Source organism: Zootoca vivipara, chromosome 4, assembly GCF_965207765.1.
Source record: "Zootoca vivipara chromosome 4, rZooViv2.hap1.1, whole genome shotgun sequence".
NCBI lineage: Eukaryota > Metazoa > Chordata > Lepidosauria > Squamata > Lacertidae > Zootoca > Zootoca vivipara.
The window spans coordinates 52867254-53011432 of record NC_142587.1 but is presented as its reverse complement, the minus strand read 5'-3'; the positions used below and the strand labels follow the sequence as shown (position 1 = coordinate 53011432).

The window sequence follows — 144179 nt, the reverse complement described above, 5'->3', positions numbered from 1 at the left end:
CACCTTCTGGCATTTACCAGCAGGCAGGGGACAAAGGGCTGATGGGTTGTAAAGGGTTTTTATGTATATGTGTGCATGTTTTATTTTAATATACTGTACTACAAGCTGCTTTGAGGATCATTCAATTGAAAGGCAGGATAGAAATCTTCATGATCTCTATGCGACTTCCTTGCGACTTCCGGCGAGCTGCGGACATCTTAGGAAGCGCGGGATAGCCCCTCGGGGAATCCCAAGCTTAACGGAGCCCACGGAGGTCACGCGAAGGCTCCGCGGACCTCCAAAACCTCAGGGGGGGGTTACCCTGAGGGTCGTGGCACCCAGCAGTGCCCTGCGTGCTCTCCTGCACCTGGTTTTTATAGCTTAGGAGCCGGGTGAAGGATGGAGCTGCGGGCGCGAAGGGGGAGAGACCACTGACTCCATTAAGTGCAGTCTCTGGCTTCCGATGGTAAGCAGCAAGTTTCCTAAAAATTTTAAATAATCCGAGCCAAAGAAGAAGGCTGGAATTTGATTTGATTTGAGCTTAGAAATCGGATTTGTGAAACTGTGGGGCGCAAAAACGGGGTCCGTCCCAGCAGCGGGAGAAAATGGCGCAGCAAGGAGATCGGAGGAGCTGAGCGACGGAAAGTGAAACTGACTGACTGCGGAGTGAGTTTTGCAGAAGTCCTTGATTACTTTGTAACAAGGCAAATTTTGAGGGTGGAAAAGATTTACCTATAGTTTTTATATTGATACTTTGTCTCTATTTTGGTGGTGGAACTGCAAGCGAGCTAGATATTTTTTATTTTCTGCGCTCTAGCCCTGAAGTTTGAGTGGCTTTGAGCTGCCTGAAAGCTTTTACAACATCGCTGCAGCACTGAAGGAGGGGGAAGGAGAAGGCTGACTTTTTATATAACTGTGAGCAGAGTTAAAACTTTTCCCACTAACTTTGAGGTTTGGAGGGGGGGGTCGATTTTGGATTAAGCCAGCAAGAGGCTGAAGAGGTGGTTTATCGTTTTGGAACAGCGGATCTGGGGTCTTTATTCTTCCCTATTTGGATTAAGCCTACAAGCGGCTGAAGTATTTGGCTTGTTTTGGGTTTCACTGGATTTTACATGTGGATTAAGCCTACAAGTGGCTGAAGAGTTGCGGGACTTGGCTTCTTTGTTTCAGGTTTTAGAACAAAAGGTGGACTTGGCCGTCTGGAGGCTGAAGAGGGAATCCATTAAAAAGGGACTGAACTAATATAAATTGTAAACTGCAGCTTCCCTGTGTATTGAGAGTGGAAAAGTACTGAAAGGGGGTTGAGATTTTAGAGTGTACCACCCAGTGGCAGAAGGGAAAATAGTTGTATTTAGGTCCAGGGACTAAGTATCTGGGGGCCAATTGGGTACTGCAGGACTTTAGAAATTTGATCAGTAGTGGTCCCCCCTAGTGGTGAAGAGGGGGATTTTCCCTCTTTTTTTTGTTTTTTTATGAAAATGGCTGGTAAAGAAGAAAAGAAGGCGGCAAGTACACCGAAAGACAGAAGAGGTTCAAAGCAAGAAGAAGTCAGAGATTTAGAAGCTTTATGGCAAAAAATTAAAGATGAATTTAAACACAGTGAACAACGAATGGATAAGAAATTGGGAGAGATTGATAAGAAGATTGAAGGGGCTGTAGGAGAGCTCTCGACCCAGATAAAAGATTTGTCGGTGAGATCCAAAACAATGGAAGAATCAATTAAAAAGACCCAAAAAGAAGTAAAAGAGGTCAAAAAAGAAACAGATAAAGTGAAAGATAAAGTGAAAAAAATGGACCGGGCACATGAACAAATGCTTGACAATTTAGCATTGATTGAAATGAAGCAAAAACAGATGAATTTGAAATTGAGGGGTATCCCTGAAGAATTGGGTGAAGATATCAAATCAAGGATAATTGCTGAGTTGGCAAAATGGATGGGAAAAACAGATGAAGAAGTGAGTCAGACAATTGTAAATGTGTTTAGAATTAAGGTAAAATCAGCAAAGGCCAAAGCAAGGAAAGCACCTGGTGATTGTGTGGTGATCTTTAATGCAATGGAGATGAAAAATGAGATCTTAAGATTGAGTTTCACCAACAAGCTAATCATCAGTGGCAAGCCCATAATCGTGTTTAAAGAGATACCAGGAAGATTTTTGAAAAAACGCGACAATTATAAAGCAATGGTGGCCCTGCTTAAAAAAAATGGAATTCAACACAGATGGGAATACCCTGAGGGAATTATGTTTTATTATAAAGAGAAAAGACATGTGTTGACAAGCATGCACGATATTGGAAAATTCTTGAGAAAGTACGAAATTTTTTTGGGAGAGTTGGACCCAGACCTTGCTGTTCTAGCAGAAGTGACAGCGGATGAGGAAGAAGACCCAAGACCACAAAGAAGAAGAAGAAAGAAAAAAGAAGAAGAAGAAAAATCAGAGGAAGAAGACCAAGGGAAAGAAGAAGAGGAAGATAAAGAGTCAGAGAGTGAGGAAGAAGAAGAGGATAAGGATTTAAATAAGAAACCCGACCAAGACTAGATAAAATCTTTCTTCCTGATATTAGGAAGTAAAATGGCATTGAAGATACATTCCTGGAATGTGAATGGCTTGAACAACAAAGCTAAAAGGAATAAAATTGATCACATTTTGAAGAAGAAAAATTTGGATATAATTTGTCTCCAGGAAACGCATGTGGCGAAAAAACATAGTTATATTCTTAGAAATAAAAGGTTGGGTAAAGAATTTATAAATTCGGCGGAAAATAAGAAGAGAGGAGTGGTCTTGTATATAAAGGAAAAATTAGATCCGAAATTGATTTTGAAAGATGAAGAAGGAAGAGTGATTGCGGTCCAAATATCGGTTCAAGGAGAAAAAATGTTGGTGGTGGGAATTTATGCACCGAATGAGAACAAAGCTGAATTTTATAAGAATTTGGAGGAAAGGTTGACAGAGTTTATGGATCAAAAGATAATGCTTATGGGTGACTTTAACGGAGTGCCAGTGCCAGAATTGGATAGGACAAAGAAAAGGAAGAACGAAGGTAAATTACCAAAATCCTTCTTCGAATTGGTAGAAAACCTGGGCCTAGTGGATATTTGGAGATTGAAGCACCCTACGACCAAACAGTTCACGTTCTTTTCAGAACCAAATCAAAGTTCTGGAAGGATAGACTATATATGGATCTCCAAAGAACTAGTGCCCAGGGTGAATAAAACAGAGATAATACCACGAACACTGTCAGACCATAATTCTATATTTATGGAATTAAAAAGCAAGGACCAAAATTCTTTCAGGTGGAGAATGAATGAAGAGCTATTCGATGATAAAGAGGTGGTGATGAAAGCCAAGAAGGTCCTGAAAGATTATTTTTACTGGAATTTACATAAAGACACTGGACTTGACATGGTATGGGACGCAAGCAAAGCAGTGATGAGAGGCTTTCTAATACAGCAAAACAGTTTCCTGAAACGAAAGAAAGTAAAGAAGAAGGAAGAAATTTTGAAATGTCTCATGGAAAATGAGAAAAACCTGATAGATAAACCAGAGAATCAACAAATCAAGAATAATATAAAGATGCTACAGACACAATTCTCTATGTTGATCAATCAGGAAATAGAGTGGAAAATAAAACAAATGAGACAAAAAAATTTCGAATCAGCAAATAAAACAGGAAAACTGTTGGCCTGGCAATTAAGGAAACGCCAAAATCAAAATATAATAACTAAGATAAAAATGGAGGGAGGAGTGACGGAAGTGTTGGGGTTAAAAGCAAAATCAGCAGAAACTGGTTGAGGAACTTACACATAGAGACCAAGACTTAAACAAATGCTTGGTTTAATGGAGAAAGTAAATTTAACAAAAATTAAATCAGGCTTATACAAAATACCCACACAACCAAACCACCCACCAAGAGCACACTGGGAAAACGCCCAGCACAGAGGCAACACACAACACCCCTGATATACCCTGCATCATCAGCTTCACAGCAACACCTGTAGAGCTGCTCCACAGCTGCAGAGCCCCAGTCATTAAATCTTTCCTGACTCTTAAAGGTACAGTGAAACAATAATGACACTTTTACACAATCATTCAACATATCCCCTGCAGTTCATTATTGTGAAACAGAGACAAACTTTGTACATGTCTTTCATGAGCAACTTTTGGAAGTGCTTTAGTAAAGATGTCTGCAACTTGTTTGTCACCTGGAACATATTCAAAAACAATTGTTTTGTCAGCAATCAAATTCTTTACAAATTGTAAACGTAATCTCAACACTCTAGTGCGCTGTGTGTTGGTTTCTGAGCACAGGATAGCAAGTCCACTCTGGGAATCGAGATAAACTTTTACTGGGAGTGATACTGGCATCTTTAAGTCTTCAAATATTTGTAAATACCACTCTATATCACGAATGGCCTGAGTACAGGCATATAACTCACTTTCAGTTGAAGAAAGACAATTAATCCTTTGATTCTGTGCTTTCCATTCAAAAGGACACCCATTATAAAAATAAACCATACCAGATGTACCTTTGTAATTATTTTGCTCTACAGCATGAGATGCATCACAATATATTTCAAAACCTTTGTCAATAGATGGTGTAAATTCCAACCTATAATGTTTTGTGTGTTTGAGGTACATCACCACTCTCTTAAGAGCTTTGAAGCATTGGGTAGTGGGTTTTTCTACAAATTTTGCCAGAAAATGAAAAGCATAAGTCACATCTGGCCTTGAAACTCTTTGAATAAAATTGAGCTTGCCTATGGCAGAGCGATACAAAGTTTTGTCAGAGAACATGTTATTGCCATCTGTAAAAGTAAAACCACATACCATAGGCGTTTCTTTCCCATTTGCATTCTTTAAACATAACATTTCAACAAGATCATCTATTTTTGCATTTTGATGAATCAGATAAGAACCATTTTTGCCTTCTTCAATTTGCATGGATATATAGTTTTTAGCTTTGCCTAATTCTACCACATCAAATTTTTCTTGTAACAGTGACACTATCTGTGTATATTCATGTTTAGTTCTTGTAGAAATTAGTAAATCATCTACAAACACACATAATTTGGTCACAGAATTTCCATTTTCTTTTGTAAATACACAGTTATCTGCCTTGCCTTGTGTAAAGCCAAAATTCAGCAATTCCTTCACTAAAGTCTGATGCCAGTTTTTACCACTCTGATGCAAACCATAAAGAGATTTATTTAGTTTGCACACTACTCCTTTAGTGGCGATTACGCCATCAGGGACACGCATAAAAATTTGTTCTTCTAAATCTGCAAACAAATAGGCAGTTTTTATATCTACATGATAGACAGAATGTCCACGCTGGGATGCATCTTTTAACAAAAGCTTAACAGATTCATACTTTACGCTCGGTGAGTAACACAAATCATAGTCTTCACCTGGGATTTGCTGGAAACCTCTGGCTACTAACCTAGCCTTGTACCTTACAACTTCGTTTTTATCATTCATTTTCACTTTATAAACCCATTTTGAATCAATAACTCTCATGTCTGGGGTTTGTGGTACAAGAGACCAAGTGTTATGCTCTTTTAAAGAAGCTATTTCATCATCCATAGCTTTGTACCAATTTGCAGCTTCATGCAAAGGTAATTTTTGAACATCGTTGTAGCATTTTGGCTCAAAAACTGCTTTATTGGCATACACAGTATATAACTGCTCTTTTGAAAACCGTCTTGGTTCCTGTCTCTTTCTGTCTGAACGTCTTAGTCCTGAAGAGCTAGGCCCTTCAGAATCAGTAGAACTATTTGGACTTCTAGCTTCAGACTGTAAATTGCTATCATCAGACTGATGAGACTCTTGTGGGCTTTTCTTACTCTCAGAAAACTCAGAAGAACTTAACCTTTCTTTAGGTGTCTGTGTCTTTAAATTTTCAAACAAATCACCAGACACAACAGGCTTTTCGTCTTCAGATTCACTAGTATCCCCTGCTCCAGCTTCTCCCTCTTCTACTTCCTCCTCATCAGCATTATCTAAACCATCACTATCTTGAAAAATAGCAACTCTATTCCAATTTACAGTTTCAATCATGCTTCTGGTAATATGAAATTTACCAGTTGCTGGTACATAAACTCTGTACGCCCCCTGCTGGTAGCCCATAAACTTTCCTTGAACACTACGTTCATCCAACTTGTGTCTAGCAGGGTAGTGAATAATAACGTCTGAACCCCAAATTCGCAGGTATTTTAAATTAGGGCGTTTTTTAAACAACATTTCATAGGGTGTAACATTTAAACTAGAATGATAGGATCTGTTTTTAACAAAAAGATAGGCATGAAGAGATTCCGCCCAATATTCTTTCCCCAAATTAGCATCATGCAAGTAAGTTTTAACACCTGCCTGCAAATCACGTTGCACTACTTCTACAATCTCATTCTGCCAAGGACTTCTAGGGCAGGACAACTCGTGAACAGTCCCCTGCGCTTCCAGGAAATGTGAAAATTCCTCAGAAACAAATTCTCCCCCCCTGTCAGAAAACAAATGCTTTATAGGTTTGTTAAAGTGGGTTTTTACCCAGTTGCAAAAAATCTTGTACTTCTCAAGTGCTTGTGACTTTTCAGCAATGGTGTAAACAAAACAATATCTGCTGTACTGATCAATAAGAGTAAGCCAATATTTTGAATTTCCTAAAGAAGGAGGGAGTGGCCCTACTAAATCACAATGCACACGTTCAAATGGCTCTGTTACTTTCCTGCCTGAGCATTTACCCTTTCTTGCAACCTTAATCTTATTCTTACAACAAGATACACATTGCATATAGTATTTACATGGCTTTAAGTTTAGTCCATCAACAATCTTCTCTGTCTTAATCACATCTGTGAAATTTAAATGTCCCAAAAGTCTATGCGCCTCATGAATACATCCGGAGTGAGGCTTTACATTTCTCAGCCCCTGACTTGGCTGGGTTACTCTACAGTTCACAGGTGGCTGTGAATGCTTTTTAAAATATAGTCTATATAAACCTTCAGACTCTCTGGCATACAATACACGCTTTCCCCCTTTGTAGAACTCACATAGTGATTTTGTGAAGCACACAGTTACTCCTTGGCGTGCAAAGCAACTTACTGATAATAAATTGTCCACTGATGGGCAGTAAGTGCAATTTGCTATTGTGATGTTCAAGGAGTCAAGTTTCACAGTACCTCTGCCAAGCGACTGTAGAACGTCGGAGTTGGCCAGATGAATGGTGCCAATTTCCTCTTCGAAAGAAACAAACAGACTTCGGTCGTTACAAAGATGAATTGACGCCCCGGAATCTACTACAAACGATTTCCACGTGTCATCTTTAATTACTTTACGACCTAATTCACGAGCATGGAACGCTCGCGGCTCACGTCCATCTTTACGATGTGCTGCCGACTGCTGGGTTGCTGTCTGTGATTTACGGACTGGAACGGACCCTGAAGCATTTTGCTTTTTAAATCTGCAGTCCCTCACAAGGTGCCCCTGCTTTTTACAAAACCAGCAATGCTTGGAAGTTTTGAAAGCAGATGAATCACCACAGACTTGCATACGGCGTTCCTCATTATTTTTAGAAATAGGAGTGCTAATCCCACAAGCCTCCCTTCTGTCCAGCTCGCCCATCAATCTTGCTGTTACCCCTTCCACAGTTAATTGTGCTGGAGGTACAGCAGATATCTGGCTAGCTATGGCAGACACTGACTCCTTTCTAACGTGCACTGCCGCAAGACTGTCCCACATTTCTTTGGCAGTCTTCTTATTTCTTATATACACAACTTGCTGATCACTAACAGACAAGTTAATTAATGCCCTTGCTTTAGCATCACCTTTCGACCAGGCATCGGTCATAGGAGCAGGAGGGTCCTCGGTCACGTACTTCCACACATCACGGGAAGTCAGAAGTGCTTCCATGCGAAAGGACCATAGACTGTAGTTCTCGGCCGTTAGTTGCGGGAATGTTAAAGCCTTCTCAGCCTCAGCAACACGGTCTGCCATGCTGGAACTTTTCAACCACCAGCCCACAAAACCGTTGCAGCAAAAAGAAGGAAAAAACCTTTCTAAACCTTTCTCCAAAAACTAACATGTGCAGTTCCACACTCAACCACTGGGCCCATAACCAAGATGTTGGGGTTAAAAGCAAAATCAGCAGAAACTGGTTGAGGAACTTACACATAGAGACCAAGACTTAAACAAATGCTTGGTTTAATGGAGAAAGTAAATTTAACAAAAATTAAATCAGGCTTATACAAAATACCCACACAACCAAACCACCCACCAAGAGCACACTGGGAAAACGCCCAGCACAGAGGCAACACACAACACCCCTGATATACCCTGCATCATCAGCTTCACAGCAACACCTGTAGAGCTGCTCCACAGCTGCAGAGCCCCAGTCATTAAATCTTTCCTGACTCTTAAAGGTACAGTGAAACAATAATGACACTTTTACACAATCATTCAACAGGAAGAACCAAAGGAAATTAAGAAAGCCTTTCAAAAATTTTACAAAGACTTGTATTGCAAAAAGAAAGAAGAGGAAAAGAAGATAAGATAAGATATCTTTATTGTCATTGTCCCCTTGCGGGAACAACGAAATTACTCGGTTGCTACATCCACTCAGATAAAGCATTCCGCATAATCCAAAATTACAAAAAGCTAATTAAAAACAGTAATCATACTACAAAATGACAAGTAAAATAAGATGACTTCAAAGATGGCTTTCCATTTAAGGCCAAAATTGCTCTAGAGAAGAAACTGTTCCTGAGACGGCTCGTTCTTGCCTGCATAGTTCTATATCTCCGTCCCGATGGCAGGAGCTGAAAGAAATGGTGACCAGGGTGCGTTGGATCTCTTGATATATCTAGTGCTTTTCTATGGCACCTGGTGGTGTAAATTTGTTCTAAGGTGGTGAGTGAGCAGCTAATAATGCTCTCTGCTGTTTTAATAATTCTACACAGCCCTGCTCTGTCCTGGGAAGTACAGCTTCCGTACCACACACATAAACCGTACGTGAGCACGCTCTGTATGGCACAGTGATAGAAGGCAAGCAGCAGCTTTTGTGGAAGATGGTTTTTCCTTAAAATTCTCAAAAAATACAGATCAGTGAATATTTAGGAAAATACGGCGGGAAACAAATCCCTGAAGATGAAAGAAAGAAACTCAACAACAGGATAACAACACAAGAGGTACAACAAGCAATAAAGAGAATGAAACAAGGAAAAGCCCCAGGACCAGATGGACTTACAGCGAAATACTATAAGGTTTTAAATGGACAGTTGGTACCAATTTTAGAAGAAGTGATGAATGGTGTTCTTGCAGGTGGTAAGATTCCAAACACATGGAAGGAAGCGTATATAACATTGATTCCAAAGCTGGGCACAGATGGCTTAGAAGTCAGAAATTATAGACCAATTTCATTATTGAATAATGACTACAAGCTTTTTGCAGATATAATGTCTAAGAGGTTGAAAGAAGTTTTAAATCAGATGATACATAAAGACCAAGCTGGTTTTCTTCCTGGTAGACAGTTAAAGGACAATGTTAGACATATAATAGATGTAATAGAGTATCTGGAAACCAAGATAGATAAACCAGCAGTTTTAATGTTTGTAGATGCTGAGAAAGCATTTGACAATATATCTTGGCAGTTTATGAAGAGGAATTTGGAATCGATGGTTGGGAAAGATTCATTTTTGAATGGGATCGAGGCGATATATTCAGAACAAAAAGCAAGATTGATAATTAATAATACATTAACGGAATATTTTGACATCACAAAGGGAACTAGACAGGGATGTCCTTTATCTCCTCTGCTATTCATCATGGTCCTGGAAGTACTACTGAACAGATTAAGAGATCTTTCCTCAATTAGAGGAATTAAAGTCGGTGCAAACCAATATAAAGTGAAAGCCTTTGCAGATGATTTAGTTTTAACATTGGAAAACCCTAAGGAAAGTGTTGCAGAAGCTATAGAAGAAATTGAGAAATTTGGCCAATTTGCAGGATTTAAATTAAATAGACAAAAAACAAAGGTTATGGCAATGAATATGACGAAAGAGGAAAAACAGGAGCTACAGCTAAAATATGGATTCGACGTGGCAAAAAAAGTAAAATACCTGGGAATATGGATGACAGCAAAGAATATTAATTTGTATAGTGATAATTATGAACCAGTATGGAGAGAAATAAAGAAAGACCTGGAAAGATGGACTAATATGAAAATGTCATTCCTGGGAAGAATAGCAGCAATAAAGATGAATATATTACCTAAGATGTTATTCCTATTTCAAACTATACCTGTTGTGAAAGGTACAAGACAATTTCAAGACTGGCAGAAGATTTTGTCAAGATTTGTCTGGCAGGGGAAAAAGCCCAGAATAAAACATAAAATTTTGGTAGATAGAAAAGAAAGAGGCGGATTCTCCCTACCAGACCTAAGACTTTATTATGAAGCGTCTTGTATGTGTTGGATAAAAGAGTGGATAACTCTAAAGAACACGGATCTGCTAGACCTGGAAGGGTTTAATAATAGATTCGGATGGCATGCATATCTATGGTATGATAAAAAAAAGTCTCATACAGGGTTTACAAACCATGTGATAAGAAGATCTCTGTACGAGGTATGGGAAAGAAACAAGATGCTGTTAGAGACCAAAACACCATGGTGGGTTTCACCAGTCGAGGTATTAACAGTTAAGAAAGTAAATATGGAGGGGAGGCGGGCCACGTACGAGGAAATTTTGACAAAAACTGAAAAAGGCTGGAGTCTGAAACCCTATGAAGAAATTAAAGGAATGTTAACAGGATGGATACAATATCATCAAATAAACGATGTTCTTAGAGAGGACAGGAAAATAGGATTCGAGGACAAAAGGTCCAAATTTCAGATAGAAGTGCTAGAAGGCAAAACAAAGCTTCTATCAAAAATGTATGACTTGTTGTTAGAGTGGTATACAAAAGATGAGTTGACAAAAGAGGTGATGATTAAATGGGCAAAGGATTTTGGGCATAATATTGAATACGACGTGTGGTTGAAATTATGGAATCAAACTTTAAGATTTACAGCATGTACTGCCTTGAAAGAAAATATATATAAGATGATTTATAGATGGTATTTAACACCAGTTAAACTAGCCAAAATGTATAGAATGAGTGATAGAGCGTGCTGGAAATGTAAAGAGAGTGATGGTGAATTTTATCATATGTGGTGGACATGCGATAAGGTAAAAAGATTTTGGGAGATGTTTTATAATGAATTGAAAAAGATGTTTAAATATACTTTTCCAAAAAAACCAGAAGCATTTTTGTTAGGAATAATAGGAGGAGAGATTAGAAAAGAAGATCAAGTATTGTTTATGTATGCGACAACCGCGGCTAGGACATTGTTAGCCCAAAAATGGAAATTACAGGAATTACCAACAATTGAGGAGTGGCAGATAAAAATGATGGATTATGCTGAACTTGCTAGACTGACTTGCAAGATCCGTGACCAAGGGGAGACAAGGTTTCAAAAGGATTGGAGTAAATATGTGGACTATATGGAGAAAAACTGTAGATCTTTAAAAACACTTGCAGGATTGAAATAAATCCTACGAATTGACTAAAAAGTTAAAAAGGAACTGCAAAAATGGAGTCAATAAGAAACCCGCATGAAGGGAGGGGGGGAAGTCACAGCTCGGCAGAGCAAGATGTAAGATGGAAATATAAGATGTTTTGTATAAAAGATTTTTTTATTTTAATTTGTTAAATTTGGAAAATGGAATAAAAATTTATTTTAAAAAAAAGGCAGGATAGAAATCTTATAAATAATGAATTAATAAAACAACAGGAACTCACATCAGAGGGTGCACAAGTCCCAAAATATATTTGGGGGGGAATTAAGGAGCCAATTTCCACCCTCACCCCACCCAAAAAAGGAAACACAGCTCAATGAGGACTGAAGATGCTCAGTTGCCACAGAATGCTGAAGGGGAGTAGCTGGAAGTCTGAACAAAAACACTCAGCACTGCAATGTTTTGTCCCACAGGTTCCCTCAAATAATCAATACTGTAATTAGTTTGGAGGTGAAATGGGACCAACCAAAAGCAAGGTAGAGGTTTCTACATATTCTGGGGACTCCCTAGGAACACAGAAGTATTTAGGTTTGTAAACTAAAATAACAATAAAAACAATTCAAAACCCACAAAACAGGCTCCCAATGGTTTCTGAGCTTCCAAGATGTCCAGAATGCCAAGGTGGCAGGTGAGAAAGAGAGAAAGGAAAGGGGTGACAGATCAGAAGAAGCATCAATTGGCCAGCTCAAGTTCCTAAGAGCTTTGTCTTCTGGGAGTGGTGAAGACTAGGGTTGCAGAGCTTGTGTGCCATGAGGTTTTTTTAAAAAAAACTCCCTTCTCTCCAGGGATCTTTTGTAACTTTCGTAATATATAATGCCGCACTATATAATGGAAGCAGGCATTTAGAAAAAAATGAAGACAGTAATGATGCTAGTTTCCAGACATGCTGCTGTATATCCTCTTGGGGAAAAGAGGCCAACTAACAAGAAAACAATCTCAGAAAGCAAATAAGAGATTCAACAGAAAGAGAGACACCAAATTTCAGCAGAACAGTTAGAAGCAGGACTAGGATTTAGACAAATCCCCTGTTATAACTTGCCAGTCTAAATCCATAATAAATATTGATACGAGATCCTCATACACTGTAAATAATTAAAAAGCTACCACACATTGTTGGACAAAAGTTTACTTTAATAGCTTTTAGAATCAAAATAGCCTCAATAAATTGTATCCTTAAATTTATCCTATAAAACTGCCTAAGGATTAAATCAACCAAAGCTTTCATTAATACATTTACTTGTTAAGGTTTGCAGCTCTCCCCCCCCCCCGCCGCCCTTTCTGTAATATCCTGTTGGTATTTAGGGGCTAGAACAGTATTCAATGGGTTTACATTAATATACAAATGCCAAAGGGGAAAAAAACCATCCACCTTCAGCTAAGTAAGCGATTAGTAAAGGCAACTCTCATTTTGTGTGCATCACTGCAAACCCAGAAGTAGCAGAAAAGGGGGGCATAATGGGGCAGGGTCACCAGAATGGGGCAGGTTTATGTGTACTCCGCCAACGTGCATAATGACTTGGAACTGAACTCCCGTGCAAAACAGGTATTGCCTGTGCTACCTATGTTTGTGTCCAAAACCAGTCCACCATCACATAACAGCTGTCAGTACTTCACTCCTAAACCAAGTTTAAAAATCAACATTCCTAACAGCAAACTCAGGTTGATTATTACCAACAAAACAGGGGCCAAAACAGGACCACTGAGAAACTAGAGGGAGATTATCAGCAAACAGAGGTAAACCCAATGATCACAGAAGTACTGTACATTTTGCGCAACAGGGGAAGGGCCCAGCAGCAATCTCATATTGTGTGCCGTATTGGGGGGGGGGGAGAGAACCAGAGAACTGGGCAGCAGGAGTGAATTAGCCTACATTTATGGTATCCTGACGGAGAACATGGTTGGCCAGCCCCTGAACAGGGACACTTTTCCTAAGGGCTTAAGACAAAACAAAACATTTGTATGTCTCACTTGCTATGCGCAAAATCAAACAAAAAGAAAGGGTATATCCTTGGCTTTCTAGATTATCGAACCACTGCTGAAAGAATAAAGCCAGGATAAGATCACATACTTGTATAAAAATTAAGAACCTTACCATTTTAGGATCAGATTAAACATTAAAAGAGCCACGTGGCTGCTTGTTGAGAGCTAAATCCCCACTTCTCCCCAGTAACATCCTGTAGATGAAGATGCATGGCATCATCATGCTCACATTTCCTGCCCCACTCCACTAGAAGTCACACATCTTCAGCAGTATACAGCCAACCAGTACAATTCTGTAAAACCAGTGTTATACAGTTACAATGGTTATACTGCTCAGCACTCTGAAGACTGAATTCTGCAAAGTTGCAGCTTCTTCAAAAATAGCAGCAGATACAGACCATAATACAAACAAAAGATTAATAATGCATAGGTTAACATAAGAACACAAGAGCCTGCAGAATCAGGCCAATGCCCATGTAGTCCAGCATCCTGTTCTCACAGCGACCACCCAGATGCCTATGGGAAGCCAAAAAGCAGAACCTGAATGCAGCAGTGATCTCTTCACTTGCGATTCCCAGCAACTGGCATTCAAGGTCATACTGCCTTCAACAGTGTATGTAAATTACTGTGGCCAGGCTAGCTCAGTCCATAAACAGCAGGACCTGACAAAGCAGCTACAGCTGGAAAAAGGCACCACGTGCTGCCAATGCATCAAGTGCCAATGCTGGAACTAGGAGTACCTCAAACTATGAACCTACTCCTTCAGAGTGATTACAATCCAATCTGTAATCCAATCCCAAGGGGGAGGCAAACGACAGAGACCAGCAGAACACAAAGGGGAACGAACTGCAGCGCTGGAAGAAGGCAAAGGAAGATCAGCTGATAGGCGGTGACAGCTGCCAGCCCTTCTCAGCTGATCTTCCTTTGCCTTCTTCCTGTACTGCAGCTCCTTCCCCTTTGCTAGACGAATGCCCCTTTCACTAGGTTTTGCAATTGGAGGTTTTTATGGCTACAGTTCGCAAGACGAAGCGGTGGCCATAAAAAAACTCATTGTCTTGCGAGGCAACCTCCGATCGCAAAACCTATTCGTATAGCGGAAAATTCGTCTTACAGGGCATTCGTCTAGCGAGGCACCACTGTATATTGCTCAAGTAGTATGTACTATGTCAGTTCTATAAAATATTTTTGTTATTACATGTAATTGGTAATTACTTTTTGTACTTTTTGCACTACTATAGTGATGGATGTATGCATACAATGGTACAATACTGAAGTTCTTAAAACTGTGGGGTTACTTAGTTCCAACAAACTGTCAGGTTTTGTATCTTAAGTTATAGGGTATTCTTCACCTTGATGACTTATATGCAAAGTTTTTTACTTGAAAATGGTGCCAGGTTTATTTGCATCACTTCCTAGATGTACATTTAATACCAAACCTAGATTGAAAGTCAGTCTTTCTATCAATTGAGGGTTAATATTCTGCATTCCCCACTAAAATTAATCAAGATAAAAACCATACTGCCAGTACATATTCAAATGCAACAGCAATACTGAGTTAGTTTTCACTGCCCTGACTTTCACACATTTTTAGAAAATACTCTTAGTCAAAGCTAAACTGACTACCGGTAACAACATTCCCCAAGTGTCTGTTATGGTATCAAAGATATGTTCCTACAGGTACTGCTAGTGAGACTAATACTTTTAAGATAGACTTCCATTTTCTCCTGCTGTTGCTCTACTGGCAGTGAAGTCTTGCATTGTAATAGAAAGCTTTCAAGAGTAGAAAATTGCTATATTCAGATGAATGGAAGATGAGCAAAATGGAAGAAGTCTCCTCTCTCCTACACAATGCTAAGGGGGCATGAAGGAAATCTATTTCTCCTCCCTCCCTATACCACTAGGAACAAGAAGGAATGAGTCACTGAGGAACAAAGTATGAGATGCAGAATATGGGGTCATCCAATGAAGCTGAGAGATTCATAACAGACAAAAGGAAGTATTTCTTTATACGGTGGATATATAATTTGTGGAATTCACTACCAGAAGGTGTAGTGATAGCCACCAACTTGGATAGCTTTAAAATGAAATTAGATAAATTCATGGAGGATAAGGCTACGAATGGCTACTTGTAGCGATAACTATTACCTCCAGTCTGGAAGGTAGCATTTATATTAATATCAGTTGCTGGGGAACACGAGTGGAAGAATTATGCCCTAATTGTTGGCTTTCCATAGGATTCTGATTGTCCATTGTAGAAGTAGAATGCTGGTTTAGACTGATACAACAGAGCTCTTGCGTTTTTTCAAGGGCAAGCATCTGAGTCAGGGATTGTTTGATCTGAGTGGAAGAAGCAGCTGCAGAAAAAGAATTGTCTGGAGAGTACATTTAGGATCTATTCAAACTTCCTTGTTGTAGAAGGAAGCCCTCTGGGTCTGTGAGCTGAGGAAATGTGATCACAGCTCGGGAAGCTTGCCTCTCAACTGTAGGAAAAAGGATATGATGTGAGGATTGAAGCTCCTTCCACTTCCTGGTTCAGCCCTGGGTGTCCTATCTTCACAAATCCAAAGAGATACAAGGCGGAGTAATGTTTCTAAGGTAATGATATTATTTTTAAGGCAATATAGATTTGCAAGAAATCCCTGCTCTTTTAATACTAAATATGAAAGGACAGCTGCAGTAGTTCAGTTTGGGGCATGCATGAAATAGATTTAGTAAAGGAGTATCTGGCAATCTTGAGTTTTCAGCTATATGATCATGAACAGCATACTGGTAGTATTGGCAGGGCTTGCACTGTCCAACAGGGATTTACAGAAAAAATAATTCCCACTTCTGGTGGCAATACTTTCTTTTTGAAGAAGAGACTTGGAAGTTTATATCCAGCCAAGTAAATTCCACTGGTACACACCACTCCAGCTTCATAGCCAAAGTAGAATAAAACTTTTCATTTTTAGAACTTTTAGGTATGTGGTGTTTTTTTTACAGTGTAGCAACAACCAGATTAGACTGGCATCATGGACATCAAAGAAGACACGTGTGTTAAGTTGACTGTGAAGGCAATTAAACAACACACATTTTAGCACCAATTTTCCGTCTTTGCTAGCTCCTTCTGCCTTAATCCATGTTTTGTATCTTTTAGCACACTTATGTTTACTTCATTAGGACCTTTTTGATGTGCTCATACACAGCAGAACTACAAGTCATTTATTTGTTCCATTCCATGTAAGAAACACACAAGATAGTTTACAGCAGGGGTGGACAACTTCCAAGAGACTGTGATCTACTCACAGAATTAAAAACTGGCAGTGATCTACCCATTTTATTGGGGTTCAGGTCAAAATTGTTGAGCTTTTTGGGGGGTTCAGGATGCATAAGTTGCTTAGCTCTGGGACGGAGGGGGTGCAACATTTTTACATTATTTTGGGGTCAAAGAGAAACAGCAACTCACCAAAGGATCGCTGTGAGGAAAACAGCCTCGGTTTGTAAACTCCGTCTTCCGTTCTCCAACAATGGAGTGCGGGCCGGGGCGAGGCTGGAAGGGGGCCAAAACCTTGCAGGGATCGACCTGTTGGACATCCCTGATTTATAGTATTTCAATTAAAACTGCAAAAATTGTACTCAAAAAATCAGACCTCCTCTTCAGTATATTAATGAGGGAAGCAAGACTCCAAACACCCTACAGAACCTTTAAATACCATAATGCACTCTATGTGGAGCTACCTTTTAAGAGTTTGGAAACTGCAACTGGTGCATGGGTACTGACAATGACAGTGTCCCTGGATCATTTAGCACCTCTCTTGAAATAATTGCACTGGCTACCTATTTCTGTTCTTCCAAACCTTTCAACAACAGCAGTGAGCTTTTGTTTTTGTTTTCAAATAAGAGAAATACTGTGGTTTTTGTTGTTGTTTTGTACTATTTATGCTTAAAGGTTTTTTTATTCATTTACTGTTGTGGTTATCTACTGATTTTTTCCCACAGGGTACATATTCTGTAACATTAGGGTAAGGGATTAGATATAGGTTTTATATCTATCTTTCTATAAAAATAACAATCTAGGACTGTTGGCATAATCAGAGCTAAGCTATGTTCGGAAGTCCTTTGTTAAAATGTCACCCGCCCTGTGCCATAATATTCCCATTCACCATTCCCATTCATTTAAAGGATTACATAAAGTAAGACATATGTAGTATTTTGAACAGTCAAAATTAGTATACTAAGAGAAGACCCACACTATATTTTAAAGTCCATGCGACACACATGACTTCCTCCAAAGAATTTTGTGAATTGTAGTTTTGCCCTACAAAACTAGCTAGAATTTCTATCACCCTTAAGAAGCTACAGCTCCCAGCATCCCGCGGGGAGTCATGTGCTTTAAATGTGCATTGGATGTGCTTTAAATGTATTGTACAGATCTGTCCGAACACGTAAGTATTAATATTGGTTCAGCAAGTATTCAAGCAGAAACAACCAGATACTTCTAAACTATACAGCAGGGCTTAAAAGCTACAGCCTTACCCCACTGCTCACCTCCCTAGAAACTGGTATTGAAAACCACACTGCCCATAAATGTGGAAATGTAATTTATTTATTATATCCAATATTGTTGACAGACCAGTCCTCCATAAATTTCTCCAATGCCCTTTTAAACCATCCAAGTTGCTGGCCATTTCAACTTTTGATAGCAAATTTAATACATTAATAAAATGTTGTGTGAAAATGCACTTCCTTTTGTCTGTTCAAAATCTACTGTCAATCACTTTTGCAGCTCAAACTCTAGTTCTATTATTATGAGGGGGTAAAGTTTCTATCTGTTCTCACCAAAGCATTACTGATGTTTCAGAAAACAAACCACCTGACATAGGTGGCGCTGTGAGTTAAACCACAGAGCCGAGGGCTTGCCGATCAGAAGGTCGGCGGTTCGAATCCCCGCGACGGGGTGAGCTCCTGTTACTCGGTCCCAGCTCCTGCCAACCTAGCAGTTCGAAAGCACATCAAAGTGCAAGTAGATAAATAGGTACCGCTACAGCAGGAAGGTAAACGGTGTTTCCGTGTGCTGCTCTGGTTCGCCAAAAGCAGCTTTGTCATGCTGGCCACATGACCTGGAAGCTGTACGCCGGCTCCCTCGGCCAATAACGCAAGATGAGCGCCGCAACCCCAGAGTCGGTCATGACTGGACCTAATGGTCAGGGGCGCCTTTACCTTTAAGAGCTTACTATTCAACAAAGGTTTTCACTTCCTACAGAACACAGGGTACAGTTCTGAAAACAGAAGACCGTTGAAGAAACGTGACACGTTGACAAGCTGGAGGACATTTAGGTATGAAAATGGTTGAAGTTTTTATTATAACAAGTTCCCTGGTCAGATCACATTAAAACACAGTATTAAAAACAGCTTAAAACAACTTACAATAACAATGATAAAGTGTGTCCTAAGATAGCCATGGTAGAGGTGGCTCTTTAGCATTCTCCAGAAGCTGTATAATGAAGGTGACAGACACACCTCTGTGGGGAGAGTTCCACAGCTTCCAGGCCACCACCATCACCCTGCTGATCTCAGCACCTAAGAGGGTCTGTAAGGAAGGAGGAAATCTTTCAGGTATTTGGGGCCTGAGTCATTTAGTGCTTTCAACACTAATGTGAGTGCCTTGAATTAGGCCCAGAAATGAACTGGCAACAAGAGCAGCTGGCTTAAAACAGGGGTTATATGAGATCTAAATGGACCCCAACCAGTAATCTGGCTGTTGCATTTTGGACCAACTGAAGCTTTGTGGTCAGCTTCAAGAGCAGTCCCATGCAGAGCTCATTGCAAGAATCCAATCAGGAAGTTAGGAGAGCATGAAGTACAGTGGCCAATCTCTGTCCAAAAAGGATTGTAGCTGGCAAACCAGCTGGAGTTGAAAACAGGCATTCCTAGTCTCCAGTGTTCCCCGAGTCTCCAATGTTGAATCCAGGAGCACTCCAGAACTGTTAATCTGTTCCTTCCAAGGGAATCCACTTCCCCACCTCTTAGACAAAAAAACCTGGGGCACATAACACCTTACTGTTTTCAGGATTCAGTCTCAGTTTAATAGCCCATGTCCAACCCATTACTGCCTCCAAGCACTGGTCTAACACCTCAGCCACCTCTCCTGATTCAGATGGAACAGAGAGCTAGCATTAGATAGAGCTAAAAGAACAAATCCCAACAGAATGATGGATCTTCATTCTAGGGAAAAGAAGATGGAAGGCAAGTGTAAATAGGCTACTATCAGCTTCCAAATATTAAAAATTATAAAACTGTTGTTTTTTAATTGCACAAGGAAAGAAACAGAAAATGTTTTAAATATTTATTTGTATTTTATTTGTTAAATGTGTATACCACCCTTCATCTGAAGATCTCAGGACAGTTCACAGAATAAAGCCACAAAGTATATAATGAAAACAAGAACAAAGCAAACTAGTACCCCCACAAACACAATATAGCAAATATAGGAAGAGGTTGCAATTAGGAAATAGGTTTTGCCTTCCCCACCTTGCAATACCACAAGTGCTAAACCATTTGTGTTAATTTATCTAACAACTAATTGCCAACCATATCCTAACTATATTTATCCCCAGCACAAAAATGTTACTATGGTATTAACGAAAAGCACTATATATAACACCGGTACTACAGATATTACAAGCACCTTATATTGACTGCTGTCAACAGGAAGTATCCAAAACCACCATTGGAATACCCACTGTTCTGTTACTATTGTGTGTTAGATACAAGCATCCCCAGAAGCATCCAGATTTCAAGTAAACTATCACCTGATTCTATTTCTGTTGAATATAGGGTCTAGATGTCAAAAGCTGAATACACTGTATTGGAGGGGATACTATCAATGAAGATTTCTGGTGTCCTCCAAATGTTTTAGACTACAGCTCTAATCAAGCCCAGCCATCAGTCCCCCAACTATGTTCAGGAATGATGGGACTTGTAGGACAGCAACATCTAGAAAAGGATAGGAGTTCAAGCACTTGAATCACTGGGTGTCCTCCAACTTTAGAATCCTACAATATGTAAATAAATTTCACTTTATGGAAAAGAACACAAATCCACAACAGATGCTAGAACATGTATGTACTCTGAATTATTTGAAATGTTAAGCCCATTACTGCTCCATTTTATTTTCAATTTATATCTTATTTCTCAGGGTAGAGCCCTTTATGAGCACAACACAAAATATGTGTTACAGGTAGGTAGCCATGTTGGTCTGACGTAGTCGAAACAAAAAAAAAATCCTTCCAGTAGCACCTTAGAGACCAACTAAGTTTGTCATAAGTATGAGCTTTCGTGTGCATGCACACTTCTAGGTGCTACTGGAAGGATTTTTGTTTGTTTGTTTCGACAAAATATGTGATTAAGGCATCTGGCCCACAGTCAGACCTAAAATGTAAACAATCTATAAAAATATTCAAAAAGTGAAAATCTGCACAGTAAAGTTGAGCTTTTCCTTTTTCTAGTTTTGCCCCCCAAAATTAGACATTTTTGAGCTTTCCTGAGGAAACTCGGCAAAAACGACACTGCCAACATCGGCTGCCATACGTCCAGATTTTCCTGGACATTTAGCCAATTTCCACCCAGACATTGCTTACAGCTCCAATATTCTGGATATGGCAACCCTTGACAGATAGGAGTTTTCCATAAAGTTTCTACGGTTGTAATCCAAGGCACAATTAGAATTACACTCTACTCAAACCAGTAGGATTTAGGTCTAAAAAATAAGTTACCAAGCATCACTATTTATTCTGGACTTAAGAAACTTTTCTTCAGTGCATTTGTACTACAATGATGCTGCACAGGTCTCATTCTTCCATTTATATCTAAACACAGAATTATCAGAGCAGTAAAGAGAACTCTGAAGATAGCAGTCACACACATGTACTATGATCTCTACCAAGGTGGAGCAAAGAGGTCAGCATAGCCACTTCCTGGCTTTCTGCCATAACACAATGCATGAAGATGCAGTAGCCATTCTAACACTTAGCTGAACATTTTGAGTACTTCATCTCAGAAGTTCACACACAGTAATCTTAGAAAACACTCTGAAATAATATTTACTAACCCCAAGCAATTAGGCAACTGGTCATTCTCTTTATGGAAATCTTACACAAACTATGATGCTTTTTCTAAAGTTGATGATATAACTTTTTAACTTTACTGTATGAAGTTTTACATACAAATACTGAAAAGAACCCATTTGATAAATGAACACATCCCATACACACCCAACCCAAAATACTTTTCATGCAACTGACCATTTATAGATCCGTGTTAAGACAAATTAGTAGTACTGGACAAGCCCCAAGTGGCAAACTGAAACTGCCACTTATGCATAGCTGTTTTCATATTTCATACAGGGTTGTGTAGGACCCAAAGAAAGACAACCAGAGGTGTGTGTGGCTGTCATAATGCTGTGCTTAAATGAAGGGCAATATTCTGAAGCTTAATGTACTCTTTCAGTTCTGAACATCAAGTTTCATAACTGGATGTTTAACTGGTAGGCCATTGATATCCCTAAATATAAAATCATTTACAGTGAGCAAACTTTACAGAGTTTTCTGTTCAAAAAGCATATAGTGATTTAAACATCAAAGTCTACTTTATGTCCATGTAAACCTACATTTATGCACACTCTGATTTATCTGGTTATCTGCAGCAGAAATCATATTAAGTTGTAAATCTGCTGCAATCTTTATGTAGTTTAATAACACTTGCATCCATTTTCCACAATACCGTAGTACACAGAAACCTTTTAGAGAGGTAGCAATGTTAGTCCATTGAAACAGACTTTTATGAATGTCAACTGTTAATACACTGAAACACTAGCAGCAGCCATTCAGTTTCAATGTGATTCACCAGACACTTCAGCTTGGAATTCTTCTGGCATTCTGTTGTGAGAATATGCCCAATGTTAACTTTAAAAAGCAAGTTTCTGATGTTGGTTAGGAAGTCTCTGCTCCTTGAGATCAATTCCCATTACTTTTCCTGCCCACCACAACCAGTCCTGAAAAGAAGGGGAAATCTTCCGGATTTTCTATTCACACTCGCTTGTGAAATTTGAAAACTGCGTACATTATCTAAAATATAATCAGTGGGATAGCTTTTATTCATCGTTAGATTCTGCAACGCAAGGGGTTCGCACAGTATCACAGAAACAGTTGGGATGGTAACTTTAAATACAAAACTTTTTAATGGGTCGCGCAATAGGGCTGGAAATAACATGCCCTCGAGACGCCTAATCTCTTCGCACGTCCTGGATATTCATCATCAAATGGTTGCAAAAAAAAAAAAGGCCAGAAACTTCCTCTTCACTCCGCCGCCACCCCGCACCGCGATCTCCTCGAAGTGCTCACTCGCCCACAGACACACACACACTATATACACAGGCCCTCCTCCACGACCCGGCACGCGCGCATTACTTCCATTCCCGGCCTCTCCCTTGGCCTACAGGGCTGACCTTAAGCAGCCCGGCCGGGTCTCCCCAGCAGCCGGGCCCGGGATAGAGGACCTCGGAAGTGTGGCGAAAGTTCTTAGGCCCCCTTCGAGCTTGAGGGAAGTCGCGTGTGCCACGGAGGGCAAAGGGCCTGAGGGAAAAGCGGCCCCTGAAGCCCCGCGTCACCCGACGCAGCGCCGCCGCCCACACGCCGGGCCCAGGAGAGGCCGCTGCACACCGAAGGGCGCTGGCAACTCTTTCCCGTCGGCTGCTCCGCCTCAGACCAGGCCTACGAACTCCGGCCTCCACAGTCCCAGGCTCCAGAGCGGTATCAGCGGTCGCCAGCCGCTCCCAACCCCCCACCACCAACAGCCGGGGCCTACCCGTCCCGCGCTCCCTTGCCGGGCCCCGTCCCCACCTCTTGGTTGAAAGCGTTCACAGCCTCCATGGCTGTAGCTCGGCGGCCTCTTGCTACCGCGCGCGGAGGAGCCCCGAAGGAAGCGGCGGGACGTCGTTCTCGTCGGCCTCCCGCCTTCAGGGCCTCGGCGCTAACATGTCCGTTTGGCGGCAGCCCGCAGCGCGTCTCGTTGGCGAAGTAGCCGCGCAGACTGTCTCCCCCTCAGCGGGACGGCGGCGCCCACGCCGCGAATAGCACCCTGGGATAGCGCAGGCCTCCGGGCTGCGCGCCACCCATCGGAAGAAAGGAGAGCAGCGGACCAAACCCCAGCCCCGCCCCCAGAGACGGGCATATCAACGAACAAGCGCGTGCGCTTCAGCATGATCACGTGACAGCTCCCCCTATTGCCTCGCGCCCAACGCTTTCGTCGCCTGTTTACAGACACCCCCCCCCCCAAGACGTCGACCTCGCTATAAGTCTTGGGAAAGGCAGCGAGTGAATCCTACGCACTTTAATCCTACTGAAAAGGGTCTGAACAAAATAAAAAAATTCCTTCCAGTAGCATCTTAGAGACCAACTAAGTTTGTCATTGGTATGAGCTTTCGTGTGCATGCACACTTCTTCAGATACACTAAAACAGAAGTCACCAGATCCCCACATAAGCGCATATAGTGAGAGGGTGGGGAGGGCCGGGACTGTTTATGGCTGCATTTGGTCTTACAGGAAGAATTTACAACTGTTTACGATTGGTCCCACAGGAAAAGCAAGGGGTGAGATGGTTAAAGATACCTTTATCATGTATAATGAGATAAGAATCCAATGTCTTTATTTAGACCTGGTTTCTCCATCGTTTTAATTTTGGTGATAAATTGCAGTTCAGCAACTTCTTCCAGTCTATTTCTGAAATTCTTTTGTAATAAGACAGCTACTTGGAGATCTTGTATAGAATGTCCTGGGAGATTGAAGTGTTCGCCTACTGGTTTCTCTGTCTTGTGATTCCTGATGTCAGATTTATGTCCATTAATCCTTTGGCGTAGGGTTTGGCCTGTTTGTCCGATATAGAGAGCTGAAGGGCACTATTGTCATTTGATGGCATACACAATGAAAAGGGTCTGGCCATCGTGCCAAGGGAAACGTGAATGCAGCCTCAGTGTTGCCCATTTCATACCGCCTGTGCCATAAGAAGCCAATATTGGCTAGGAAGAAGAGATTGGATTTGATATCCCGCTTTATCACTACCCGAAGGAGTCTCAAAGCGGCTAACATTCTCCTTTCCCCTCCTCCCCTACAACAAACACCCTGTGAGGTGGGTGGGGCTGAGAGACTTCAGAGAAGTGTGACTAGCCCAAGGTCACCCAGCAGCTGCATGTGGAGGAGCGGAGACGCGAACCCAGTTCCCCGGATTAGGAGTCTACCGCTCTTAACCACTACACCACACTGGCTAGGGTGGGTTTTAGAAGCAAGCAGCAACTGTGGTTTCCCAGGTATCCTTGCAAGCATAACAAGGCAATGTGAGGGACTCCACGTCAAGGGACCCCATCCCCACATCACCCGTTGAAGACAATCAACCAAGTAGGATTGGAACCACAGCAAAGCAGTTCCTCCCACCCACAACTCGGATAGGCTTTCCAGGAGGAAACCATGGTAGATAGTATCAAAAGCCACTGATAATACGAGAAAGATTAACAGAGATACAGTACAGTACCTGTACAGAGGTAATAATAAAATAATAATAATTAGTGTAGTTGTATTTATACCCCGCCCAACTGGCTGGGTTTCCCTAGCCACTCTGGGTGGCTCCCAACAGAATTAAAAGCATAATAAAGGTAAAGGTAAAGGGACCCCTGACCATTAGGTCCAGTCGTGACCGACTCTGGGGTTGCAGCGCTCATCTCGCGTTATTGGCCGAGGGAGCCGGCGTGCAGCTTCCAGGTCATGTGGCCAGCATGACAAAGCTGCTTCTGGCAAACCAGAGCAGCACATGGAAACGCCGTTTACCTTCCCGCTGTAGTGGTTCCTATTTATCTACTTGCATTTTGACGTGCTTTCAAACTGCTAGGTTGGCAGGAGCTGGGACCAAGCAATGGGAGCTCACCCTGTCACAGGGATTCGAACCGCCAACCTTCTGATTAGCAAGTCCTAGGCTTAGTGGTTTAACCACAGTGCCACCTGGGTCCCTAAAAGCACAATAAAACACCATTAAAAACCTCCCTAAACAGGGCTGCCTTCAGATGTCTTCTAAAAGTCAGATAGTTGTTAATTTCCTTGACATCTGTTGGGAGGGCGTTCCACAGGGTGGGTGCCACTACTGAAAAGGGAACCAGGGCAATTTATGTGCCAAAAGCAGGCCCACATTAGTCTCCTCCACAAGTGTCAGGGGTGGAATCTAGACACATATAAAAAACGCTGTGAAAATGTTTTTTTGTTTTTTTTAGTATTTTGAAAAATATATTGAATTTCCCATAAGCTCACCATCGCCATCTAGGGTCACATTTGTATAATGCACTTAAAACGCACTTTAAATGTTATATTTGCTGCTGTATAGCTGAGTCACTATCTGATCAGCAAGCACCTGCTCAAGAATCTTGCTCAAGAAGGGGACATTAGTAACTGCCAGTAGTTGCTTAGGTTCTCAAAATGTAGGGATTGTTTCTTAAATGCTTAGTGCTTTGGCAATTGATGTGTGTAATTTATTCCCATTATCTTTTAGTTTTCCTCAGGTAACTTTAGTTTACTTTCCTTTTGTGCCTGGGTCCATGTCTGTAATCCTGTTACCTCCAAATGCAGTTTATAAAGCTAAAGAAGCAGGCTTGACTACAGTTCTGCAAGCACCTAGAGTAGAAGATTTATATTACTGAATACACTTTATTCAGGCTGCAGATTCAAGCCTGGGAGAAGTAATTCCCCTGCTAATCTGCTAATTTTGAAATTTGCAAGCTATCAAAATAGAGGCTGGAATAATTCTATAGAGATTTGCTACCTTTTGAAGTGATATTGTGAGTGAGATGAATCGGACAAAAAAACTGATGGACAACTAGCTGTGGTTCACTATGGTTGTCTCGGGATGAAATGATGTGGATAACCTATTAAACTGAGTTATTCCCATGAATTCATACTATTGCACGCCCCCCCCCCAATCTCCCAAGCACTGTGAGATTCCAGGGGGCCCAGTCACTTACCCAGGGTTCATGTTTCCCTCAGAATGTGGGACAGCGGAGACTGTGGTGTCTTTAGGATATATGGTCTACTTACAAACACACATATATAACCTGAGCCTACAATAGAGGGGTTCACAGCATTAACACCCCAAGAGGGTCTTACTTCTCTGATAGAATCCAGTCTTGGATTCCAACAGAAATTAGGTATAACCCTGTATCTTAGCTGCCCAGCAGGGCCGGCTTTAGGTAGACCCCCGGTGGCGCGGTGCATTAGGGCGCCGGGCCGGTAGGCAGGGTGCCGCGCAGAAACCATGCTGCACCCTGCGAGGGCGGGGGCACCGGAGCGATCTCCGCCCCTCAGCGCCAGGACATGCGACCTGCTCGAGACTGCCCTGCTGCCCAGCCTACAGCTTGTCGGCTTCTAGCTTTTCTGCCACACATACACCTCAACCCTGACCTTTGTCTCTCTAACTACCGGTACCAGCGAGTTGAAGGGGGAGGTGTTTGTCATCTGCTTAGATATTAACACTTGCTGGATCAAGAAGACATCTGAAGGCAGCCCTGTTTAGTGAAGCTTTTAATGTTTAATAGATTGTTGTATTTTACTGTCTGTTGGAAGCTGCCCAGAGTGGCTGGGAAAACCCAGCCAGATGGGTGGGGTATAAATAATAAATTTATTATTATTATTATTATTATTATTATTATTATTATTATTATTATTATTAGGGGGCTTAAGCATACAGCCTAACTCCCCCCCCCCAACTCGTAACAAAACACTAACATGTAACAGTAAGTATATGAGGCGAAATGTTGTTTTAGAAATCAGCTCAGAATTGTTGTCGGCAGGTATAATCCTGTATACCCAAAATCTGTATTTGAAAACAGGAAGTTTACATTTGATAAACAGGCTCAGACTCGACTGCTGTGAAACATTTTGTTATGAAGACTGTGATACACACACAGGAATAATACTGCTACATATTAACTCATAGATTTAAAGAAGTGGATACAAGAGGAAGAAGATGAACAAAGAGGATAGGACATCTGAACATATTTGAAGACAACATACATTTATATATATTTGATATGTAGATCATTCTGTTAACAGTGCACTCCTATATGTGTCTACCCATAAGGAAGTTTAACTGAATTCAGTTGAGACATTGTTGTTGTTGTTTAGTCGTTTAGTCGTGTCCGACTCTTCGTGACCCCATGGACCAGAGCACGCCAGGCACTCCTGTCTTGCACCGCCTCCCGCAGTTTGGTCAGACTCATGTTGGTAGCCTCAATAACACTGTCCAACCATCTCGTCCTCTGTCGGCCCCTTCTCCTTGTGCCCTCAATCTTTCCCAACATCAGGGTCTTTTCCAGGGAGTCTTCTCTTCTCATGAGGTGGCCAAAGTATTGGAGCCTCAGCTTCACGATCTGTCCTTCCAGTGAGCACTCAGGGCTGATTTCCTTCAGAATGGATAGGTTTGATCTTCTTGCAGTCCATGGGACTCTCAAGAGTCTCCTCCAGCACCATAATTCAAAAGCATCAATTCTTCGGCGATCAGCCTTCTTTATGGTCCAGCTCTCACTTCCATACATCACTACTGGGAAAACCATAGCTTTAACTATACGGACCTTTGTCAGCAAGGTAATGTCTCTGCTTTTTAAGATGCTGTCTAGGTTTGTCATTGCTTTTCTCCCAAGAAGCAGGCGTCTTTTAATTTCGGGAATGCTGTCACCATCTGCAGTGATCAAGGAGCCCAAGAAAGTAAAATCTCTCACTGCCTCCATTTCTTCCCCTTCTATTTGCCAGGAGGTGATGGGACCAGTGGCCATGATCTTGGTTTTTTTGATGTTGAGCTTCAGACCATATTTTGCGCTCTCCTCTTTCACCCTCATTAAAAGGTTCTTCTACCCATAAGGAAGTTTCACTGAATTCAGTTGAGACATATTTCCATGCAAATGCAGAAAAGATTGCAATCTTAATCCCTTATAACATCTTTTCTTTCCTTAACCACTTTTTTATATTTCATGTTATTAATCACATTACAGATAATATTTTGGAAAATTTTGCATACAACTTATGCAATACTGATGTGCTTTATATTGTTGTTTGTACAAAAGAATAGCAATGGCCAGCTTGCTAAATCAAATTAATGTACAGAAAATACATATTGAAGCAATATTAATGAACACCACCAGATGGCGCTTATGTACACACTAACTAAATCCTCACCAAAGATATTAACTTATTTGTACAATGATCCTCCTAGTGGACACCCACACCATAAAACATGTATCTACTGGTATGCATGCTTGGAGGTGCAATCTAGATCTGAAATATTTGGTTGGCGCTTGCTGTTTTTGTGCAAGTATGATGTAGTTTGTGATCTTTGCAATTCCAACCCGACACACACACACACACACACACACACAGTTTCAAAAGTCACATAAGAATTGCAGTCTAAAACATCACAGGTTTCATGTTTGTAAAATAATTATTTATTCATACTTATAATCTGCCTTTCACCAAATGGTTACCGCATGGGTTATAAAAATAGTACTGCAGTATGTACATTACAATCATAAAATAAACAACAAAAAAAGTGCTTATCCCTACTCATACGGTATACTCAGTACAAGCAAATCATGATGTGGAATTCAGTATGGTTGCTTTGAGCAAAATAAATACTTGTCCCCCCCTTTTGGTGGGGGATGGGTTAGGAATCCAAGGATATTTCTCAAGCTGGAATGGGAACCATTTACGGTATGTTCCTTTGTCCTCTATTCATGAGAACTGTTCGTGGCCATCAAATGTCCAGTCTCCTCTTCCAGGGGCAGGGCCGTCCCTAGGCCCGGGCTGGGTGGCACAAGGCGCCAGGGCACCTGGCCATCAGGGGCTCAGAAGGGGCGCCGAACGCTGGTGTCTGCCTCCGCGCACCTCTGCTGTCGAGTGGCTTCAGGCAGCTCTCCGGAGGTGTGTGGGGAGCGCTGGCCTGGGGCCGCCTGAACAGCTGAGAGGTGCAGCGCGGCAGCCCCAGGCTCGCGCTCCCTGCGCGCCTCCGGAGCTTCGCGCGGGGAGCGGGAGCCTGGGGCTGCCTCCTCCACGCCTCTCAGTTTTTGAGCGGCTTTAGGCCTCTCTCCAGAGGCTCAGGCGTGCAGGGAGCGTGAGCCTGGGGCTGCCTCCTCCGTGCCTCTCAGCTCCCCGCGCGCCCCTTCTGCCCGCCTCACTCATGGGGGGTGCCGGAGGGATCTTGGCACCAGGGCGCTAGATATGGTTAAGATGGCCCTGTCTAGGGGCAACCCAAGATTCATTAAACTGAAGGAGCTGTTGCTTGCCTAGCAAACCAAAATCAGTCTTCAGTCGAAATCAGATTCCTGTTGGATTGAATTAAGCCCTGAGATACTCAGTCCCAGGGCGGGGAACCAGTCAGTGCCCAGGAGACTGGGGCAACTGCCCTTCGCAATCACCAGTTTGAGTACAGCCTGTTTGTCCCGGAACTGTACTCTCACGGCACACATTCCCATAACATGGATGCGGCCTGCTGAGTATGACTGCAAGGTTGCCGGGAAGGGCTCCAGAGGGGTCAACTTACCCCTGAGGAAGAATGTCTTCGCGGTCTGGTCCGACACGATGGTGAATGCAGATCCGGAGTCCACCTCCATGTCGCACTGCTGACCCTCAATCTTCACCTTGACGTGTGCCTTGCCTTGCGCTGGAAACTGCACGGCCCTCCCGTTGATCTCCATTACGTAGTGGCAGTCCTTTAGAAAACGAGTTGCTGTGGGCGGTCTGCGATGCTCCAGTCTAGGTGCTCCTGTCGCTCCCGACACCGCCGATCTACAGACCCTGGCGATGTGACCCGTCTTTCCGCACGTCCGGCACATAGCATCCCTGAAACGACAACTCTTCCGCCCATGGTTTCCGCCACAACCTGGGCAACTGCCTCGGTGATCTTTGTGCACTGTGAATGTTAGGCCCTCCTGGTGTTGCTGAACTACCATTCCCATCAGAAACCAGCAAGCAAGACTTTGGGAGCTGTAGTTTAGCAACATCTGGAGAACCAAAGGTTCACCACACCTCCCCTAGAGAATATAAACTAGGGTCTATAAACTCCTATATGTATTTTCTAGGAAGTGATCTTGTAAAACAGCTAGCAAAAATGATTTATGCCAGGGTGATATTTGCAGATTTTTAGACAAAATATATTAAGTCAAGTGGAGGAATATCAGCAACTTGCTTGAGAAAAAAAATCAGTCTTAGCATCTTAATTTCAGCAGTCCTGTGCAAGCAAGTAAGAGGTCTCTTCATACTTCAGTCAGCCTGTGCTTTTGGGAAACTGCACAGAAATCTCTCTCTTCCATAAATATACTTTGGTATATTTCATCCCCATAGTTACAGCAACACTTAGGTGATGAATGGGTGCCAGCACATTGTGCTCTTCCTTCTTCTGAAAGCTGAAGCAAATGCATCAAGCAGACAAATATAATTCTGACTGTAACCAGGTACTGTACTGTGCCTTCATTTCCTAAATGAGCCTTGTCAAGCTGTGTTAATAAGGTGACCTTGCATCCAGTTCTGCAGGCTTTGTCTCTTTTCCATCACTAGAGAGCTACATTTAGGCCTACTGTTTCTTGGAGGCTTGTATAAAGTGCAGAGGGGCAGAAACAAGCAAGGCTTCCTGCCAGATTCCTGTCCAAAGTAATTGGCTTGACAAGACAGCTGCCAGAATCTGTCCTGGAGGTCAAGGGGGAAAGAGAAACAGGGTGCAGTCAACTGCATTGGCTGCTGCAAGAAAAGACAAGTGATGCAATGGTGGCTCAAAGCTGATGGTATAGAGCAGGAGTGTGGTGCCTGAAGACCTCCAGATGTTGCTGGATTCCAACTCCCATCAGCACCAGCCAGCATTTTCAATGTGGTCCAAAAACCTCTGGATGCCACAAGATTCTATTCCTACCTCCAGCCATCATATGCCTTCCTTCTGAGTATTTGTATAGAAGGACATTTCCAGACAACCTACCTATTGTACATTCATCCTTGCACTAAAAAATAAAAATGGCGCAGTGGTTCTAGAACATTGCCTTCATGCAGTAGTTATCCCACATTGCCTTTTCCGCATCACTTTCCTTAGTGCAAAAAAGTGTGATTTGGGCAGGAAGTGAATTTGTTACACCAGAGCCTTGCAGTACCATTTCTCTTTATCACAGCGGTGGCTGAACCTCTCAATTTTGGTTTCTCTTTGATTCAGTTCAGTTCAGTTCAGTTCTCCACATTTCTACATCAGGATGTGAATGTTTTTTTAAGTTCTTGTGAAAAATTGTCAATGTTTTTAGTGTCAATTTTTCCTACCATATAGATTTTTTTATAAGCAACTTATATTAACACAATGCAAGTTTTCCCTAATATGCATTTTTAGGAACACCTTCCCCTAATATGCACATTTTTATCCACATTTATCAGTTGGTGAACTACATCGTAAAATTCAGACAACTGTGAAACTCAAAGGAGATCTGCATTTCAGTTTGCATATGGTTTCTAGAAGTGCAAATTAGGTTGGGTCAGTGGGTCACGTTAAAATGTGAACCACACTGAAGTTCTCCTTAATCCCTAATTTATCACAACATACCTGCTTTCTTGGGGGTGGATTATGAAAGCGTCCTTTCTTGTGCAAAGGACATATTCCAGCATCTCCCCAAATGGGTGAGAGATTCATGCAAGAGTCTGGAAGTGACCTAAGTCTGTGTTGCTGTTTTAATGTGCATATGCTAAAGCTCTAATCACATACGTACAGGATCACTGTGGTTTGTCCGATCCTCCCCCTGCCATTGCCTCCCTATGAGCATGAAGAACAACAAAATTCAACATGCATATACAAGGCTCCATGTTTACACCTGCACCTGCACAAAAAGCCAGAGACATAACAGGAGTAAACAATAGGTGCACAGCCATAGCAATATTGCTTGCTTTCTGCCTGTAGACAGGGGCATCATGGATGGGAGATGGGAGCTATAGCCCTAAATCTTTCTCATATTACAATTTCCAAAGAAGTACTAGCCTTTTGCAGGGGAAAAAAAACAACCAAACAAAAAAAGAGTCTTGTGGCACCTTCAAGATAAACACATTTGGGAGAGCATAAATTCTTACAGTATTTGTCATGGCATTACTTATGAGCCCATTTCCTTGAGGAAAATTTGTAAAATCAAGAGAGTCTCAAAATATATTTTTATTTTTTTTGGTCAACCCTTTTAAATATTTCAGATTTATAGAGTTTCACAAGTCATACTATAGGCTTTGTTTCAAGCTCAGCATGGTAGTGTAGTATGACAGTACTTTGTTTTCAGAACTCACTGTAAGTTGCTAGGCAACTAACCAGTGGCAGCAATTTGCATGGCTCTTTGTTTGGATTTTAATATGCAGGCATCAGAGCAATATGATGCTAGCAATATAACCAGTGACAAATAAGTTCCTCCTGCATGTCAACGTCTTCTTCCATGGTGTATGTGTGTATGTTTTTGTTTTAATTTGTTTGTGTGCAAGTTGCGCTGTGGGTTAAACCACTGAGCCTAGGGCTTGCTGATCAGAAGGTCGGCGGTTCGAATCCCTGCGACGGGGTGAGCTCCCGTTGCTTGGTCCCAGCTCCTGCCAACCTAGCAGTTCGAAAGCACGTCAAAATGCAAGTAGATAAATAGGAACCACTACAGCAGGAAGGTAAACGGCGTTTCCATGTGCTGCTCTGGTTTGCCAGAAGCGGCTTTGTCATGCTGGCCACATGACCTGGAAGCTATACGCCGGCTCCCTCGGCCAATAATGCGAGATGAGCGCGCAACCCCAGAGTCGGTCACGACTGGACCTAAAGGTACCTTTACCTTTAGTGTATTTTGTGTTATAGCTCATTTGTTCGGGGTTATATATATATATATATATTTATAAAGGTATGACATAAGGATCTGTCACTAAATTTATATTTAAAACATAAAGGAAAATGATATGATAGGCAAGACATATTTAAAACATCTGCAAACCTTGTTTGTAATTCAAGTAAATTACAGGAACTCGTTTGTTCATAGATATAGAATAAGGAGAAATTAGTAGTTCAGAGAGAAAGAAATTGAATTGCAAGCTGCAATTATCATGTAAGGAAATCAAGTTTCTCACTGATATGTAAAAATCATCCTATTATAATAATGAAATCTGTTTCCACTTCAGAGAAATATCCCTGTCGGTCTGAAAATCAAGGAGTCAGTAAAGAGCCAAGAGTGTAGACAAGGAGTAAACATTTTGTTGAAGTGGCAGCAGTCAGTGATGAATTAGCATCACTTTTGGCAATGCTTTGCTTTGCTTCAGACACGTTTGCAGACTCGTTGCTCCATAAACCACAGTGTGGCAGTCTTGGTAACTTGTGCTAAAAAGTTGAAGTGAAGGTGAATTGAGGGCTGTGATTAAAATAGATCTCTCATGAAAGTGTGCATGCAGACCAAAATGGAAATTCAGAAGATTAGGATGAGTCTCTCGGCATGTGAAATGTCAACTGGCACTTCTGATTGTCGTAAATAAAGGCACAAATACCTGAATAACGGGGGGGTTTTCCTACCCTAGAAAATGTTCAGCTATAATAATCAGCATGCGATGGGAAAATTCCAGAAGGGTAGCCATGTTGCAGCCATGTTGCTGTTGCAACAAAACCAACAAAAAGTATTAGGACATCTTCAAGACAGATTTATGGTGGCACTAGCTTTTGCAGACTGGAGCCCACTTCATCAGATGCACAAAATATTTGGGGCATCTGTAATCGCCCCAAACCCAATATCCAATCATAGGCACCCATTGAAGTTCATACTGTCCCTATTCTCAGAGGGGATGGGTCTAAGTCAGTCACATCCTATTTCCAGGTCTATTTTAAAGGGGGAAACCTTAAAAATCCACCCAGGAACACATATTGTAAATATACTGTATATTTAAAACCATTGAAAATATATTCAAACAACTCACAAGGTGGTCCAAGGGTTGTGCTCTGCCTCTGTTCCACCCACCCAGGGATGCCAACTTGAATAAAATATTGGGGGAGGGCAAGTAAGCCCTGCCCTGCATAACTGAACCGCATCCTCCACATTCCACCCTCAACATCCCAATCTCTTGTTCATCTCCCTCTCCAAAATGGCTGCCTCATACACCCTTATACACTGAGAGGTCTGCCCCCTCACTGTGCTGTGAACCTGAGGAAGCAGGCAATGGAGGGGCCATTGGTCCAGAGCCCATCAAACTCATGCAGGGTCCCTTGTGACATCCGCTCTATCTTAAAGGTAAAGGTAAAGGGACCCCTGACCATTAGGTCCAGTCGTGACCGACTCTGGGGTTGCGCGCTCATCTCGCATTATTGGCCGAGGGAGCCGGCATATAGCTTCCAGGTCATGTGGCCAGCATGACAAAGCTGCTTCTGGCAAACCAGAGCAGCACATGGAAACGCCGTTTACCTTCCCGCTGTAGCGGTTCCTATTTATCTACTTGCATTTTGACGTGCTTTCGAACTGCTAGGTTGGCAGGAGCTGGGACCAAGCAACGGGAGCTCACCCCGTCACAGGGATTCGAACCGCCGACCTTCTGATCAGCAAGCCCTAGGCTCAGTGGTTTAACCACAGCGCCACCTGGGTCCCCCGCTCTATCTTAGGAGCAGATATATAACAGATATATAAAAAATGGAATATATCAAATGAACATGTATACAGTACTGTATAGCTAATTCTGTGTCCAGGGCGGCTGTCTACCAGCTCCATCTGGTACGCAGGCTGAGACCCTACCTGCCCGCAGACTGCCTCATCAGAGTAGTGCATGCTGTAGTTATCTCCCGCTTGGACTACTGCAATGCACTCTACGTGGGGCTACCCTTGAAGGTGACCCGGAAACTGCAATTAATCCAGAATGTGGCAGCCAGACTGGTGACTGGGAGCGGCCACCAGGACCACATAACACCCGTCCTGAGAGATCTACATTGGCTCCCAGTACATTTCTGAGCACAATTCAAAGTGTTGGTGCTGACCTTTAAAGCCCTAAATGGCCCAGTACTCCACCCCCCATAGTTCAGCCCGGACACTGAGATCCAGCACCGAGGGCCATCTGGCGGTTCCCTCACTGCGAGAAGCAAAGCTACAGGGAACCAGGCAGAGGGCCTTCTCGGTAGTGGCGCCCTGTGGAACGCCCTCCCGTCAGAGGTCAGAGAAATAAACAACTACCTGACATTTAGAAAATACCTAAAGGCAGCCCTGTTTAGGGAAGTTTTTAATCTGTGATATTTTAATGTATTTTAATGTGTGTTGGAAGCCGCCCAGAGTGGCGGGGGGGGGGGACCCGGCCAGATGGGCAGGGTATAAATAATTTATTATTATTATTATTATTATTATTATTATTATTATTATTATTATTAAATGAAGCAGTGTTCATCTGCACCTTAATTTTGTTTTTATACTCTTATTTAATAATCTATCTTTATTTCAAAGTATATTGATTCCTCCGTGCATTCAGAAGTCTTCACATTTGATAATAAAGCATGTTCTTCATAACTGAATCCCCTTAGCAGTTATCTCTGGTGTCTTCATTAGTGATGAGAATCACACAGAGACTCAACTGCAGCAAGTAAACTGTGATATGCCACACAATTATTGTTGAATCTCATTTGCAAGTCTCTCTGTATACAAAGGAAGGCAGAAAAAATGAAGTTTCCAATTTTAGAGCTGCAGATTAATACAATGGGGAAAGGTTGCATTCGTTATTCACTTTGCTTAACTAACACAGTATCTTATACATCCTCTTCTTTTCATAATAAATATTTTAATTGGGTTGGTATATGCATTAAGAATTTTATCAGAGAACTTGTAAAAAAAAAGCACTGAAGTTGCAATGCAGCCCTAAATTTAATGACTAGGGAGTAAATCCCACTGAGCTCAGGATTTAATGCTGCATAAACATGCACAGGATTGTGCCACAGGGCTGCACTCCTATACACTTTCATGATAATAAGTCCCAACAGCTTAGATAGTATGCCCTGAGAGCAAGAGCCAGTTTGTTTTCTCCCCTCTGAAAGTTGGCCTAAATTTGCACCTATACATATTAATGAGCATATACAAATTTTATGCCTCCGCATCTTCTAAGTACCCAACAATGTCCTTTTGCCTGTATCTGTTTCATCACGTATCCGAGTTCAAACACCATGTTATTGCAAAATAAATGGCATCCTAGTGTAGCTTGCAAGGTAGGCTGTGTATTTACTCAGACTCCAGGGCTCTCCTGCTGCTGGTGTTTGAACCTCAGTACACAAGAAGTTAGCCACAATTCATCTTTACTCTGTAGTTTCTTTATTATGTGCTTTTCCTCAAAACAGCTTCCGAACCATTCGAAACCATAAGCCACAGTTAAGGTGAGGTATTTACATTTTAGGCATCCACTGCGCATGCGCAGATGACTGCTGCATTGAATAGGAGCTGGGGCTGTGGGCGCAGGAAAACAACCCAGGTAATGATATGCACAGCAATGTAAAACGCAACTTGAAATGCAGTGGGGGAAATGGCATTTAAAGCTGCTAACATTTACGTGCCCCTAGTATACTCTATACTAAAAACCTGTGGTCATTTGGGGGTGAGGAGTGTTACATTAATTTTGTATGGGAAATTCTGCTTTTATCCCTCCTATGCCCTTCATATCTTTGCATGCTTGGGTCTCTAATCAACAGCCCCTCACACATTACACAGCTGTAATAATGGTATTGGGTGCAATTAAAAAAATACATATCAAATTTGGTACCCCTCTTTTTGCCAACGTTCATGCATTCATTCTTCCTACCACATGTATTAAGGGTGTAAAAATGTTATATTTATCACCAGTTTCTGAGGTGATTTCCAGTGGCTGAATCGCTGCTGTAATTCAGCTGCAAAGAGGCACACAGTAAGGCTGTCCTTCTTTGCTTTTTCATTTTAACTATAGAACTCCTGGGGTGTGTGTTGAGTCAAAATCTAGAAATTTAAGGGCTAGAGATTAACAGATAAAATCACTTTGGGTTTACATCAAATATGTTTTAATATATTTGTATGAATTACCTAATTAATGGGGCAATCCTATGGCAAGATCTTCCAGGGTGAGCAATCAGGATACTGTACAGTGGATCTCTGGATCAACTGGCTGATTCCTGGCTTGATGGCAGAAAGCGAGGAGGAATTAAAGAACCTTTTAATGAGGGTGAAAGAGGAGAGCACAAAATATGGTCTGAAGCTCAACATCAAAAAAACCAAGATCATGGCCACTGGTCCCATCACCTCCTGGCAAATAGAAGGGGAAGAAATGGAGGCAGTGAGAGATTTTACTTTCTTGGGCTCCTTGATCACTGCAGATGGTGACAGCAGTCACGAAATTAAAAGACGCCTGCTTCTTGGGAGAAAAGCAATGACAAACCTAGACAGCATCTTAAAAAGCAGAGACATCACCTTGCTGACAAAGGTCCGTATAGTTAAAGCTATGGTTTTCCCAGTAGTGATGTATGGAAGTGAGAGCTGGACCATAAAGAAGGCTGATCGCCGAAGAATTGATGCTTTTGAATTATGGTGCTGGAGGAGACTCTTGAGAGTCCCATGGACTGCTAGAAGATCAAACCTATCCATTCTTAAGGAAATCAGCCCCGAGTGCTCCCTGGAAGGACAGATTGTGAAGCTGAGGCTCCAATACTTTGGCCACCTCATGAGAAGAGAAGAATCCTTGGAAAAGACCCTGATGTTGGGAAAGATTGAGGGCACTAGGAGAAGGGGACGACAGAGGACGAGATGGTTGGACAGTGTTCTCGAAGCTACGAACATGAGTTTGACCAAACTGTGGGAGGCAGTGCAAGACAGGAGTGCCTGGCGTGCTATGGTCCATGGGGTCACGAAGAGTCGGACACGACTAAACGACTAAACAACAACAACAAGAAGAACACAAGGCAGATGGAAAGTAGTGCTTCAGTCTATTGACTCTTTGGGGGGGGTGCAATATCAACTGCAAAACCTGCACATAGCAAGAAGAGAAATGAACTAGATTTGTGGAGAAGGTACCTTATGGAGGGGATAAACCTTTTCTGGGGCTCATAGGCATATAAACTTCACTTCATTCAGGTTACTGTGCTGTGCTGAATATGGAAACAGGTAATAAGAATCATATTCAGCCTTGGGATAGGCTGTAGGGTGATTGGCTTATTAAAACCCCACAATTAAAAGACTTCGCGATAGTATTATTAGCATATGCAAAGTTTTGCATTATCAGCACACAAGCTAAGGATACCACATCAGACCTACTATTAGTCTATGTTGGGGGAACAAAATTAGATTCTTATATAGCCCAATCCTACGGGTGTTTATTCAGAAATAAGTCACACTGAGTTCAGAGGGATTAATTCCTGTAAACAAAAGCATATGATTTCAGCTTTTTTTTCCTGTATACTTCTACAGTATATAAAAAGCTTTTCTAAACTATGGAATTAGTAATTTCAGCAAGTGATCAGGGTAATTGTCACATGGAGTTACTGCAATTAAAACATTTGCAGAAAGGATTAGGGCTATTGTTGCCAGCATTTCCCTTTTTGGTTGAAATGCACTCTGATGGAGATGGCAGGTAGCAGATCTAGGGGTACCATTAAAGGACAGCAAATTGTCAATTAATTATAAATGGCACCCAAAGCTCCGCAAGTAGAAGTCCAGTTGTGAAAGGGGGACCTGCCTGCCTGCCTGCCTTATCACTGCAGCCTCTTGCATCTCACCCCCCCAAAAGGCACCTGAGGATTGGCACTCTCATTAAAGGCCTAGGATGTGATTTGTGCACATGGAGGGGATGATTGGCTGTCTATATTTGCCCTGGGGGGGGGGGCATCGATATTATTTATGAGTTTGTCTCGCACAAGCAATAGTTGTGACTTTCCCCAACTATTCATAGTCCCAGTATGTAGTTATATTTACTCAAGTTGTATTGTGGAAGTGTGGAGCATTTTAAGATAACAGTTAGAATGAAGGATGTAATGCTTCCTAAAGCTGAGGTTGGGAATTGTTAAAAGCAAGAGGGCTGAGAACATAAAATGGAGGCTGCAGCTCTAAATAAAAATAATGTATAATATAAGGCGGGGCTTTTCTTTGCTTTAAGCTGCCAAGGTAACTGCATTTTCAGCCTCAATTTCTTACAACAGAAAGGGGAGGTGGGGAGCGCTTATGCTTTTATTGGCAGGGCTGTCACGATCTGAGCTCTGGAGCACATGTCATCTGCAAAGAAGTGAAAGCAAAGTGAAGTGCTTTCAAGCACAAAAGGGGCACAAAGCAACGCAAGAAAAATATTATCGGGGAAGGAATAAAAGAGATATTGAGAAAAATAAACCAGGCTTTGCTCCGAAAGGAGTCACGCAGAGCGCCTGTCACGGCTTGACTTCCCTAATTATAGAGAGAAATGCAGCATCTTCGTGAATTGAAGTCGTAAATAACTGGCTGGCAAGGGGGCTCCTCGATGCAATTTGGCTTTAGGGTTGAATCTGTATTACACCAAAAACATGGGGAGGGGGAGCTGCCCGAATTTCTAAAGGACCACGGCTGCTGTCGAGTTTTCATTGCATCTGTTCTCAGCGGAGGGATCGGATTAAATTACTGCCAATTTAGACTGAATGAAACGTTTCTCTCCTCTTCCCCCCGCCTCCCCAGACCCCTCCCTGCAAGAGGGGAAGAGAGCCTCAAGCAGCAGCACCAGGGAGAAAGAGGCAGCCAGACGCGGTAGGAGAGGGAGGGGAAAAGTGATCGACAGATCCAATAAGGGGAAGGCAGCCAACGGGCTTCCACGGAGACTGGAGACAATTGATCTGCGGGAGCTGGCTCAGGCTCCCTCTTCAACGTGAGGCGTGCACAGACTCAGCCTCGCAGCTCAACGGAGCTGCCTGCAAAGCTGCGCGGCTGTCGTCCGGGGCCAGTTCCTCGTGGCGGCCGAATCGCCGTAGATCTCCACCAAGCCGGGCAGATCCCGTTGGCGAAGCGGGTTTTGTTTATGTTATTTTGCTTTTTTCATTGCTTGCTTCTTTTGCTCTTTGCTTGACATTTCCCTGAGAGGCAAAGTGCGCCTCAGCAGCCAGCAAGCCAGCCGCCGTCGGGTCCCCACGTGCACACGCGGGTGCCGATCACATTGGCAGGCTGGTGCTGCAGACTTGAATTTGGGGAGTAGCGGGAGCAGCAGCAGGAGCTAGGGAGAGGAGAGAGAGAGAAAGAGGCGAGTTTCGCAGGAGCCCTTCGGCGCGGCGAGGGTTGCAGAGCCGACGAAGGGGAAGGCATTGATTGCAGCGAGTTGCGGCGGCGGGAAGAGCAGCAGCAGCAGGATGCCGGCGGCTGCTGGCGACGGGCTCCTAAGCGAGCCCCCCGCGGCGAGCTTCGGCGACGGCGGCGACGAGCCCACGACGCCTCCCCTCAGCCCCGAGGGGACGTTCCTGGCCGCCTGGGTCAACGCGGCCGCGTCCCGGGAGCGGCTCCGCGAGTTCCAGCACACCAAGCGCGTGGGCAATTACTTGATCGGAAGGAAGTTGGGCGAGGGGTCCTTCGCCAAAGTGCGGGAAGGGCTGCACGTCGTGACCGGAGAAAAGGTACGTGGCTCTCGCCCCGCGCCCGAGGGGGGGGCAGTCTTTTGTTTTCCCGCCATATGGACCAAGTCAGGCTTTGTTGCCCCTGAGGTGGCCCCACGTGAGGCGACCTCGCCATCTATTCCGCTGCCCGGACTGCTTCGGGCAGTTGCCTGCTTGGCGTGTGCTTATCGCCGCTTTGTCCCACCACCGTCCCAGCCTCCCCCCCCCCCCGCGGCCGAAATTTGGTTGAATGTTGTCCGGTCAAGCGGTTCCCTCTTCCCGACAGTCCCTCGCCCGTCCGCTCTGTCCATTCGCGCGCCGCGTCCCCCAAATTCCCGTCGGCGAGTCGCCCCCCAGGGGCCGCTGTTCGCTGCTTTCCCGCTCACCCAGACGCTTCTCCCTCCGGTTCTCTTCCTATCCTTTGTAATAAGAATGGACGAGAGCTCTAGCGCTGACTTTTCTGCTTAAATGGGCAAGCGCCCCTCGCGCTTTTCATGTGTGGGATTCTTCCTATGGCAAGGAGTAATCATCATCATCATCATCAAACAAAACACATAGCAGGATGGGTATTCCAGTGTTGAGGTGCACCAAGAGAAGAGAGCCACCAAAGACATAAAATGAGAGGTGGCCAAATGCAGCAATGCCTTGTGGCACTTTAAAAAAAATGACAGCACAATCCTATGCCGGTGTGCAAAGGTTTATTGTGCCCCATTGAACATAATGGGATTAATCACTGTACAGTATAAGCATGCATAGGATTGTACTTCTTAATGTGACATGGAAGCTGCCTTAAGAACCGAAAAGGAACCCTGCTGAATCAGGCCAAAGGCTCAACTAGCTCCATATTCTGCCAATCTAGCAATTCAAAAGCAAACCAGTGCAAGTAGATAAATAGGTACTGCTGCGGCAGGAAGGCAAACAGTGTTCTGTTACTCCGCATGGTGTTTTGTTGTGGTGTTTTGTTGTGCCAGAAGCGGTTTAGTCATGCTGGCCACATGACCTGGAAAGCTGTCTGTGAACAAACGTAGGCTCAGCCTAAAGCAAGATGAGCACCGCACCCCATAGTCTCTTTGACTGGACTTAACCATCCAGGGGTCCTTCTGTTTTTATTACAGTATAGAGGCTGTTGGTCCAAGAGAGTCTATGCAACACACAATCAAACACAGAAGTTGTGTGGTCTTGGCAAAGTACACAATAATCGGTAGTTGCCCAGGCTTTTGCAGTAGATCTGTTATTTGGGGGAAGGATTGCATTTTCCCATTAGTAAAAACAAAGCATTTAGTGCTGTGAAGATGCAATAACACTACAAGAAGCTCAATACAGATTGTGTCTGGATTTGACATAACAGAATTCTTGCTTTTGGCAATATTGAGTGTGTGCTCTAAATATAATAACTTTGTTGGTAACATGCAGCTTTGCTCAACAGTATATGACACAAATGACCATGATTAAACCACTTACACTTAAATGGTAGTGTAAGGGAAATAAGTACCGTGTTTCCCCCTTTTTAATACATAGTCATAAAGTAAGCCATGGCAGGGTTTTTAAGCATTTGAGAACTATTAGACATACCCCGAAAATAAGCCATACTTCCGCGCGCCCCAGCCAGCTAGCAGGACCCAGCACGCCGGCCGCGACAGGAGGAGGAAGCCTGCCGGGTCGGGTCGGCGCCTGTAAGCGGCGGCGGCGGCTGCAGCGCCGATAAGGTGCGCAGCAGTGCCGCACGGAGCACGAGCGGCAGGAGGAAAGAGAGAGAGAGGCTTGTTGCTTGCGGCCAGAATAGGGGACAGCAGCTTGGAGCAGCCCGTTAACGGGAACAGCTGCTGCGGCGGCGGCGGCAGTTCGCTGGGCGAAGAGGGGGGAATTCCATTGCCGAGGCTGAGCCCGGGAAAACGTGTGGAAGGACGGCAGCGTGCGCGCGTGGCTGCTGACGAGGCCAGTGCACGCCAAAGCGGGAAGCTGCAGCGAGGGCTGCCGAAGCAGGAGGAGGAGACAGCGGCCACAGCAGCAGCAGCGCGGAGGAACAGGGAAGCTCTGTTTCCCTCTGGCATGTGTGTCCGGGAACTGGTGGCTGCAGCGCTGAGCGCGCCGAGCGCCCTGCCGGGCCGGGTGGAGTGCCTAAGCCAGCGGCCTCCCCCTGGCCCGGCCAAGGAGGCCTGCCTCCCCGCCGCCCAGAACTGGCGGATGCAGCGTGGAGCGCGCCAAGTGCTCCACAGCGCCAAGCACTTGGAGCGCCCTGTCGGTCCGGGCGGAACGCCTGAGCCAGCGGCCTCCGCCTGGCCCTGCCAAGGAAGTCTGCCTGCCTCCCCCCGCCCGGAACTGGCGGCTGCAGCTTGGAGCGTTGGAAAAGACTCCTGGATGAAGCCCTCTCTCCAGGCAGAAGAGAAGCTGGGGGTTTGTGAGTTGACCCCAGGGCAGAAAAATCGTGGGCAGCGTGGAGGGATGCAGAATGAAGTCGGGCAGAGCAGCGTCAATTGCACCTGCTTGCTGGTTTGCTTTGCCCTCTTCTGCTTTGCACTAAGCAGCAAAGGGCTTGAAAATGGGGACTAGTTAAAGGAAGTTTATTTTTTGCACAGCAGGTTGCTCTTACACTCACATGAGCAGAGCCAGTAAAAATAAGTTGGCAATCCTGCTGTTGCAATGTAGTCTAACAATATGTTTTGAGTTGTACTTTTGCAAGGTACAAGTAGGGTTACCATTTTTCCTCCTTTTTCTTCTTGATTAATCCCCAGGACCACCATTTATGAGATAATTTTATTTCCGTTCCTAGTCCCAAGTACAAGATAGATACTTGTGACATCCATTTTGAAGTATGGTAACTGATACTGTGTTTTTATACATGAGTACAAAATTATCTCCTAAATTCTGCTTCATTTCTTTGCCATGAGAAGTTTTGGAAACTCTGCAACTGGCTTCCCTTTAGAATGGTTTGCTGGGCTGATCATTGCACAGGATCCAGCACAAAACTCAATTGTCTACCTAAAGACAACTGAGAAATCATACAGACAGATGTGCTCAAAATACTTGGTCAACTGGAGTGTCTGGTTCCTCAATAATAAAACATACCATAATAAAAACCATACTGGTAATAAAAAAATAAGACACCCCACCAAAAATAAGACACCCTGTGTTTTTTTGAGAGAAAAAAGTTATAAGACGGTGTCTTAAAAAAGGGGAAACACGGTAGTTCCAGGACAACTCTGAAAAGTGATTTGAAGATGACAACTCCAGAATATTTTGGAAACTCTTACCAAACAGGTATGTGGGTTAATGCTTGACAGCGACACTGGACTCTTGGGTAATTGTGGTGTGTAACCCAGTGATCCAGATATCTTGTATGGCTAAACTTCTGAAGTGTTTCTGATTAGATCACTATGGGCTGTCTCTGATGGTCCAAATAGCATATAACAGCCACCAGGATGCTTTTGGGAGTCAAGCCTATTCCATGCCAGTTGCATTGGCTATCTATTCATATTCAAGCTCAGTTTAATGTTATGTTCTTAACCTTTAAATGGTTTGGGACCAATTAATTTGAAGTATCATTTTTACCTGCCCAGGTGTTGGGACTGACAGAGGCCCTGTTCTGTTGCTTTCCCTTAATGAGCTATCTTGCTGGTGGGTATCAGGGACAAACCTTTTTCCAGCACTGACTCCTCAGCTGTAGTTTCTTCCTCCATGAAGTGCATATGACCCCCTCTTTGATTTCCTTTCAGACATCATCCTCATCTTCTTATCATCCTTTTAGTGAAGCTCATGCAGCTAACTTGATCATTTAGTTATTGCTGTTTGTTTTAAATTTTAGTGATTTTAAGTACCTATTTTAATTTTCATAAGAAATATGAATTTTCGTACGCATTGTGGTAATGCACCATTTGAGGAGGGTCTCTAAAAAGTATATAAACTAAATAAATATGCTTCAGGATATTAAGTATGCTTAAGGTCACAAATAAGCCACATTGAGCCAAGTAAATCCTTGTAGGATCAGTCTTTGTAATCAACAAAGATATTATTGCAGTTAAAAAATAGTTTCTTTACAGTCTGCCTCGTTTTTTGTCATTTGAAGGTTCATTTTTTTACTAAACAGATGCCAGTACAAGACATCATGTTGTTTCTTTTGTACAGGCAGTCTGGTCCTGTACATGTTTACTCAAAACTAAATCTCACTGAGCTCAATGGAGCTTGCTTCCAAGCAAACATGCATAGAATTATCAGGTGCAGGTAGCAAGTTATTTCATATCTGCTTCATAGTGTCATCTGGTGCTGTGTTCCGAAAATGTTGGGTCATGCCCTTGTTATCAGGAGAGTTGTAAAAGCAGAGGTTAAATGAAGAGCAGTAAAAGCAATCTCTTGGGGACAGCAAGAGAAAATAGATATAGAAGTGTTGCTAGAAGAACAGCAAGCTTAGATGTTGTTGTGGCAGAAATATTTAACTAGTAGATTCATTTACCAACTAACGTATTAGGTGCCTTTGATTTATCAAGCAGATGATTTTTTAAAAAATAAACTTTATTTTTAATATTTATACTACCTACATACTGCAAGCATTCCCTTCATTCTGAGGAGGCAGAATGCATTTTCTAAGATTATACGCACTGCATCATCTAAAAACAAAAGTATTTCCCCTATTTTTCATATGCAAACTAATTTAATTTAATCAATCAATTAAACAATTAACTGACTAGGTTTCATACCATTAATTAAACAAGATTTATTTGGGCAACAGTTCTATTGGCTGACAACAAGGAGCTGGACTAGGACTGAATAATTTAAGGCTCATGAGAGCTCATAAATGATTTTAGAGTAGGCACTTTACTCCCTCTGTTTTTCTCTTGCCTTCTCGCCTAAGTATCTGCCTCATCAGTCCTCTTATCCCAGGACTACACACACACACACACACACACACACACACACACACACACAGAGAGAGAGAGAGAGTTCTGAATTTACAACATGCTTTAAAGAAAGCAAGACTTATTTACACTACCATGCATCCAAGACTGGACTTCATCTTCAGTAATACAGACAGAAGGCATCAGGGCTCATAAGAAATAAGACATACACAGGAATGGCAGTGTTGTACTCTTCCTGGATAAGCATATTTTCAGACTATTTAAGGGTTATGCTGCAGAATCTTCCTAGTCTGTAGCCCTCTTCATGTGTTACTCACACGATGGTGTTTCCAGGGAAAATTGGTCTGTGACGCTGGCCCTTCCCCAAGATTAAATTGTTTTCTCTGCCCCTGGTGTGCACCTATGCAGACACCCATGGGTAATACCTAGTTTTCAAGGCAGCGTAAACCTCACAGATGGGACCAGTGGCATGATTCTGCTACCCCTTGATTGCATCGAGACCCCTTTGCATGAGTAGGGCATTACTAACTAGGGTCTAGGTTTGTCACTTTTTCCTGACAGGGCTCCCTATATTTCTGCCTGTCATGCAGCAGATAAAATAGGTTCTGTTTCCCCCAGCCTGGAGATGTAGTGATGGGGAACTGCTGAATTATGTTGCTATACAGCTGTTAAAAGCACCCACATTCCAACTGTCTTTTTCCAGCAACCACACTCAAACTGTCGTTCACTCTTAATTCCGCCCAGCATTCCATTCCACTCCCTTACTGTCAATCATTCTTCCATTCAAGCTTCCTGTCACATTGGACTTTTCAAATGCTAAGAGCTGTATGCAGAGTGGCAAAGAGCTTTTTTATGTCAGGGCTCTCAACTCTGAAGAAATCTATGTCTCTTTCATAAATGTGGCACTGATTAATGAGTTGCAGTTCACATTGGTGCCTTGTGCAGATCCACTAGTCAAATCAAAGTTTTATGTAGGACTGCCTCTGAAAACAGTTCAGAAACTTTGGCTGGTGCAGAATTCGGTGGCCAGGTTGCTCGCCGGAGCAAGACTATTTGAGCATATTACACTCATCCTGGCCCAACTGCACTGACTGCCATTTGTTTTTTGGGCTCAATTCAGAGTGCTGGTTTGACCATTTAAGCCTTAAACAGCTCTCAAGGACCTCCTCTCTCCATATGAACCACCTGGACCCTGAGATCATCTTCTGAGGTCCTTCTTCGTGTGCCTCCTCCACATAAGAGGTCTGGAGGTTGGCAACAGAAGAATGGACCTTTGTGGAACCTTCCAGCAGGGAGGTTCAACTGGTGCCTTCATTAAAACCTTTAGGCGCCAGGCAAAAATGTTCCTCTTCAACCAGGCTTTGGGTTGATTAACATCCATACCCTTTTACATGTGTTTGGGGAAGGGGTTATTGGTTTGAAATAAGCACAACAAAATTTATCTAAGCCTATTTTTTTGTTGCAGCCAGTGCTTTTTTTTGGGGGGGGGGATGCAGGGGTATGCATACCCCTAAACATTTTATGAATTTAAGTTTGGCCTCATTGAGGGGCAGTATTTCAATATGAGTAGGAACATGAGAGTACCCCTAAACATTTTAATAGAAAAAAGCACTGGTTATAGCTATAGGTTTTGTCTTTTGTATTCTATTTAAGACAACTCTTTTATACCACTTTCAAGTTGTCTGGGTACGGTTTCCTTACCCAATATGAATATAGTGAAGATTGAGGCAGTTAAACATATATTAGCTGAAAACAAGTGAGGCAAGTTATTTTTACAGTGGTATTATAGTAATGTAAACTTTTAATATTGCAAATAACATAATTAGCTAGGTGGGTTTCATAAGTGCATGCTCGCTCTCTTTAAGAAAAGCGATAGCAACTCTGTAGGTTTCCATGGCATTAGTTGCAAAGCTGGGTTAAATAATACAAGGAGCCCAAACAGAAAATTCTCTCCTACCAGAGCTGTGCCATCTGTGTTTCTGACAGGACTGTACAAATGAAATAATGCTTGTAGCAGACTCCTGAATCTTTCATAGCCAAGAGTAATCCAGGACTACCTTACTTTGCTAATAGACAAAACCCTGCTGGAATGTAATGGTCTCTACAATGCAGGAACCCCATGTTTCAGCCTTATATAAATCTGCTGATGGGCGTCTCTGGATCTGGGAGGGTTCAATACCTATTACTCCTAGTCAGCCAGCCTACAGCTGGGATACAGTCTCAAGAGTGATTAAAATTCATGCCCAACTTAAGCCTCCCTGAGACCTCTGGGTATAGGGTAGTATATAAATTCAATTAATAATAACTTGGATCAATTTAGCTGCAAAACTCTCTGTTTGATAAATAGCCATTGTGGTATATATTTATTTCTGGAAGTATTTAAAATCCACACTTTTGTAAAAGTATATCAAAGTTATAATTAATTAAGAGCCTGAGGTTCCAATTCCCACTCAGCCATAAAGTTCGTTGGGTGACTATGCCTGTCATTTTCTTATAACCTAACCCTCTCAAAGGGTGAAAGGGATAATAACTATGCCACCATGGGCTCCTTATGAATGCTGGTACATACTTGAATTAGAAGACTGTGTTATTCACCTTGAGTTTCTGATGAAAAAACTGAAAACCTATTGAACATCTCAATGCTGCCCAGGTGGCGCTGTGGGTTAAACCACTGAGCCTAGGGCTTGCTGATCAGAAGGTCGGCGGTTCGAATCCCTGTGACGGGGTGAGCTCCCGTTGCTCGGTCCCAGCTCCTGCCAACCTAGCAGTTCGAAAGCATGTCAAAGTGCAAGTAGATAAATAGGAACCGCTACAGCGGGAAGGTAAACGGCGTTTCCGTGTGCTGCTCTGGTTTGCCAGAAGCGGCTTTGTCATGCTGGCCACATGACCTGGAAGCTATACGCCGGCTCCCTCGGCCAATCATGCGAGATGAGCGCGCAACCCCAGAGTCGGTCACGACTGGACCTAATGGTCAGGGGTCCCTTTACCTTTACCTAGAATTAGTAGAGCCTGCCTGGTGTTTGGATGATTGGTTCCTGAGGCTAAATAATGCTTGAGTAGCTCATAGGTTGAAACCAAGGATAAATCTTGCCATCACAAAGTTTGCCTTAATTTCAGCCCACTAAGAAATCTGTTTATCCATTTCGTTAATGGTACTACAGGGCTTTAAAAGCGTCATTCTTCACTTCTTCTTCTTTGCATGAAATCAGTTTTGAATTACAGTACCTGGTAGTCGGTGTGAAACAGCTGCTAAAGAGAAGACTTTCATAGGTTGTTGTGCAACAAAAATAGAATGACTAATAGTAGAAGTGGTCTTATTTATAGAAAGCTCTGTTTTTAGACTATATTTCTAAAGCAAACAGCTGCTACTCTGTGTATTTTAGAGCCTTGGAAATGCAGGGGTGGCTTGTGTGGGAAGAACAAGCACTCCACAGAAAGCTAGAAATTCCTGTTAACCTTTGACAGGTTGATGTTGAAAGAGGCAAGCAGCCTCTAAAGACAGCTGTGTAGCAGGTCCTGTTGGATCTGTCAGTGACCAGTCATTTTGCATAGAATTTTTTTAAAATTACATGCTGCCATAGCAGGCACATTTCCTTTGAACTGTGTGCCTTGCTTTACCTTTTGAACCGCTTCTGAGGGGCTGAAGTATGTATACAAATAGCAGTGCAGTTCGAAATCTTCTCAGCAGGTGTTGAGTTTGGCTTTCAGGGAACCCTAATAAGATTTAGTCCTAGAAGTAGTTACAGGGTTGTATGGTTGTTCCAAGGCAACCGTAAATGCTTAAGTGGCTAAATTAACAACCATTTACGTTTAAATATTGAAAATGCTGAGAGATTACATTTGCAGGAATATGTACATTTCCCCCACCCTCATTTGTTATCTTAGTAAAAATGCTGGCAAGAGTGTAATCTTCCTCAGATGTATTTCTCCTGTAGTTGCTGTGTTTGAGATAATCTAGTCTTGTGCACTGTGGTTATTACATGTTCTTTTTTATACAGTATATGTGTCAGACCCAAGGTTCAAATCTGCATCTAACCATGAAGCTTGCTGGGTGACCTTCAGACAATCTCTGTTTCTCAGGCTAATGCACTTCATAGTACAGTATTGTTGTCAGAACAAGAGGGGAAAACTATATAAGATGCATCGAGGTCCTTGGTTATTATTGGGCTATACAATATGTGTATTATCATTAAACCACTGTGCTATTGATTATCCCATCATTAATTAGCTCTATGGTGGCTTTCCAGGACCTCACCCAGCAGTGGAGAATGCATCTTTAAATGCACCAGGTCAGAGGGAGGCTACGGAGTCTTGGAGCTCCCACATGCTTCTTCCGTCAGCCCTCTCCCCCCTCTTCCTGCCTGCTGTAGTGAGCAGCACTATGTTTTTGTATAGCAGCAACCAGGGGAGAATGGCGGGTAAGGGGACCAGCGGAAGGGCAGCAGCAACTACATTTCAGTGTGTAGACCCGGCATCCCCAAACTTCGGCCCTCCAGATGTTTTGGACTACAATTCCCATCTGGTCCTGTTAGCTAGGGATCATGGGAGTTGTAGGCCAAAACATCTGGGGGGGCCACAGTTTGAGGATGCCTGGTGTAGACACTGCATATTGGTGAGACTTGGTGATCCTGTTTTCCTTTGCATTCGGGCTTTAATCCACCCCACTCAATATAGTGGCCTGGGCCTTACAGTGGATAATCAAGCCAGGCAGGGTTTCTATGACAATTTATTTTGGAGGTACAGTACAGGCAAGTCCTGAATGTAAGACAGAAACCCCTTAACTAAATTGGATGGTATGAGTAACACTGCAAAAATGGTAATATTGTGTCTTTGCTCCTTTGTTTTTGTTTCATCGGATAAATTTCATCTTCCTATGTTTTCCTTTTGTAATTCCCTCAGAGTTATTTCCTGTACACATACTTTTAAAAAAAGAAAGTGTGATTTTCTTCACCATCAGTTTAAAAGGAAGTGTTGGGCACAAATTCTTTGTAAAACATATAAAACAACCAGTGGAATTTTTCCTCTCATTTTTTTTACACTAAATTAGGATGAAGAATGGTATTAGCTGCCATCCCTCTGGCTGGCTAATGTAGGTGAGGAACTTGATAACCTGACTCAAGTTTCCTGTTACAGATGCTTAATCTTTTGATAGCACATTCCTCCCAAGCAGAATAAATGAGATGAATAACTTTATATCACAGTAAGAATTGCCATGCCTCATTGTAACTCCCTTTCAGTCCTCATTTGTCTGTAATTTTATCATTAACCACAAAATCCAGTCTGCAAAAGTGGGCTTAAATCTGGCCAAATGTTGATTCTTTGTTCATTTGTAAAGATATTGTCAAGTTTGTAAAATGTGAAATGTAACTAAATATTTTTATGCTGTATTTTGTTTCCTGTCTAGATACTTGTTTGGTATATAAGCCTCGACATAAAAACACCTTTTTATCTTTTTCTGAGACCTATTAAAAATGAACACACACAACAAATTTGGATTAAGGGAAAGAAATCTCAAATCTCAATGTTGTTGGGATCTAAAGTACATTATCTGTGCATCCAGAGGTTTTTGCATTTGAACCAGGGCTGCCCCAGTTCTGCTTTTTCAAAGAAACTTCACCTGTTGGATCGAATCAGAGTTTCCTACCAGTGGTCCCCTAAGTTTGGGGTACAGCTTGTTCAGTTGCATTGGAACTCTGACCAGAGTGTGGGAAGTTTTACAGAACTTTGCTGCGCAAGCAATATCCCCTGTTCAGCCATTTGGGTTTTGTAGCGTTGCAATAGGTTCAAAAATACTTTTACTAGCCTGCCTGGCCACACACCTGTACCAGCCACTTATGTCACCCTGGTGGCCGGAATAGGGATCAAAACCTTCCAGTGCACAGCAGCATCCCTGCCTGTTCAATGGGAGGCCATTCTTGTTCTGAAAACCTGACTAACTGCTAGAATTAGAAGGATAGAATCTTGTGGCAGGAAATATTGTCTAATACGGCACAATTGATTTTGTAATTTATATATACAGTATTTTAAATCTTTGAAGGTCATATATTGTTTCAAAACACATCCAGTGGTTGTATTGGGGGGGGGGGTAGGTCTTATTGCTTTGGTAAAGTAGCATGACATAACATGTGCAGGAAATTTTAAATAGCTTAATTCTTAAGTCAGGGTAAGCATCACGCTGCTGAGATGCAGTCACCTGTGTATTATTTGTTACATAATCTGTTCTTTCCTTGGCTACTCAAGTAACAAGCCTATTTAAAATGGTTATCCAACACTGCATGTTTCTAGAAAGGGAAATGGTATTTACTACTAAAGTCTGTTGTCTGCAAACCTAGCCTGGATTCTAGGAAATTCATATGAATGTTTTTCCGCTGAAATTTTCAACGTGTTCTGCAGTAGACTGAATTGATGCACATGTGGCAGGTACTTATCCTCTTGAGATAATCTGCTTTCAAATTTACAGCATCTTCAGCAGTGAACATTGGTAGAGCCTCAAACCCCACCCCACCCCCGGCGCATATAATCATTTCACTTGTGGATGGCCGATGGTGGAAATACTCCAGTGTTTAGGTTAAATTGACACCAGGTGAATTCTTATGTGAAAATCACATCTGGTTTCTTCTGTATGTGTTTGTATTTCTAACAATTTTATGATGTGTAAGGTTGTATGCCTGTTCTTGAAGTCATGCTTTTGTATATAAATGTTTTGTTAAAGCATGCCCTCCACTGGATTCATTTAGGTTTGAAGTCCTTTTGAAGTTAGTTACACCAGAGAGAACACTGACATATTCATTGGTCAATTCTGAAATGTTGCTATAAAGCTTCATAAAATATTCTGTATAAAGTCACTGTTTTCTATAGTGCGGAGGGTGAGGGAGAAAGAACTTTCCTTTGTTCCCCCTTTATCCAACACATCTCCTCAAGGAGAAAAATGAAAGAGAGAACTCTTTTCCTTGCATGGCCTTCTGTATCTCTTTCCTCTGGATTTTCTTAGCTGGGAAGGACAAGATGGAGTGCGCACGGAAGGACAGATTTGTGAATATATGTATAGTAGAGAAGTAAACCTGAAAGAAAGCTCTTTGTTGTATGCTTTTCTCTCTCTCTCATGATTTCTTATTCAGCCCAAGCCCTTTTCTGGCTTAGAATGGCAGGAGGGGGGCACCCTGTACCTCAGCTCATAGAGCACCAAAGGTACATCATGTGCTCTAATGCCTCATTCTCCATTTTACTTCCCTATTGGGAAATGCCAGCCAGTCTGTCACATACAGATACCTGGGAAAGTTTAAAGACGGAGGTGTACATGAGGATGAGATCTCAAGTGCTCTTCTTTCAATGGTGTTTCAAATATACGTGAATTCACTTAAACATGTGGTGCCTTGGAACGTAACCCCCACGTAAATTGGGAGTTGCCTGTAAAGAGGTGGAAAGGCATTCCCATGTAACTTGGCCCTCATCAGTTATTTGAGCCTCATGCTCAAATAATATTTGGACAAAAACAGTGCCAAGAACATTATCAATAGCAGTTTTTTTTTTAGTGAAACAGGTTAGGTTCTTATAAAAAAGAGTTTAATTGGAACCTTCGTTCGCAGCAGATGTGTTCAAGAAGGTTCGCTTCAACTTGAAACATGCCATTTCAAAATTAGAATGCTACCTCTCAGACTTCTAATCCTGCGGTCAGCAAACTTTTTCAGCAGGGGGCCGTTCCACTGTCCCTCAGACCTTGTGGGGGGCCGGACTATATTTTGAAAAAATAATAATGAATGAATTCCTATGCCCCACAAATAACCCAGAGATGCATTTTAAATAAAAGGACACATTCTATTCATGTAAAAACATTCTGATTCCCGGACCGTCCGCTGGCTGGATTTAGAAGGCAATTGGGCCACATCCGGCCCACGGGCCTTAGTTTGGGACCCCTGTTCTAATTTGTTCCCTGAGAAAGAAAAAAATGGGAGCCAAATTAACAACTGGAACATAGCCTTGTTGACTTCCTTGCATGGCAAGGTTTGTGTTTTCTGTGTCAAGGGCCTAGCTTTAGCCTGCTTTGTCAACAGTTATACCTGTGAACAAATGCCCCAGCTGACAACATGAAATGGCAGCCAGTCTACTTATATGCAAATAATTCCTGTGTTTCTCTTGGAGCATCAGGATTGTACAGGAGTACACAGGGCAAAAAGTAGTGAGAGGAAGATTGCTTGTGTGCGCACAACTGAAGCATCCTGCTGCCCAAGTCCATAATTCAGCATAGCTGGTAATCTTCTTTGGCGATCACTCGTAGCCTAGTAAGATTGTCTTCCATTTTAACAATGGGTCCGTAAGTGACTGTGGAAGCCAATTCTGGATCCACACGTCCTTCCACAGTGGGGACATTGGTTTCCAGGCGGGAGTTGATCATGGTGTGGATTTGCCAAGCATGCCTTCCTCTTAGCACGTTTCTCCCTTGCGTCCTGAGATAGAGTTTCGTCAAAGCCCATGACACCTTTGGTAAAGGCTGTTCTCTAACTGGAGTGCTTGGAGGCCAGTGTTTCCCAGTTGTCAGTGTTTATACTACATTTTTAAAGATTTGCCTTGAGACAGTCTTTAAACCTCTTTTGTTGACCACCAGTATTACGCTTCCCATTTTTAAGTTCAGAATAGAGTAGTTGCTTTGGAAGACGATCATCAAATACCAAAACTGAAATCCCCTATGTGTCAAAAGAGCAGTACTACTGTTTTGGTATGGCATGCATTTGCTGTAGAAAAACTATAAAGAACAGTGAGTCATTACTGCTTTGGAATAGCTAAATGTACATTTCATCACCACATCTCAAATGGGAACATTTACATGTATCCTGTCTTAATGTCAATCAATTAATGTCATCTTATAAGTTCTACAAACAAGTATTTTCATGTTAGGCTTGACTAGTAAAATGACATTATTATTTGGCATGGGTTCTCTGCTTTTGTTTTGCCACATGTAATCTGAGAAGTCTCATCTATCTCATTGTCACAGAAGACATTTGCAACATTAAAAAGGCTAGTTATTCTATTATCAGAAACAGCTAGGTAGGATACATTTGTGACCCAGGCATTACTTTTGTTTGGCTTTATTTGAGCTCTGTTTTCTTAGTTCATCTACAGTATATTCCTGCGTATAGGACTACTTTTTAACCCAGGAAAATATTCTCAAAAGTCGGGGGTCGTCTTATACACCGGGTCGTATTTCTTATACGTCGAGTATATCCCAAACTCTATATTTTAACTGTAAAAGTTGGGGGTCGTCTTATACGCCCAGTCGTCTTGTACGCCGGAATATACGGTAACTTAAAAGGACCAGGTTTAGCTTAGAAAAACCTCTGTTTTATAGTAGTTGGAAACCTGATTTACTTCATAGGAAGTTATGTACAGCATTCAGCTTTGGTCAACAAAAGGAAACAGACCATGCTTGTCTTAACAGGTATTTCATCTGTCACAGCAATCATGCACAAGACTCTTCATTCATTTCTGCAACTGCCCATTGAAATTCCTTTCCTCTTTGTCAGCTGTATTTTAAGCTTAACCTGGATTTCTAGTTTTTAATGGCACAAGGAGCATGCATGTTTCACATTATGTAATGCCAAAATCCTAGTTTGGAAAATATCTGGTGAATTATTGAGCAAATTAACTTCCTTCAGATGTTAACTTTCTGTTGCTGATACTGTACCATGGGAAACATAATTCTTGCTTCAGGGGTGGGTGGGGTTAGTAATTCTCCCGTCTCCCACTTTAAAGAGAGAGAGAAAAGGAATGGACACTTGTCGTGAGGGGAAGGTTGTTAGCATAGCCTGGTAACTTGGTAGGGATTTTTAATTACTTAAACCAGGGATTGCTAACCTAGTGGGCACATTTCAAATTTTGTGATGGGGGCACCAGTAACAAAATGGCTGCCATGGGGACTGTGGCATAACACAAAATTAGAGAGACAACCACCCCCAACTTACTGCAGGAAGTCAGCAATACCCTGTTGGTCCTGATTATGGAGATCATCACACACACACACACACACACACACACACACACACTGATGCTGTTGCTGTCTAACAACAATACGGAACTACCATATCTTCAGCACTAAGAAAAATACAAGTTAGCCACACCACTCTCATTTGCCGAATAACTTTCTTTCTAGCAGGGCAGGCACCAATCTGGTGCCCAGGGGTGCAGGATTAGCGAACTCTGCCCTAAACAAAGTATTGCAGGTTCTGTTGTACATGCAGAATGAAAAAAAATTATCGGAATAATATAACAACAGTGAAGTCAGCTATACAGTAGAAACCTTTGGCTTTACCAAAGTTTAATGCTAGAGAAAGCATTGTGAATGCATGTGCTTTATTGACTTGAATGACTATTATTTAGATTTTAGATAAATGATTTTATGGGGTGCATGTGTGCCTATTGTTGACTGCATATTTTAATAATTACACATTTTAAATTTTGTTGCAATTTATATTTGAAAGTAAATGCATTTGAATGGAAATATTCTTTCCATTTTTTGATTCATTGATTTTTGATTCCATTATGTTTCTGCATTGAACGGTAGTTTGTTCTTTCAAAAAGCATGGATGATTCTCTCCTGTCTACATATAAGAATATGTAAATCTGAACACATTTTGTTTTAAACCTTTTAAATCTATTTCTGAGTTTGTTTTCTTGAAATGGTGCTTTCTAGGCATTTTGTGTGTTTTTAAAGTGAGAGCTGTATCACAAAACTTGGATATGTGCAACAACGGGCGGGGGTAGATATGTGAGTATACACCAGGCACCCCCAAATTCGGCCCTCCAGCTGTTTTGGGACTACAACTCCCACCATCCCTGACCACTGGTCCTGTTAGCTAGGGATGATGGGAGTTGTAGTCCCAAAACAGCTGGAGGGCTGAGTTTGGGGGTGCCTGGTATACACACTCTAGCAATGAGGGGGATGGGCATCTGGTCTTCAAATAATTTTAAGAAAGAAAAAGCAAAAAGCTTCCGAAGTGTCAAAAATTGTTGTGGTGGAAGTAACCTTGCTGGTGTTTATATCTTCAATTTTTTTTGCATGGCTACATAAGAAATCCTACTGTTGTGTGTTGCAGTGGTGGAATGAGGTAGTATGAGCATTGTGGGTATTTGCTGTATTTGACATCATTTGTGATTAGTGACAATTTCCTCACACATAATGCTCATACTACCTCATTCTACACAGCAGTCATAGATGCAATAGATACTCTATTTTTTTGGGGGGGGGTTGAATAGAATTTTCCTAGAAACAAAATATTGTAATTGGAGGGCTTGGGAAACCTTAAGCCTTGAAAAAAGAAGTAGAAGTACTGTATTTCACAGAATAATCATGTGTTACGGTCGCCAAATGCAAAGAACAAACTACAGGGAATGTTCTGCTTGTGAATTTTGTAAGGGCATCTGACTGATCACTGTTGGAATCAAAGTGCTGAACTTCATTGTCCTTTGTTCTAATCCAGCAAATCATTTCTTACATTCTAACACACATTCACAACTCATCTATTGAGTCATGGGAACTACCCTTACATAAAGTAAGGGAGTCACTTAAATTTCTTCCATTTCACTGGAACTACTCCTGAAATTAAAGTAAGGTTCATGTTTAAGTACCTTACCAAATTTGGCTTGTAATGCAAGAAATGTTATCTTGATGCAGTAAAAGAACATTCCTTTGAATCCCACCTCTCTTGGGAACAGAGTAGTTACAGCTGTGTGTACACAGTTCACAGCCTGGCAACTTGCACTAAAGGATTTCCCTTTTTTATTTGGGGAAAGTGTTGATCTATTTCAAGTCATGGATTTGGTTTGAAAATCCTTTTCTTAAACTTATAAACCTCAGGGTTGGTTGTGTGTGTGTGCGTGTGGTGTTTTTTTAATTAAAAAAAAAGCTTTGTAAGCTGCATTGAAATGTTCTGTTTTGTGTTCTTCAGTCTTTTTAATTACCAGAACAAGCAGTAAAGAACAAATACCAAATGAATCTGACACCATCTCTAATCCTTGAATAGTTCCATCCTTAAATGATTAAATCTGAAGATGCAGCTTTTAACTATAAGCCTCCACTCACTCAGTCACTGTTTATAATAAAACAGATGGTATGGAGGTTGCCACTGCAACTGAATTTCAGTGCTTATGAGATAGTGTGAACTTCCGATTCAGAGATGGCAATATGCTGTCCATTGATCATGCAGTGGATAAGAGTAGGGACCACTATCTACCCCTATTTAAAATGGGGCTGGGGGAAATGGAGTAGATGTTTGATTAGAGCTGGAGAGGGGAAATATGCAACATTCAAACAAATTTCAGTGCTAGAATGGCCATTTACTTGATTTCAGTCAGGAAGTTTATTCGGCTTTACGCCCATCATAAAACACAACACAACAAAATAAATCAAATAAAACAGCGGACTCGTTCAAGCCACAAATAATAAAACACAATTCACAGCTCACAAGGACAAATATTAACAATTAAAAAGAACAGTTTAAGATAATGATTAAAAATTTAGGCACTACGCTGAAATCAATATCAGATGTCATTATAAAAAAAATAACTATAAATAATCTGCTAACATTCCATTCCGTCTCTTGTACAAGAGGACGGCTGTTAGGAATTTAGCGACCTGTAGAGTAATATGAGGATCCACATCTTGAAGAACCCAGGCAAGCTGTAGGTCAACTGGTTTGTCAGCCATAGGCTGGATTATGGAATTTAGTATACTAGCACGAGCCGAACTGTACATAGGGCAGATAAACATAACATGATGTAGAGATTCAGATGTTTTAATTTCACAAGCACACATTGAAGAGACTTGGCCCTTAGTAAATCTATGTCTCAGCACGTTTGTTGGAAAAACATTAAACCTAGCTTTAATGAAGGCATATCGGTGAGACGCGGCCGTAAGCGATGTTAGATAGGACGGAGCACGGTAGATAGGGGTTATGCCGAAATTTAACGGCGAGCAAACTCCACCACCAGCTAAGAAATTTTGGTATAGCTCCGCATCATCCAGCCTTTGATTTATACACCTTTTTGCCACATTTAGATCCAGTTTGAGCAATTCAGTGGGCGAGATCTCATAGGACAGCAATTTGGCATGGATTTTTCCTGACCACAAATTTGTGATTTCAGGGTAGCCAGCTGTTGCGACCCGCTGTGGCGCCTCCCAAGCCTTGCCATGTTGTTTCGGCCATTGGAAGCTTCCCCGGCTGCCGTAGAGCATCATGGGTCTCTGCCTGGCCAGTATTTCAAATCTAGCCTATCCGTGGCGGCCTGTGGGCAGGGTTTGGGGAGTGGACCTAGAGGCTGCAGTTTTCACTCAGGTCTGCTCCAAATTACTATGACAATCTGACAATTTGGCACAATCTCATAGAAACATAGAGCTGCGATGATAAATTTAGCAGCTTGCACTGTATTTGGATTTCTGTCCTGATCTGCTCCTATCAGCAAAAATACTGTATTTACTTGAGTCTAATGCACCATCAAATCTAATGTGCACCTCAGTTTTGAAAACCTTGAAACCAAAAAAAAGTATTTACTGGCGAATGTAAATGTGTCATCAAATCTAATGTGCATTGAATAATTTTTAAAATTATTTGATATTACATTATTTTGTAAGAGAATCTGGGGGGAAATACTTTAGGCTTCGGGGATTTTCTGTTTTATAACTATGAGACAAAGAATCAGAAAGCAAGAAGGGGGAATCTTTCAATAAGACGATACGTTTTTTAGGTTTCCAGACCCTTGATCATCTTGGTTGCCGTCCTTTGCGCACTACCCAACCTAATTTTTAGGTGAAAATCTGAAAAAGTGTTGTTATGTAAAGTTTCACTACAGCTGGGAAAAGTACATCTCAGTTGTGAATGGTACATGTATACTCACCCTGCCTGCTAATTATAACATAGTATGTCTGTACACACCCAAACTGGTTGAGGATGAAGCACTAACTCCCTTACATGAAGCAGAGATCATTTGTATGGCCAATGTGCATCAGTGACAATTCCCTTCCAGCCATTTTTTGGTCCTTTTCACATATGCTTCTATCAATGCTAAGTCTTCCCTTGATGCTCCTCTACAACCAATGAGTTGTAGGCCCTCAAGCCAGACACAGACTGGATTTTGGGGGGCACCACACTTCACTCCAGTTTCTGGGAAAGTCCATTGACCTATTTCCTTGAAGCTGTGGAGAAGTTCTCCCATTTATCAGGCTTCTCCAGTGCTACAGTAAAAAGCATTCCACCACCCTGGCAACGTACCCTAGCAATCCTTGCTATCCCTGCAAAGTAGAGTTGCTCATGCCCACTCCAGGGCACTGAAAATGGTAAACTAACATCCTGTAATCATTTGAATTTGCCATATGAGAAAATAACACAGTACTGGTAAATATTCAGGAGGGCGTTTTTTTGTAAAAGAAGTTGCCAGTTATATTTATATTCATTCAGATTACAGTATACTTTAACTAGAAGACTCTGGGACTTCTCAGGAAGAGTTGTAAAGACAAATGGACATTTACACTGCAAAACAAAAAACAAAAAAACCCCCACCAGGTTGTGCATAATAAGGATTTTGGCTCTTTATAAATCTCTACTGCTTTCAGTGATTTTCCATACCACTGAAGTTCAGCTTTACAGTAAACTTGTCTTTTCTTTTTAAAGCCTTTTCTCAGTTTAATTGTGGGAGCTGGTGTTTTGTTTCCCACCAGCAGGATATTTTACAAACGCCAGGACTTGAATTATTTATTGGAAGTAAAACCAGAGTTGCACATAAAGCATATACGGACAAGGAGGTCCCAGTACCATGGGCTGTTTACAAAGAGAAGGATTAAAGAAAAATGGTCTAAATAAGCCAAGTTTTTTTTTAAAAAAAATCTTTCACCCTTGCCCTTCCCCTACCCAGTTGAACCTTGCAGCAGACTTGTGAGGCAAAATTAATTAGCTCATGTGCATTTATTATGTACAAACACATCATACTTCTTAGAAATAAGTGCTACTTTTAGTTTGGTCCCTTATCAAAGCAATGTGATGCAGATGAAATAGCTATGTGTAAAGAGCAGTCTGGTGGGCACAAGGTTACCATACATGGAAAGTTGTTTCCATTTCCATTGGGAATAAGCCCCATTAAACCTGATTAGGCTTATTTTCAAGTAAACACGCACAGGATTGAGCGGTAAAAGAATATAGGAAATTGTCTAAGCATGGTTCCAGATGGATGCCTATTGTGTTCTTCATGCATGCAGGTTTTTTGCTGCATCCACACGGCATTGTTAGCATTCAGGTGCCAGCTCATATTTTTCCATTTCATCTGCATTTCCCTTCCCAGGAAAAATCCGATTAGAAAAAAACCAACTATCTGTTTGGGATAACTGAACGATCCATTTGCATACTAAGTCCTCATCTATAAGTACTCTGAATGCCATTTTTAGGATGTTAAACTAACAGACATTGTTTTCATGCATTTATCACCTATGCACACCTGCTTCAATTTCAGTTGTTATTAATACAGTTTAATACTTTGATTTTGCAAACAATTTTAATTCAGTTAATTGTACTGTAATCATATTAGTAATGAAGAGCAAAAGTTGGTGGGAGAATCCTACATTGTGTTCTGGAGTTTTGTAGGTGTTAGGAAAGCCGTTGTTTTCTGTGATTCATAAAGCACTTCAACAGATTTCTGTTTCTTCCTGTGTCTTTCAATCCTGGGGAAAACCAACACTACTTTTTTCTGTTTCCACCTGCAAGTGGTATTTCCTATTCTGCGAACAGGAAACAACCTTTCAGTATGCCTGAATTAATTTCTCCTCAGCAGACTAATCCTTAAGGATAGCTTGTTTAAACACATTATGCTAATCTGAGTTATTGTTCTAACTTCATTGGGAGAAAAGCACATTCAGTTTTTTTGTTTGAGACATAGTGGATTCAGATGACTGTTAACCATGTGGGAACTGCTTCAATGCCTCTCTATGTGAACATGGAGGTTTAGGCTGGCGGTTAATGGATTGAGGTTGAATCCTGACAAGACAGAAGTACTGTTCTTGGGGGGAAAGGGGGCGGGCTGGTGTGGAGGACTCCCTGGTCCTGAATGGGGTAACTGTGCCCCTGGCAGTCATTTTGGACTCACAGCTATCCATGGAGGCGCAGCTCATCTCTGTATCCAGGGCAGCTGTCTACCAGCTCCACCTGGTACGCAGGCTGAAACCCTACCTGCCTGCGGACTGTCTCACCAGAGTGGTGTATGCTCTAGTTATCTCCCGTTTGGACTACTGCTGTGTGCTCTATGTGGGGCTACCTTTGAAGGTGACCCGGAAACTACAACTAATCCAGAATGCGGCAGCTAGACTAGTGACTGGGCGTGGCTGCCGAGACTACATAACACCAGTCTTGAGAGTTCTGCATTGGCTCCCAGTACGTTTCCGAGCACAATTCAAAGTGTTGGTGCTGACCTTTAAAGCCCTAAACAGCCTCGGCCCTGTATACCTGAAGGAGCATCTCCACCCCCATTGTTCAGCCTCGACACTGAGATCCAGCACCGAGGGCCTTCTGGTGGTTCCCTCATTGTGAGAAGTGAGGTTACAGGGAACCAGACAGAGGGCCTTCTCGGTAGTGGCGCCCGCCCTGTGGAACGCCCTCCCATCAGATGTCAAGGAAATAAGCAGCTATCCTATTTTTAAAAGACATCTGAAGGCAGCCCTGTTTAGGGAAGGTTTAAATATTTAATGCTGCATTGTTTTTAACACTTGATTGGGAGCCGTCCAGAGTGGCTGGGGAAACTCAGCCAGATGGGCAGGGTATAAATAAATTATTATTATTATTATTATTATTATTATTATTATTATTATTATTATTCCAAGAAGTGATTTGTGTGACTGAATCCAGCCATCCTGTCAATGTTCCACAATGGTCAGAGGCACCATGGGAAAGGGTAGCTAGACCCAGGCACCAACACTGATTGAAACATTTCTGTTGCAGCTATGTAGGTTGGCCTGCCAGAGGACAGGTTGTCTGGGGTCCATCAAAGCTAGAGCCCCATTTGGAGATGCTGGGGATTAAACTTGGGACTTTTCACATGCAGACTTTGTACTCTACCACTAAACTTAAGAGTCTTCACCGCTTTGGATTTTGTTTTATATGGGCAGGAACCTTTTAAACTGATTTCAGTGCAAAGCTCAACAACATGAAAGAACAGCGAGTTCCCTTTTCCATTCTAATAATATGGCAGTAATGAACAATGAGCTAATAGATCTCATTTGCAAGGTATGATCATTTCCTTTGCCATAGAACTCTGCAGAAATAGGCTGCGAAAGAGGAATGGTTATTAGCATAATTCCTTTGCTGCTCATACCACAGATGTCATAATAAACATCAGTAGATGCTTGTGACCTAGAAATCTGCTTTTAGGTTATGTAAATACAAATGCTTAGTAATTAAATAATTGGAATCAAGATATAGAAGTCAATTTAAAATAAAAGGGTATTTGTTGGATATCTCACATTTACTTATTCGTGTAAATTAGAAAAATAACATTCAATATGGTAGGAATTAAGTACCATAACTTTTGCTTTTGAGGGTTCTGCTGACCAGCAAATGCTTAGCATTGGATTGCTTAGAAGTCACAAATCCCTTCTTACACAACTGTTGGACATAATTAAATTAGTATTGCATTTGGAGGTAATATTAATATTAATAATATTTATAAACGTACTAGCCACTTTTCACCATAGGGTCTCAGGGTAGGAACAACAATTTTAAAAACAAAATTGAAAACGGTTTAAAGCAAACGCCATATATGTAAGACCTTTGGGCATTTCTTTTTAAAAAGAGAGATAATGTTTAAAAGCTTGTAGGGTGCATCACTGGAGGATTAAGATTCTATTCATATAATTCAGCACTCACTTTCCCCCCCCTTCCAGTTCCTTCTTTCCTTGTCCCCCCCCACTTTTCAGGTTAATGTTATGATAGAACGATTGGAGTTAGGAGCAATCACAAGAATGGTAATAATAACTATGGCCTGTCTTTCTTTCCCATCAGGTGGCAGTGAAAGTTATTGATAAGAAAAGAGCCAAAAAGGACACTTATGTCACCAAGAATCTGAGGCGGGAGGGACAGATCCAGCAGATGATCCGACACCCTTACATTGCTCAGCTACTGGATATCTTGGAAACGGAAAACAGTTACTACCTTGTTATGGAGCTGTGCCCAGGAGGCAACTTGATGCACAAAATCTATGAGAAAAAGAGGCTGGAAGAGCATGAAGCACGTAAATACATCCGGCAGCTTATCTTGGCTGTTGAACACCTACATCGTGCAGGGGTGGTTCACAGGTGAATTTGCTTTTTTATTTAACATGAATGTCCTGCTTTTGAAGACCAGCCTTCACAGAGATGTTTACAGTATATTCACAGATACAAATATCATTCAGCAACTATTGAACAGTACTGTAGTTTAATAAAAGCAATCTGTCATTACATAAATTAAGCAGTGGCAGTTATAAATAAAACAAGATGGAACTTGTATGTGACGTTTTCCCAAGGGAAATTGTATCATTTTTGTTCGGTTCAGAGTTTCAGGTGGTCGGTTGAAACTTAACGTTTTACAACAGAACTTTTGTGGACTCCGATTTTATATTTTTTATAATTTGCTGTTAATTCTTGATATGCCAGTGGTTGTTTTTTCTTTAAAAAAAATTTAACTGGTTAGGTAATTGATTAATTTTAAGTGTTTTAAATTATATTTTGTTTTAACTATAGGCTATAATCCAGTTTGAAAGACTTAATGGCAGAAAAGGCAAGCTAAATGGTTAAATTATATACCTATCTTTTCTACTTCGTGTGATTTAGTTGACTGGCACAATATCCAGCCAAGAGTGTAGAGCAGGGGTGTCAAACTCAAATTCATCGGGGGCCGCATCAGCAGTTTGGTCACCCTCAAAGGGCCGGTTGTATCTGTAGGACTATGTGTCCACTCTTTATTATCATAAATTATTGTCTCCATTAATCACAAACATGTATTCACTTTCCCATCTCTCCTGAAATTGCCTTCCCTCTGCATCAACTTTTCTTTTCTTGGGCATTTTTGAGTTATTTGATTGTAGTTTATGGTCCTTATACCACTGTAAAGTGACACGGATATATCCAAAGTCTACCGCTCAGACTTTTAAGCAGAATAATAAGCAGACCCCCCCCCCCTATCATAGAATCATAGAGTTGGAAGAGACCACAAGGGCCATCCAGTCCAACTCCCTGCCAAGCAGGAAACACCATCAAAGCATTCTTGACATATGCCTGTCAAGCCTCTGCTTAAAGACCTCCAAAGAAGGAGACTCCACCACACTCCTTGGTAGTAAATTCCACTGCCAAACAGCTCTTACTGTCAGGAGTTTGATGAAATAGCAATTTGCTGAGTTTTGTTTTAATTTTAGTAGAGCACTGGTTTCCAAGGGATAAACAAAATGATGAGTTTGGTCACGTCTAAGGTTTGAACTCATAATTCAATAAAAGGAGACCGATAAATTATCACATGCGAAGCTACAACAGAAACCGTAAGCACAGATAATTCTGTGTCAGCACATAGTCAAACATACGTTGGGTTTTTTTCACTGCCAAAGCAAAGAGACACACCAGCTTTGCATGCCTATGTTAAATTCCATCCCTGCTGCTGCAAAAAAACTCAATTCCAAGACCCCATGGCCCTGCCTGGATGTGTATCCTACTTTACAGTAAATAGTTCTCTGTTGGAAGGAGTCCTCTATTTGAAATGCTGTCCTGCCCATACCTAGTTTAAACATAAAGAACCATAAGAAGGGAGAGCAGAGATTCTGAAGATTAACAATCAGCACTTGACCAGGCAGACTGAGCATATATACCTGGTCACAGCTTTGCCCGCTATGGTGACATTTATTGTTTTTCTATTTAAATTAGTAATTGTTTCTGAATTAACATTTATACATACGTAAATTTAAGGCAAATCTGTGTTCTCTTTTTGTGAGTGTACCAATGGTCTCTGTGTGTATCAATGGTCTTTTTTCTCCCCTCATGGTTCCTCATTCACCTGGAACTTTAGGATCAGGTGCATATTCTGACCACCTTCCATACATTTAGGTGACCCTGCTCTTGAGGGGGAGGTGGTATTCCTTCCGAAAGAACAGTGGCTTTCAAAGTGTATTCTGAGGGATGCTGGGACTTCTTTGAAATTTACCAGAGGTTTGTAGTGATGGACAAGATTCCCTGAAAGACAAGGGGGGGAAGGGGGGGAATATTTGGATGCAGCCTTATAATCTGTTACACTACTTGCGTGACCTCATCGATTTTGTCATTCACATGTGTTGCTTAGGGGAGTTTGGATTTTAAATCGCATGATGGAGTCACAAGCAAAAATCATCCTTGTGACCTTATTCAAAATGACATTTGAGCATGGAATTAAGTTGCTATAAAGTTGGCAAAGAGATTGGTGCTGTTTCAGAATAAATTGCATGTACTTAGTTGGCGTCTAGGGTTATTAGCAGAATGGCTGCATGCCCTGAATTTGGCTGAGGAATTTGCCATCATTACAACCCTTTTTCAAGACATGTTTATTTTGCTGTAATTAGGAGACTGGCTGCACAGATGCACCTGCTTTTTAACAGCACATTTGTATAGGATTCTTCCTTATGCCTGATGGGACCTCAACAGCACAAGTACAGGCTAAGAAATATGCACAGGGAGCATATTGCTTTGCATTTAGCACTGGGAAGGGGGTGGATTCTGCCTGCAGTGCAGAAGAATGGGAACCTGTCAGGTGAACACGCTTAAACTATAGGGATTTTTGAAAGCAAATTTCATATTTACAGCAGCTAAAACAAACAAAAAACCCAGCCTCCGGGCCGTCCGCTGCTGTGAGGCGCTTGGGAGAAGTGTGAATTCTGAAGTACAATTAATTTTTGGTTTGTGTATTGCTTCCAGAAGCACAAATTAGGTAGGTTCACATTGCAATGTAAACTGAACAGTATTTCTCCTCCACCCCTATTTCCACTACTTTCCCTCTTACTCCCTATCCTAGGGTGACCTTGGGCTAGTTCTCAGCCTAACCTACCTCACAGGGTTGTTGTGGGGATAAAATGGGGAGGAAGAATACAACACCTTCAGCAACTTGGAGAGAAAGTGGGATATAAAGGCAATAAAGAAAATTGAAGGGGGCATGTCTAGAGACTGCTCCCCTGAATGATCTGCCCCTGCAAGGAAGAAATACACACACAGGACTCCTTCACTTCACAAGATACTGTACACTTCAGACTGATGCCAACTGTGCCAAGGGGTGTGGACAATGCACAAGATAAGAATGCAAACAAAAAGGAGCCCCAGCCAATTGCATCTGACTGCACAATACATGTGCTTGTTACACTCCTCCTTGAGTGCACCCAAGATGTATAAAACATGGACCTCCAGCACACGGCTGTTTTCAAACAAACAAACACACACACACACACACACATCCCGACATGCTTCGCTGGCAACTGGGGCGCCTGTCCAAAAAACACACACCCTGAGGCAGAAACACGAGCAGCCAACGTCAACGTGCATTTCCTTCTCTCTCTCTCTCTCTCTCTCTCTCTCTCACACACACACACACACACACACACACAACCCATTCACATGATACGTGTCGCGCACGGGCGGTCGCCGCACCTCGCTCTGCCTGGGTGGGCGGTGGCGGGGGAGGAGGCGGAGGCGGCGTCTCCCCTTCCGAGGGGGTCCGAACCGGCTGCGAGGAGAAGCTGCCGAGGCGGCTGCGGCAAAACGGGCGGCCAGGGCCCTGAGGCGGGCAGCGCCGCGGCCCGCAGGCGCACCGGGGCCCTCCGCCGCCTCTTTCTCCTCAGGCCCGCCCTGGCGCCGCCTCCTCCGGCCCCGTCGCAGGAGCGGCGGCGGCGGCGGAGACCCCGCGGCCCGGACGCCGAGCGCCGCCGATGCTGTTGCTGCCGCCGCCGGCGCCACCATTTTCTCGCGGCGTGAGGGGAGGAAAACGAGCCCCTGCGTCGGCCACGCCCACCTCCTCCATATTCATGAGCCCATACACCGCCAGCCTCCTCCTCCTCCTCCTCCGCTGCTGCTGCTTGTTGTGACGGTCCATTAATGCGCGCGCCGCAGACGACGGTTAGGAAAAGGCCCGCGCCTGCCTCGGCCGCCGCTGGAGCCCCGCCCACTTCCCCCCCACATCCAATAGCCAAGCGAGGGTGGGTCGGCCGCACCCAGTCAGAGGAGCGGGCCGTGAAGGAGGCTCCTGCTGCTGCTGCTGCTGCTGCTGTATATAAGTGACGCCGCAGCCGCTGCCCTTTCCCCCCCACCCCCACCCCCGCCTTCACAAGCGACGTTTGCTTTTTGCGCTGGGTTTTCCCGTTTCCCTCATGTTACACGGCTGCTGCTGTTGGGGGCGCAGGCTCGCCTAAGTGAACGCGCCGGGCCTGGGCGAGCGGCCAGTGGGCAGGCGGGCGGGCCACATCGCGAGGTCTGGCGGCGGGCGGGCGGCGGGCCACATCACAAGGTCTGGTGGGCCGGATTTGGCCCGCGGGCCTTGTGTCTGACACCCGTGGTGTAGAGAGTTGCTTTATAGGCAGGCTCTAAAAGTGTGCAAGCACTATGTGTCACCTATCAATTTAAGCAGTTTGCTATTACTTTAATTATAATGGACCCTTTAAAAAGGAGTGCCAAATCCATGTTTTAGAAAGTCACAATTCATTCTTGCCTTAAGTGCAGTTGGTGATAAAGTTATTTTAAATCAGCTCTAAAAATAACAGCACTCGCACCTCATCTGAGATCTGTAGGTGTTCACATTCTCTCTTTATGATAAACAAGACATGGCTGTTCTTGCAGGATGGAATTTCTTGCTGCTGTACCTTTTACAATATGTACTCATGATCTCTGAGCTTGTTTAACAGAACAGGTGAGGACTTCCTCCTCCACCACCAACAAAATCAAATTCATTAGAGATATTATTCAGCCGGCTCTATCACAAATTATTTGTCCTTGTGTGGTAAAGTAGGTAAATAATTACCGTAGATTGAGGGAGAGCAGTGATTAAATTCAGTCATCTAATCAACATGAGTCATGTTATTGAAAATTGAGAATAGTGAATTGTAATTATTGAAGAACCTTAAAACTTTTGTGACCTAGAATTCAGCTATTTTACTATCATATGAAAATACTAGGTATTTTAAGGTTAAAAGAAGTGCTCAAGGTTTCCAACTCTTCGGCTAAGGAAATATTTATTCTTTTGTCCTGCCTGTCATTTTCAGTACTTGGCCTAAAAGTGAAACCTCCTTAACCTTGTGAGCTATAGTAACCTGGTTCACATGTCACACAGTAAACTGAACTGTGGCTTACTGAGACTGCCTGAACATATTGATTCTCCTTTGTTCCTCCCTAGTCCTCTTAGTTTTTAGTGTGCTGTGATAGTTAAGTCAAGGTTTGGCTTAGTGCAGTGTTTCGCAACCTTTTTTGGGCCACGGCACACTTGTTCCGTGAAAAAAATCACGAGGCACACCACCTCCATAAGACATACCTCCATGCCCTGTAGAGCGAGACCACCGAGCGCCCCAGCCAGCCAGAGGGGCCTGGAACCGGCTGCTGTTGCTGCTGCTGTAGCAGCAGGGAGCGCGCGGAGCGCCCTGCAGCGCCTGGCCTCTTCTTTTGGGGGGGGCTGCCCGAGGCCTGCCGCCTCGGTGCCTGGAACCGGCGGCTGCAGAGCGGAGCGCTCCGAAACGGTGAGCGCTCGGAGTGCCCTGCAGCGCCAGGCCTCTTTTCTTTTTTGCTGCCCAAGGCCGGCGGCTGCAGAGCGGAGCGCTCCGAAACGGCGAGCGCTCGGAGCGCCCTGCAGCGCCTGGCCTCTTCTTCTTCTTCTTCTTTTTTTGGGGGGGGGCTGCCCAAGGCCGGCGGCTGCAAAGCGGAGCGCTCCAAAGTGCCCTGCAGTGCCTGGCCTCTTCTCTCTCTCTCTCTTTTTTTTTTGGGCTGCCCAAGGCCGGCGGCACGTGACAAGGCAGCAAGTCGCCCTTCTCGCCGCGGCATGTCGCGGCACACCAGCCAGCCTCTCGCGGCACACTAGTGTACCGCGGAACAGCGGTTGAGAAACGCTGGCTTAGTGTGTCATCCAAACATGGGGTTTTGGTTAAGCTCTCTTCTTAACCATGACATCTAGCCAAGGTTTGTTCTTGGCTACAGATCTAAACCACTGAGCCTAGGGCTTGCCAATCAGAAGGTCGGCGGTTCGAATCCCCGCGACGGGGTGAGCTCCCGTTGTTTGGTCCCAGCTCCTGCCCACCTAGCAGTTCGAAAGCACGTCAAAGTACAAGTAGATAAATAGGTACTGCTCCGGCAGGAAGGTAAACGGCGTTTCCGTGTGCTGCTCTGGTTCACCAGAAGTGGCTTAGTCATGCTGGCCACATGACCCAGAAGCTGTCTGCGGACAAACGCCGGCTCCCTCGGCCTATAGAGCAAGATGAGCGCTGCAACCCCAGAGTCGTCCGCGACTGGGCCTAATGGTCAGGGGTACCTTTACAGATCATGGTAAAGGAGGGGAGAGTTTTAAGCACAGTCCCACGTTCAGATGACACACTAAGCCAAATCTTAGCTGCCGTGTTGTGTTGAGCTAAAAGAATTGAGGAGGAGCAAAATGGAAGCAGTCTCCTCCCTGGGAGCCAGCACATTCATGCATTCGTGTTAAACCATGGTTTGACTTAGAAACAGGGTGGATAAAAATCAATGATTTTTTTTAAAAAATAAAAAAAAACGGATTTTTTTGATTTAAATCGGATTTTTTTGATTTAAATCGATTTTTTTGATTTAAATTGGATTTTTTTTAAATAAAATGCTTTTTGAGGAAAATATATTACCATCCAAAGGTTATTCCATCATGAAATAAAGAATAGTTTTTTTATTATGTAGAATAAGGTTGTATATGTTTATTTTTTGGGGTAAATAAATTCCATTAATCCATTCACAATGCCATGCTCTTCCAGAGGTTTTTGTAAGATTATTGGGCAGTTTCTCTGCCTACAAGATATTATCACAGATGCTTGGTTTACTTTTGCAGTTCTCAAAACTGAATTTGTCTCAACAGAGATCACATGCCTCTTCTTCACAGCAAAAATGTTATAACATGAACAGAGTTGAGAAAAAGACCTTAATCCTATTGTTCTACAAACCTATGAATACAGAAACAACCCTTTCAGTGCTAAGTTTCAAGAAGTTCAGTGAATAGAATAGAAACAATATTTTTCTGATTGTTTGGAGTGGACAGTATTTAAGTTTTTCATGTGTAGGCTGGGCTGACAGTCTAAGTTTCTTAATATATATATATATTGTTTTTGTTTAGCCAAATTAGTTAACAAACATGGATGTTTGTTTAAGCAAATAACATGCTGTAATGTTATTGTTTCAGTTGAATACATTTATTTAAATTGTTATTATTAAGGTAATAATTATTTTTCTCCTTCCTAAGTACAACAGTAAAGTTGTCCAAATATGAATAACCCATTAAACTGGGGATAAAAAACTAATATGAAAAGTTGTTATTCTAAAAATCTTCATCTACTTGCATATTAAAGTTATACCAGCAAGAATTAGTCTTTATGTAGAAAACTATGATTTAAATCAAGCCTTACTGACTAGTGATTTAAATCGTGATTTAAATCAAATCCACCCTGCTTAGAAAGGTGCGTGAGCACAGCCTGTGTTCTGTAAACTCACTTATGCTACCTAGTAGCCAATCCACCAGTATCCAGCAATTTTCTGGGTGGTGAGCTAGTCATTTCAAAGCCGCTACTTCACATAATATGAATCCTGTTATCCTATGAGAGAACAGAGAGTTGCCACTACATGAGCCCACTGCTTCACCTTCCCATTCCCAACAACTCGAAGGGACAATGGGGTAAACATTACACCAAATTGCTTTTCTAATTTCCTTTTTTAACAGTGAAGTATAATCAAAGTCTGTAAATCAGGACCCAAAAGGAGGGTTTACTTAGCTAATTCCTAATGTTTGTCCACAAAATGCAGTCATCCTTGGGCGTTTTTTCCCAAAGAGATGAGGTTACCAATATCTTTGAAAGAAATTCATAGGTTCCTGTCATGTGCAGTTTGCCCCATGGTTTGTTTTTGTTTTGGTTCAGTGTGTTCAGTGTGGATATCTTTGGACAGTTTTAAAAGGGGGATAGGCAGATTGATGGAGGATAAGCAGAGGCTGCTAGTAGTGATGACTCTGTTCTCTGCCCAGTGTTGGAGGGCCTCTGAATACCAGTTGCAGAGTGGGAAGAGTGCTTTTATTGTTCAATTTGTCAGCTTCCCATTAACATCTGGTTGGCCACTGTGAGAATAGGATGCTTGACTATATGGGCCTTTAGTCAGCTGCAGCAGGGCTTGTTATGTTCTCAGAATCTGTTTTGGTGCTCAAAGTGCCAAAGCAGTAGCATCCCAGAGGAGCTCCTTTTATTTATTTCTACCCTGCCTTTCCTTCCAAAGGAGCCCAGGGCTGCTCCTTTTAACACAGTCACCATGCCCAGTCATTTTGCTTGGGAGCTATTGGCTTCCCTAGGGTCTTCCATCATTGATTGGACTTTAAGGCATGTAAGATGGGCACTGTAGCCTTCTTCATGCTCTTCTGGATTGCTTGTTGCCAGATTATATTGTAAAAGATGATTCTATGACTGTCAGTCTGTGTTTGTCTTGTCCTAGCAACATTTGAGGAAGCTTGGCTGATTTTCCCTTGACCTAATGAAGTTTGTAATGCCAAATTGAGAATCCCGTTTTAAGAATACTGTACAGTACATCCTTTTTATAGCCAAAAGCTCTTGCCAAGCAGTCATTTCTGATGCCTGTCCTGTCTCTGTGGGGTCATTTTGAGAAGGTCTGTAAACTTTGGCCTGTGGTTTGTTCATTGTTGAAGCCATAGAAGCATCAATCTCAAATCAGAATTAGATAGCAGTCATTGTCTCTTTGTCTGACAGCAACAAAACAATTCCAAATGGCAATATATGGGAAGCTTTTTTCTTTTTAGAAGATATTTACAGAGGCCTTCATGCTGTCAAAAACAGGATGAGCATTAAGCCTCCTAAGGGAGTAAGAACAACAAAGACAATGAAGTTAAGGCTTTGGTGCTTGCAATAGCATCCCACAGGAAATTCTCAACAACCCTTTTAAAGTAATTTTAACCAAATTCAATCCTATTCAGTGCAATTACTGTCAGAATGTCAGAGAAAGGAATTTAATAATGTACCAGTGGCAAAGACAGCTTCCTGTGTATCTGTTTTTTCCACTATTTCTTTCAGTGTGGAACAAGATGCATATCACTTGAACTTGGTTTATTAAGCAATGCTTGGGAGATGGTAAAATATACACACATCTGTATTTTGTGAGCTATAATAGTATATGTATGTACCGGTAAGAGATCAAAGTCTGAATGCTGTACCTCCATGGTATCACCTTGGACAAGCCACTGTCGCTCCGTCTTCATTTCCTATCTTAAAAGGGACTAAGAATTATCTTTTCATATATCATTCTCTGCATCATAGGTGCTGCCAGACAGCCTCTTATGTCTGGTAATAGCCCAAGTTTCCTCCATTGGGCCATGTAATGGAAGACTTAGAGGATACACCAGTTGAGAATGTAGGCAACAACTAGTCATAGGACATTCCTAATTCTTTCCAAATACATCTATTTTGTTATTCACCATGTCACCATACTGTCTGCTTGGGTCACTCATGGCATTTGTTAGACCTTGGTGGATAATGTCAAATATGTCTTTCCTTATAGATTATCATACAATACAACAATAATGTTCTTGTGTTTGTTTGTTATGACTTCCAATTCACATTGTTGCCCACAGTCAATAATAATAATAATAATAATAATAATTATAATAAATTTTTATTTATACCCCACCCTCCCCAGTCAAAAACCAGGCTCAGGGCGGCTCACACCAACAGAATTACAATAAAACATAAAAACAAAGGACTTTCTAATCACCCCTGAAGCATTGCTGAGGTATTTAAACCATCCTGACTCTCACTTCAAAAAGTGTGACTTTTTGAAGTTCTGAATCTCAATGAATGGCTGTTTACAGCTGATGAAGCCTATTTGCAGGTACTGGTAGAGAAGAAGGTACAACTTAAACATAAGTCTTCCTCTAACTTGCAAGCTTCTCTTCTGAAGTTGCCCCCAATAAGGGCAACTTTTCTTCTAATGCACATAGCAACTTCAGAAGAGATACTTTACTTTAGAGATCTCCAGGGGAGGAAAAGGTTAAATTTCCTCATCCATGCCTGGTGCAGTCTTGGTAGTATCTCTCCCCACCTCCCACCCCCACCCTGCAGCTGTTGCTATATGCATTTTTTTAAAGTTGATACATTAAATCTCTACAACATTCAGTTTGGCCTTGCTCCTTCTTGCTACGTAAAACAAAGTGTTAGCAGGATAGTAAAATACTTAGGCATTTTTGGCAACTTGTTCTGTTCCAAGAGGTAACATTAATAGGCCCTCAGGTAGGTTATTACAAGGATGGCAGAGATAGTGATTGTAAAGCATTTTGAACATTGCAGAGGCTATGGAAATAAAATGCAACCAATGACAAAAACATTTGAAAGTCTCTGATAGCACCGTTCAAGTACAGTTATTCCAGGCACATTAGATTTTGTTTCTTGACACCCATTGCTTGATCTCTAGATGCATTCAGCCAACTAATTTTAAGTACAGTCTGATGGCTGGTGCAATATTTATGTCAGAATTCTGCAGAACTGAGATTCGCTTCCTTTTGAAATGCAAAGTTAGCTTTTCTTCTGTAGGTTTGCCTTAGGAATGCAGTTTAACACAAGGCCACAAATATCCCAAACTCTGCTTTGAAGTCAGTGAACCACTTTCCTTCTTCCACTTGCGTTATGGTGATATATGTTTTTCAGCCTGATTGTGCCTGCATTTCTTTTCCATGCAGAAGACTAGACCCAGTAAATATCATTTGGTAGCATAAATCTACTATGCTACCAAGTGCATTATAAAACTGTTTTCTCTGTACAAAAACTGTCTGTTCTCGCGTTTTTTCAAATGGAGACTATCTAATATGGTTTCATAACACATACTGCAATGCAGGGAAATACCACTAGACTTCCCAGCCACAATATTCCGGTGCAACTCTAATTAATTTCAGTCAGTTTTGTGGAATAGAACTGTTTGATGGATTGTGCCCCAACACATATTAGACCAGGTGTACCCGCATGATAACTACATTGGACTATAACTCTACCATCTCTATATCATAACATTAAGATCCTAATAACAATCTGATGCAAGTGGAAAATGACAGTGGTTACTGAAACTTTGAAAAAATCAAAAGCTTAATGGCCTGCATTCTCATTAAACATGTTTGTCTGTTTCAGAGATTTGAAGATAGAAAATCTCTTGCTTGATGACGACAACAATATCAAGCTTATTGGTATGAAACTCGTATTGCAATTTTGTTGACTGGTATTTTTGTTATAAGGGGAGCCTTAGATGTCCTGTAACATTCTGTGTGGCAATATATAGCAGTGCTTTTTGTAGGAGTGTGGCAAAAGAAGTTGCGATCTTCTAATCTAAGCGTATATAATTTTTTGTCAATGAGCACTGGTAAGTAGCACACAGCCCCAAACGTGTTACTTGCAAGTAAGACACTTTAAATTGATTTGATTTCATTAAATTTCACATCTGTATGCTCCTTTTAAAAAAGAAACGAGTTCACTAACAAAGCATTAACAAATGAAAACAAGACCTAAAAGCAATATACAACAAAAATACAATACTATTAGATTTATATACCACCTTTTCTTCCAAGGAGCTCAAGGTGGTGTACATGGTTCTCCCCATTTTATCCTCACAACAACCTTGTGAGGTAGGTTAGGCTAACAGATGTTGACTGGTTTGGGGTCACCCAGTGAACTTCATGGTTGATTGGAAATTTGAATCTCAGTCTCCCAGGTCATAGTCCAACCATTATTCCACATGGGCAAAATTACAAAGTACAAATCATCACAGTGGATGTATGTTAGGAATGTCATTTCACCCTATGACAAGTAACAGAAAAAACATCCACCTCTATTTATCACCTAGGGTGTACACACTCCCCTCTTATCTCTCACTCGGGAGACAGATTCAACCAGCAAGTTTTTACCATTTGGTGACTTCAGTAAGCTACTTCCTCATAAAACTGTGGTCATAAAAGCCATTTTCACAAGGGATGTCAACATTTTTAAACAAAAAAATAGAGAGGTTAAAGCAGTATGGGAAAATGCCATTTTCAATATGATTAACAGTCCCTGAAAAATAATCAGCTGAAATGGTTGATGCTTGTTTTCCTGTAAAGGTAAAGGGACCCCTGACCATTAGGTCCAGTCGTGACCGACTCTGGGGTTGCGGCGCTCATCTCGCGTTATTGGCCGAGGGAGCTTGCGTACAGCTTCCAGGTCATGTGGTCAGCATGACAAAGCTGCTTCTGCCGAACCAGAGCAGCACACGGAAACGTCGTTTACCTTCCCGCTGGAGCAGTGCCTATTTATCTACTTGCACTTTGACATGCTTTCGAACTGCTAGGTTGGCAGGAGCTGGGACCGAGCAACGGGAGCTCACCCCGTTGCGGGGATTCGAACCGCCGACCTTCAGATCAGCAAGCCCTAGGCTCTGTGGTTTAACCCACAGTGCCACCTGCGACTTGCATGCAAATGTAGTCCTAATAATGTGTATTCTCGGGCCCTAATCACTCCTTTTGCCACAAACAAATACAGCACCTGGGCTGTTTCTGGAAGCATGGTGTTTTTAAGAACAGGGAATCTAAAATTTGAGCGTGCATAATGCCATATCATTGCAAATATCATTGGAGTGTGAATATACTTCTATCACTGTACCATTGTTTTTTAATGTGTGGATTTGAGAGCTTCAGTTCCAAGAAAGTTTTGCCTTTCTGTTTTATTTGCAAATAGATTTTTTCCCCTGGAAGTTAATTACACATAGATGAGTACTAAACGTGTGCTATATTCTGTTACATTTCTGGAAATGGCTTTTACGTCACGTGAATGCTCAAATATAATGCAGCAATTAAAATTAGGTAACATTGTGGAAATGAAATACACTGTTGTGTGAACACAGCCTTAGTCTCACAGCATCAGGCAAAACCCCACCCACTCCATATGATTGGCTTACTCATCTGCAGAATTAGAATGTGAAACTGTTTGAGAAGCCTTTTATATTTATATCTAATTTGTCAATGGCCCATTGATTCTTCAACTGCCTATCAACTTCATTCAGAGCACTGTTCTTCCACATTTTGCAGACACGATAGGATTACTCATCTTATTCTACTATCTGTTTATAACTCCCATTAATGCTAGTTGTGGGCATTGATAGGAAAATATTCCCCTTAGCAGAACATCTGTTTATGTATTTAATTCTATGCCTACACATTTTCTAGCAGCAATGAGTCTGGGTGCACAGTAGAAGCCAGATGATGATGATTTCATCAGAGAGGCTTCATCACCTCTGAGGTGATGAAAATTGTTGCCTAAAATGGGACCAAAAGTAAAAAGCGAACAAGACATTGTGAACTACACAAAGCTCTGTGTGAGACTGTTTCTGAATGTTTAAAGCGTATAAAACCTTTAAGGGAGATATACACTCATATGCATACATAGAACTACCATCCATCAAACTGAAAAGTGACAGGTGCTGTGCCCCCTTTTGACTATAAGCCCTGCCCCCCCTGTTTAGGATTGCTTTAGGATTCCCCCTGAAAATACTATATTGGGGTTCTGCCTTTAACATGGTTTGGGGGGTGCATTGTGACCCCTCTGTGCGATCATAGTGTTGCCCCTGAATGGGTCTCTCCCTCTGACCCAGAACCTTGGGAGCCCCAATGACAAAAAAATATTGTTTCATGGTATTGTGTAACCTCACAGTGTGCTCTCCATCTGAAGTACAGGTTTCAAGTTCCCTTAGCCCTCCTGATGTCCTTAAGAATCCCAGGTCTCCAATGATGGAAATACTGTTTTGGCGTGTAAATCCTCTATATGTCTATCACTTCATCCATGATCCAAAGAAATAGGTTTCAAGTCCTTACCCATGTATCTGGTGAAATCCTCATGATGTTATAGGTAGGGCTATACTCCGTTCTGTAGCATGCAACCACACACATTGTTACAAAGATGCTAGGAGAGCAGGGTTGTACTCTTAAGATTCCAGACTCTCAAATAGTTCTGCCAGGCAAGGAGAAAGCTATTTTATATACAGTACATTTACTTAAGACACTTGAGCTCATACTGTCATATTTTTTCCTAAGTTTCCTGACTAAATTTATATTTAAATTTCCCCTAGACTCAAATAAAAAGCTCCTAACTAAAAAGGAAGCCTTTAACTGGGTAAATGAAATCATGCTGATTGCAGCAAAGGACAAATATTGCGAGGTGGTTGTTTCTCCTGTGCAATGTTGAAAGCTTTATTTTCTTTTTCACAGATTTTGGCTTGAGCAACTGTGCAAGTATCTTGGGATACTCTGATCCATTCAGCACGCAGTGCGGTAGTCCAGCCTACGCAGCACCAGAGCTGCTTGCAAGAAAAAAATATGGTCCCAAAATAGATGTTTGGTCCATGTGAGTTACTATAATTGAAAAAGCTACATGCATGCGGGGGGTGGGGGTTGACTTCTCTTGCTTGACTTTTTATATAAGTTCTAATTGGAGCTGTTAGTAAATAAAAATATGTAACTTTGGAAAAATAGTTTACAGCATAGCTGCCAAGTTTTCGCTTTTCTCGCGAGGAAGCCTATTCAGCATAAGGGAAAATCCCTGTAAAAAAGGGATAACTTGGCAGCTATGGTTTACAGTGCTGATGATTGCAAATGTTAGCATTTACAATGTCAGGATTTCAATTTGCCAGGAATTTCCAAACGTAAGATGATTCAATTCATTCTCCAAAGTAATTGCTGCCTAGTGTGTTTAGTTGACCTTGGCCATTGGGATTTACAAACTGTGGTCTACATCTGTTTGTGGAGCAGGGACAGAAGTTACCCATAATGATGTTGTCAGAAAACAAGGAGATATGTTTGGCTGAAGAAACTTGTCAAATAATTTGCTTTTATAGGAACTGATAGGAACTTTTCAGTGACTGCAGTGGAAATCTTAATACTCCAGGGTACTACAAGCAAACAAAGATGAATGTGTTTCAAGAAATGTTCAGACTTCCCTGTCTGGAAATTTGAATTAATTCCATTGATCTCGGTGCAGTTAAGAGCAGAAATGAGTTTCCTTCTTGGGGATTTTTTGTTTTGCTTTGTCCTTTGTTTGCAAGCAGCTAGTTCAGAGAGCTTTATATGTTGAAGCCCAATTTACAGTGTATGTGCTTCGAGAAAATCCAAATCGAAACTGTCACACTGCTTCTTAATTGGTTGCTCCTACATAGGGTCACCCATCCACAGCAAGCTGGAGCTGCTGAATGAAGAAGCTCTTACTGTGACATTATTCAAACAGAGAATGCCATCGTGCTTTTTTCTTGTCCTTTAACCTTCTCAGGCAATAACATCCTCTACCATTTAATTTAAGGAGAGAGACAGTTGACTCATAGCTTGTTCGTCTACAGAGAATGCTGTATTATAGGATATACCTTATAATGCACTTGCTTAGTCCTTGGGGTTTTGCACTTGCTTGGTGCATGGAAGCAGCATAATGTGAATCAATCCCATGTACAGTCCTTTTGCACATAAGCAAATCTTATTTCCATATAACCGAATCACCCCTTAAAACTCTGAACTTTTCAAATCAGAATGGATTCTTAGGTAATGTGACCCTTCATGCTATGAATGGTTTTATCTCTCAAGAAACTGGTTATGCAGATACTCTGAAGGGAGGCTAAATGCTACTGGGTTGGATTCAGACTTAAACCACACTAAAGTTCCATTAGTTTTAGTGAGTGTACTCTAAACATGACTGAGACACAAGATCCAGCTGACTGTTGCTGCCCTTCTAGAGAACATTGTGTTATGGCTCCTATGGGAAGAGCTCAGTGATAGAGCATGTGCTTCGGGTGCAGAAAGTCCCAGGTTAAATCCCTGCTTCTCCTATGAAAAGGATCTTGGATACCAAAGCTGGAAAAGACCATTGCCTTTAAAGAACATTTGAGACCTGCTGTCATTTGGAATAAACTGTGGTGGATTAGATGGACCAATAGTAACATATGTTCATGTATGTTTCATAAGTGTGATAAACCATAGGCTAGTAAACTTAATTCATTCTTGCATGCCCTGTCTTGTTTATAAGGGAATTGTTTCTCTTTAACAGTTTCCCCCACCATTCTTCTTTTACAGTGGTGTGAATATGTATGCAATGTTGACTGGGACACTGCCGTTTACTGTGGAGCCATTCAGTCTGAGAGCACTGTACCAGAAAATGGTAGACAAAGAAATGAATCCTTTCCCTACTCAGCTCTCCACAGGTAAATAATGCCGTTACTTACGTGATACTCCATTTAGGTCCATACAGCTCTTAATGTTGTACTGTACAACTTTTGTTTCTGGTGGGCAGAGTGTTTGGGCAGAACTTTTGATGGAATTGCTGAATGAACCTATTTGGTCTGTAATTTCACACAATTTGTGCTTTCTGTCTTTCTCCCTGTGTTGGTTTAATCAAGATGGAAGGGCTACATTCTTCCCAAGAGTAAATTCTATTGATCTTCCTGATATTCCCTCCTAGGCAAGTTTGCAGTCAGAATGATTTGAAATTCACTTAACCCAATTCACTATGGAAGTAATAAATCGTATTATTCCAATGCATTAGGAGTAATAAATAAAAGCCTAAATAGAAAGGTTCCTCTTTTTTACATTCCAAGCTTGGTTTCAGTATAAGATGATAGTGAGAATTACCCATAGGATTTGTTTGAAGTGTCTTTGGTGTGTCAAGCTATAAATTAGTGTCATAATGGTTATGAAGCTCTGTTCCTTAATGATCAATTTTGTACTTTAGCAGCAAGTGGGTTAGAGCAAACATAACTTTGCTTGCTTTGTTTCTCTGTCAGAGCTATTGAAACCTTAGTAATTTGACCAATCCAGTTCTTCAAATATTTGCATGTTTGAGTAGTTTTCATGTCCCAATGGAGTAAATGGAAAGTTTCACTTTTGCTTCAACAGCATGTTTGGGGTGGGAATTACTGCTGCTTTTTGTTACTTTCTTTGGTTTTGTTAGGTGGGGTATTTTATTACTGTTACTGGTATCAGAAGATTTACACTAAAAAAAGGAGAAAATAAGCGTGGCATGTTGGCAGTAGGCTCTTTCTACAAGTTTCTGTTCAGTATTACTGCAGAAATTAAACTTACTTCACTGTTATGCTCTTACTTCTACCTGTTCACTATTGCAGCAGTATTGGCAATATTACTTAATAGAGCAGACCTAAGGTTGCTAGCCTTTATGCCGTGTTACATAACTTTATACATCAAACGTTGATTAAAGTCACATTCAGTTACTGCATATTTGGTGATTCTTCAGACACTGATTTCATATGACATTTCTTGTTATCTCTTTGTGCTTTTTAACAGTAGAAATTCTTTGCAATGCTTCACAAATTGCTGCATTAGATAAGTTTGAGAAACAGGGTGAAAGGCTTTATATTTATTTGATTGTTTCTCAGTGGATGATGGCACATTGCAAAGTTTAAATTAGCTGGTAGGCTTCACCAAAGGATTGGTGTGCATTTGCACGCTTACTCCCTTTCACATACCCATCCATCCATGTTGATATCTGTCTGTTTCGGGAGACAATGGAGGAGTGTGCCTTTGGGGATGAAGTCAACTGTTGGAAGGTTACAGCGCCTGCTGTGGCTGTAGAGACCGATACAGGTGAAGGGGTCCGGTTGTTCTTCTGCAGATGCACCATGGTGTTTCTTCTCTCTGCACTCCTCCCAAAGATCATTTCTCCTCTGGTCACTGCTGAGGATACACAAACTGACTGTCTCCAGGCACTGCGGTTGTCTGCAAGGGATTCCCCACGTGACAGGGTTGATGTTGCCAGCCTTCATGTCATGTTTGCAGATATATTTGTAACACAGAGTTGGTCTGCCTGGGGCTCCCCATAGGCAGCCAGACAAAAAAGAGGGGGGGGCACTAATGTGATGTCTAGGCTTGAAATGCCATACACCCATTTGCTGTTTTTGTGTGCCACAACCAAGCTGGAGTCATTGGCAATTGTACTTGAAATCCAGATGTGGAAGGTGCATCTCCAGTTCAGAACCATTGACCTGAGCTGGAACCTGGGACCTTAAATGCAGCAAGCAATCATTGTCCGTTGACCAGGCATTAGAAAATAAAAAGATCCCTGCTGGATCAGTTCATCTAGTTCAATGTTCCATCTAGTTCAATGTTCTGTTTCCCACTTTGACCAACTGGGTGCTTCCATGGAGCCCATAAGCAAAAGATAGGGAGGCAGTAGCCACCCACCCTGTTACCCCATTGACATGTGGCATACTGGTTCTGAACCTGGAGGGCCAAAGGCAGAAGGCCAATTGCCTGGTATTTATATTGAACCTGGCCAATCTGAGGCTTCAGATTGCCACCTGATCACAGGGGTTGATGTTCCCTCCCGGGCTCAAATAGGGTTCTGAGGCTTGAGCATGTAGGAAACTCCCCCGCAGATCTCCATTGTTTCAGACAGGGTTCTTTCTCAGCCCTTCTTGGAGATGTCAGGAATCGAGCCCAGGGCTTTTACCAGTCTATGGTAGCTTATCAGGCTATATATAAGTCTAGAAGTCTCTGACCATTATACGTCTCCCCTCCCCTAGCCCCAAATAATATGTCAAATAAATAGCAACATTTTCTGTAGGCTACTCACCCCTCCTTCTTGAAGAAGACTTTCCACAAAGCCTTTCAGGAAATACTGTTATTCTGTTAGTGATTTTAAATGGGCTGGATTCCAGAATTGTGGAACTTGGCAGAAACCTCAGACTAATTCATGGTTTCTCTTTTTATGACTGCTGAGCTTCAGATGTGTTCCATCTGCAAAAAACTTGAGGGTTAGTGGAATTACCTCCAGAAGTATTGTTCATACAGAGCACTGAAGTTTTAACTGTGTACCCATTTCATTCTGAAGCCTTCCTTCCTCCCCAGTTCAGATCGCATTGGATGCAGCATTTATTGAAAATGGATACGCCACAGATTTATCGCTACAACATAGTTGCTTGTATCCCAGGGATCAACTATGAAAAATGGTATATTGATCGTAGGCAAATGCATGGTCCATTAAGCCAACTTCATGAAGAATTAGGTTCTGGCATTTATAGCAGTTTACAGTGGAGGCTGGTCCATTAGACCAAATGAGGTGCTGCTGTGCCAACTCCAGTCTGCCCTCGGGCAACCTCCACCTACCTGTCTTCTTACTTAACAGCCAGTCCAGGGGTAAGGTCTCTCCTCTAGTCTCATTGTTGCCCTTGTAGAATTCAGCAGGGAGGAGAATGGTGGGACAAAACTAGAATTACTCAGCTCCGCCTTTCATTGGCTCCACCTACTGTTGGCTGCCCTACAAGTCCTAATGAGCACCAGCTACCACTGAGTTTATATATAACACTACAGATATGTTATTCATCTTATAGCAAACTTGGTAAACATGGAAGCTAAATTAAAATGAGGCTTTGGCTGCTGAGTGACATTGCTAACTCATTTCGTATACACAGGCAACCCAGACAGCAATTATGCTAGATCCTCCTGTGAACAATTGTATTAGATAAGAGCTAGCCAAAGTGGTTTTCTCAGATGTTTTGAACTACAGCTGTCTTTAGCCCCAGCTGGAATGGCCAGTGGTCAGGAATGATGAGAGGGCATAGTCCACAATATCTGGAGGCCACCACATTAACTTGAGATACATGAGAATTTCCTACACTTCTTGTTGATCATCTTAACACATGTAAGTGCAAGAGTCAATATGCAAATATGCAAGCTTTTTGTGTTTCCTGGGTCCTGTGATCATGCCGTATTGTTAGAGGGGGTAGCTGTGTTGATTACTGTGTTATTATTTATTGGTGTGATCACTGGTATAGGCTGCTCTTATTTTGTGTTAAACCTTACATTTTATGTGATTTTTATACTGATGCATGCTATTTTTTTATTCCATGCCACATTGAGACTGTTTGTAAGGCAGTTAATAAGTTTTTTTTTAATAAAGAGTAACAACTAGCATCCCAGGGACCCAGGTGGCGCTGTGGTTAAACCACTGAGCCTAGGGCTTGCTGATCAGAAGCTCGGCAGTTCGAATCCCTGTGACAGGGTGAGCTCCCGTTGCTTGGTCCCAGCTCCTGCCAACCTAGCAGTTCGAAAGCACATCAAAATGCAAGTAGATAAATAGGAACCGCTACAGCGGGAAGGTAAACGGTGTTTCCATGTACTGCTCTGGTTCGCCAGAAGCGGCTTTGTCATGCTGGCCACATGACCTGGAAGCTATACGCCGGCTCCCTCGGCCAATAATGCGAGATGAGCGCGCAACCCCAGAGTCGGTCACGACTGGACCTAATGGTCAGGGGTCCCTTTACCTTTAACAACTAGCATGTCTATCCCAGTGAAGGCTTCACCACTGTCTCTGACCCACTGGTGGATCAATGGGAGCTGTATATTGGAGTCGTGTGTTGGCTTTTGTTGGCTGAATGCTGTCAGGGTGCTTTTTTAAAAAATACCCTCTGTTTGGCAGCTGTTCCATGCACCAGCCACAATGTGCAGAGCTGCTAATTTTATGGATAGGTCCTACTGTGTACTTTTCTACACTGATGCAAGCTGCCAACAGGAATATCTGATGGGACAGAAACGCCATGCAAGGGTATAAGTCACTTGCTGAGCTGTTCTCATATTGGGACCACCATCTTCACATAAGGGATTTTAAAGCTGAGAATGGATGGCTTCTTATCAACTAGGATGCCATAGCAGTAAATTTCCTGTGTTTCCCAGGGGCTTAGATTAGATTAGCTTTAAGGTTACTTCACATTATGTGATTGTATGAAGAACAAAACGTGGCAGCTCACACTGTGTCTAATAAGGAAATGGAACCCAATGAAGCGTTGCAACAAAAGGAAAGCAGGAGGAAAACACCAAACTGAGAGTAGAATTAAGAATGGATGCCTCCAGTGGTGCAGTGGGCCAGTGCGTTGGGCTGTTAACCAGAAGGTTGGTGGTTCAAGCCCACTCAAGGACAGCTGTGTGCATGATTCCTATATTGCAGGGGTTTGGACTAGATGACTCTTGGGGTACCTTCTAGTTCTACAATTCTGTGATTCTAGAAAGAGAAGGAATGAAGCTGAGAAAAGGAACAAAAGCAACACACTCGGGTTAAGGGTAAACATCAGAAAAGAGTTAATAGTTATAAAATAGCAGTAGAAAAAAATAGGAAAAATACGCTTTTATAAAGAGGATAGAACAGGTTCAAGCGCACAAGAAAGAGTTAGAAGAAAAGAAACAAAGATCATATTAAAAAATTGGAGTAAATTATAATTAAGAGAGAAACTGACCCTTTGGTACTGGTGTTGCCCCTGCAGAGACCATAAATTGGCTCTGGAATTACGGACCTCTGTGCCTACCCAAATCAAGTTGGCATCATCTATAATGAGCTTCTGGTGCCAAATTAAGACTTTGTTTTTTCATCAAGCCTTCTTATGAAAATGATTTATAGTTCTTTAGCCTCCTTTCAGATGATTCATTTTTGTGTTTACAATTTCTGTTTCTTTAATGTATTCTGCTTGCCCTTAAGTGTTTTGTTGTTTTGGAATAATTGATAGATATAATCTTAACTGAGTTTATGGTATAGAAATTTGTAACATATGTGATGATATGCTTTGATCTTCCTTGGTATCCTCTCTCCTGTTTTTTTCTGGCATGATGTCAACGTCCTTTCACGTGATTTATTTTGTTATTGCTGTATTTTATTCAAAAAATGAGAGATACTTAATATGGTACAGTTTGCCAAGATATAGATACAAGGGGCTCCATTTCCAAAGCTGATTGATCTATGGCACACTGGCTGGTTTTTGAATCCACTTTTTGACAATAGTTTGATTTTTCTGATGATTTGCATCCCAGCTAAGCAGCAAGTTGTTCTTTTATCCTGTTGTGTTGCACAAGCTTGGAGAAATTGATGTGGTTCTTATGATGAGCACATGTGCTCAGGAAGTTTCTCAGATGTTGGCTGTGTATCTGTTCTCTGGATTTGTGATTCATGCTTGCAAGTGCATGTGGTAAGGACCAATGTCAGAACAGGATTTTTCAGTGACGCATCATTCCCACCCCTAGCAGTACAGTTTCTCTGTTTCTGCCAGAGCAAGAAGCAAAGAAAATACCTGGGAAGCTATGCTTTGGTAAAACTTGCATATAACAAGCCAAGCATCTGTAAAGGAGGGGCCTGTATTTCTGGATTTTCTTGTTAGCTGCTTGGTCACTTGCCAGAGTGGAGCAATGGTAATTTATTGCAGTGTTTTTAGACACTAAACTGGTCTAAGTCAGGGCCACTTTCCATACATGAGGCCTGTGGCAGCAGTTGCACTCCCATATTATAGGCAGGATCTGTATCCGTACATAGGCTTACTTTGTGAGCGGGCCTAAAGCAATGTGTGTGTTTTTCTGCGTGACAGTTTTGCTCACAGGAGTGAAAACTCCTCTAAGTGGAAACTCATAACGTAGGAAGTGACCTTTGGTCATTTTGCACACTGAAACAGGAAGCTGATCTGGATTGTTTGGTTCCATCTTGAAACACTTGCAGCTTAATAAATGCATGCCAGTCATTCAGTTGGTTCTGAACAGTGGCTCCGTATTTTGCCAAAGTGGTTTCAAGAGGTAGACTGAACATCTGTTGTATGTTTAGCATGGAACAAGTGTTTCCAGCTTTCGCTTCCCTGCCTTGCTCTGGGTCAGTTAACTTGAGCGTCTGAAGCTAAGTGACATCTGAAACTAAACTAAAACACACACACACACACACACACACACTGTGGGGATTTGTTGGACATTCTTAAGTCTTATTCATATGACAAAGTTCCCTTCTTGAGTAGGATACTGGTACAGAATACATAGGCTCTGCATCTCATGTGAAATGCGCACACATATTTTTTGCTGGTTGCCCCTTTCAAATGCTTATGAGTGGCTCAAGCCCCCTCCCATGCTTTTTTAAAAAGTCAAGTGCCCAAAACACATTCATGTGCACTTCACATCTAATGCAGGGTGGGTGTGTTTTGCATTCTCTTCCAACTCCTAAAATCCTGTAAAGTGCGAAGGTTGTGCAGGTGTGTTGCCTTCAATCTGCCAGAGAAATATCCTGGCATGCATCCTCTGAATCCAGTTTCCTTCAGTCCCCCCCCTTCCCTTTAAGTAGTGAGGAGACCCTGCCCTTTCACTGTCAAAAAGATCATAAAGGGAGGGGAAGCTGGGATTTATTATGACAGGGAGGAAGGGGGTTGTCAGTCTTCTTCCTAGCTCCAGGACAGGATGCACCTGTGGTTCCATATGAAAGGAGCAGAAAGGCATTAGATACAGGAGGTCAGGCACAGATTAGGCATATGAGGACCAACAGACATGGGGACAATTGGCATGGTGGTCACTGGCAAGTTAAGTGGACATGGATCAAAGATCAATAAGTAGTATGGAGCCAGAGCAAGGCAGAAAGGTGAGTTCCAAGGCAGTAATAGAGGGGTGGAGAGGGTAGAAGCAGGCACAAGGTCACAATCTGTGGCAGTCAAGAAAAAGCAAAGCAGGAGAGTAGGCAGAATAGACATGCTTAAGACAAGTCACTCAAACTGGTGGTCTGACATGGCTGCACGCAGGCCCATAGCAAGGGAGGGGTGTAGCGGGCTGCCCCTAGCTCCAGTCTGGCGGGGGCAGCGCCCCTGGCCCGTCCCTCGCCTCCTCCGCAAGAAGAAGCAGAGCGCACTACAAAGCAGGTTGCCGGGCGGCGGCAAACCGCTCATAGCGCGCTCTGCTTCAGAGTGCGCCGGTCGAGCAGAGCAGCAGCACCAACTCGGATGGACTGTGCATGTGCATCCTGGCATGTGCGTCGTGACATCACGATGCATGTGTCATGATGCACGTGCGCATCATGCCGCCCTGGGCAGCCAAGCAGCACCGTTCGCCCCCAGTTGGCTTGCCTGGCTCTTTTCAGGCAGGATATGGAGCCTAGAGGACACCCTTTTCCTTGTTCTAAACATTCTGGCCTTTGAGGATCAAGAGTGCTTGTGATTCGGGAAGTACTGGTATTGACTGCTGGAGATCCTAGTTTCAGACCTCTCCCCTTTGGTGCCTTACGGGGGGAAAGGAATCAGTCCCCCCAATCACACACAGTCACTTCTTCATCCCCATCCCCCCCCAAAAAAAACCCACCAACATGAATTATTTTCAGGTCACTGAGTATTAATCTCTGACATAATAAATGCCTTAAATTCCAGGCCCAGGGCAGCAAAAGTAAGATTTTTACAAAATGTTTAGTTAAGATTATATGTTGTAAAAATCTCTTGTTACTCTGATTAGATAACACCCAATCCTGATTTATTGGACAAGCCTTTTATTTTTTCTCTTCCTGGCACCCTGATTTGTTGTGGAACATGAGCATGTATTTCCTTTTCCTGGCTTCATGTGGAAAGTGCCTGATATCATTGCCAGGTGTCAATATGGCTAAGGGAATGCCCTTGCATAGTGCTGAGAGGGTTGGATGCCAATGTGGCTGAATGAAGATGGTAACCTTTTAAAGGCAAACTTTCCTTCTGTTTAGTAAAGGAAAAATCACAGACTGTTTAGGCTGCTGCGAATCTTCCTTGTGAACAGCTCTCTTTACACGTGAGGTGCAGAAATACACTTTTAGTTGGATTGATGTTCTTTGTAGCAAAAGGGGGAAGTATTGCTGTGGTCACGTTTTCCAAGCACTTGTTGTGGAACTCATCCAAGATTATTTTGGCACCCTCTCCAAATGTTTCCTCTAGTCACTAGAGAATGCACCAGATGGGCCACTCAATACAGTTGCATGTGACGGCTGTTTTGGTACAAGTGACATGCAAAGCAGAAATTAGTTGTTATGCTGAGTGCAAAGCCTCATTAATTTCTTGTGGTGCACACATTTAATTATACAGTCAGAGAGCAAGATTTATCCCACTGGATTTAGAGATCACAGTCTTAGGTTTTGTACTACTGAGCCTTTCTGTAGCTCAGATACTGACTTGGTTTTTTTTATCTTTCTTTCTTCTCTTTTCTTTTTTAAAAATAAGCCTCCTAACTTAAAAAGGCACATGGCCCTTTTAAGATTGGGCTTTGTGACCCTCCTTTAAATCACAGAAGAAAGTGCCAGACTCTTAATTTAAGTTTAAGCATATATAAACACACATTTAATTTAAAAACATTTGAAATAAATTACCATGCTTAAAGCTGACAATGTACTGATGGTGTGAGCAGTTTGTATACCGTAAACACAGAGCTGTTCTTGGCATAAATCAGACTGATGAAACCACACAGTAGTAAGTGTCATTATTTCAATAGGAGCTAGAAACCAGATTCATCAGAGTTGCAGCCATAAGTGTGTTTAATTAATTTATTTAAGTATTTAAAGGGGTAATGTAGAACAAAGCCTTGTTCCTCATGTACACATTATAATTATAGTGAACTACTTCACAAAATCTTTGCAGCATCACACTGGCTAAAATTATAATTTGTAGTACTGGAAATGTTCTTTATAAATTATGAATATATCAGATATTGTTTTGTTATATCTGTCTTACCTACTGAAGTGATCACTATAATGGACTTCCTTAGTTGATATCAGTTTGTTCACGGTGCATCTGATTTGTATCCATAATGCTTCTTTTGTCATGTATAAAGTGCATGTCAGGATCAACCCTGCAATCTCCAATTAAAAGGGTCTGGTGATAAGGAAAGCCTGAGACCCTGGAGCGATGCTGCCAGTCAGAGTAGACAGTACTGGGCTATATAGTCCAGTGGTCTAACTCGGTTTTAGGTAGCTTCATATGATGTAGTCTTAGAGCTATTTATACCATTTCTGTAAAAGATACAGCCCATATTTGCAAGTTTCCAGAGGTTGTGTGCCCTCCATTTGGAAACCATGTATCAGTATCAAAACCTTTATTGGCATCACTTACAAACATTCTAAGTAAATAGGCCAGTACAGTCTCGTCGCCATATGTTTCTAATTCATACTGAATACCATTCATGTTATGCTTGGGATAATAGCTGATATGTTTTTGGTAAAGTTGCTTTCTTGTAAGTACTCATCTACAAAAATGATTTGCAAAACATTTGACACTTTTTTTTTGCCTTAATGTCTTTACAGCAGCTGTGAACTTCTTACGATCTCTGCTAGAGCCAGATCCTGCAAAGAGGCCAAACATCCAACAAGCCTTAGCAAATCGTTGGCTTAATGAGAATGGAAAAGTTCTGAATAATGTCACATATCCAAACAGGTAAACTGTGCAAGATAAGGCTTTTTTACCAACATGATAAAGTTCCACTGAAGTCATTAGGGTTGCTTGAATGAGGAAGGGCTGCTGGAGTGAGCCAGAGGAGGTGTGTGTGTGTGTGTGTGTGTGTGTGTGTGTGTTCAAATGTTATCTCTCACACTCTGATCCTGCAAAATTCAGCATAAGCCCTAATGATGGGTGAATTCCCCTTGGCTCACTTCTGAATTAGTTGGCATTTATGAGCTTGGAGAATTCTCGAGAAAAGCTTGTCTCTATTGTCCAAGAGATCTCTCCTGTTTTGAAATGTTGGTACATTTACTGTGATGATGCCAAGCACGTGAGTTTTATTTCTCCCTAAGAACTGTAGTTCCCAGAGCACCAGTCATGACCAAGAACGTTCTACCATTACCACCCTCCCAAAACAAAAACACTTTGGTACAAGAGTATCTTCCATCTGGATGAGGGACAGCAACATAAAACATTTGCAGGAAAAAGAAATCAAGAGAGTGGGCTATATATTGGTTAAGTGGGTAAACCATCTGTCACAGATGCTTTGGCTGAGATTCCTGCATTGCAGGGGGTTGGATTAGATGACCCTTGGGTCCCTTCCAATGCTCAGATTCTATTATTCTAAGTGAAAGGCTGAGCATGTGTTATTTTGCATCATTGTGGTCTGTCTGCAGCTGCTGGGAGATTTGGATTGAGGACTCTCTGGCTCCAGTAGTGTTTGGCAGGGCAGCACAGACAGGGGTATGTTGCTCACCTGCCTTCTCAACATGAGCATCACTGCTGGTTCCTGAAACAAGTGGTGCATGGGGAGCTCAGCGCACTGTAGGTGTGTTTGCAGCTGCATCAGACTGGCCCTGACATGCCAGGCTCCCTTCCTCTCCTTTTGCTCTCAGGAACCAGCAGTGATGGGAAGGCAGGTGAGCAACATTGCCCTGCCTGCACCACTCCACTGCCTGCTGCTGTCTGGCTTTCAGTTCTCACCCCTTATTTGCTTTACTATGCCTGCTCTCACTTTTGATTCTTCTCAGTCTCTGATATTTCCTCAGCTGCAGGGAGCAAGATTAGTATTCTGCAATGGTTTTAGGGTTGCTAGGACCAATTCCTGGATCAGCCCCAGATCTCTGGTGAGACCTTGTGCAAAGTCGCATTGCTTCCCCAGTGCCTTTGTCCCAGCCCTGTAGTGCGGAGGATTATATTTCCCAACCTAAAAGGGGGGTTTGTGAGGATAAAAACCTTTAATCATTGTGAGGAGCTAGTTACTATGGTAATGAGGGTTATGTAAGACATGGATGGATATTAATACAGCAGAGAAAGCTGGTACCTTTCTAAGCATCTACTGCAGATTTTTATGTGATGGATATAAGCCTTATTGTGGCCACCCAAGAAATTCATGGGTTGGCTGCTTCTAACCAACAAAAGTTTGCAAAGGGTGCAAACTGCAAGAGAGAAGTGACTGCTTTAGTAGGTGTGTCAGAGGATGAAATAAATCATTGTTGAAACATTGTTGTTCCACTGCCTGTTCTCTGGGGAACTTTAGATGTTATGAATTTTCTACACAGTATATCACTTGCAGATAGGAATGACTTAAAATACTTAATAGAGGACAGAGAACCAGAGATTACCTTAAAAGTGGCTAAATTCTGTGCTGCTGCTATAAAATTAAGGAGACAAGCTTTGAGTGGATCAAATGGCCAATGTCTTAATATGTTTTAAATTAGCGATTAAGGTTTAAACTTATATATTTTACCTGTTTTATATCTGAGTTATCTATTATCTATTATCAGAGAGCTTAATTTTATTATTTATTTCTGTTTGTATGTTCTCTGTTGTATATGTTACACTCTGGTCTGAAATAAATGGATTCATTCATTCTTGCAGACAGGAAGAAAAAGTGAATAGTGTATAGATCATCACACATGATGATCACACATAAATCTATTTCATTGCATAAACATGGATGCAGTCAGAATACGTACCATTCAAATGTGTTGGCCCAGCTTGGTTTTCAAGCATTTTCCAATGTGTTATATGTTTTCCATATAAGAAAATTATATTTTTTTCAAGCAGTCCTTGGCCAGGGTGTGTGTGTGTGTATGTATGTATGTATGTTTGTTTGTTTGTATGTTGAATTGCCGGCACTATAATCTAAGGGCCCTGTTGATCATTTTAACAGCACAATCCAGTCCATGTCTACTGAAAAATAAGCACCTCTGAATTCAGTAGGGCTTACTCCCAGGCAAGTGTATTTAGGATTGCAGCCTGAAGTTCCCTCCTGTCCATTGTCTTGTCTCCAACAGCAGCCATCCAAACGCTTCTAGGTATCCCCAAACAATTATGTTTGACCTTCAGCAACTGGTATCCAGAGGTCCTCTGCCTTTGTACAAGGGTGTTCCATTTAGCAATTACTGATATTTCATGAATTGGTCTAATTGCCTTTTATAGTTCCATGTAAACCACTGTGGTGCCAATGGGAAGTTTCCTCTCTTTGCAAATGTCCACTTTGGAGAAGCCATCTTCATCAGGGCTGGAGCAGGGGAAGGAAAGGATTAAACCCCACTCCCATCTGCTTTGATCCTTATAATTACCAGCTTCCACAGTGGGTGCTATTTGCATTTAAACAAAACAAACAAACATCCACATGTGTGTTAAAATGCAAAGGCACATTTAACATCACTTTGAATTTGGCCCAAAGTGATAACAAATCAAAGATAGGTTCCCAGGGAGGCTGTCATTCATGATGTGCTACTTCTAGGGCACTAAACATTATATATAGTATTTATGCTTCCTGTTTAGCACCTTTATTGGTCTTGCGGGTATTCTGAAGCAATGAGAAGGCACAGCAGAAAAATATGAGGGGAAGATGCAAGCTACAGAAACATTTCCCCTCAAAATACCGTAGTTACATATAAGATTTATTTATTTATTTATTATTTGTGTTGCAGGCTACATTTTATATATATATTTCCAACGCTATTTTATATGCACATTATTTTAACAAAGTGCATGCAGAATTTAAAAGTAACAAAAAGTATTCTGTCTCAACAACTTTGTTATCATCAGTTTGGTTAACACTGTACATATATACAATAGTTCTTATTACATGGTGGTTTATATAGCATGTCTGTTGCCACCTCTCCCTGGTGACGCTCTCCCTGGAAGAAATAACCCCCTCCCTTTACTCTTCATGTAGAATCCACATAGAAGACATCAGCCAGAGTGTGCTGCTGTACATGACCGAAAAGCTTGGCTATAAGAACAGTGATGTGATCAATACCGTCCTCTCCAACCGGGCTTGCCACACTCTGGCCATCTACATCTTGCTTAATAAGAAGTTGGAACGCTATTTGGCAGGCCTTAGAGTAAGTTTAAATGTGTTTTATTGTGTGTGTGTTGAGGGGCTATTGGGCTGTTGTTTTTATTTTTATTAGGTATTTTATGGTTTTATGTCTTGATTTTATTCTGTGAACCACCCTGAGACCCCCGGGTATAGAGCAGTATAAATAATAATAATAATAATAATAATAATAATAATAATAATAATAATAATAATATGGCTTAAATGACCATTCCCCAAGTCAAGTAATAGCTTGAACTCGGGTGCTGAGTTCTGAAGGCAGTGTAGTCAAAATGGGGCTCCTGAAAAACAAGAGGGAGCTTACCAGCTCATTCTGGGGTACCTCAAGATTTGCAAAAAGTAGATTTTAAAAAACTTAAGGGGATCCTTCCCGCAAAAAAAGAAAGGAAATAAAAGCCCAATGGCCACAAAATACTGAGTGTCTGTTGTGGGGTGCAGGGAGGACCAGACAACTTCAGGAGGGATGTATAAAATAGGGTATCCAGAATGAAGGCATGGCTGGCCAGTGCAACTTGCGCAGGAGCAATGATAACAGGTTGCAGTCCTCATTTCTAGTGAAACTGAAAGATAGGTACTTGACTGATGATAGTTCATCACATGGACATTTGCAAGGAAGTTAATTCAATCAGAAGAAAATGATCTGCATGATTAACTATTTAATGATGTATTAAAAGTTAGGAGGAATCGTGTTTATATTTTTCTTTAAGGAAACAACACACTTTGCATTAATTTTGCAACAGAAAAGAATTTAATTTTATAACCTCGGAGAAAGTGCTCACTCCAAGCAGGTTCTCGTAGCATTATAGTGTCTTTATTTTGATAGCAAAGGCGTAGCTCTATTCTAAAACTGTCCTTAAAATGCAGGAAGTAAGAGAAAGGAGTAAAATGATGTGCTCTGTGAGTTGGGAGCAAGTCAAAGCAACCTAGTGATTTTCAGTTTATTTGTTATTTTTTAAAGTGGCACTGGAAAGTAAAAGCCTGTACTGTAGAGCATTTCTTGACCTTCGTGTGCCCTTTTAGCTCACAGCACAAGCCACTTAAACAAAACAGTTCTCGCCTATGACCTCATGCAATAAATCTTGATTACTTGTTTTCCTTCAGGACATATATCTGTTCCATTCTTTGCATTCACTTCCTGCATAGAATTCCCATGGACACCAGGGGGAAGTTTCATGGTGGTGGGACAGAGATTTTATGATCCGCCACTGACTGTTGCTTTAACAATGCATATACAACAAAAGTATGATTTCCCCCCCTTATATAGGGACCGTTTTACTAAGTTAGGTAAATTGCAATAGCTTGCTCCAGTGTAAGAGGTGAGGAGGCAGAGCCAGTCTCTCGGCAGCAGCAGCAGTAGCATTGCCATTGGCCAGGGCAGAGCAGCAGCAAGGTCAGTCAGCTCAGGCTCACTGACAAAGCCAGTCCTGGCACTCTTGCCAGTTTGCCCACACTGCCTTGACTTCACTTGCTGCTCCTGCAACATCCAGGTAAGTGGCAATGATGCCCTTGCTGTCAATCAGGTAGCCATGTCCTCCAAGAGATTATAAGCTATAAAGGCCTAAAACAAGGCATCCCCCCCTCCACTCCCATTTTTCTATTCTCAACACTCCTGGGGGAAGTGGGAGTGGTTAAAAGGGAGAAGATTTTTAAAACAGTTGTAATTTGTAATTATGCAAATGTCAGGGTTTCACGGAGCCTTCTGATAACCTCCCACTTGTTTCTCGGTGGCCACGTCATTTTGCCACTCAGCCCTGAGTTTACTCTTAGAGGTAGCAATAACTGTCATTTGGGGGCTGTCCCCTATGTTGGAAACATAAACCTTAATTCATCATAAGAGTATTAGTTGATCAATCAGTTTAAAAAACTGATATAAGTTTGAATTTAAGCGCAAAAGGGGGGAATACCTTTTCAAAATTGTACCTGCCATTCACAGGTTTTGCCGTACCTGTACTAACAAATTTAACATTTTTAAAAATAAATAAATATGTAAGACAATTATTTGGAAGCAATTTTTTGGTCAGATTTTTTTATTGATATAGCCGTTTAACCTACTGAGGAGGGAATCCTAACCCCAAAAGTTTTTTTTGGGGGGGGGGAATCAGGATGGTGAGTCCTTGTGTTTCTTTTGGCCTGAGAGGAAGGCTACTAGCCAGGTAGAAAATTCCGAAACTAGATCCAAAGCCTTAAGGATCCACGAGTGGTCCCCATCCTCGAGCCCCTCATCTGCGCCAACATGGTGCTGGTACAACAACAGTAAACAACAACAACCCAACACTCCACCCTTCCAGCAGGGCTGCAGATGTATTGTTGAGTCCATTGTCCTGCACTACCTGGGCTCTTTGTTAGAATTGCTGTTCACACGTTGTCATCTTATAGGCAAGAGTTGCATATGGGTGGGTGGGTGGGTGGGGTGTGGTATTGATTTTATTTTTGCAAGATTCATTCCTTTTTACATTTACTCTTCAGAACATCTCAGTTTAAATAATGTTTTTTTCTTCTGCATTGCCATCACACCCAAAGTATCAGAACTAGTTTGTAAAACCAATTTGGTGTACCAGAAGCTGGTTATAGTGCTCAAAGTGAAATAGCTATCATCTTAATAACTCGCTGGGGTACCTGGTTGCTTTGTGAGCCTGTAAAAAAAAAACACGCTCGCCAGCCTTCTGTGCCCATAATAAATTTCTATCAGACAGTGAACACCAGCACAATAACTCAGTTACTGTCACCTCAATCTGAAGAATTAAAGAAATGGATTGTAGCTGTCACCTGCGACACACTTTGAGAGGACCCAGTCTTTATCCTCTTCCATACGAGGAAGGTTCCATCAATAATGAAGAGCACTTTCCTCTGTTATCTCTGTCTTCTTTGAAAAGTCCAAACTCCCAGCAGTGCTACCTCAGAGCTATATAAAAGATTATCAGGAATGAATTGTTCGCCTGTCCTTTTGAGCTACATGATAGCTGACTCTTTTTCTGTTAAAGTAGGTAGGGGTGCAATTAATGAGGAAGTTGTTTGTAAGCCCTCTGCCCTTTGGCCGTTTCTTGTTTAAACGAGAATTTGGGCGCCCTAGAGGCTTTCCAGTTTAAGCATCAAGGAAACTGGTTTTATTTTTTAAATAGTTTAATTCCCATGTTTAGTGCTTGTTTACCTGGTTTCCATTTTACCTGAAGGTGATTATTTTTGTGAGTCACAAGAATTGTTAAATGCATCCCTGGTTATGATTATATTTGGGAGGGAAGCATGTTAAGAAGATGTGTAGCTGGCTATTTATTTACAGCAATTTCTGAAGTAAAATAATTGTGAGATTGAGGCTACAGTCCTATACCTGTTTACCTACCATGGTTATTTGGACTTAACCTGTTACTAGACAATTATGAGATTGTAATTTTGTTAGACTATACTGTACTGTCAAATAATAACTGAGGAGGGCAGACTTCAGGTTTGTGGGGTCTACTTGATTTTTTTTCCACTAATGGCCTGAAGAGGAGGAACCAGGTGGAGAATAGTGACTCTGGGAAAGGGCATATTTTCAGAAGGCAAAGTAGTACTAACCACATGCTCAGCCCAGGTCAAGACTCCACTCTTGGCTTTTTATCAATCATTCTTTATTTCAGCAGCTTAATTTAGAATAGGGAGGAAGCCTTTTAGATGTTGATGCTCTTAAGACAAATGGGAGTCAGAACCAAAACTTGCCAAACTATGCAAATCACCTACCTATCCACCAGTAGATCCCAGTCTGGCTTCCCCAATATTTAGAGTGGAAGTAGTGATTTCAGTTCTGTTTGACAAGTATTTGAACTAATGGTGCTCTAATTCTCCCCACAAATATCTCACGGTTATTATTTATCCTTCCAGAAGACAGAAGCTCCCGATAATGTGTACATGAACCATTGGTGTCGGATAGAAAAATACAAGTCAAACAAGGACACCTACGAGGTAAACCAGGTTACAATTATTTGGGACCAGGCAATATTTGGCATTTCCCTTGACTGTTATTTCAAATTACAAGGTTTTGGTTCAACAAAGAGTACAAACAGAAAGCCATGCCCAGAGGTCTTGTGAAGTATGGCTGTGCAAGAGAAGCTTACCATATGACTCACTGCAAAAACATGCCAAGGCAACATGGGGTAATCCAGTTTGGCAAATGCTGAATACATCCTTGAGGAGGAAGAGTGGGATATAAATTCAATAAATAAATAAAGGGAAACAATACTATTCCCATTTTTAGAAACAAAATCAATACAAGTCGACAATAGATGCTGTTGGCATCTTCTTTTTAAAAAAGCAACAACTTTTAAGCTATTGCTAATGCTGCACCACAGCTTGTTATTTTCATTTAGAGCAGTTTCAGCAATTTCCAAAACAGATTCTGTATAAGGAATAATTCTATGACAGAGAACACACTGCCCAACATTTGCTGTAATGCCATGTTCCCTAATTGCCGCCTACTTACCTAAGTGGAACCATTGTATTTGATGCCATGTATTTATCACAAGAGGGACGTGGGTGGTGTTATGGTCTAAACCACAGAGCCTAGGGCTTGCCAATCAGAAGGTTGGTGGTTCGAATCCCCGCAATGGGGTGAGCTCCCGTTGCTCAGTCCCTGCTCCTGTCGAACTAGCAGTTCAAAAGCCCATCAAAGTGTAAATAGATAAATAGGTACCGCTCTGGCGGGAAGATAAACGGCATTTCCGTGCGCTGCTGTGGTTTCGCCACATGACCCGGAAAAATTGTCTGCGGACAAAGCCAGCTCCCTCAGCCTATAGATTGAGATGCGCACGCAACCCCAGAGTTGTCACCGACTGGACCTAATGGTCAGGGGTACCTTTACATTTACCTTTTTATTTATCACAAGAGCCATAATCCAGCTCAGAGAGAATGTGCTGATCATATGGGGCAAATGTACGGAGATGCAAAGCTGATGTAAGCATACACAGAGTTGGTGGTGCACACATCCCAGGGGATGGAGTCTATATCAGGCAACAGGTTATTTTGAATACTAAATATTTGGACAATATAGCAGGGCACCAGAAAAAATTTAATTCATGAATCTAATTATTAGCCGCCCTTTCATTTTTGCGTCGTTTGGGAATTGCTCCTTCATTGTTTCATAGAAGTAATACAATAAAAAGACCTTAAAAACAATGAGCCATCATAGCTCATTGAAAAACAAGATAGATATTCTGCCAGTGTTGTTTAGCAACCAGGTTAGGACATAGCTTCTCTCTGGCAACAGTCCAGAAATGCAGCCACTTTCTCTGTTCTTGAAGGAGAGCAGTTTAGTTAGCTCATCCTTCTTCTGCTTCTGTAACTCGACTGATGTAAACATTCATAGCTGTGATTTAACTTGCAGCACTTGCAAAAAAAAGGGAATACTTTTCAAAGATTGCTGTTAAAACCATGGTATTAATTCTGATGTGTTTTTATTAAATTAATTGGGCAAGTAAATATTCTTGCTTCACATTTTTTCAGAATCATTTGCTGGCGTGTATGTGTGTTTTTTTGTATGTAGACATATATGTACATCTACATATAGACACAACAGAGATACATACATACATACATACATACATACATACATACATACATACATACATATGTGTGCACATGCACATACACCCCAGCCCAAATGGATACAATCAAAAACTAATAGAAAGTGTGTGACTCCTAAGATATTTAATCATATAAAGATTTAATAATTATGCGGGGGGGGGGGTCAATCTCCATTGTGTCTCATGTTCTGGCTTATTGCAAAACTTTATCATCAGCACATGTGTGTAGCTAAAACCAGCAATTGTTGGTAGCATGTCTTAAGGGCCCCGCGATAATTTCATTTGATACAGGCATGGGAATGAGACACACATCTCAGTGTTGTTCAGCTACTACAGTCAGACAAAGCATCCTTTTCAGCCGAGCTTGCAGCTACAGACATCCACTTGCAAAGAGCTATTCTGAACGTAAGAGATACATGAAAGTGCATCAGAGTGTTACTATGGAGATGCGGCCAGACATCTCCTAGGGTCCTCCTGCACTTTGCAGAAAATTCATCTGCATCATTTTAATAATGGGAAAAACAAATGCCAAGGAAGGTTCTGTCCACTAGATACCGCAATCCAAAGTGCAAGTGGTTTTGGTGAGACATCTCTGTGTCACCATCAGAGTGATGGGAATCATAGTGACCAATATCCAATACTTGTAATGAGGATGTATTGGATAAAAATTATAAAGCATGCTTTACATTGAAAGTGCTACATAAAATATTATACCAACTGTTATTAATCCTAGGTAATTCGTTGTAATGCTGTCATAGCCTCCAGTCCGACAGCTTGCTGAACTTTAGTTAGCATCCCACCCTGTGCAATCAGAGCTAGACACAGCAGGTTCACATCCTATATAATAAAGTCCAAGTTGTCCCTGCGTCCAAGCTGTCCCGTGTGTCCCTGGGGTACTGCGCATGTACCCCAGAGACACAGGGATTGGACGGAGAGACAACCAGGGACACAGGGATTGGACGCGCGCGCTCTCCCCCCCCAACCCCTCTGCCAACCGCCGCTCCGCCAACCCCCGCTCCGAAGCCCAGTCTCATGCTGGAGGTGCGCGGTGAGGCGGCGGGGGAGAGAAGCGCTTCCCCCGGCAGCCTTGCCGCGCACCGCCAGCATGGGACGGAGGAAGCCGAAGCGGCAGCGGGCGCCGAGGGAAGGCGGCTTTGGCTTGGCGGCGGCGGGAAGAAGGGGAGGAATTCCTCCCCTTCTTCCCCCCACCGCCAAGCCAGTCCCCGAGCCGAAGTGCGGCGCGGCGGGGTTTTTCGTCGTTTGCCTCCCCCTGGGGGGAAGGCAAATGGCGAAAAGCCCCCCCCCACGCCTCAATGCGGCTCTGTCCCCCACGCGCTTTGGTTTGGGGAAGCAGGCAGGGAGACGGCAATTGCCATCTCCCTGCCTGCTTCCCCGAGCCGTAGCGCATCGGGGGACAGAGCCGAATTGAGGCGGGCGCTGTTTGCCGGGGTTGACAAGCCCCGGCAAGCAGCGGCCGCCGATCTTCGTGTGACAGGCGGTGGGGAATGCAGGCAGGCAAGAGAGCAAGTGCCTGCCTGCCTTCCCCGCCACCAGTCCCCCGGTGCTTTGTGCAGCGCTGCTGGGTGCTGACCCGGCAGGCTGCTTCCTTGATCTGGCGGCCTGCCAGGTCGGCGCTGATCAGCGCTGCGCGGAGCCATGCCATGCCATGCTTCTCCCGCCCCCCGTCCCATGCCGGCGCTGCACGAGAGCAGCGTTCTAGCGCCCGTTTTTAAACGGGCTGAATTCCACTAGTAAGGTGATAACATGCCAGTTGCTGCCAAGTGCTAGATTTCAAGGCTGTTGATTAATGCTCCTTATTTTCATCTCAGAGCATACGAAATCTGGGGATCCTCTTCTATAAATCTGGGTGTCGGGGTAGAGCAGATTGCAACCTTGGTGTTCTGGAATCCTTCGATTTTCAATAGCAGTCGGGGGGGGGGGGTCAAATAGTTTTCACTTCTTGGCTAATCAGCTACAATTATTAGCTTGATGCACCAATAATTTGTGTTAATCCCTGTCGGTGGTGGGTGGTACAGCCCAAGACCTGAGGTGCTGTAAGTCCCACCAACCTCCCAGGATGTTTTCCTTCTGCTCCACCCAACCAAAGCTGCTCCTACTTTCCCATCCTAGTTCTAGTACTGGTATGATATGAAAGCTCCTTGTACAGACACATGAATTGCATTTTGGGAGATAGAAGATACTGTATAAGAAAGTCACATGGGGCAAATTACTGGAACTGCACTACTGGCAGGAAGAAGAGGGATCCAAAGGGGACACAAGGTTGATAGGCCCAAAAACAGGGCTGGGGCGCCTTTTCCAGCCTGATGAACTTGCTTCCATTAACTTAATGCTGCCTTTTCAAACTTGGAATGCTGTTAAGAAGCAGTGTTTTTATTTCACCTGTTTTTGAAACTTTCTAAAGCAGATTCCAACAAACCAAACCATTTTTGTTTATGTGCTTTTAAATTTGAAGGACAAAAAGGTCAAGGAACAAGAAACGAAGGAAGAGCCTCTTCACCCACTTCTTAAGAAATCTGAGAAAAATTCCCCCACCTTCAAAGAACCTCCTACCTGCCTTCTGACACAGATACAGACTACAAAGGCTCTGCTGAATGATCACAAAGCTACCCAGGGTTGTGCACCAGAGAAAGGTAAGTGAAGCCATCTTTCAAGCTCTTGATGTGATCTAGATTTGCTTTGTAAGTTGCAGATCAGAGAAAATTAGGGCATATCACAGACTTTCACTGCCACCCTGTACATATCTGCTCAGAAGCTGGCCCTGCTGTGTTCAGGAATTACTCCCAGGTCAGTGCATATAGGCTTGCAGCATTTTTGTGTGACTCAATTAATCTTTACTCGGGTGTATGTCCCACTGTGTTCAGTGGGATTACTCCCCAGTAAGGATGCATAGGATAACAGCCATCAACTTGTTTAACACAAATTATCTCTCCCTAGGGAATCCTAATTGTGGCAGGGAGGTGGGGGTATAGAATATTTGAACTCTGGGAGTTGTAATCTGATGAGGGTGATATTTCCTCAGGAGTCTTACCAGGCTAGAATTCATTGGGGAAGCCATGTAAACTGTTCCACAAGAGGCATGGGATGGCATTTAAGTTTTGTTTTGCCCCACACTCATATTCTTTTTCTGCCATTTGATTTTATAATTCATTTTAGTGCTGTAGGCCATTCACAAACATAACAAAGAATAGCTGTTAAGAGCATGGTTTTAGCAGAGGTCCATTCCATATTTTACATTTTTTGCACATACACTTAATATTGTTTACATGTAAATATGAAACTGTACATTATAAACTCAGAAAGCATGTATTCGTGGATTCAAGGAACTAGGTGTATTGCTCAGATATACATATCAATGAGTCACATGTAGCCACATTGTGCATGGGCAGTTTTAAATAAGCATTCACTGCTGCATAAGTTGTGAAATAGCAGTTGACTTACAGCACTCGGCATCAAGATGCATCCCAAAAAGACAAATGTGTTTGGGGATAATTGCATGTTCTGAAAAGTTCTGTTTCCTGACTTCCAGTATGTTTGAATTATCACTGGCTTTTCAGATAAGATTCCTTCCTCTGTTCAAACTTCTTAGTGCACAGTTATCTTTCTTTCTGTCCCGGACGATGGTTTAGGTTTGATTAGCTTGGGAAGGGACATGACCACAGATTCCCTTAGGGGAGAGAGAGAGAGAGAGAGAGAGAGAGAGAGAGAGAGAGAGAGAGAGAGAGAGAGAGAGAGAGAGAGAGAGAGATGGAGAAGGGGGTAGACAGCCTTGACAGAACAGAGAAATGAGAATAATAGGAAGGTTAGCTTTCTGATGGGGCAGGCAGGCAAAGTGTAAGCACAAAGCGGAGAAGAAATAAGCAGAATAACACACCTTAAAGGAAAGCACATTTTGGATTAAACTTGTATTTACTGTATTGTTCTGAGGGTATGTTTATGTTTAGGATTTGAATTTTAAACAGGCGGTTTCTCACTGGCCTTGTCTGGGCGGGGGGGGGGCAGGAACATCCATGAAAGGTTTTTCTTGACTCTTTTAAAATATTGTTTTGTAGATTCTCCTAGTGGCTTGAGCCCCTTCCATGAATCAGCTACAGCCAAGACAGGTTGTGTCACCTCCTATTCTCTGGAATACCTTGAAATCCAGCAACCTGTTCCAAGGACCCCAAGGCTCACCAAGCGGCAAGATTCACCTCAGCAAGAGCCCTCAAGCCCTGGCAACCAGAATTTGGATTCTCCTTTAATTCTGAACATTGTGCATTCTTTTGAAACCGGCGACAGAGAGGACCAAATAGATCAAATTTCTCCCACGCATCAGTATCGAATGCTAAGCTCGCCAGTCAATTTTGGCCGGAGAAGTTCCAGTGAAAGGACATTGTCACCGCTCTTCCAGCCAGGAGGAACTTCTCCCAGTCCTACTAAAAGTCCAGTTCATCCTACTCAACTGTCCTTCACATATGACGAAAAGAGCAGTTCTTTTAGAGAGGAAGCTGTGTCTCCAACTCAGCTAAGTAATGTCTCTAATCCTCTGGGGAGCCCTAACTGTGTGAAAAGCAGAGGTCGATTCCCAATGATGGGTATTGGACAGATGATGCGGAAAAGGAATCAGTCAGTAGGGTCACCAACAGAGAAGACGCTGGAAGCAAGAATGCCACAGCTGCAGCAAATGAGCCCAACACAAATTTCATTCAATATAATGGACCCTATAAATGGCCAGTGCTGAGGTGACTTTTCTGAAAATCTAATTTGTGTAGTGCTGTTTTCTGGGACTTTCCCATAGAAGTAGTGAAATGTTTTTTTCTGTGTATTTTGTTATCACATCCAATAAGGAAATCACAAGGCCACATATTTCAGTGGCCTAGGACTAGTGCGAATGGTGGGAAAGGACAAATATTTCAAGTGATGTAAAAACTCTCACTTTTGAAGATCTGTGTAATCTTCCCAAGCAGATACTTTTTGGCTGTGTTCTAATATTGCACATACGTTTATGTCAACAACAGATCACTGGACCTAACAACTTGATTGGACAGTGAAAGAAGAATTTGTTGAATTGCCCTCTGGTTTGTAAAGCTGTGGTTGATGTACTTGTCAGGCAATAGTTCTCTATTTCACAGGCATACACACTATTCGTATTACTCAAAAACAGGAAAACTTAAGTTTTTTCATATTTCTGAAGCAAATGTGCTCTCTTAAGTCATGTACAGATGAAGAAGAAACAGACCTGAAGGGACTTGGCATAAAAGCACAAAAACCAGAGCAAGATGCTGATAACTGAAGCAGTTTTTACTGTCTAATAATTCCAAAACACCTAAAATCATTCTATATTTTTCCTAAAGGAAATGTTCATTTGTTAAGAGATGCTATTATAAAGAGACATGATCATCTCAGAACTAGTTTGACTGTAAGGAAATCTTTGTTCACATTTTCATCCTCCTCATGAGACAATAGTCCATATTTCTAAATGCTGTGCTTTAAAAAAGAAACACCCGGTCATCTGTATAGCTATTCTGTAAAACTGCCTTTAGAAAAATTGTATACTTTCAGTTTTAGCAAAACAGCATTGGACATACTTGAAAGTGTTGCTGAGAAACTCTGCACTGCATTCAGAAGAGTTATCAAAGGACACGTCTGCTAGCTCCAGTGCCATTTGCAAATGGCAGGAATGGTAATGCAGTTGTCATCAAAAATTTAGTAGTGCTACAAACTGTGATTAACTTTCGTAAAAGGCAAACATGTTCTGTACTCTGCATCTCTTTTTATTTCACAGTAAAGAAAATGTCTGAATAAGAAAATAGGGGGTTTTGTGCAAATAATTTGTTATTAATTTACAGGGTTTTAACCAAAGACTATTCTATGGTTTACCTGTTCCCTGCTAGCACATGTTATATATACAGGATTGCTGATAGTTGTTAACATTAGACTAGCACGGTGGCAGATAGTCACTAATGGTTTATATGCTTCCCCTCTTCTTTAGCATACACAGTATCTAGATGTTAATGCCTTTATAGAAGACGAATCAGAATAAATGCTTTGGGGGGGGGGGAATTATTGAGAGATTGTTTTTAAAGGTATGTTTCTGAGTCGTTTGATGCCTTCTTTAAGAAACCCCGAGATTAGATAATCAGGTTTTTCCCGCTGAGATTCTGTTGATACACATGAAATCTCAGCTCAGCACCAAATATTTCTTAAAAGGTTAGGATTGAAGAACAGCAGCAGACAGGATGTCAGGAGCACGAGCAGTTCTTTGGCTGCAGCCGTCTTGAAATTGGATCCACATGCTTGTACAGGAGTACATCCAAAGTAGAAGCACCCATTGGTTGTAACGCCATCTTAGGAATAGGTATATGCATGAGAACAGTTGTTTCTGCTTCAAAGGTAGTGGCACCTTAATCCAATAACAGTGCCACTGACTACCTTGCAGTCCAGATCACTGAATTTTCACAAGTGCCATGTTATAATCCAACTCTACAAACTGACCGATTCACATGTAATGCTAAGCAAAACTATGGTTTAGCACAAACGGGAGAAGACCGTGCCTGCTTTTAAGCTCATGCATAGCCTGAAGTTGTGCAATTTTTAATACATTGCTCTTTGTGAAAACTAGTCCAAGGAGAAGTATGGGAGCAGGCCAGGCTGAAACAATGTGCAGTGTGCTTGTGTCAAATGAACATCCGCATTGGCATAGGCCTGAATGGCTGAAAATGTTTCAGATTCCTCACCATGAAAGAACAGTATCCTACTGTGTGCGAGAAAATTTTTTTAAGCACATACCATGTGCAGGCATGTTCATGTGCAGCTGGTCTAGAAAAAGACAGGGAGAAATGCCCATATTCTTAGCCAGCACCACCCAGTTTCAGCTGCCTGAGATTGTTCTAGCCCTTTTGAACTTGACTTTACACAATTAAGGGTTTTTCAGACTCCAGAGATGAATTTTGAAAGGTCATGCATTCCAGAAACTGCTACATTATGAACCTCTACTATCCCTTCTACTGGGTGGTTTCATTTACATTTTTATCCATATAGCCCCCTTAGACAAAGCAAGCTGCATTGTAAGTTTAATCAAGTTTACAACACCGCTTACTGGTTAAATAAAGTAAACAAAAATTACCTTGTTAAAATGGGATTGTGGCATGTTTTGTGTGTGCTTCAACTATGCTTTCTGAAAAACCTCAGTATTTCAAGTAGTGTCTTCAAAATAACCCCAAATATTCTGATAAGGACCCATACACCACTGATGTTTGTGAAGTTATAAAATATGATTGGTGGCATTTCCCCATAGAACACAATATTAAGGCACTAATAATCAGCATACCGTTCTGTGCATGCTTCAGACTTCTGTACCTGAATGTCCTGCAAATACTAACTTGAACTATCAACTCAGGTTTATTTGGAACCCAATGAAATGTTGGGGGAAGCAAGAGAGAGCTGTATTTTTTGTGAACAAATGGTAAATACATGTAATAGCAGAATGAAATAATATTGTTGCTGAATCTGTTTTTATTCTGAAATATGAGTATTACGGTAGTAACTATAACTGTGTATGCAACGTATCCTACAAGCTGCTTCCTAAGGACTGATTCACACTTGCTAACAGCCCACATGCAAATGCACTTTGAGTGGGGACACGGTTGGGATTCATAGTTCATCTGCACTCTGTTTGGCTGGTGCCATTTGTGTGAACCATACTGTTCTGTACAAATTCACAATCCATTTTGTGATTACTGCAATTTGCACGGTGCATTTCCCAAGATGCAGTATCACAGCCCACCGTCTTCAGTACACAACCAAGCCTTGAAGCAAAATTACTAGAATAATAGTTGGCAGTTCCACATAAAGAACTGCTCCTTCACCCAAACTCTTTCCCAATGTGCTGTCACCACGGGTGTCTCCAGTCTTTCCTTCTGCTCCATTCGAAGGGCACTGTAGGCCCAGTTTGCGGTGGCACTCTGCAGTGTGTGTGGCCACGTGGCACTGAAATCACATCAAGGCAAATCCTTGTGGCAAGTCATCCGTGTAAAGAAGTGTCTCTGTGGTTCAGTTTAGCTTATGCTGTTCCCAGTTTGAGGGAGGGAGGGGATTTGAGATTGCTAAAATGATTGTCCCATTTGGCAAGCCAATTCACACAAGCAGCTTGTATAGCCGCCCTTCCACTGTTGGAATTCAAATAGCCAGGCAGATACATTAATTAGACCCTAAGGCAAGTAGGAGGTGAAGTAAAATCTACTTGTGATAATTAATTCCCTAGCACAGGGAGGAACATTCTAAATGCTAGATCAGTAGAAAAATCGCTGGTGGCCAGTCCTGAAGCTCAGGTCTTGTGCTGCAGACCTTTTGTCACAGTTCTTGACTTAGCACCTTTCAGTTTTGCTTTATGGTTCAGAAAGAAACACCCATTTTTTCAATTATTTTTTTAAAAAAATATCTGTCCCTATTCAGTACAATGGAAGAGCAGTTCTGCACAAAAGGGCTGTTTTAAACACACACAGACACACACAGCATGTCCCATAATCAACAAGCAGTGGAAATGAGCATGCTTCTTGCAGCTGTTACAAACAGAATGGTTGGTTATGGTTAGCAACAAGCATGTGGAGGGGAGGGTGATTGACAGCATCCTGCAGAACATCACACTTAAAAAAGAAAAAAAGAAACCTACCCACACAAGCTGCTTCACTGCATCTACATTCAGATAACGTTGCATTTTATGTTGTAGGTCCCCCCTGCCAATTACTGCATTATCCATGTATTAGGAAAAAACTGAATTAAATGGAGGGAGCGTAGGCTGCCACTAAGATGAGGACATTGTGTGGGCGACACAGAAAGCATGCACACGTAGGATGCATAAAATCTACCTTAAATTGTCATCTGCACATACCTGTTACCTCCTTCCTTTCCTCTTCCTTTCAAAGCTAGGTTCTGAGCTGGGGATAAGAGGTCAAAAAACTCCAAAACAGTTGTCTGCCTTCTGTCACTGACATACCCTGAGCACGGCAGCTCAGAGTGTGGCATAGAGACATAAGGAAGCAACTTTTAAAGATAAAGATGAGCAGCAATCTTTTTGATCTCAATGAGACAGCTCATTCAGTAAGTGGTTTTTGAGGCATGCAGGCCTAGAGAATGGGGGATTGCTTGCATCTCTAAACTTCTCTATCTGAAAGTGAGTGCTTGCTTTTCTCCTGTGGACACTGTCATTCATAATTCTAGAACAACAGAAGAGCTACTGAGCAATGCCATTTAATGCCATTTAATGCTTCATCCCTGTAATCCACATTCCATTCTAATTTCCCACAATGCATTGCCAAAGCAATGCATTGTGGGAAATTAGAATGGAATGTGGATTACAGGGATGAAGCATTAAACTAAAAATACTGATCTTCAAATCTGATATCAGACATGCTTTCTTGGACGAAACAATAAAATGGAAACTCATGCTTCCTAAACTTAACTGTTCTTAACTGTCTATGTCACAGACTGGTTGGACACAGAGGAATGGTAGGAGGCACCAGCTGGGGACCCCCGAGGAATAAGGCTCAGAGCCAGGGGATTGGTGGTGGGACAATGATGAGTTGTCAGAGGGAGAAGACTGGGAGGACGTTTCAGAAGCTGAAAACATAACAGGGTTTAGTGAGCAGTGGGAATCCGTGGCAGACAAATCCAGAAACAAAGGCAGAAGCTGAAGGAGAAGAAGAGGGATGCTAAGAGGCAGAGATAAGTTCTGCTGGTGAATAGGCACAGACTCCTCTTGCTCTCATGAGCCCCCCCTCCCCTCTCGGTCACCCAAAACCAGGAGAGGCATGAAGAGGGCAGAGGAGAAGTTAGCTTTATGCAGGCAGGGTCTCAGATTGCTTGGGGGAAACCCTGGAGAAGAGGGGACTTGGGCGGCTGTGAGGAGGAGGGGACCTTCAGTCTCAACAACTGCTTCATGGAGGCCAGATCTGCTGGAGAAGAGTTGCTGTCCCCATTAGGCTGAATACTCCTGTGCAGATCCTGTTTTTGCGAATAAAGAGTTAACTCCAGCTTGCTCAGTGTGATTTACTGCTGGCTCGCTCCTGTTCGCTTACATGCAGTTGCAATTAACACTTCTTAACTAATTGTAATTGCTTGACAATTTCAGAATATATTGTTAGGAAATAAAATCCTTTAAAAGGTGCACAAAACTAATGGTTTTTCCATTGTGTAAGAATTGTAAAATGTTTTGTGTAAAAAACCTCAATTCTCCTAACTAATCAGCTAAAGCTAAAGTCCTGTGCACACTTGCCTGAGATTAGGTCCCCTTTTGTGTTCAATGGAGCTTCTTTCTGCATCTGACTAGACTGCTTGCCATGATTTGAAGAATCTACACACATTTGGGAAGGTCAGATTTAGTACCCTTTTAACAAGCTCTAAAGCAGAAAGTCAAGTTACAAAAATGGGACTTCGCACACATGAAAATATGTTCCACTCCCTTCATTTCCTTGTGAAACAATTAAACCCTAAAGGAATTTCCTTTCTCCCCTGCCCCAAGGAAGCAGGTACATGTACACTTAACAAGAATTCCTTTTCTATTTACTGAATGTGACCCACCTATCATGCTCGAGGCAGCACATGGGTACCAAGCAGAAACAACAACTGGGCTGAAGAAATTTGCTTGGAGCATCAATCAGATGCTGAAGCAGCTCCAAAGGTTTTGAAAAGCTTCCCTGAAGTGAAAGAAAATATTTAGAGCAGGCCACTTTGCTGGAGGCCATCCCTGAGTGTTTTACATAGCAACATGCTGGCACAGCAGGAAATGCTGTCTTTAAAGCTATATTTATATACGTAGAAGTTAGTTTGCTGCTGCAGTCTGCTGATATAGGAATGTGATGTACACATTCTGGCCTACATGTATACAAATGCTGCATTTCCCCCCTGCCATTTTAACTTGTGTTGGATTTTCAGCTGTGTATAATAAAGCCTATCTAGTTCAGCTGAGTGGGAAGAGTGGAAATGTTGTACCCTCCCCCAGTTGTCTCCAGGTCCATCATGTGTCCCAACATCTTGGACAGTGCTGCCAAAATATTACAAATGATACAGTAATATGCATTCTGATTTAAAATTTTAACTTTCCTGCCTATGGCTTTTAAAAATGGCTTTATTCGGTTTTACAAAAGTAAACACTGAAAATCTGCTAATGTGTTAATAGACATTTAGAAAAGAAAAAAAAATACAATCCCATGCCACCACTGCACTGAGGGAGAACTTGTGTCTGCATTGACTCACAGCTGTCCATGGAGGCGCAGGTCAGTTCTGTGTCCAGGGCAGCTGTCTAATAGCATAGCTGTCAAGTTTTCCCTTTTCTCGCAAGGAAGCCTATTCAGCATAAGGGAATTTCCCTTTAAAAAAGGGAGAACTTGACAGCTATGCTATCAGCTCCACCTGGTACGCAGGATGAGACCCTACCTTCCCGCGGACTGTCTTGCCAGAGTGGTGCATGCTCAATTATCTCCCGCTTGGAGATGCAATGCGCTCTATGTGGAGCTACCTTTGAAGCCCAGAAACTACAACTAATCCAGAATGCGGCAGCTGGCTGGTGGCTGGGAGCGGCCGCCGGGACCACATAACACCAGTCTTGAGAGACCTACATTGGCTCCCAGTACGTTTCCGAGCACAATTCAAAGTGTTGGTGCTGACCTTTAAAGCCCTAGATGGCCTCAGTCCAGTATATCTGAAGGAGTGTCTCCACCCCCATCGTTCTGCCTGGACACTGAGGTCCAGCGCTGAGGACCTTCTGGCGGTTCCCTCGTTGCGAGAAGCCAAGTTGCAGGGAACCAGGCAGAGGGCCTTCTCGGTAGTGGCATCCGCCCTGTGGAACACCCTCCCATCAGATGTCAAAGAGAAAAACAACTACCAGACTTTTAGAAGACATCTGAAGGCAACCCTGTTTAGGGAAGCTTTTAATGTTCAATAGATTATTGTATTTTAATATTTTGTTTGAAGCCGCCCAGAGTGGCTGGAGAAACCCAGCCAGATGGGCGGGGTATAAATAATAAATTATTATTATTATTATTATTATTATTATTATTATTATTATTATTATTCACTACAACAGTGCAATCCTATATCCAGGTCTACTCAGAAGTAAGGCTATGTACTCATTACTGCTTACTCCAGCTCCAGCCTGCTCACACTGCTGGTGTTTGACATTGCTACAGCACGAGTATATCAGTATCCTGTACAGGCATAGGCAAACTCAGCCCTCCAGATGTTTTGGGACTACAAATTCCCATCATCCCTGATCACTGGTCCTGTTAGCTAAGGATGATGGGAGTTGTAGTCCCAAAACATCTGGAGGGCTGAGTTTGCCTATGCCTGATCTTGTAGTTTCTTAAGAAACACTCTTGTCTGATGCACTTCCCCTCAACTAGGTCCCAACCATAGCTGCCAAGTTCTCCCTTTTTTAAAGGGAAATTCCCTTATGCTGAATAGGCTTCCTCGTGAGAAAAGGGAAAACTTGGCAGCTATGGTCCCAACTGATTTGAAAACATAAACACTGGTTCAGCTATTATTATAATTTAGCAATTAGATACGAGGAAGTTAAAGGAACAAGTTTAGAAGAAGCAATCAAAATGTGGAAACCATTTAATATGTATATTAAAGACAAAATAGAAAAACCAAATCTCATCTCAGATAGATAACAATTCTATGTTGGAGAAATAAAAATAAAATGTAGCTTATCAATGTATATAACCTATGATAGACTGATGAGTATGAATTACAGTATGCAATTTATATTTGGGGGGGGGAGGGATGAGCTCAGAACAGGACGTGAAGTAAGCGGGGGGGGGGAACGAGGGAGGGAACTGTGGGAGGGAACGGGGGAAATCAAGACAATGTAACATCTGTACTACAATTGTATCTGTTTTATTTACATGTAAATACTTTTTTCATTTTTGAAATCAATAAAATTTATTTTAATTAAAAAAAACACTGGTTCAGCTGAAGTGTTGCACATGCCTACATGACAGCTCCATTGAATAGTAGGTTTTTTTGGCAGGGGCATTGCAGGTGTGGGGAAACAAATCAGGTAATATTGCATACAGTATATCAATGTAAAACTCTGGACTTGAAATGCAAGGGATGAATTATCTCACTGCTTTTAAAGCCACTAACATACACATGCCCTAAGTGTGTAGAAAATTTCAGTTACAACTCTCTCTTCATTATAGCGAGTCCTTCAGTGGGTTGCATAATGAATAACTCCCTTAGGTTGTTTATTTGTATTATTTAAGTGATTCTTATGTTGCTTTTCAAAACCACTGTCCTTTCAAAGCAGTTTGCAACCCAAGATTAAAATAATATAAAATAAAATCTACTGGGATCTCCAAGTTTCTAATTCTTACAGTTTTTGAAATACAAGCCCCGACCAGAGATGGGTTTAGGGGAGTGCGACTGGTTTGGTCACGCTGGGAGCGCAGAGCCTTGGGGGCGATGCAGGGGATGCTGCAACTATGATGTAGAATGGAGTGTGTGTGTGGGGGGGTGAATTTTGGCATCACACAGGGTGCCACTAATTTTTGAGAACCCAAGGTCGGCCACTGCCCTGACCAAATCCCCAGTTGCCAATGTACGACTTCCTAGCAATTTCAATCAGCATTTGAAATGGCTTATACTGTATATGGTAAAGTCCATGCCAGAATATAGTGAAGAGACAGGTGAAGCTCAACCTTAGTAAATCTATTTACAATCTCCCCAAACTGCTACTCAGAGGAAATTAAACTAAACAGAAACTGCTCTTAAACGTCTTATAATATTCCCATTACTGACTATGTGCATAGAGATCACCGCAGGGTATGGAACTTCTTTGACACAATTACAGGAAGTATATGTGCATGTTTGTTGAATTGTCCTAGAATAGATTCCGTGAAATGTTAGAATATTCCACAGTTCAATATTACATATATTTGTTCAGAATGAGCCAAGCTGCTATACTAATGCACAGTATTAGTATTCAAGTTCACTGTTGTCGTAAGAAAACAATCCATAACCTAGCAACAGAGCTGTTCAGTCTCTTACACTCATCTCTGGTTTCCTGTAATCTTTCAAGATGGAACATCTCACTTGCCCCTTTCTTTCCTCTCAGGCATCATCAGAGATAGTTACAGCTTGAGACAGAACGTTTTCTCCTAGTGATGTTCAACCGGTGACACAATACGTGAAAAGTGCAATGTATTTATAGATCGCCTGGCCGTCCTGCCATTATTTATACCTTTTGGCCACAATGGTGAAGCACATTTAAGCCCACTAAATCTATTGCTTCAGTTACAGCCATACATGCATAGAAGCAGATTTCTGCACGTGGGTCTCTAGCTAGATGAAATTCCTGGGGCATATCTGTAAGAAAAACACTGGGGCCTAATTTGAATAGTAGAGTGCTTGGTATCTGGTGGGTGGGGCTTGTGTGTTTTGCTCCAGAATCAGCTCCTCGCTTCAATGTGTGTTCCATTAAGAATGTCAGTTAAGAGGGACCAACTGCCTCTTCTTGCCTCTTGCCTCAGACTTGCCTCATGCTGCCATATTTAGTTTCTGTCCTTATGTTATTTTGTTACAGTATTATTAAAGCTTACTTTACATATATGTGAGACACTTATTTTTCTCAAAGGAAAAGAAACTTTGCTGAAGAATGGTGGAATATCCTAAACTTGGATGAGGGGATATTCCCAGTTTGCCGGGAGGATTGATTTTGTTAATCATTCCCCCACCTCCACAACAATATCAGTCTACTGTTGCCCTCCAACTTCCCATCAGCCTCAGCCAGAAAAATCAATGGTCAGGGATGATAGGAGTTGGAGTCCAATAATATCTGGAAGGCCACAGGTTCTCTATCCCTGGTCTACACCAAACTAAACATCCAGCAGATGCAATCTGATTAGATTTTTTTTATAAAAACCATAAAATCTTCCTTATTAAAAAGCTGGGACAACATTTCATTGCTCTTTGGAGCCTAAAGTAATCCCTGATGATTTAAGACTACTGGAGATTGCATGCATTCTCCTTAAAATAAAAAAGTATTAAATCGGATTAACTTCTGTTTTCTCTAAACATCACCCCTGGAGTTTTTTTGTGACAATATCAGTTTATCAGAGAAATGGGCAAACAAAAAAGGTTGATCCACAGTCTTTCGCCTAACAGACTTGTTTGTCATGGGGCGTTCCTTTTACCCAAATATTATACATTAAGGAGAACATTGAGCCAGCAGGCCAAAATGGATGTTGTATAAAAATGCTATTTTTATTATTAGGTATATATTTTTATTTTTTATTTCACATAATTTATATACTGCTTGATTGTAAATAGAATCGATTGTAAAGAGATTGCTGTTAGAAGAGGTTGACTTAGATGCATATGACCTTACTATCTTTGCTGCCCCTGCAGCAGCTATTCTTTCCTATTAATGATCAGCTACTGAGGTACAGAAAAATATGTGCAGGTACAGAAAATCCCTACTTACTACTCCCTGTGCTGGTTTGAGGATTGAATCATCACATTTTCCACACATCTATTATGCAGCGGCTCGCCTCAAGTTAACCTTTCCAAGAGGTTTTTGGCATGATGGATGGAGCAAATGTTCCAGCATGTGATACGCTTGTGTCTTACTCACAGATGCTACATCCAGTTTGACTGGGAAGTAGACCAGGGTGATATCCATAACGCATGAAAGTATTCATAAAACTCCTCTCCAAACACCAAATGAATAAGTCTAGTTATAAGGTGGCTGCACCATGCAACACCTGTTGTTGTTGTTGTTGTTGTTCTTGTTGTGGCTATAACTCAACCTGTATGCTCTGCTGGTGGATCTGTACCATACTACTATTGCTGCTACTGAGTAGGGGCAGCCCTACTATTAGGCAAAGCGATACATCTGCCTCAGCCAGCAGATGCTGAAGAAAATTGGGAGTGGCTGTGAGAAGTTGAAGAATAGAGCTCTGTGCCACGCAGCTTGCCCTGAACCTCTTAAGCCAGCCTGCAGTGAAGGACACTGTCTCATCACCAGTTTTGAAATAAGGGTCAACAGCCTGTCTGATCAGCTTCTGTCCACGGAAGGGCATGGATATAGGACAGCATAGATGAGTTCAGTAGCCACCCATGATTTGTTTACATGAACAATCATTTTTAGTTAAAAAGTCCTTAACTGACTCAAGCCTCTGATTTGCTTACACATTCAAGAAGATGATAAAGATGCTGAAGTGAGATGAAAAGAGAAACAAAGGAAAAACTCCTGGCAAACTTGGGTCCTGGGTAAGTGATCACCATGTACACAATTAGCAGGATTGTTATCTCTGGTATGCAGAAGTGAGCAGAATTTTCCCTCAAGATACACAATGACCTTTGAATGATCTGAGCTCCCGGGGAAGTAAGTAGGGCCTGCTCTACTCCTTATCCATCTAGACTGGGTCCTTGATTCAAGACGGTAATCTTTTTTTATTCAAACCCTCTTGTTTGTTAACCATTCATTCAGTTTTTACAGTTGTATTGTATTGAATTGCCTTAAAGCAATTCACTGAAGCCATACATTTTAATGAACTGAAAGTCAAAGGATTTGAGACATTATGAAAGAGCAGCAAATGGTGAGGTTTTTTTAAAAAAAAGATTATTTCTGATAAGGAGAAGGAAAGCTACTTGTGCAATTTTCTGCCTCAGGAACAGGTACCAAAATCACTTGGTTTGCCTTTGGTTAATTTCCACTTTGCCTCAGGCAGCAAAATGTTTTGGGCCCACCCTAAACAGGAATTAAAATGGGGTGAGATGTAAAGTAACAGTACACCACTTTTACCTAAAGCAGTGTTTTTATTTCCAAATGAATCCTCTCAACCATTAACACATTATGCTGCTGTAGTTTCCCCAGTTAATTTCCAAGCATGCTTCAGTTTCATAATATATCAAGAAAAGCAAATGGAGGCCAAGTGGATACTGAAACACTGCTTGGAGTAGATCCTGCTACTTGATGTAGGAACACCTTACAAGACCTGTCTAAGTGGGCTGTACATTTTAAACAGAATGAGATGGAAATTGGGTGGCAAAATTGAGAGATGGTACTGTAATATTTCAGGGATGTGGGTGGCGCTGTGGGTTAAACCACAGAGCCTAGGGCTTGCCGATCAGAAGGTCGGCAGTTCGAATCCCCGTGATGGGGTGAGCTCCCGTTGCTCAGTCCCTGCTCCTGCCAACCTAGCAGTTCGAAAACACATCAAAGTGCAAGTAGGTAAATAGGTACTGCTCTGGCGGAAAGGTAAACGGCGTTTCTGTGCGCTGCTCTGGTTCTCCAGAAGCGGCTTTGTCATGCTGGCCACATAACCTGGAAGCTGTACGCCAGCTTCCTTGGCCAATAAAGCGAGATGAGCGCCGCAACCCCAGAGTCATCTGCGACTGGACCTAATGGACAGGGGTCCCTTTACCTTTTACTGTAATATTTCAGAGAGTAGGTGGAGGAATCACATTGTTCAAAACTTCTTCCTTTAAGAAGAAAACTAGCACAGCAGGGAATGGCCTAAAGCTGCATTCTTCCTCCTTATCATGCTAGCTTTTTACTTGCAGTGAGTGACTACTTGCTGCTGTTGCTTGCTTTTTTTCTTTTTCAAGGTAAGGGGACCTTACAAAATGGTTCTCTCAGTTGAAGTGGTGCAATCTGCTATATTGCCTGGTTCCACTTCATATAAGCCAGGCTTTCAGGGATGGACAACCAATGGCCCTGAAGATGTTGTTGAACTACAACTCCCATCAGCCTCGGCCAGCAAAGTCTGATGATGTATTAGAGCAATATATGGAGCCTGCAGGTTCTCTTTAGTTCTTTCTCTGTGCTGGGTGTAATTCTGTAGTGAAAGTGCACTCAACAGCCAATTTCCTGCTGGCTGACAAGTACACTTTGACACACCACTGAACATGTGGGGTGTTGGTGGCAGGCAACATCTCCTCTTGCTTGTTGTTACTGCCTTCACCACAATTTGAGCACTCAGACAGCTATTTTTCTGGTTTGGAGAACGAGGTTTACGTATAGTTTATGGGCTTCTAAACAGGCATTGTGTCAGCAAAATGACATTATGCACGGCTTTCCAGGTATGCTGAATGCACACATACCAAGTCTGGAGAATACGCAGAGATTTCATCATATATAAATAGCTGAAAAGGCCATGCTGGCAATACACATGGGGCTTTCTTGCACAAATGAACTTAACTGCACTTCTCTTACCCCTGCTCCCCTAAGACATACAGACCAAATTATTGTTTTTCATCAGGGAATTGCAGAAATTTACAGCAGAACCAGTGCGGAACAATGTCCGATGACTCTTTGTTTCCTGCTCTACAAACTGATGGTGCATCTTTCTCTTGAATCCTGGATTGGGATGGAAAACAGGGAGGGGAAGCAGAGGGAGCAGCATAAGATCTCTTTGCTTTTGCATCCTTGTAGGGCCTCCCCATTCCCATGAAGATGTTTGAGCTTCTTTTCAATGTTCAGCTTTTTTTTGAGACAGACTCTCGACCACCTTCATGCAGCCCAGGGATGGTGCCAGGCTTTGGCAATGTTGGGCAACTGCCAAGGAAACCTTAAAGAGAAACCAGCAGACCCTTTGTTTAATTTCCAAGCAAAGGGTCTGCTGGTTTCTCTTTAAGGTTTCCAGACTCAAAAGAGAGCAGGGCAATGAAAGGCACAGAAGTCCTGTCCTCTATTGAGTCTGGCAACCCTATCTGTGGGTCCTTGGTATGGTGCGGCTGATAGGTCCTCACCCAACACCAGCTTGTATTCCTGCATGGTGCTGCTCTGTGATGTCCCCACCAATTCCTCCAGTTACTCTGCTTACCCTGGACATGTTTGCTGGGGAGGCAGCTGCTATGTTCTGTTGCTGCTGGCACTTCTGAATTAAAGTCAAGTCAGTGTTTGGCTCTGATTTGCAGTGGCTGTCCACCATGTAGATTACCCAACTCAACATTGATGGTATCATAGAATTATAGAGTTGGAAGGGACCCTGCAATGCAGGAATATACAGCTGTCCCATACAGGGATTGAACCTGCAACCTTGGCATTATCAGCATCATCCTCTAACCAACTGACCTCATTTAGGATAATCTAATGATGGGTGGCTGCCATGAATCAGAGCCAAGGGGAAGCTTGTATCCCATGGGCTGGAAAGTGAAATGAGGGGTGGGGCTGGATGCAGCAGGCAGCAGTACTGCTGCTCAGAGCTCTAGCACGGGAACCCAGCAATGAGCATTGGTCCTTAATGATCAGCAGGTTTTGGTTGCTAATGGCTCCTTCTAAGCCCCCAGCCCTTGGCATGTGCCCAACTATGCTGACCTCTGATGCTGGACCAAGTGGTAACAGCAGCGAGGAAGTATGTGTAATCAGGCAAGAGGACCACTGAGAGCTTCTTGTCTACAGAGCCAACACTGAGGAAGAATTTCCATTTAAAAACACAAACACACTTCTCATAGTCCACCCTGCCACTACTCCAATATACCTTCTTATTCTCATGATTTTCAGCTGGTAAGTCTCTGACACACATACACAAAATTTAGTACTGGTCTCCAGATGTATAACATATGTGTTGTACTATCAAATTTCTTTTACTCCAGTTCATGAGATCATCCAATTCCTCCTACATAACTTCCAAATCTGTCTCTTTATTAACAATGCCTGCAAACTTGGTGTTATCTGCAAATTTAATCAACTCACTTCTACTTCCTTTCCCCTGGTCACTCGTGGGGAGAAAACAACCACAACCCTGCTTGAAACAACCCCAAGGCCTAATCCCTGAGTGGTTATTTTCCCCTAACTTCATAGTTTTTCACAGCAATATGTTTTATCTATTTAACAAAGCATCCTGTTTAGTCATTGACTTCCCATTTAATTCAGTTGAGCCTCTTTCACACAACCTGTTTATTGAGCATTTGTCCTGATTCGTTTGCACAAAATATGGTTTATTTTCCTGTCCTGGGGTTATTTCTTGTTTGTAATCAAGGGTTTTGCACAAGAGCACCAAATCCACTTTTAATTGTACAAATGAATCACACCCACAAAATAGGAACAATCTGGAAGTGGCCTGAGGTAGTAGCTCAGTTATTAGCATGTCCAAAAGGATGTACGCATGGAGCTTCTGCCTCTGTTTTTAATGGGAAAACTCCTGTTCACAGGATCTCTGTGGCCAAACCAGAATATTCATCCTTGAAAAGCAACAGAATCATCCGTCACGCCAGTAATAATTTCCTATGTAGCAATCAAGGACATTCAAGTACTTTGGATTAAATAAAATTAATGCAAATAGGTTATTTAATTAATGCAGGTTAAGGCAAATACAATAGGTCTACTGAAACCTCTGTTTCCAGGAAAAAAAATCAAATTAAGCAAAAGGTTAATGCTATGAAAGAACAGTTTCACAGCTTTGGTTGAAGCAAATGTGCTAATCAGAGAGAGTTGTGTTTCAAGGTCTCAGGGAACTTATTTATAAACTTGATTAAAAAACAAAACAAAAAACAAATGTTAACGTACCCAGTATTTTGGAAGAATTACCGTACATTTATCTAGCCATGGAGGAAGCTAGTTAGATAACCTGTAGTTATTCATAGTGTCTGTACAGGCACATACGTGGTCTGCACAGTGACAACAGTTGCCATTTAATGCGTGTAACTGACCTTGCGGTCCATCACTTTGTTACTAGAGCAACAGAGCTGATGCTTCTTTGCTGTGGCTGAATCTCATGTCACTCTAAACAGAATGACTGAAATCCCAGGGCACTACAGAGAACACAGTCTCCCAATTCAGACCCTTCAGGCAAATGCATGTACACAGAAATAATTCTAGCAGCAGGGTGCAGGCAAGGTCAATGACTTGTAACTACAGGTTGGTGACTTGTCTATCTGCAGTTTTTATTTGACTGAAACACCTTCTCCCCGCCCTCAGTGCTGAAGAGAAGAAATGAGAAACAATGGTAGTCTGTGCCTGTTCGTAGTTTACTAAATTGCGCAGAATTGTACATTTCAGAACTTCAAATTCCTTTACTTTTCCCGTGAAGCTGCAGTCCTATGCACACCTTTTGGGGTTAAGCCATACTGAATAATGTGGGACTTATTTCTGAGTAAATATGCTCTAGGATTGCACCACAACTTTGTAGTGTAAAGGAAATATTTAAATCTCCCAAGCAGTCTGATCCTAGGGTTTGGTGATAGAGTCACTGTGCTGATGGGTTTGTTATTGGAGTTAATACCTGCTCTGAAGTGAGGTGGCGCTGTGGGTTAAACCACAAAGTCTAGGGCTTGCTGATCAGAAGGTCGGTGGTTCGAATCCCTGCAGCGGGGTGAGCTCCCATTGCTCAGTCCCAGCTCCTGCCAACCTAGCAGTTCGAAAGCATGTCAAAGTGCAAGTAGATAAATAGGTACCACTCCGGCAGGAAGGTAAACGGCGTTTCCATGCGCTGCTCTGATTTGTCAGAAGCAGCTTTGTCATGCTGGCCACATGACCCGGAAGCTGTCTGCGGACAAATGCCGGCTCCCTCGGCCTATAGAGCGAGATGAGCGCCACAACCCCAGAGTCGGACACGACTGGACCTGATGGTCGGGGGCCCTTTACCTTTTACCTGAAGTGACGCTGTGATGATTGTGCTAATAATACAGCAAGGCTGTAAAGTGTGCAGCATTCCTCTAAAGTATTTATGTGTCATTCATGGTTTTGTATGAGCCCACTGGAGCTACAGAAGCCAGCTTCAATTGATGGTCAATACTCCAGCACAAATATAGCCCTGGTAGACAATGATTTAAATGAAGCACATATTTTTAATATAGACAAATGTTGAAAGCAACAACTCCCAGAGCACCAGTCCTGTGGGTTAGTGGAGACCCACTGCATCTCTCTGTGTGTGTCATTTTGTAAATTGCCAGATTGCAAAATAAACTATTTCAGGCACAGATGAAAATTCCAGGGCTAACTCCTTGTGGTTGCTATTGAAAATCTTGAAGGGTCTCCCCCTGGGTCATGATGCACACAGATGAGTATAACCAGGCCTTGTGCTCTGCACTGAAGCCCTTAAGCCTTTAAAAAGTTTGTGTAACCCTGAGCAAAATGCAGACAAGTCAGATACACACCTGGAGTTTGGTGATTTGGGACAGGAAGACTGACAATACCAATGCAGTGATATAAAACAGAACTCAAGACAGTTCAGCTGGAGACACAGCTTGGCAGGGAACCAAACTGTCTGCAAAACCAATAGCTTTTAAATGTAATTAACATCACAAAATGTTTAAGATCTGGAGAGCTCCCAGAGCACACTGCTTTAAAGGCCTACAAACCTTCTGACAGCAAATGCAAACTAGATATGGGGAAATGAATATCTCCTTGGCCATGATCCTATAAACATGTATATGCATATGCTTAACATTAAATACCCAGCACAATTCCTTTTGGGATCAGCTCACATGCAAGAAATTAAAGAAATACACAAGTATTTGGAAGATGATAGCTTTGATATAGAATTTCCTTTTGTTTTCTTTTGATCACGAGACAGGATCCAGAATCAGGAATGACAAAGCAGCGTTAGCCTGTTAGTTAAAAGCCTAGAAGCTGCCAGTTCGTTTCATCAAAAGATGCAGATTTCAAAGATTGAGTACAAAGGAAATAGGTCTTAGGCTTTAGATGTCTTTAAAGTTTACTACAATGCCATCAAAATGTGGCACACCACAGGGCTGTATATTCAAAATATTTTTTATTGTTATTTCTAACCAGACCCTATATGAGAAACTGGTGCAACTGCTGGAAAATACATTAATCATGTTTTAGATAGCAGAATGCCACTCTTGTTCCCCAAGCACCACTGTCCATTGTGGGTAGTAGAAACGCTTGGTCTTCACTTGGTGCCTGCCCCTTTAAGAGCTCTGAGCCAACCTCTGTTCCTATCCACCCAACCTCATATCCTACTGACTTTAGGGCAAATATTTTGACTTGCTATAAGAGGTGAATGAAGGGGCTAGCAGAGCAATGGTATGTGAGTCAAAGCAACTGCAATGTCCATTGGTGCCCTAATGATTTTTAAAGGACAGGAACAGGATGAGCCCCCAAACAAATGTTGGAAAATAGCGATACAGCTTTCCTCCCCACTGCAAGGCCGTTTCCTCCAAAGCGAATCAGTTAACAAAGAGCTCTGCTGTGGGGAAAATGGGCCTTTCTGGGGAGATCTAGATGAATACTTGCAGACAATGGGAAACCCTCAGAGCCTCAAAAAACCAAAATAAACTAAAAATTACTTCATAAAATGTTCTGCATCTGTCTGGCTTGTCATCGGCACCATCTAATAAGTGCTCGTGATGATGCTTCTATGATCGCATCACACACCACACTTGTCACATTTGTCACTCTAGCTAAGGGGGAAATTACACATTTCCAACATAAACATTTTGTAATTCTGAGTGTTGCAAACGTTTTCTTGCAGCTGGAGTGTTTTGTGCATTTGATTCCCTCATCGTTAAAAGCAATAATATGAAACAGGCGAGCATCCCAGGGCTGTTGGTCCAGGAGAATCTGTGCTTGCACAATGGCAAGAAGAGGTAGACAGCAGAGGATGGCAATCATTGCCACCATCTGCTCAGAGTCTGGAACAAACCCCACACATAGGTAGTACCCCCCACCCTGCCCTGTACAGCCCTTCTTTTCAGTTGCTACCCTTATCAAGGAGGCAGCAGTGAGAGGGTAACTTTGGAGATTCAGCAGCATTTCCCCATCATATAATAGAACCAATTATCCTTTTTTTTAGGCTGCAAAAGGACCACCACTACACAAAGGAGAAAAACTATCCACTGAGCTATTTCTTAAAAAACAAAAAACGTTGAAAGACAAAAAAGCTTTTGAAATGAACTTAAAAATAAACTGTCATCCTGAACTGCCGAGACAGAATAATGCTTTGCAAATGTTTGCATTTGGCTCAAGATACTTGTTTGTTAAATTTCAAGTCAGATGAGATTTGAAGCAGCTGGAAGATCCAAAGCCTGTGGTGGAACTGGCCCTTCTCAAATCAAAGCTTTCAGCACCTCTGAGGCCTCCTGGGGCCCACAGAACTACTTGCTGCTAGATCAAAGGGAGACACACAGGCCTGCAACCAGGGCTGGAGAGCACAGTATCCCTGTAGACTTGGCAGCTGTTCCATTGTGGGAGAGGTTGGCCTGAATCTTCCTTTCCTTTACCACCACCCAAAGCTTTCCCTCTGATTCCAAAGGAAATTGTGCAGCAGAAATGATTTAAACAGCCCCTTTTTGTCATGACCGTGACAGGAAACTGAGGACATCCCTCATTCAACAATTCTACACTAGAAGTCCCTTGGGGTGGGGTGAGCCCTTTTTTTTCTTTTTTACTTCAGCTGTACTTCATGTTTATCATTTCTGTGACTGGTGCTTGGGTGGGGGAGAATAGAGCCAGAGTTATTCTAGGCCGCAACTAATAACAGACTATAGGTTCTGCTTTCTATTTCTATTTCTTCACCCTGTGATTCTGTAGTGTGGGAGATCTGTCCCATGGAAGCAGTCAAAGAATTTGAAATAGTACTTCACAGGCCAATTGTGTGCAGACTATTTGTCTACTTGCCACTTGGAAAGCGTCTAACACCATAATGAAGAACACATTACGTATGGAATCAAAAGACAGGAACTACAAATATTGAGATACATCTGTGCATTTGGGAAAGGGATTCTTTTAGGGGCTGGATGCACACCTCTGCCAATCATCTACCATGCGCTAAGCTTCAGGCCAGGGTCACTGTCTTAATAACTCCTCAGAGTGGTGTTAGAAATACTGGTTAATTTATTAGGCTCAGGGCATGCTGATGATCAGTTAATGTTTCATCAATGGGAATTAGGGGCAAGAGATATTCTCATGATCACTGGAAAACTAGCTTTCGGAATGTAATCCATGTACTGGTAAAATCCCTCTATGATGCATTCTGCATGGGGCCACCTCTGTTCAAGAATTAAAATTGGTACAAAACACAGCAGCTAGAACAGGCATCCCAAACTGCGGCCCTCCAGATGTTTTGGCCTACAACTCCCATGATCCCTAGCTAACAGGACCAGTGGTTGGGGAAGATGGGAAATGTAGTCCAAAACATCTGGAGGGCCGAAGTTTGGGGATGCCTGAGCTGGAACATTGACGAGGATCACGTACAGGGAATATATATTTGTCAGTCTTAACTACAATTTGTCCTGGTCTATTTCTGAGTACAATACTGTGTGCAGGATCTAAGCTTTAAAGCTCCAAATATACTGGTACCTGTAGGGGTTGCCTTTTTGCATATAAGAAGTGTGGGATGAAAATAAGATCCATGGCACATGTGTGAATAATTTTTTTTAAAAAATCAGCTGGACGCCTGGATTCAAAATGTGGGACTTTGCACACTCTCCAGCAGGTGACAGCCCCCAGCAAAGTTTAAACCAGTCTTAGAGTTAAGCAGCAGTACAGCATGGAAATAAAGGTTGCTAAATCTCTTTTGATATCCCTTTTAGTTTGCTTACAACTCTTGCCCATTTCTCTATGCTTCTGGCAATGAGCAGACCACACCTTGCTAAGTTTAAAATGATTTACTTAAAAAATCAAAAGGTCTGATTCATGTGTTATTCCATGCAGCTGCAAGGAGAACACAGAATACTCCTGGGTTACAAAATACATAAAGTTATCTTCAAGTATGCAGTCCGAACTCAGGCACATCCTTTCTGGTCAATTACATGGCATGAAGAGAATGAAGAAACAAGAAGAAAAGCAGCTTCACTTCCTCCCTCATCAGAAGTGAGGGTGTGTAACCTAACTGAGGCTAGCATGACAACTCTGTGGTCTTAACCCCTTCATGCATTAACAAGCACTCATGCATAGTTATGTTTCACTGCAATTTCCCCACAAGAAGAGCTATGCTAGATCAGGCCAAAGGTGGATCTATTCCAACATCCTGTTCTCATAGCAGCCAACTAGATGTCACTGAAAAACCCACAAGCAGACCATGAATGCAGTAATATGAGCACCCATGGGTGTGTGAATATCTTTCTCAAAGACATTTCTGGGTCCCACTGCTGACACATCACGGTACAGACCAGGTAAGCTGTGCAATAATCTGGGCACTGATGAGGCACTGTCACTGGAGCGGCTGCAGTCAAAAGTTGTGTAGTCAAAAGCTTGTGCAACTTGTGAGCCTGCCCCACCAGACACCCAGCTCGCCAGTGACTCCATACCCTTTGTTTTCGCTGCCTACTTAGACTGCAAAATTGGAGGGTTGCCAAGCCTCAGCTGCCCCCCAAAGCACAGCTAATAAGTTTGATAGGACACAAGTTGTACCTGCCTGTATGAAGCCCGTAATAAAGTCTACCTGTGCTGCTCTTCCAAGCATCCCAGCTACCCTAAGTAGTCCCCAGCCAGATAAATCTTTTCTGGGACTCCTCTGGCTATTGAAATTGTAGTAATCTGCTTTCTCCTGCTAGCAGACTCTCTCCTGGGGGTGGGGAGGCCACAGAGCAAATACATTACATCATACATGCATTTTTCCCATTTTCTCTTGCAATTTAAGCTGGCATTTTGCTCGCTCTAATTCAAATGCTCATCTAAGGATGTCATTTGCAGAAAGGATTTGCTCTTTGCTTAGCTGGCATTAAGCGAATGTGGATTTCGTATTAAGATTCAGATGTGACACTTGGGTAGAGCCTGCCACAGCAATGAAGTGAAGTCTTTTGATGTCACCCACAAATCTCTATAAAGGATTTGACACCTTGTTCTGCAACTCTGTAAAGGAAATTTCCATCAGGCCACCACAGAGATATACGCTGAGCAAGAAATCATGCAAAAAACAACGACGAGAGGAAAGGCTGATGGGGGAGGGGGGAGGACACCCAAGATTCCTACATAAAATATTTGCTGTTTAACATAAAACTGAGACGAAAGCTTATTAGAATCTGCACCTTCCACTGAAATGCAGTGTGTGAAAAGAATAGTCTTACACCAACAAAAATTGGTTGAATAAGAATCTCTCTGCCTCATTGCCTCTACAGCTAGCAATGGGAAGGTAGGTGCTATCCTTGAAGAGTTATTGTCCCCTTTGTTTTCCCACCAGGCAGAGTACTATTAGAAGCATAGAGGCAGCCATGCCTGAGACGTCATTTGCTAAGCATGCAAAAAATGAGAAGAAATAAGTTTGTTTGTTTAAAGCATTTTTATTATGCTTTTCAGCTGGAAAGGCTTACAAATCAATTTTTAAAACGAGACAATCCCTGCATTTAGACTTACAATCTGAAAGACACAACACAAAAGGAAAAAGGAATGGGGATAGGGTTGCCAGACTCAATAGTGGACAGGACTTCTGTGTCTTTAATTGCCCTGCTCTCTTTTGAGTCTGGAAACCTTAAAGAGAAACCAGCAGACCCTTTGTTTAATTTCCAAGCAAAGGGTCTGCTGGTTTCTCTTTAAGGTTTCCAGACTCAAAAGAGAGCAGGGCAATTAAAAGGCACAGAAGTCCTGTCCACTATTGAGTCTGGCAACCCTAAATGGGGAGGGTGAAGGAAAAAACCAAACTCAGGTTCTTAAAAGTTACAGTTCTGATAACAACTGGTAGCATGGAAACAGTTCAGGATATCTGACAGGATGGTTACTGCTCGGTATCAGATGTGGGAGAAAAAGAGCCGAAGACAGCTGGTCTCTAAAAAGAGCTGATAGAGCAGCATTGCTTCCATTCTCTTCCTCTCTACTGCAGCCTGATGGAATGGCTGCTGCTAGGTTACAGTTGAGAGAAGCAAGGCAGTTGGGCTTTTCAGCAGAGCTGATGTTGAGAGTTAACCATCACAGTCTGTAATGTTATCTCTCCAATGTCATCAGTGATACGATGTGCAGAGAGTTTACTAATGGACACTTAGGTACTCACATTGCAAACTCATTTATCATATTCATAAAGCCAGTCACAGTTCCAGATTGACTTTTTCTATTTGAAAAACAGATCTCTGAAGCTTTGATTAATTTGCTTACTGGTAGCACATGCTGGCAGAGCACTGATGGGAGTTGTAACCCAACAAAATCTGGAGGGGACCAGGTTGGTGAAGGCTGGTTTACAGGATTAAACTGCAACTTGCTTATTAATATAATTTTGCACAATTCTGATTTAAGAGAATTGTGGAAGCTCGGTAACAACAAAATTAGGGCTACTTAGAACTTAGAGTTCTAAGGCAGTGAGAGATTTTACTTTCTTGGGCTCCTTGATCACTGCAGATGGTGACAGCAGTCACGAAATTAAAAGACGCCTGCTTCTTGGGAGAAAAGCAATGACAAACCTAGACAGCATCTTAAAAAGCAGAGACATCACCTTGCCTACAAAGGTCCGTATAGTTAAAGCTATGGTTTTCCCAGTAGTGATGTATGGAAGTGAGAGCTGGACCATAAAGAAGGCTGATCGCCGAAGAATTGATGCTTTTGAATTCTGGTGCTGGAGGAGACTCTTGAGAGTCCCATGGACTGCAAGAAGATCAAACCTATCCATTCTTAAGGAAATCAGCCCTGAGTGCTCCCTGGAAGGACAGATCGTGAAGCTGAGGCTCCAATACTTTGGCCACCTCATGAGAAGAGAAGAATCCTTGGAAAAGACCCTGATGTTGGGAAAGATTGAGGGCACTAGGAGAAGGGGACGACAGAGGACAAGATGGTTGGACAGTGTTCTCGAAGCTACGAACATGAGTTTGACCAAACTGCGGGAGGCAGTGCAAGACAGGAGTGCCTGGCGTGCTATGGTCCATGGGGTCACGAAGAGTCGGACACGACTAAACGACTAAACAACAACAAAGAACTTAGAGTGGTGGTGGGTGCAGATGCCCTGTTTTCAGTAAATTAAGTTAATTTGTGTTTCCAAGTCTTTTCTGTCATTCAATTTCAGTTTAAAACATCATCCAGGAATCAAATGACTCCATAATAAAGTGCAGTGCAGAAGCATCAAAATCGTCTGACTTGGTATAAGGCAGCTTCCTATATTCCTATTATCAAAGCACACAAATTGTCTGGAGGAACAGGCACAGAAAGACTGTCTGTTGAAGTCACTCCCTACTTATCCAAGCATGTGATCTCAGCTGAGTCCTCCTGAGTTGGTTCTAGCCTCCAGTGTTCCAAAATTATCCAGTATGAAAAGTTAATAGGGAAAGCTCAGCTCCTTCCTAGTTGTACATAAAGTTCCTTAGAACTTAGCAACTGCAGGTAGGGCTGGAAGGTATCCTTGTCTGAAATCCTAGAGAGCCACCACCAGTCTATGTAGACAAGACTGACCTAGATGGAAAGATGGACCCACCATATGGTAGCTTTCTATGTTCTTTGAAATAAGTGACCTCATTACATTTGTCTACCATCTACACCCACCCATGTAGATTAAAAAGGTATAGGTAAAGGACCCCTGAGTCTTAAGTCCAGTCGCAAATGACTCTGGGGTTGCGGCGCTCATCTCGCTTTACTGGCTAAGGGAGCCCATGTTTGTCTGTAGAGTTTTTCCGGGTCATGTGGCCAGCATGACTAAGCCGCTTCTGGTGAAACCAGAGCAGCGCATGGAAACACCATTTACCTTCCCACCGGGGCGGTACCTATTTATCTACTTGCACTTTGATGTGCTTTTGAACTGCTAGGTTGGCAGGAGCTGGGACTGAACGATGGGAGCGCACCCCGTCACAGCGATTCGAACTGCCGACCTTCTGATCGGCAAGCCCAAGAGGCTCAGTGGTTTACACCACAGCGCCACCCGCGTCCCCTATCCCTGTAGATTAGATTACTGTAATAGAGAGATACTGAGGGAGCGCCTGTTGATGTCACTATGTTGGGTTTCTTTATACTCTTGTGCTTTGTTCTCTGCTGTGAGTACATAGGATCATAAGCAGGATATGCTGCCTTGACACTTACCTATGAATGACCATATGTAGGATTGCACCACTGCTTAAGCAAAACCATAGTATCAGCTTGCCTGTCCCAAGTCCAACTAACTTAAGCCCTATGAGATTAAATGCATTTAGAACCAGGGTGTAAGAAAAGCACAAAGCTACATAAATAAATTTCCTCACCAAAATCATTTATCGGTGACAATGGAAAAAGTGAATTAGAAGTTGGAACGGAAAGATACAATGCCCAAGAATGAACACCGCACAATATATTAAATTACACTAATTCGTGTGTTTCGTTTTCCTGGTCATAAAATGTCAGTTCCCAGCAAAGGTTTTACAGTGTCATGGTGTGGAATTTCAGCAGCATGAACACCTGCTTCACAAGTTGGAGAAGAATGTTTGAGAATGGCTTTTTCTGCAGTGATAATTCAGGCGGCCTGAGAAATACATGGCAATAGAGGTGGTGGGTGCAACTCACCAGGGACTTCTCCAGCACAAGTCTAATTGTGCTGTGGAATGACACAACTATGCTCTCGCCAATTTCCATTGCAAAGAAAAGTCTTCAGTAATAATATCTCCAGCAGCAGTAGCAACAACAGGGATGGTCCATAAAATAAGATGAAAATCCTATTCATACAAACAGCAGATCATAAAAACAGAAATTATGATCTGCCAGGCTGGATTTGTATTTGTTTCACAATCCTTTCTCCAATCCAGCAGTCTTTTTTGCAATCTAGGATCCATCCTTTAGCCAAACCTGGAATATGGGACTCACTTTTAATTCTTTAACTGTGTTTCATCTGCTCTTCTTTTTCTGCTGCTATTAATTCTTCATCTCCCCTCCTTTCCCTCTGCCTCTTCTTCCCCATCCCCTCGCCTCTCTTCTCCCCTTCTCTTAAAATAGTTTTAATTTGCCACTAAAAGACTTAGCAACAAAGGTAACTCATGTGTACCTCTCCTGGGAGAGAGTCCTGGAGTCCTGGATAGCTAATTTCAGAAGACAAAATATTGAGCTAGTTGCTGTAGGATCCATTTTTCTTTTCTAACCCCTTCCTTTTTATAGAAAGGAGCAATATACCTTATGGATCCAGGAGGAAATGTGCCTTCAGTGCCAATGTGGTCTTCTGTGGAAACCAAGAGGATAGAAAGATAGGAAGCTGCCTTCTATTGAGTCAGACTATTGGGTCCATCGAGATCAGTGTTGTCTGCACTGAGTGATAGCAGCTCTGCAGGGTTTTGGGTCTCTCCCAGTCCTACCTGGAGATGCCACCAATTAAATCTGGGACCTTCTGCAGGCAAAGCAGATGCTCTGCCACTGGAAATAGACTCGAGGCTGAGGTTTCCTCTGGTATTCTGAAGAACTGAAGCAAACTTGAACTTTACATAAATTGTAGCCTTTATAAGCAGCTTTCAGGGCTTCTAGCTCTGGTGAGATACGGATAGATGGTGTGGTTTTATAATGTACCCTGAGAGATTTCCTGTGCGTATAAATTAAATGAGTTGTATGTACTTATGGCTGAGGAAATGAAAATGGGCAGGCTTAAAAAAATAAATAGATACAAATGTAATCAAGCCGAGAACGAACTAACTTTTTCATTTCCAGCTTACCCAAGGGATTGACATAATTGCCTAATTGCTGTGATTTGGACCTTAGAGACAAGATGCAGGAAGTGCCTTTGAAATGTCTGTTTGACATACATGCTTTTAATTGGAGATGCACAAATGATTTCATAATTCCAGTGCTGTTTATATTTCCTTTTTCCTTTTTTTCAAAAGCTGCTCAAAGGCCAGTCGTCGTGTGACTGTATGCCAGATATGTGAAATTAGGTGGTGATAAAGCTAGCAAGAGCAGGATGTGTATGTAACATAGGGAAAGGGACTCTTTGGCCTTCCAAATGTTGCTGGAGCATTGCCTTTGATACCATGCTGATGGGAGGAGGCAAACACCAACAATATCTGTAGGGCCACAGGTTCCCTGTCTCTCATTTAACGCCTGTGAATGACCCCTGCCAGAATGCTCTGTATGTCCTACCTTTATTCATGGGACAAGAATCCTTGCTCTGCACAAAGAAATTTGCAGAACAGTTCTATAGCGTCTACTCAGGTCCCATTAAGGTCATTAGGGTTTACTCCCAGATATACGAGTAAGGATTGCAGCCTTAAGCCTTGTTGATTCACTCACCAATATAGGGATATCCAACAAATAGAAAACAGGGGTTCAATATTCTGCATTTGCATATTCAGGGCCGTCTTTACCTGGGAATGCACGGGGTTTCGAATTCTGGGGGGCGCCAAATGTATTGGCAGCAGTGGAAAGCAATGGAGCGAAAGTCCCTGCCCCCCTCCACCGCTCTGTTACTCCGTAGCGTCAAATATTCCCGAAGAGTCAGGAAACAAAAGCAGCTATTTCTGTTGCATCGTTGTTACAAGTGAGCGATTTTCCTCCCCCAAAATGGTCAACAACTTCGGCTTCCCTCCTCCCCAAAAAAGCTCAACAACTTTGAGCCTGCCCCCTAAAAAAATGGGGGCACGGCTAAACTAAATTTGGGGGCGCTGGGCGGATCTTTGCACCCCAGTGATGCATATGCTAAAGACGGCCCTGTGCATATTCAAACACCCACACCCACCCCAAACACAAGAGAAGTCTGATAACCTTGTTTGTCTCTTTCTTGAAGCCTGAGATAAGAGTTCTGCCTGACAATGCGCAGATGGGTAGCATGTGGGGCTGTGGGAGTGACACCTTCACTTCCCATAGTTGAAGCAGCCTAGGATTGTGAGAAGAGAGATTTGTGATGGCAGCCAGGATCATCAATCTGCCACACACACACACACACACACACACACACACACACAGAATGACCCCTATGCACACTTTAAGAGAATTCCTAGGGTTGGGAACGTATCTACACTTGTAGAAAGTATGTTCTATTTACTTGTACAGAAATAATACTGAAAAATTAAACTGCCCTTAAAGCAGTGGAAGTGTTTTTGGTTGTTGTTGTTTGCTTTTTTTTAAAAAGAAAACAGTTGCAGACACAACTCATACCTTTATTAATGTGTCTAAACTCTGAAATACTAAATTTATGTGCTTGGAAGTTAGCCCATTCATTCCAAAAAACAAAAGGCTTCACAGACAATATCATCATCACATAAAGTCCCTTTTGTGAGTACACCTGTGAAATCTCAAGGCTGAGATTTCAGAAAGCAAATCTTTTTAAAATTATGTTCTCACTCACTATGGTATGTTTTCTTCATTTAATGTAGATTGTTACAGTATACAGATTTCAGTATACAGAGCAAGGTTCTTCCATGTACAGTTTGCAAACCTTAACAGAAAATAGCATTGCTGTGTCTGTGTAGAAGGCACACAGAATAACCATTGTGAATTTAGCAGTACTTACACCCTTGAATGTCAGGACCAGGGAATAAATGCGAAAGAAGGTGGTTCATCCCTTTCCTCAATTGAAAAGCTGCCACATTTTCTATAAACATTATTTGGACACCTACCAGAGTCAAATCAAAGACACTTTGGTTTAATGTCTTATGTAAAGATTTAATAGTACTTTGGAACAAAAGCGCTTCTTTAAGCTAAACAAACTTTATTGCATTAATCTTAAGCACTATTAATTCATACATTTAATGCCTGTAAATTGGCAGACTGTAAAAACAAAATGTATATTTAACTGCAAAATAGCTTTGCATAAATCTAATTCACCAAACGTGATGAAAGGGAAAACATAATGGATGTGAAATGCTACCCAAGTAAAGCTTAAGGCAGCGGGTGGGAGTGGGGGTCTAATTCAGACTTTTCAACACATGTCATTCTTTAGGCTGCAATTAAACTTTTCAACTCTGAAAGCAAACATTTAAAATATTCCTTAGGCTTATTCTGACACATGTTAAAATGTTCCATTGGCATGAATATGTTGACCCCTGACGTTACTAGGCTTAGGGAAGTGTTTCATCCTTAGGGGGTTTTATTTTTAAAACTTTTCATCCATTGCTATAATAATCCATTGCTATAATAATCTGGTCATATCTTGGAGAAGCCAGTCTGAGATTCTGAAGTCACATGTGATAGTTCTGACATGCTTCTCCGGCTTGTCAACTCCTTCTTAAATTGTGGTGCCCAGAATTGGACACAGTAGTCCAAGTGTGGTCTGACCGTACTATTACCTCCCTTGATCTGGACACTATACTTCTGTTGATGTAGTGAGTGCACAACTAAAAGAAGCACGAAGATAGCCTAAATAACCCATTGTTAGGGGCTAACACTGCCTGCCAGTGCACTTGCTTCTGCTTCCTCCGTAATATTTGCTCAACCTGCACATTTGAAAATGACTGAATTATTGCAGACACTTTACATCAGGGGTGTCAAACTCAAATTCATCGGGGGGCCGCATCAGCAGTTTGCTCACCCTCAAAGGGCCGGTTGTATCTGTAGGACTATGTGTCCACTCTTTATTATTATAAATTATTGTCACTGCATTCAATTATTACTGTTTTTTGTAATAATGTAAGTAATAACTAGCTCTGAAAGCAAAAACATAGTCAGAATAATGGCAAGTAGGTATTCAAATGTACAATTATTGTACAATTTATTGAAAAATGATTTTTGGTAACAGAGTAATTTTTTTAAAAAACATACAAATATTGCCAAACACTGTTTATTACACATATGGCAAACACAAGGCATTAACTTTTTTTTAAACTTTTCTGACTAGATTTTACTCGCTTGCGGGGTTCTTCTCTCCTCTTTTATAATGGGCTAATTCTTGTTTTGTTTTTGGAACCGAGAGGAAATGCCTCTTAGACATTAGCTCCCTCCCTTCTTGGGTTAGAATGGAAAAGGTGGGGGAGGACTGCAGCTGACAAATATTATCCCTCCTTGCCATCGATCGGAGAGTGTATAGATGTGAGATCTTGAGGCCGGCTGCAAAGCGGCTGCTCCCCGTTGTCTCCTAGCTCTCTCGCTCTCCCCCTCAGAGGCTCCCGGCTTGTCCTCCTCCCCTCCCTCCCTCCCTCCCTCCCTCCTTCTCTCCCTCCCTCCCTCCTCTCTCTCCCTCCCTCCCTCCCGCCTTCTTTCCATCCATCCCCGCTTGTTCTCCTCCCCTTTCCCTCTCTTTAAAATTGATTTCAAGGCGCTGCCAGCCCGATAGCAGCTGTTGAGCTCTCCAGAGGGAAAGTGAGCGATCGCTTCCCTGTCAATAGCCTCCCCACTTCTCAAACAGAAAACAATCCTCCGTGAGCTGAAACTGCCAGACCAGCCATCCCTCTCTGGTGCCAGCAGAGATCTCTTTCCCCGTCCCCAGCTCCTCAAGCCCCTTCCTTTGCATCAGCCTGCAACTCCAGCCTTGCCGCCTAACCGGACTTCTCTCGAAAGCAGCGGAAGAAAGGCAGCGGGTGAATGAGCTGATGGTACCCAGCAGCCCAAGGGTTAATCTGCCCGGGTGGGCTCCGGCTGCTTCTGAGAGCCTCCCTCCCTCCCTCCCTGCGTCTCCAGCGGCCACTAACCTTGCTCAATGGCTCAGGAAACGACCCACTCTTGCCGCCGCCATTCATTTCAGGGGGCTTTGCAGGGCGAACTCCCATGGAAATGAATGGCACTTGCGCAGTAGGGTCGATCTCTCTCTCTGTTCAGCTGGGGGGGGGCCAACAGGAACCCCCGGCACTCACGCGGCGGCGGTCTCAGTGGCTTAGGAGCCCTTTGGGCAGCGCGAACACGCTGGCTGCCCTCAGGAGCTCCGTGGCGCGCGCCGTGATGCCTCGCCGGAAGCCCAGCAAAGAGAAATTCTCCCGCTGCAGCTGGACTCCGCCCCCCTGAGCCCTATTGGCTGGCAGAGGGTATGATGCGGCGGCGGGGAGGGGCTGGTGCAGGGGGCCAACTACGCCCCCCTGCAGACGCGGGAGTCGGCCCCAGGCAGCACAGTGCGGCGGCGGCGGTGGCAGTGGCGCCAGCGGGCGGCGGGCGGGCTGCTCAGCGCCCCCTGCATTCTGGCGCTCTAGGCCACATGACGAGGTCTCGCGGGCCGCATGGCGAGGTCTCGCGGGCCGCATTTGGCCCGCGGGCCTTGGGTCTGACACCCGTGCTTTACATCTACAGAGAAGTCTCCTTCTTAGGAGTTTGGCCTTGCAAAGGCTGCCATAAATTTCCTACTTCTCAGGAGACAATGATCATGAGAGAATAGCAGAATTAGCAGAAGCAGGTGACCGACTTATTTTCTTGGGAGTAGAGTATACTGCACCTCTTCCTAGTGACATGTTGGGTCTACAGAAAAGAACCAATAAAAGAGCAGTTCCATCAAAGCATAAAGCCTTCTGTTTATGCAACAAATGAAGCTGTCACTATGTTCATAATTTAGCAGGGCTTTTTAGAAGATGCCAAATCCTTGTGAGATCCCCAAGTGAAGTCAACCACAGAAAAATGAGAGAGACTTAACAAAATGTAACTGAAGTCAGTTGTTGGCTAAGGAGGAGCAATACAAACACTCTAAAAATATCCCAACTTTTATTTCTGCCTCTGATTTTAAACATGAGCTTGATGGTTATTTTTGTGTTAGTGACAAGAAAATGTTAGCGTTAGAAGTTTTTCTGACAACAGCTGGGAAACAGCAGATGTCTGCCTATAAATTATCGGATATCTGGTAGGCCATACATATTTGTCGGATGAAAAAATACAGGTGCCTCCCTTCTGTAGAAGTCTGGAGAAAAGAACAGCTGTACCACAAGCAGTGAAATACAACCCATACCCTCAGTCGATATACCATTATTGTTCTAAGAACTCTATCTTAGCTCTTACAATGAAATCTTGGCCTCCAGTGTGGAAAGCACTGAGGTGTAAAACAGCAAAAGTAGTCACAGAAAAGTTTATCCAAATCAAGCCATTCCTGGTATCCCTTCCTGCTTAAAAGCACCAACCCCCAAACAACCAGCATTTTATGGGTTGCTGCCATAGTTTTTCTTTGCAATCCTTATTTGGGCAACCTTGTTAATGAAGTTCTAGAATGTGATGTATTCATTTTCAATAGCTTCTTGTGTTTCTGGTAGATCAATCAAATCAATCAATATAAGTTCGTTGTTCTTGTCAAAGGCCACGACAAACCCACACAACAGTGCCAATAAACAGTACAAATCATACATCCATAATATGAACCACCATCCATGATGTAAGAGGCAGGTTACCAGAGGCACCAACAAGCTCAAATCCAGCTTGGTTTCAAATTAAATGTCCAAATCACCACAACAATTTATTGTGATTTCTCTAATTCCTTCTGTTTTTTCTTTCAGCCAGTGCATAGAGGGCCACTCAGTTACAAAGCTACTATTTTCACTCAAAATAAACTGAAACTTTTCTGCCAGGTTGTATCTGCTTGTGTGTGTGAACAAAGGTTTCAGAAAGTGATCTCTTGGGTCTCAGATCTTCCACCTGAGGTTGACCACAAATACTAAGCCTATCTGCGTACTGGACCTTGTAGCAGCCATCCAAGACTGCAGTGAGCATCACTTGGAAATGCAGGTCAGGAAAGGCATTTCTTAAGGAAACTGGTGAGACTAGGGTCAGATAACTAGTGCTAAGATGGCTTCCCTCAAAGAATTCTGGGTACAAACTACTTGTCAAGGGTGCTGTAGATCTGTGAGGGGTAAATTACAGTTCATTGAGGGAAGCAATATACTTCAACTGTAAGATGTGGGTGTGGCCTTGTGGCACATTTTGAAGCATTTCCATTTTAACTGGAGCAAGGGAGATTACAATTATTTTATTGTGGTTGCCAAAGATACTTTTTAAGTACAGAGAGGGAAGTAAAAAAGTTTCAGTTTAGACTGAGTGTCAAAAGTTGCAAAGAGAATTGAAAGCTGTCATTTAAATGAAGTTGGCACTATGGTTATTTCGCACATTACCAGTAATTCCACATTTTTCTTGAACTCTGCATTTCATTGTAAATCTAGTGATATGCTCTGCCTTCATTTTTTAGGCTTGATGGGGCTTTAAGGTCAGAACAGCAACAATGCAAAACCGATTAAAGGCAGGTGATCAGACAATATGATAGGCATAATGGGGCCCATTAATACCTCCTGGCAGTCCTTAAAAGATGAGACAATGCAGCTGGCAGCTTGAAATGGGAGCAGCTGGGAGAGGACAACTTGGTTTTCTACATATTTAAGCATTTGGTAGCTAAAGGGAACACTGTTCAGCAATAATAAGGAACACATCAACACTAACAATTTGCAATGATATCTTTTGTTATGGCCTGGTTAATCTTCAAACTCTGCATAGCTCTTTGGGGCCATCTGTTTTGTAACTTGCTAAGTATTTATTTATTTATGCCTTTCTCAATTTCATCAACATACGAATGCAACATATCCAAAGATGGGCGCTAAGAGAATTCTTTTTAAGCTATGGATATGCCCACGTCTTTAAGCAAGGTGCCCACGTCTCTAAAGACTGATGCAATTTGGATCTTAGACATTGCCTGGGAATAGCTACCAATGTCCATTCTCCAACAAAGGTTGCTGGTATGCATCTGTCTTGATAGACAATGGAGTGCACCTCCGGGGATGAAGTCAAACTGCTGGAGAATCACATCTGCCTCCCACATTGTTTTTGCTGCATTAGTCTAGGCAGTGTGTATGGCAGTCCTGGGCTTCCCAGATGAAAAGACCCCACTCTCGGCTTCACTGATGTGATCCAAAGGAAAGCAGAGCAACACATTTAGCACCAGCTTGGCTGCAGGAGTTGCCAGAAGGCACTTCCCAACCATCTTAGGGACTCCACTCTGGATTTGTGTAGGGTTACTTCTTAACCTCTCCCAAAAATGTCCCACAAGGCAGCAGGTATGGATTTTTCCCTTGTAGTTTACTCTCAATGCCCTTTTCATGAATGAGTATAGCTTCAAAGCAGTGGAGAACCTGTCAAAAACTCTGAAAGGTGGGCCCAAGACTTTTGCTTGGAAGCAGATACGTCTCTGCCTTTCCATGTGGCAATTATGTTCGTCTTGAGACATGGATGCATTCATCTATGTTCTAAAAACGAAGACTATGCCCAAGGATACAATTCATTTATCAATCCCAGCAGTAAAACTACCAGAAATTATATGTGCCTGGATGTATACAGTTGTCGTTTAGTCGTTTAGTCGTGTCCGACTCTTTGTGACCCCATGGACCAGAGCACTGTATACAGTACTCTTTTTATATATGCTGGATTGATGTGGGCATATGTCCAGTTGAATGCCCTTTCCCTTGGACATTTAAAGGTGAAAGTTTGAGCAAATGTCACCCTTTCCCATTGAGGGACTGTGGTAGTTCTGCTCGTGAAATGTGATTCTTCTGTCATGCTTAATGCCTAAGAAATATGTGTCCAGTTACCAGCTTTCAGTCCAGTGAAACTTAACTGCAAAATGAAGGCAAATACACACTAATTGTTTTTTTTCCTGAGATGTCCAAGGAACAGCTGTTCCAGTCAGCTCCTCATCCCAATTACTGGTCCATTCCTGTTATGTTTGGATTTTTGGGGTGTGTGTGTTTTTCCCCTCAAGGGAAGTATCTTTTTAATGAAGTACTCCTCTCTTTGCTGCAATCCATCTGGATATAAATCCTAAGGCATCAATGGAATTACTGTACAGTAATAATAAGCGAAATACAATGCAGCTGTAACTTGTATGGAAGGGTCTTATACAATGGATTGTTGTGAATAATCACAGTACCAAGTCACCAAATGTCCATACGAAAAACCATGTTTATTTTGATTCCTGACAAATAATTACAGTCCATGTCGAGTGGCCATCTATGGTGGCTCTGGTGTACAACGGTACACAGAGCAATCTTCTATCTGATGGGTTGGCAGAGGAGCAGTGTCTGTTTGCAGGAGTGCCCTGTCCATATCTCATTTCAAGATAAATAACTTTAGAAAGGGACAGCGGAAGCCTTCATGTTGCCCATCAACCACCAGCCCCTGGACAGCAGACTGAGCAGGCACACAGGACACCTGGTCAGTGGCCACAGTCTCCCCCAATGCCAAAATGTATTTCTATTTAAAATTTAAATTCAGCATCAAATGCAAGCTCACTGCGGTCACCTGCACTTGAGCACTTCCAATGTGAGCTCCTAAGTGGAACCCATCTCTGCCACAAGCCAGGCTAAATGCAGTGCCCCACTTGTGTTGTGGATTTTCCTTTGCAGACATGGTTCAATCCAAGCCATGCACAGTTTGGATGTAAGCGGCTCCTGCAAAGGACCATTTTACCTCCGCAAGTGCACCTTGAAGCCAAACCACACCTGCAAAGGAAGAGAGCAAAGAAACAGGAGCACTGACCTGCCTCTTTCCTTGAACAGAAGGAACCTGACCTCAAAGTGGCATCAGGTAATTGACAGGTGGGCAGGAGTGGGGGGATCCCATTTGCAATCCCTGATTTAAACAATAATGATGACTTCTAAATGTGCATACGTGTATTTTTAAAAATAGGATATGCAAATTTCATTCAAATCTGTGTCCTTTTCCTTTTGGCAATGCCTTTCCTTTGTTTGGAGCCCATCCTATGGCATTCTGGAGTCCTTCCCTTCGTGGACAGAATCTGTGATGGAAGTTGAAGACAGCTTTTTCTCTCAAGCACATCTGCTTCAGAAAAAGTGCTTCCATCCTGCCACTTCATGCAGCAGTGATTTTTGGGGGGAGTGGGGTGCTAAAAGGAATTCTGGTTGCAATTTTCATGGGTTATGCCTTTGCTGCATTTTGCAATAAGTACACTATGAACACTAATCATAATAGGCAAAGAACAGATCTGTCTACTGATCATGCATTTAATTATATTTAATAGTCACTGAATATTTATCAAAAAGAGAGAGAGGAGGATTATATGCCCATTAGCCTTTCACACTGTAGGTTTGAAAGCCATGGCCAGATTATAGCATGCAGTTTTAACAGAAGTCATTGTAGATGCTGAATTCAATCAAGAAGGATACCTAACCTATAAAATATGTTACTGTGTTCCAGTAATAGTCCAGTTAATGACAAGTAATTCAAAACCTGTTAGAAATAGATTTACATTAGGCAGCTTTCATTAGACAGGAGTATCAATCATTATGGTTTTAGGGTGTGTGTTTTAAGCGTTATGGAGACACATTATCTTTTATATTGAGACCGATTAGATTGGGAAACCGCCAGGTCACCTACCACATGCCTTGCCATCAGCTGTGAGAATTTCCAGAGCTGTTACAGCTTGATTACATTCAGCCCACACCAGCACAAGAACTGGAGACGAACTTCTTTTGTGCCAGGAGACCCTTAAATCAGCCAGCACACACAGTTTCCTGTTAATGTGCTGCATTCACCCTACTAGGCAGACACTAACCATATTTTCCACCATGCCATTAGCCCACACCATCTGCTCTCTGGGGCAGGAAACTGAGTCACCCAGATAATGATAGCTATATCTCAATTTTCTATTGGGGAACTGCCACATTAATTCATGATTTGTTCATGTATTATAATTTCCGTATATATATATATATATATATATATATATTTTGAAAAGGCCAATATTGTTAGCCTTCCCATCTCCAGCACTATGCAGTCATATGCCACGGAGGATGATGCAAGCAGAGAATTGATCAAAGCCATGGACCCCTGCGTTTTATGGGTAGTGCACTTCGAAAGGCTCAGTAAGGTGTTCTCATCACCATCCTGTACGTATCCCTCCTCTTTCAGGCAGGTGCCAGAATGTGGGAGGAAGCAAGGGGTCTCTAATGCAACAGATGGTTGGCAACCAAGGAAGGTGGCCATGCAAGCTACACCCCTCTTCATATTAATTACTCAATGCTTGGCAAATCAGAGTACTAGCACTGGCAATTATTTGGTCCTGTTTCATAGCAGCGCCATTTTGGCCAGAGACTCACATCAGTCTGGTCCTGGAGAAACCCTTAAGGTTCTTACTAGATGTCAATCTAAGCTAAATTGCATCCTGAACTTGATGGAAGGACAATGTACCTGAACTTTACATGTGTTATCTCTTATACAGTGTCAGGCACCACTGTGGCAAGTCTTCCTGCCTCTCAGTGGTCTTGCTTGCAGCACTGAGCTGCACTGCATTAGTCATGACGTTCACTGTGTTAATATCTGTGGGAGTCAATCGCAGCCGTGACAGCTCTGTTTGCTTCTGCAGTTGATGAGGTGCACTCAGTTCAGGTGTGATCAACAAAGCGACAGTTTGTAGTGAGCTGGTGTCTAGTAGAGTTTGGGCTTTTCTGCCATTTTTGACGGCAAACCAGGGTCAAAACAAGGCCACCTGGCACCCTAGATCTTCCAAACGCTGGTGTTTTCTTCCTCCCTCCATCAGCTCCCCCAAAAGAAGCAGGATTCCAAATTCAGTTGTCTAGTTGAATCACATCTTACACTAATCTGTGTTTTGAGCAGAGGAAAGAGATACAAAATAATATTAGAAAACAAAAACATTTCAGATCCAATCTGATCACGGCGAGCAAAGCCAGGAAAACAAGTGTACGTGGTGAGTGAGGAATACTCTTGCCCGAGGCACAGTGTTTGCAAGCAGCTGAATATGGAAGGATGGCTTGTTTGTTAATGGAAAGAAAAACAAAGTCGGCATTCATGAAAACCGCAGGATAGAGGCATTGTATCTTTTTTAATTTAAAAGGTGTTATTATGGGTACTCCTTTATTAAAATGCTTGGCCATTTTAGCAATATAGTCAACTACGAGAACCTAATAATAAAGAGTCAAATGCAAGAATTGTATTTGTATCTCCTCAGCTGTGTCCTCCCCACCAGAATCTGCCTCCTCCCCAGTCATTTTTCCTCTTCTGGGGCTCTGGGATGGGAAAAAGCATCTGGAGGAAACAATTGTAGGGAGGAATTGTGGGCAGAGAGAGCTAGAGCCCTCAGCACCTGTCTCCCCACTTATGCTGTGCTTTAAATCACCCCACTACACTCTAGCCACATTTCACACACATGCTATGGTTTTGTAATATCTAGGTTGCCCTGCTGCCGGTTCCAGAACTACATGTTTTAAACCCTTAATGTTTTGTGATTAGCTGTTGTTGTTTAGTCGTTTAGTCGTGTCCGACTCTTCATTACCCCATGGACCATAGCACGCCAAGCACTCCTGTCTTGCACTGCCTCCCGCAGTTTGGTCAAACTCATGTTCGTAGCTTCGAGAACATTATGGGTATTAGCTAGAAATATGTAATTAGGATTTTTGGTAAAGCATTAGCAATCAACCAGAAAGTTGACTCACTGCTAAGCTATGTGGGTTGTATCCAGTCGCCAATAGTTTTTTTTTTTTTAGGTCTCCCTAAGTTCTCCCCCTACATTGTCATCTTATAAAAATGTAGGGATTTTTATGTGTTTGTTTTCCCCCCTAAAGAAGCATAGACTGTTCCCTATGGGTCTCCTGATATGAAGCCATTATGGCCCTCCAAGCCCCACCTATTTTCCATTAAAAAGAAATAAATATTTTAAAACATTTTTACTGAATGCGCCCACAGGTCCCCCGTTGTGATACCAAAATGCCCCCCAATTTATTTATTTTTAAAAATAGGTTCACTGCGTAGCCCAAAACTAAATGACTTTGAAGAGCAGCAATTCTAACGTATATTGTGATGATATTATTAAAAGTTGTATCAGTTAACCATATCGCAATTAGGATATGAAAACAACAAAGAAAAGCTCATTAATCTAAGCCTAGTCTAGACCTAGCATTAAAGCGGTTTCATCTTATCCTAGTCTATTTTTTTCAGTTCAGCTTTTGTTGTTCCTGGAATGTGGGTCCTCTGCAACTTTCTCCATCCTGGCTTCTTATCAAGATCCAACATTAACGTCAGTCTATCAGTTGGAATCACATGACAAACTCTGGTTAACAAAAAATGGAAGCAGAAGCTTCTAAAATTACAAGCTGGGAGAGGAGAGGGGAGAGGGGAGCAGGGGCAATGAGCTTGAGGCTCGTCATGTTTCGTTCATATCACACTAAACTATGGTTTAGCATGTCGTCCAAATGCGGCCAGTGAGAATGACTGAACTTTAGTCTAGAAGAGGACAAAAAGAGAAAGTTTTCTAGGTGCAGTCACTGGTTTCTGTGCTCTTTTTTCAAAGAAAGTGCCAATTCGTATGAGCACACTTGTCCACTTGGAAGGAAGCAACTCAGTTTGCTTAGCCCAAGCTGTGGCAGATGTGACCTACATTCTGTGACACTCCAGAGCAGCAGACAGGAAATTTGGAAGTAGCTCCAATAAATTAATAAAATGGGGGCAGAGGGTTTATTGAATTAAACATGGAAATGACTAGTACAATCAAATCATAATCATTCCTACGTCTCACTTAATGTAATTAATACAACCTTGTCCCTAAATGTTCAGCTTTCAAGACGCTGCAGGACAGTGTGTTGAAAATGGATAACCACACTAGGCACTCTGAGAGGATGATGTCGCAGCCTTGAGAATCTGCCCATAATTCAGAGGAAGCACCTGTTTCAGAAAATGCTGTTGTTGATCAGCAAAAATTCAGTGATCTTTGGGATGGGGAAGAAATTTGGCTCAGTTCATACATTAATGTAAATCTACCTAATTACACGTCATGATACAATACAGACTAAAAACGTAGCTATTCTTCAAAATTCACACTTGCAATGTAGTTCTCCAAATGCATATATAAGGTAAAAGTATACATAATAATAAATACAGTATATTAATGAAAATAGCAAAGCTGAATTATACTGAGGGAAATTGCTTGCAAAAATGTAGGTATTAGGCAAAATTTCATACAAAATTTTGAGTATTAGGAGCATGTGCACTAAATGTGAGTGAATTCTAGTGATGACTTACAGTATATCTCGCTTTTCTTCCATCATGGCACTCAAGATGGCACACAGATGGTTTGCCAGCACTGACCAGACCCAGACCTTCTTAGCTTCAGCAAGGTGCCTTATGACCAAATGTCATCCAAATGGC

General features: G+C 42.4%; 2 protein-coding genes across 5 annotated transcripts in view; one reads left to right on the top strand and one right to left on the bottom strand.

Annotated features, from left to right (window-relative positions):
- SCAF4 (SR-related CTD associated factor 4) overlaps positions 1-23610 on the bottom strand; it is a 56672-nt gene extending 33062 nt beyond the window's left edge. For 2 of the 4 annotated variants that reach the window (XM_035114327.3, XM_035114328.3), the window contains exons 1-2: positions 23437-23610; positions 18965-19127 (exon numbers count right to left, since the gene is read on the bottom strand). In XM_035114327.3, coding sequence (XP_034970218.3) covers positions 18965-19021 — 57 coding nt within the window. In that variant the 5' untranslated portion in view covers positions 19022-19127; positions 23437-23610. The remainder of the gene's footprint in view (positions 1-18964; positions 19128-23436) is intronic. The other 2 variants (XM_035114329.3, XM_088667957.1) reach the window with 1 other exon arrangement.
- A 16554-nt stretch (positions 23611-40164) lies between these two features.
- HUNK (hormonally up-regulated Neu-associated kinase) lies at positions 40165-106850 on the top strand. The gene is made up of 10 exons (XM_035116775.3): positions 40165-41179; positions 64035-64327; positions 75397-75452; positions 78498-78633; positions 80343-80470; positions 90316-90445; positions 93642-93810; positions 97662-97742; positions 101832-102009; positions 103429-106850. Exons 1-10 carry the CDS (start codon positions 40919-40921, stop codon positions 104094-104096), a joined length of 2100 nt encoding a protein of 699 aa, XP_034972666.1. The 5' UTR covers positions 40165-40918; the 3' UTR covers positions 104097-106850.
- Positions 106851-144179: the final 37329 nt, after the last annotated feature.

Excerpts from the sequence above, each read along its gene's own strand:
- HUNK (XM_035116775.3), top strand. The coding sequence starts at position 40,919 with ATGCCGGCGGCTGCTGGCGACGGGCTCCTAAGCGAGCCCCCCGCGGCG. Across the intron at positions 80,471-90,315 it reads CCCTACTCAGCTCTCCACAG|CAGCTGTGAACTTCTTACGA; the intron begins GTAAATAATGCC and ends ATGTCTTTACAG. Across the intron at positions 90,446-93,641 it reads AATGTCACATATCCAAACAG|AATCCACATAGAAGACATCA; the intron begins GTAAACTGTGCA and ends CTCTTCATGTAG.